We start from the raw sequence: 128082 nt of genomic DNA, 5'->3' as shown, positions 1-128082 counted from the left end.
TCTACTTGATTTTCAATCATAATTTTACTCCCAAAATCTTTCTAAAATTTTTGATATCATTATCTTAATTTTGGGAGCCATCTATCTTTTTTTGAGATTTTTTTAAGATAATTAAAAATCATCAGTGCTATTCAGATACCTTCTCGGATTTTTTTTCATTGAAATACTGAATCAAAAATCATATCAAAATTTATCTGGACTTCTCATGATCATTTCAACTCGATATGACCAATTTCAAATTTTTTTTTTAATTTTTTCTCATTTTTAAATCTTTTTCTCATCGCCCGAACCTTTGCTAGATGGAACGACCCATGTGGGATGTCCCAATTGATCGGACAAACAGATTTCATGTGAGCCAACCCGTTTCCTATTCCATTAAATAGGCTTTTGGGGCATCTCAAACCCCAAAACCCTTCCTCTTCCTCTCGTCCCAAACCTAGGAATCTCATTATAAATCTCCCAAAAACTCTAAAATCCTACAAAACCATGGATTACTCTCCTCAAATCTTTTGATCTCACAGCTCACTCTCTTGATTTCCCCAAATTCCAAACCCTAACCCATAGAATCCGTGAGAAATTCTCTAAAATCATCTTCTCCTCTTAGTTTCACTACAATCCACATCCTTCTCCACACTCTTGACCAGTATCTATCCTCTCCTTGGGACATGGCTCCCAAAATGAGATTGTCGCAGAGAAGAAAGTTGGTTAGATCTTTGGAGGCTGAGGAATGGAGGAAGAAGGTAGCACAAGAAACAACCCAAGCATCTCCATCGATCACTCCAAATAAGATTCCTCTATCTGTAAGGAAGGTTGTTTTGAGAAGAAATATAGATTTCAAGTTTTTGAGGCATGATGGTTTTTTTATTGAAGAAAAAATAATTAAGCAAGGATAGAAATTTTTTCTAAGTTTGTCTGAGCCAGTTTATATTGATTTGGTCAAGAAATTTTACTCAAATTTGATTTTCTTTAATGGTGTTTTGAGGTCTGCTGTGAAGGGAGTCCAAATTATTTTGAATGCACCTAGGCTAGGTAGACTCCTTCAAATATCTTATGAGGGTAGTTGCCTAGATGAGCTACCCCAAAAGGAAATTGGACTTAGGACTATCCTTGCAAGAGAAAATATAGAAGGATTTCTGAAAATTGAGGTCAAGGATATGAGTGTGGAGATGAGATTGCTCCACCACATAGTATCTAAGATTTTCTTCCTCAAAGGGGGAAGATATAATTTGATGACTGGTAGGGATATCTGCTTGATGCACCATGTTGTTTCTGAGACTCCCCTGAACCTACCTTTCTTGATGATCGATACCATGAGGGAGGCCTTGAACAGATCCAAGGCTCTCTTGCCATATGGCATGGCTCTCACTGTGATTTTTAGAGAGTTTGGAGTGAGTTTTAAGGGAGAGATTGTTTGTAGACTGTCATACACCGACACTTACAACAACCACTTCCTTCGCGCATGGGGTTTGTCAGAGTTAATGGCCGTTGGGTCAAAGGCCGTGCAGCTACAGTTCAGGAGGAGGATGAGGAGGAGGAGCATGCTGAGGGAGATGATCCATCTTCACCACTTGTACCCAGGCAGAGTCCAGTTGATCACCCTATTTCAGAGTCTGAGGCAGGACCCTCAATCAGAGTATCCCCATCGAGCCATACCGTGCCATCTTTTAGTTTGGGGATGATGATATGGGACTGCTGGTGAGAGAGTGGCAGGCATTTTATCTGTTCAGCAACAGCATTTCAGGATCAATTTCTTCAGTAGTCTCATCAGTTTCAGTAGCAAATCCTCCAGTTGGTGCAGCAATAGCAGTATCACCAGGTTCCACCGAGTTCTTTCTCTGATTCTTCCTCAGACTTTTCTGTCGTGCCACAGATATCTTCATTGATGGAGCTCTTGTCTGATTTGAGTACTAGACTGGAGAGTGTGGAGAGCTCTCTACTCAAATTTAGTGGCAGAATTTTTGATATTGAGAGGAAGATCAGACAGATTTTAGTTTCTCTATCGGAAGGAGTGAGCACTTCGACCACTACTTTACCTCAGTTGGATGATTTAGCTCGAGAGATAAAGAGACTCCACAGCCAGCTTCGTTTTTCACTTGAGCTGATCCGAGTAAATATCAAGGACTCCAGAGACTTCGTATCTGCTGATCTAAATGGGCTTCGACTTACAATGAGGGGAATCTTGTCCTAGCTTGATGCCATTAGGATCAGCTTCAGTCTAGACCCTCCGCATCCAGTGAGCCAGTCTTTGTTCAATCCATTGCTTTCCATCCTCCGACATTTCCTCTCGGACCAGACCCTTCGATCGAGGATGGGGCTGATCACGTTTCACCGATCTTGATCTTGAACTTGATGCCCATTCTCACTGATTTCATCATTTTGTATTAGGTTACTTAGTTGTATTTTGTAGATTGGATGTATGAGAGCTCTATGCTTATGGACATATATTATGACACTTGTAACCTCTCTTTTTATTGTAATTAATGAATGAGGTTATTATCATGGCTCACTTCTTTTTTTTTGGATAAATGAACGAATGAATGACTATTATTCTTGAATAAATACACTATTACTCTGATACCTGACATAGAACCATAAAAAATCTTACTCCCTTTAGTCTATTTTTTTGATGATGTCAAAAAGAGGAAGAATGGTTCCGTTGCAAAGTAATGTATTGTCTATCTAATTTTTTTTAAAATTTAAATATTTTTTAAATTTTTTTGCTCTGATATAGTATTTTGCACTGATACGTCTCTGATACACTCATTTTTTACTCTGATATATTTATTTTTATCTTTATTTTGATACTATTTAAAAAATTACTCTGATACATCTATTTTTTGAGTACTCTGATTTTTCTGATAATTTTTTTTTGCATAAATACCAAAATGCCTCGATACATTCATTTTTGATTTTACAAAATCTTCAAATTCTTCTCTTTTAATTCTTGGTTTCATCCTTGCTTTGATATCAAAATAAAAAAAAAAAGAAAAGAAACACTCCTTTCACATTTATTGCTCTGATACTAAAAATAAGAAAGAAAAGAACAAAATTTTTTTATGAACCATCTCTGCTTCAATACGAAATTTTTTATAAATTGAATTCTCTTTATATAAGAAAGGAGGAGATCTTTTTCAAAATGATCAAAATGATTATTTTTATCTGTTTCATACAAGAATAGGGAGGATTTTAACTGACTAAAAATAATCCTTAGAAAAATTCTGATACCTTCACAAATGAGTTTCAACCAAATGAATTGAAATATTAAAATTATTAAAATATTATATTTGTTCAAAATTATTGAAAATACTTGCAATCTTATCATTTATATTTGAATTTATTTTTATTAAAAATCAATCATCTCCAATCAAATATTTTAGCACATTGTTTAAGTGCACTAATCTTTAAAATTTTAAAAAGCCCAATTCACCCCCCTCTTGGACTCCATATCTGGACAACAATTATTAACTTAATTTATCATCTATGTAGTAATAATTATAAAATTTAATTATTCGGCTTATATCTGTTTTATATTCATATTTTAGTATCCTATTTGTATTTGCATCCATTTAAAATAAATATGTATATAAATTTTTCTATCCGATTAATATCCATATCCATATTTATATTTATCAAAAAAATAAATAAATAAATATATATATATATATATATATATATATATATATATATATATATATATATATATATATATATATTCTAGTATCCATTCTGATTTCATCCCTATGCATAGAGAAGCAACAAATCCTTTCACTTCAAGAAAGATTATCACTTTATAATATCTGAAAAAATTTAATAAAAATTTAAGTTATATATACTAATCAAATTTAATTTATATCTTCGAAGTCATTGTTGCATATAAGGGCAACAAATCTCTTATCTTTGAAATTCGTAGCGATATCTAGCTATAATCATGAAATATATATATATTGATAGATAAAAGTTTCTCTTCCTAATCTATCAATTAATCCAAACATATTTCGAAAAGTCAAATTTTTCTGTACAGTCACCCAATCTCCTTGTTCCATCATGGCCCAACGCGGAATGTTTGCAACCATTCTTATTAACGCCTATCTAGCGTGTTGTTTCTGGTACGATTCCATCAAATCTTATCTTATCTACACGATTTAAAATCGTATTATTAAAAGTAGAGGACGATTTCGATTTTTTATACACTTCTCGAATCAAAGCAGAGGATGCCTCGGATTATTTTGGTGTTTCAATGTGACTTAAAAAAGGCCGTTATGATGATGATCCTTTCCACTAAATTACAAAAATACCATCGAGAAAGGATGCCTTGCATTTTTTTTTTTTGGCGTTCCGATATGAATTAAATAATGTTATGATGGCGATTCTTTCTACTAAATTACAAAAGATGCCTTGAAAATTTTTTAATATTTCAATGTAAATTAAAGGCTGATACGATAGCTATACTTTTCACTAAATAAAAGTACCATCACTACGTATATCATTGGATGTGTGTATGCACGTATAGGGATAAATTGAGCTCCGGCCTGTCACGCCCCAAATCCGGGATATAACACGGTCATGCTACCGAGGGATGGAGCCGATAACACGAAGCCAATCCATCATAATCATCTAAAATCCATCAAATAAAAAAAAATTTAATTCTATTATTCATCAAATAATCGAACCAATATTAGTTCAGAGCATCTAAATCCAAAAGCAAGTACTAACCCGAATCTCAACATTCATAAATAACTACAAATCCATGATTATAAAATAAATTAAACTTCTATTGCCAAATTTTTCAGCTTACTATGCCGATCTTCAAGCTTGGATTCCTTTTGCCGATCCTAACCTTATTTCTCTGTTCAAACAAAAAGAAAACAAAAAGAATATGAGCTACACTAGCCCAGTAAGTAGAACTTGCACTTCCTTATCGGATCAAGCATAAGTTTTTCATGATAATGCAATATTTAGAAAATAACAGATAATACAAAATAAAGATTTCATAGAGCATATAATAAAATAAGTTATAAACTCATCATGCATGCATAAATCATGTATATTTCACAATCATGAATCGTAAATCATTTTCATCATGTATTCATGTCATGTTTCAAAACATTGCTCACAGATATTCGTGCTAAGGTCACTATTATACCCGTGACAGGGCCATGTTTCTTAATCGACAGAGTTCTTAATTCATGTGCCAACTTTATACCCGCTGGCAGGGCCATGTTTCGTGTGGATGCTAGCTCCGGATGTCGACCTTCCCGTAGGGATTCATTCATAGCCATCTGAGAGCCTTTGAAATCTTTATATCTTTTTCTTAAAGCATACATATACATAGATGGAAAAACAATGAAATTCATGCTTCATAATCATGCTATTTTCATAAGGCATATTCATAAAATCAATGCTCATAATAAAACATACTTTTTCATATCACATATGCCGATCCTTATTTTATGAAAAATTATGATTTCATCAATAGCAATTCTTTGCATAAAAACATGATCATTTAAAAATAAATAAGGAGCATAGGATCTACTTACCTCTTTCATCTAAGATCTTCAGACTTTGTTAGAAGAATCAGCTAATCTATTTAAAACATCAAATCATCATCAATTTCTACTCCATAAATATAATAAGATTAAATCATAAGGAAAGAGGATTGTTGTCCGGAGGTGTCGGTCATCCAGATACCAGGGCAATTTAGGATCTTTGATCTGAGAGTCAGATTCAAGTGACTTGATCAAGAAATCGTGAGGCACAGATCGAATTAAAGTCAAGATCAATCAATAGGGTTCTTTAAAATAAATTTGAAAGATCTTTGATACGATCAGATGAGGTTGACATACAGCACGGATATCAAAGCAACTTCAGATCATCTTGTTAGAGTCAATATGAGCTTCTAAAAGATAAAGGCATGACTCGATACAGGATTCATAGATCTTTTTTTTTAGAGAGAGAAAGTCATCATGAGAGAGAAAGTAGAGAGAGAAAGTGGAGAGAGAATCTTCGTATCTTTCAAAAGTGGCAATCATGATTGAGATCATCAGAGGTCATATCAGGTGACTTAATATGGATTAATCATGATCGATGTTATCAATTTCGAAGAAGGATCGGATCAGGATCTAATCTACTGCACGAATTTCGGAGCAGTCTCAGATCATCATATTTTCATCTCAAGTTTATCCTAGGGTCTGTGATGAAATCAGAGAGAGAATGACCCTAGAGAGACGAAATCCATAATGAGAGAGAAAGGTCTAGAGAGAGAAAATAAGAAAAAATCTAGAGAGAGAAAATATAGAGAGAAGGTAGAGAGAGAAAGTCCAATTCTAGAGAGAGAAAGACTTAAGAGAGAGATGAGAAAAACTTTCTCTCACATATATTTTTTTTATTATATATATATATTTTTTCTTTTTCTTTTTTTTTTCTTTTTCTTTTTAGAGAGAGACAATAGAGAGAGAGAAAGAGAGAGAAAGAGGGAAAAAGAGGGGAGAAAGGAAAATTTTTCTTTTCTTATTATTTATTTTTTTTTTATTTTTTATTTTGCATTTTCTTTGTTTTTCTTTTTTTTTTTCCTTTTTCTTTTCTTTTTCTTTTTCCTTTTTCTTTTCTTTTCTTTTCTTTTCTTTTCTTCTTCTTCCCGGGCTTTCATTGGGCCGAAACAGGGGACCTAGAGGTCCCCGTGCCTTGATCGGCCGATCACGGCCATATCATGCCCGGTGGTGGCCGGCGGCAACGGCCGACTCTCCCGGGTTCGGAGAGGCCAGAGCCGGCGGTCGGCGTGACCGTCGGTGCCGGAAAATCAGAGGAAAGAGGCGGCGTGGACAGGGGGTTTCCTTTTCCACCTAAATCCGACGACACCCGTCGCCGGCCATCGTGCTCACAGGCACGGGAAAGAAGGGAGAGAAGAGAGGGAGAGGAGGGAGACCTTACCACAACCTCCGGTGACCCCCACCGGCGTGAAATCGCGGCGAGCACAGGTCGAGGGGCCGCGGCTTCAAACGGAAAAATCGAGAAAAACTCCGGCGATCGACGGTGACCGAAGGATCTACACTTAGAGGAGAAGAGGAGGTTCTTATAGAGCTTGTCCTAGGGTCTTTTAATGGCCCTAGGACTCCGATTTTTGATCGGAGACGGGGAAGAGAAAGACTCCGATCGGGAGTCTTCCTCCCTGCTCTTTTTTTTTTTTTTTTTGGTGGGCTTTGTGGGCTGGTTTTGGGCCCAATTGGGTCGGATTATCACATTCTACCCCCCTTAAAAAAAAATTCATCCTCGAAATTTAACATACCTTCATTTTCAAATAAGTGTGGATATCTCGTCTTCATATCATCTTCAAGCTCCCATGTGACCTCTCTCTCTTCATGATTACTCCAGTGAATCTTTACATACGGAATGATGTGCCATCCTAGAACTTGCTCTTTTCGATCAATAATTCAGAGAGAAAATTCTTCATAGGTTAGATCTTCGTGAACTTGCAATGGCTCATACTTTATCACACTGATCTGGTGGTAAGGCTAGTTCATAACAACATCTCCTATTGATTTAAAATTTCAAAAGGTCCATTATATCGCGACTCAGCTTGCCATGTCTCCCAAACCTCATGACACTTTTTGTAGGTGATATTTTTAGAAAAATATGATCATCAAAATAAAATTCTAATTCTCTTCTTTTTCTATCTGCCCAACTCTTCTGTCTATCCTATACTGCTTTGAGTCTCTCCTTGATCAGATAGATTTTCTCTCTAGCATCCATTTATTATCAGTAAAATCCTTCCTTATTTACAACTAACGTATTTCATAATATCTTTAGATTTAAAGATTAATATTTCTAATCAATTCAGACCACCACGCTTTTGCTGCGCACTCTGATCTCAACTTACCAAATTATCTAAGTCTATCAAAAATAAAAGATATCTTTGTATATTAAATCAATCAGAGATAGATCAACTTTCAATTTCATATACAATTAAGGGTAAAATTTAAGGTTTCCTTGTCATTACTATCTCTTAGGCATAGCACATCAAAATTAAATCTTCATCCACCTTTTATGTTTGAACTTATTACATAAGTTTCACTACTCCTCGAGAATCCAATATGTCTAGAATTAATTTGAGTTAACCTTCGATTTACTTTACAATCATTTAGACAACTTCCAAACCAACTTTTCTTTGCAAAGAAATCAAAATCAGCAAAGTTATCATGTTCTTTATCCATATAGATTTAGCATTCCAATATCATCAAATATACCTAACATAATATATCAGTACCTCCTACTTCATTCTAGGGTCAGCACTTCTCGTATTCAGGTCAACCTTGCTAATTGAAATCTAAGATATAACTCGTCAATTCTATTATAGACATCATATGCCATTTATACATAAATTTCATCATAATACCTATTGATTCGAAATCAAATTATTGAATCATTTCTTTTATATCTATCATGTTCCTCATGATCTTAGCCTCAAGTTCAAATATCATTAAAGTCACAATCTCGAATAATGATAATCTTAAGCTCAAATACAACTTAAGTCATATTCTCTAGTGATCATAACCTAAACTTTATATCATTCTATCACGTCCTTAATGATCATAATCTTAAGCTCTGATTTTATCCATTATACTCCACTCGTCACATCCTATTGATCATACATAAAGTTTTGATATCACTTTATAATCTCAATGATCTTAAACCTAAGCTCTGATATTAATCTATCATATCCTAATCATTTATATTATTTATATCATAATCCCCAAAGATTATAACCTAAGCTCTGATACCATAAAATGTCACGCCCAAATCCGGGACATAACACGGCCATGCTACGAGGGATGGAGCCCACGATAACACGAAGCCAATCCATCATAATCATCTAAAATCCATCAAATAAAAAAAATTCAATTCTATTATTCATCAAATAATCGAACCAATATTGGTTCAGAGCATCTAAATCCAAAAGCAAGTACTAACCCGAATCTCAACATTCATAAATAACTACAAATCCATGATTATAAAATAAATTAAACTTCTATTGCCAAATTTTTCAGCTTACTATGCCGATCTTCAAGCTTGGATTCTTTTGCCGATCCTAACCTTATTTCTCTGTTCAAACAAAAAGAAAACAAAAAGAATATGAGCTACACTAGCCCAGTAAGTAGACTTGACTTCCTTATCGGATCAAGCATAAGTTTTTCATGATAATGCAATATTTAGAAAATAACAGATAATACAAAATAAAGTATTTCATAGAGCATATAACAAAATAAGTTATAAACTCATCATGCATGCATAAATCATGTATATTTCACAATCATGAATCGTAAATCATTTTCATCATGTATTCATGTCATGTTTCAAAACATTGCTCACAGATATTCGTGCTAAGGTCACTATTATACCCGTGACAGGCCATGTTTCTTAATCGACAGAGTTCTTAATTCATGTGCCAACTTTATACCCCTGGCAGGGCCATGTTTCGTGTGGATGCTAGCTCCGGATGTCGACCTTCCGTAGGGATTCATTCATAGCCATCTGAGAGCCTTTGAAATCTTTATATCTTTTTTCTTAAAGCATACATATACATAGATGGAAAAACAATGAAATTCATGCTTCATAATCATGCTATTTTCATAAGGCATATTCATAAAATCAATGCTCATAATAAAACATGCTTTTTCATATCACATATGCCGATCCTTATTTTATGAAAAATTATGATTTCATCAATAGCAATTCTTTGCATAAAAACATGATCATTTAAAAATAAATAAGGAACATAGGATCTACTTACCTCTTTCATCTAAGATCTTCAGACTTTGTTAGAAGAATCAGCTAATCTATTTAAAACATCAAATCATCATCAATTTCTACTCCATAAATATAATAAGATTAAATCATAAGGAAAGAGGATTGTTGTCCGGAGGTGTCGGTCTATCCAGATACCAGGCAATTTAGGATCTTTGATCTGAGAGTCAGATTTAAGTGACTTGATCAAGAAATCGTGAGGCACAGATCGAATTAAAGTCAAGATCAATCAATAGGTTCTTTAATAATAAATTTGAAAGATCTTTGATACGATCAGATGAAGTTGACATACAGCACGGATATCAAAGCAACTTCAGATCATCTTGTTAGAGTCAATATGAGCTTCTAAAAGATAAGGCATGACTCGATACAGGATTCATAGATTTTTTTTTTAGAGAGAGAAAGTCAATCATGAGAGAGAAAGTAGAGAGAGAAAGTGGAGAGAGAATCTTCGTATCTTTCAAAAGTGGCAATCATGATTGAGATCATCAGAGGTCATATCAAGGTGACTTAATATGGATTAATCATGATCGATATTATCAATTTCGAAGAAGGATCGGATCAGGATCTAATCTACTGCACGAATTTCGGAGCAGTCTCAGATCATCATATTTTCATCTCAAGTTTATCCTAGGGTCTGTGATGAAATCAGAGAGAGAATGACCCTAGAGAGATGAAATCCATAATGAGAGAGAAAGGTCTAGAGAGAGAAAATAAGAAAAAAATTTAGAGAGAAAAATATAGAGAGAAGTAGAGAGAGAAAGTCCAATTCTAGAGAGAGAAAGATTAAGAGAGAGATGAGAAAAATTTTCTCTCACATATATTTTTTTTATTATATATATATATATTTTTCTTTTTCTTTTTCTTTTTCTTTTTCTTTTTCTTTTTAGAGAGAGACAATAGAGAGAGAGAAAGAGAGAGAAGAGGAAAAAGAGGGGAGAAAGAAAAATTTTCTCTTTTCTTATTATTTATTTATTTATTTTTTATTTTTCTATTTTGCATTTTCTTTGTTTTTTCTTTTTTCTTTTCTTTTTCTTTTTCCTTTTTCTTTTCTTTTCTTTTCTTTTCTTTTCTTCTTCTTCTTCCCGGGCTTTCATTGGGCCGAAACAGGGGACCTAGAGTCCCCGTGCCTTGACCGGCCGATCACGGCCATATCATGCCCGGTGGTGGCCGGCGGCAACGCCGACTCTCCCGGGTTCGGAGAGGCCAGAGCCGGCGGTCGGCGTGACCGTCGGTGCCGGAAAATCAGAGGAAAGAGGCGGCGTGGACAGGGGGTTTCCTTTTCCACCTAAATCCGGCGACACCCGTCGCCGGCCATCGTGCTCACAGGCACGGGAAAGAAGGGAGAGAAGAGAGGGAAGGAGGGAGACCTTACCACAACCTCCGGTGACCCCCACGGCGTGAAATCGCGGCGAGCATAGGTCGAGGGCCGCGGCTTCAAATGAAAAATCAGAGAAAAATCCGGCGATCGACGGTGACCGAAGGATCTACACTTAGAGGAGAAGAGGAGGTTCTTATAGAGCTTGTCCTAGGGTCTTTTAATGGCCCTAGGACTCCGATTTTTGATCGGAGACGGGGAAGAGGAAGACTCCGATCGGGAGTCTTCCTCCCTGCTCTGTTTTTTTTTTTTTTTTTTTTTTTTTCTGGTGGGCTGGTTTTGGGCCCAATTGGGCCGGATTATCACACGGCCAATCAGATTTCAATCCATCTCTGATCATATATCTTAATTTTTGGATCGATACAGATCTCAATACAATGCTGAAAAAATAATAAATAAAATTTAGAAGATATTATATCAAGCTGATATTATTTTAAAAAAATATATTGAATGGAACGTGATGGAAGGTCACGCATGCATCTCTAGAGAAGTTTGTATCAATCGTGAAGAGAAAAAGAACGAAAGATGTTTGTGAGAGAGAGAGAGAGAGAGAGAGCAGTGAAAAATAGAAAAAAAAGTTAAAAGAAAGGGAAAGAGAGATATGTATTTTGCTGGGGAGACAGGAGAATTTCATTTGAAATGGGAAAAGATTTACAGCTACTGGGTTGTCCTTTCCGATCCAATCCCTATTAAGAAACATGTTTTGTTTTTTTTTTTTTTTTTTTTTCTAACCACCCCTTCGTAGCCTCAAAAGCCAACGCAAGTCCCATCCCCATTTAAAGCTTCTATTTTTTTTTTTTTAAATAGCGCCAACTCAGCCAGATGGCATCCGAACTCGCTCCATTATCTTTTTAGCGCTCCATTATCTTTTTAGCGTGGCTTTGAGATCTATACTGATCCAATAGCTGTATTTTTAGCGCTGCTTTGAGATCTATGATAATCCAATGGCTATAGATCTAATCAAATATAGATTTAGATCCAATCGATCTCTCAATATATATATATATATATAGACACACACGGATCGAGACCCATACATTTGATCGAGATCCTATATATATATATATATATATATATATATATATATTATATATATATATAGGTCAGATTAGGATCAGATCGATCAGATTTGAACTCAAATCTGATCACTCTATAATAAGATCCTATATCAATGATCTAAATTATTGAATGTGATCTACTACTTCAAAATTATTTGTATAAAAAAAATGATTTGAAGATCATAATTTATACATCAAACTCAAATCTGATCTGATCAAAATTTTATAATAAGATCCTATATCAATTATCTAAATTATTGAATGTGATCTATACCTCAAAATTATTTGTATAAAAAAAATAATTTGAAGATCATAATTTATACATCAAATAATTAAAAATTAGATAGTCTATATAAAATTAAATTAGATATATTTTTTAATCACTTGATGCATAAATTAGAGATCTTCAAATTATATATTTTTTTATATATAAATAGTTTTAAAATAATAGATCATATTTAATGACTTTATATGTATGTCTATATATATATATATATATATATATAAAAGGTTGGTAAACTAAAGTAATTAAACATTCAAATAGAATTTCAAAAAGGCTAATCTGGACAAGCATAGACTTATTTGTACATCGGAATCCCACCGGAACACAAGCACTTTGACCTTTTTTTTTTTCCATAAAAAAAAAAAAAAAAAAAAAAGACTCCCCCTCCCCCTCCCCCTCCCCCTCTGAGAATAAAAGACAAGCAAAGTCCATCATATTTATTAAGCTCATGGGTCCATGAAAACGTTGCAAAGTAAAAGTACCAACACTTCCGATACGATAAATCCTCATGTTTCTCAGAAAAAAAAAAAAAAAAGAAACGACGTATCATGGCTGAAGGCCATTTTTTTTTTTTTTTTTTTTGTGCAAGGATGGCTGAAGACTAATCAAAAAAAAAAAAAAAACAGACCATTAAAGTCAACAGAGTACTTTAATCTCCATAAGGAGAGGGATTATCCTGATAGCAATCAAAAGATTTTTTGAATTAAATTAAAATAAAAATTAAACAGCAACAGCTAAGTTATCCAACCCAATTTTCCTGATTTTCTTAGTTCTTCTCTCTCCAAAATATTGTTCTCAAGGTTAAGCAAAATCAGAAATTATACTATATACTTTCAGTAATTATTCTACAGCTCTTAAACTTGTCATGAATCGTAGAGGGAGTCCAGCATATTGGCCTTCTTTTGCCACTCTTTGATCAGAGTATTGATGGCCCTCTCTAAGGACACTTTCTGTTGATGGAGTGGAAGAGTGATCAAAGCCCCTATTTATCCTTGCTACTTTTGCAATCCATCAAGTTTTTCCTCATTTCAAGAAAAGGTAACAGATTCTACAAACGTTACAAGATTAACTCTCATCCAGTTAACTCGGATGGATATGGATAATTGATTATAACTCATCTCAAGTGAAGAAGATAAACAAAAATTTAAGCATTAATCATGTTCACATACTTCAATCAAAATATAATGACAATACAGTAAAATTGATAGAGCATTAGGTGCTAGAGCTTATCAGACTTAGCACAGCAGCACTAGGCCAGAGTATCACCCAACCAACCTGGCTTCAGACTAAAGAGAGTTGATACTGTAGATTAAAAAACACATTAAGAGAATGTTTGGTTCGCAATCAAAATTAAAATTGAAATGAGAATCGAAAGATTGAAATCGGAATTGGAATGACCTAATCCTCTGAAGCATTTGATTCATATCCAGAATCAAAATCGGAATAGATGATTCTTATTATTGTTATTTGGTTCATACAAAGAATGAAATCAGAATCAACTCAAAATTTTATTTTTTATTTTTAATTAAAAATTAAAAAAAAAAACTAATCCATCCATACTAATAAAGGGTGGCCACAACTTTTTTTCTTTTAAGTCAAAAAAAAATAAATCCAATCTCAAATTCCTAGTTAGCAGTGATTTTGTCTGGTTCTCCTACTCCTCTTTCGAGTGCATCCTCTGCGAAGAAAAAAAATCTCCTCCACCCCTCATTCCCTCCACCCTCGTCAGCCAATGACTCTCATCTAATCTCATGCCGCTCCGCCACCTACGCCATCGCCCACTCGACCGTCGCCGCCTCATCCTCCTCCTCGTCGGATCTATGCGCTATCGCCAACTGCCCCCTCGAAGTTATCGAGATGAACGACTCCTGCACCGCCCACCCATACCCCCACTTCTATTATGCCTACGGCGACGGTAGCGTTATTGCCCCCTCCATCATGGGCCCCTCTCCATCGGGCCCCTTCGCCTCCCAAGCTTCATCTTTGCCAGCGCCCACTCTGCCCTCACCGAGCCCGTCGGCGTCGTCGGTATCTGCCGCGCCAGCCCCCTTTCTCTCCCCTCCCAACTCGCCGCCTTCTCCCCCTCCCTCGCTGCCCGCTTCTCCTATTGTCTCGTCTTCCACTCCTTTCGCCCGACTGCCTCCTATGGCCGTAAGACTGAGATCGAACTTGATGATCCCAACGCTGCCCCTGCCACCGATCACCTCCACGACGACATCGAGCTAAAACATGTCGATTTTGATATTTTTTTTTAATTATCATTCCGGTGGAATGAGATCTCAATCCAACAAGAATCCGAATTGAACTGAGGAGAGATTGGACCATTTCTATTCCTCTTTGGAATGAGAATCAGAAAAAGCTTCTCCACAACCAAACAGTTAAAATAGGAGTCATCCATTCCGATTCCTATTCTAAATCTTAATTGCCCCAACCACACACCCCCTAATTCCCATATTGATCCCAAAGCATTTCTTGCCCGATAAATCTTACATAATAAGTAGGCCTTAGATAAGTTTGCTCGCCCTCAAGGATACAAGAAATTTCAGATAAGAAGAGGTAAGCACGTCCGGAGCAAAAATATTTTTATGTACCAAGAGCATATAATGGTCTAATCATGGTATCCCATACATAACCAAGATGTAGGAACAAATTTTAGGAATTAGAGCTGTAAAAACTGAAAAAGGTATACAGATGAATCATGAGGATATAAATAAGTGAAGTTATGTTGCATGTCCAACGATATATTGTGGATGGAACAGCTGTGGCAAACAATGCTTCGCGTTTCTTCTCAACAATAGCTTCCATCTAATTGACCATGATAATGAGAACGTATCACACATCTGTGAAGCTCTTTTAGTTACTGCAGCAGAAATAAGTCACGTCACTGAAGACAATCTAGTGCATAATATTTGAGAACAGAATTAACTGGCATACAATGAAATGACCCGTGACTGCTCTTAGCACAGGCTCTATCTAATGAATAACTATATCTGGTTATTGATATTGGTACATTACTGGGTATATGTATGTCTGAATCATTTTTGAAGAACTACATGTAAGAGAGAAGGGAGCCTCATCAACATAAGCAACTGCCAGTGATTTCTTTGCAATCTCTTGCTTCCTTCGGTGAATGACTCTGGGTTTAAACAAATAAGAGGGATGCCAAAATAGTACTTTCACCTCAACTTTTTAAACACCGTCCTGGTGACAATCTCAGTGAATCAGACCGTGCAACTAGCAAAAGTTCCAGTAGCAAAATTCCAACAATGAGACTTTGTAAGGAGAAATACCCAACTAAAAGATACTTTTTCATGAACTTCACTTGCTTCACTAGGGCAAGCAGAGATGATCCTCATAAAAACCTTGACAAGGCCTTAAATACAACTTTTTCTAGACTAATATCACAAGAAATAATCTTATCTTTATAACAAAGGCCTTATATGCAACTTTTTTCTGGTCATAATATTGCAACTAATAGTCTTTTGTGTAAGAAAGTCATGGAAAAAATTGAACTTATCAAATAATATGCTTCTTTAGATATAACCATGCCAAGACTCAAATTCTCCAAAATTCAATATGACAGCATTTAGGAGGCTGACGATATGTTCAACTCTAGAACTGCACCTTTAAACTGTAAACTTTCCACCTATACAGAACAACCTACCAACATCACACAGTCAACCAGAACAATATATTAGTATCTTTTCTAATTTCTTGAGAAGAAAAATAAAACAATCCAAGACTACATCCAAATCATTCAACTCTATAGCCTCCTTTACTGCCTCCTGTATAAATGAGGGATAGGGCTAGATTGCTTATATCCATTGTTATGGTTTCTCTTAAGTTTTACTTCAAGATTGGAATTTTCTGGTCCCGTCAATGATTCAACACAAGTTTGTTTATATGGTGCTGAGGCATCCCAATCTTTTAGTGATGAATTCATTCAAAAGATATTTGTTTGAGGTTGAATCCTAGTATACTCTCTTCTCCTTTGTGAACCGCCTTTCTATTTGATGAATTTTGGATTCAACAAATCGCCACATATCTAAGTTACCAATATCTGCCACCCATACCCTACAAATTGCAACATATGGAGACTCACCAAGTTAGCTTCCACTTCACTGCATGAGAAGTACTGCAACTGCCAACTTAGCAGCAAAAACAACTTGCTAAACTTTTAAGAAAATAGCTACCTACAGCCATCATGCCAATAAAAAGCATAGCTTATTGATTGCATCGACACCCACTCTATTGACCATCCTACCCTTCCCATCCCTATCCAACACCTAATCAGCAGCATAACCTCCTTTAAAATAAAGTTTAGAAAGTACAGCATCATCAACAACAATCTATGCCAAAAAGAACAAGGGAGGCATCACAATTATCCTATAAAAAGCATCATCAACAATAATTTATGCCGAAAAGAACAAGGGAGACACAACAATTATCCTTGCAATGTCAAATTGTCAAAATATAAAGTACAACAACCACGTGTCCTGCATGTCACTGTATCTTCCATGTCCTTATTCATCACTGTGGATGCAGATATTTCGACAACATGACTGCCTTGACAAACTCATCACTGGATCACTACCTCACTAAAAAAGTCTCAATTAATCTATGCACCAGCAATGATGGTCTTTAGTTTTTTGACTTCTACTGGAGAAATCACCATGGTGAAAAATAGTTCCCCACCCAAAATAGGGTCCTTAGACATACCAACCTTACAAAATTTCAGGTCTTATTACCATCTTTGTCGCATAGAGCTGCCTAGTGTAGCTACAGCAGACAATGGCTGTCAATTGTCCATTTCCAATCACACAACCATATGCACTCTTGATTCCCCAGGCAACAACATCCACCACCATCCCCATATTCACTTGATTCTCCTTCATATGTAATTACAGGATGCAGATAGCATTTACATAATCACTTTGCATATGCAAAGGGTGCAACAAAGAGGGCATAACTTCTCCCCCAACTGTGTTTCCTAATGTATTTGTCAGGCCTAAGCATTTCATCCTTTTTCTTATAAATTTGATAAGCTAAGCAGGGCTAAAACTACATCAGCTTTAGTTAAAAGCTAACTTGCACTTAGATTGCTTGCATAAGAAAAATATGAACTCTCTTTGAGCTTCTCTTTGAGCAAAGTGAGTGAATCTACCACAAGAACAAAAGAAAATCCCCTTGTATCACCCTTGTTTCACTCAGGTTCTCATCAGACATTGTAATAAACTCACTAGCTTCCTCTCCCAACTTCACCGAAACCCTTCCTCTCAACCCATTATCTATTTGTCTTGAATGCCCATTGTCACTTGCTACCACAAGCTAAGAAATGCAAAATGGCCATTTGAGTATTTTCCAACAAATAACATGTACCTCTTCAAGGCATCAATAAACTAGATATTTGTCTTCCAATATAGATAAGTAGGAGTGGCTCAAAGGCAATTATCAATTAGCATTAGAAAGCATGAAATGTTTCTTCAAGTAACCTACGATGGTATTATTCTAAAGGAAAACTCTGTAGGATAATACAAATGAATTATTGGATGATTACTCAGGACATATAATCAGATCCTTGCTAACATGGAGAACAACTAAGGTTGTTATGATACAGAATGCTCCAAGAAGGCCAAACTTGATGTCCAATGAATTTGAATGAATACATATTTCCTTGTTTCCTTAAATACTTCAGTGAAGGGAATTAGTAGTATTATATTCACTGCAGATGAGACCTCAGGCATATATGCATGGAGACAATTCTAATCAACCAAAATTTCTCACCAAATCACAAAGGGAGGAGATTGCACCTCCATTTGCTCTATCAATCAAGACCTTTCTAATTTTAAAGGATTTCATTGGTCAAGCCATGCTACATCCCGTGTTTTTAACAACAAATCACAAAAACATAATACACGTTGCTGAACCCAGACACATGCTAGAGATGCAAGATTCTGTAGATCTAAACACTTGCCCACACCATGCACTACACAGTGTACCTAACTTTGTGGCTCACATGTGGAACCTGATAAGCAGCTCGCAGAGCAAGGAAAGAAGTTAGGTGTCCAGGGAGCATAGTCGCAAGAGACATACACTGTACACCTTGCACAGCACTAAAAACCCATCAGTCCCTCCATGTAACTTAGCATAAGTGCTACACCTATCAGAAAGTCATGAATGATGTCGTTCATCACCCAGTCCTGATCTCCACATCTCACCATCATAATTATGAGAAAACAACCTTCAAAGAAACAGATCATCACATATTCCTTCATAATCCAACCATAACACCTCTTACTTCAGAAGATTCTCAACCATATAGAATTCCTTTTTGAAACCCATGACAACATTGGTCGGTAGCATTTAGATCCTCCCTATTACTAATTCAGTCATACTAACCCCTCTCCATGAATGGTTTCTTTCACATTCCATATTGTCACAAGGACAAAAAAAAGACTTCCCATGCAAGGTTAATTCATGAATTCATTGGGTTAATGCAAGACCTTTTTATCGTTCATGGTTTTTGAGTATTGTTAGACATCACCATCCAGTTATTGCTCAGTTCATTGGTCCTCTGTGGCAGCTGGAGTTGGTGCAGTACACAGGGTGGATGGTTCTTCATTGGGGCCATGGGTACCATTCAACTGATCACCCATAAGATTGGAGAACTGAGTAGTGACTGACTGTTAACCTTTCACACTTCTTTTTCCTTTTTTTTTTCTCCCCTTCATCAGGGGTGCACATGGTCTTGCATTTTGCATAGTGATGTTTGAAACAAAGTATTAACACAATAACAAACTAATGTCAAAATGAACCCAAGAATAGAGGTTAGCATCTAATTGCTTGTGATTAGGTGTGGAAGCCACATGCCTACCTTGCAAACCACCCATAGATAGAAATCTTGAGTGTGCTGAGCATTAATTTTGTTTTGTAAGCATGCTTGTGAGATCTATTCACAGCTTAATATTGCTCCACACACAGTGATTTAGACATATTTGGACAAATAAAAAACAAAAGAAATAAGAGTTAAAGACATCTCCTTGCTCAAGGAGATATCTTGTATTATAAAGTGCGCAAAACAGAAACTTTTCCACTTATAACAAAGCTTATCTAGCATACAGAAATGCTTTCTATAGTTGATTTTAGCCTTTGCAGATGATAGATTTCTATGAAAATAAATGATGAATATACAGCTGTGACATAACATGACAAACATATGTCATACATTCTACTAGTTTATTTACCTTTTAAAAGAAAACTTATAATAACAATTGCAAGCAACCAAATTAAAGTTAGTATTTCCTCCAAAACGAGAGAAGTTATTTGACAAAAATGTTGCTGACCAAATTTTAAAACACAAACAAAATGAAGAGACAACATATTAAATCAACAGCACATGTACGAAAGGGAAAACATATAATGTATCACCAATGAATCACTCATGCGCTTTTACTAGACAAACTGATAAAGCTTTAGGACATGGACTAAATCATTTTCAATATGTTCATACACCAAAATCATAAATATTATGGATCAGATAGCACAGTTCATAGGAAGACACAACAATTACCACCAGACCCTAATACTTCAATACTATCTCCCGAGAGGAAAACAACTCGCTTCAAATTTATACTCTAAGAAGTCAGTTCAGTTTCTTCCATCATGAATGGTGGAGAAGGGCTTTATGAAGCATAGAATATTCTAGTTCAGGTTGCTACCTGTTGGAATTGAGGAGGAACATTGCCTGCATTCCCAATGAACAGATGTTCTATCTCATCACCTCGTCCTGCTTTACCAAAAGCATCCAATAAAAACCTATGGAACTCAGGTGACACAGTTATTCTGCACCTCACCATCTGCTCCAGCAAATCCCGTCCTTGGTTCAGGTTTCCTTCCTCGCACAGCCCTCTAACTAAAATCTCATAACTAGCTGAATCCGGCCTAAGTGCTCTCTCCCCCATCTTCCCAAAAATCTCCAGTGCATGACCGATTGATCCTGCCTTGACCAACACATCAAACATTTTGTTGTAGAACCCCACATCAACTTTTGGAGCCCCTTCTACAGTGTTCACCATCTTCTCAAAATACCGCACGGCATCATCCACTTTTCCTTCTCTGAAACATGTGTCAACCAAAAACCCATAGGTCACCGCATCTGGATTCACCGATTTCCCAGGCATTTCTTCGAACAGCTTCTCTGCTTCTGAAAGAAGGCCATTTTCACAGAGCTTTCCAATGATGTTGTTGAAACAGCCGACATCCATCACGCATGGCTTCTTCCCTGTCCGGTGGAACACCTCGATGGCCTCCAAAAACTTTCCTTCCTTGAAGCACTGATTCACCATGAGATTGTAGGTGTCGGTGTTGATGGCGGCAAAGCTGGGAGGCGTGTGGTTGTCGAGCATGTGCTCGAAGAGCTTGTTGGCCTCGGCCCGCTTGTCGTGCTTCAGCAAGGTCTCTATGAGGGTATTGCAGGTGGCAGGGCTCATCTTGAACTGGCGGTCAAGGAGGGTCTGGTAGGACTCCATGGCCTCCTTGTCCATACCGCGCTTCCAATAGCCCTCCATAAGGGTGGCGTGGACGACGCCGTCATAGACGAGGCAGCGCTCGCGGAGCTCGTCGAAGAGCTCTAGGGCCTTGTCCATGTTGCCGCGGTCGATCAAGGCGGCCATGAGGGTGTTGTAGACGAGGGAGTCGGCGGCGTGGCCACGGTTGAGCATCTCGCGGAGGAGTCCATGGCGTCCTGTATGCGGTCGGCGTCGACGAGGCCCTTGGTGAGGTGGCGATAGGTGACCGGGGAGGGCGAGAAGGGGGCGTGGTCAAGGATGTGGCGGTAGACGTCAAGGGCGGTATCAACGCGGCCGGCGTCGCAGTGGGTGTTGATGAGGATGTTGTAGGAGACGACGTTGGGGACGATGTTGGACTGGTTGAAGAAGAAGGTGAAGAGGGCGACGACGTCGTCGAGGCGGCGGGCGCGGAGCATGGAGGCCATGACGGCGTTGCAGGTGAAGACGGTAGGGCGGACGGAGGAGAAGACAGCGTGGCGGGCGGTGCCGGAGGCGGAGTCAAGGTCCCCCGAACGGATGAGGGACTGGACGCGGTTGTGGAGGTTAAGCCGGGGGCCAACGAGGGCGGAGGTGGAGTCGGGGAGGCGGGGGGCGTTGGGATCGCGTGGGGGGCGGGGGGTGGAAGGGTCGCGCCGGAGGGCGTGGAGGGGGGGCTCGATGCGGAGGCGCCGCTTGCGCCGCCGCCGCTCTGCGGCGGCCTCCTCGGCGGAGGAAAAGGCGAAGGGGCGGGCGATCACGAGAGGCCGTGGGTCGGCGGCGCGGTGGAGGGAGCGGAGGAGGTGGCGGTACAACGACATGGGGATATGATGAGTGCTCTCCTCCTCCTGATAACGAGAGAGAACCAGGAGTCGAAAACCCTACTACTTTGGTTAGGTTTTGGGGAGGAGAGGGGGGTTTTATACGATGGGGTCCAGATGGCTAAAACCCTTGGACCTTGGCAGGAGGCATGGATAGATTTGAGGGCTTTTTCTTTTTAGTTTTTCTCAACATTATCCTGGTTATCTTCTAGTCAAGGCTGGTAAAAGTAGGAGAACATAATGGTAGTCACACAAGGGTTCCATACCCACGAAATTATACACCACGTTCTGCCCACAATTCATACCACGAAAAACCACTTTCTGCCCACCATGCGAATCACCTCATCTCGCTTTAAAGGCCCCATTCATCGTGTACTCATCATGGATTGCCACCTTCCTCACCCTACGATTGTTTCGATGATATACGGTTGATATGATGCATATGATGTAGAATATAATTTTTTTCATAATATTTATATCTTAAATACTGCTCGAATACAACTTAATCTGGAGCTAGCATTCGATTTATGATAGAACACGATGGACCATCAAAGACGATATCAGAAAGGAATTAATTCACAAAAGCTTGTAGATTAATGAGTTACATGTGGAAGAAGTTTAACTGATGGTTTATGAAACAGAAAAGAGTTATCAATCAGTAAGACAATGCATGAGCTTGTGCTTTCCCTCGATCTGTTTGCTGACCAATCATTATGCAACTAAGAACAAATTATGTTAAAGAGTGGAGGAGAATCAGAAGTGAAAGTTTTGGAACTGATGGTAAGAAATAAAACATGCACAAGTTTGGGTATTCATATAAAATTTTAGAGGTGACCAAGTATTTCTGCATACTTGAACTCAGGACATCACAAGCATAGCAATTAGGGTTTTGAATGGTGACATCTTCAGTTAGTCCTGTTGTAAGATATACATATTACCAGGCATTGTTACCTGTACCTGATCTTCATGATCAACTCAAACTTTATTTTTTCTCCAAAAGTTTGTTACTTGTATAACTATGAGCAATTTATGAGCTACAGTCTGAGAAAAAAGAGGCAAAAACTAAATATCACGGGACAATTGAAGGTATTTAAATCCAACCTCATCAAACCTTTAACACCAAATTATAGATCCAAAGTCCCTATTCATGCAGTCACCCTCGCAAAAACCCCATTTTTTCTAAATACATTAACAAGAATAAGGACCTAAAGTTCTGTTAGGATGAGGCATGTACAAGATGTTTAACACAAAATGCAGAGTTCGTCAAGAAGATAACAGATGAAGATAAAACAGAAGCTAAATCATAGGAATGTATGATCAAAACATCCTGCATTTCTTTGTAAAAGGGAAAATTACAGAATGAAATGTTTAACCGGTAAATTAGTTTTTCATAGTTGCATATGAACTTTCCAGCATTAGAGATGTTTCCTTAATTATTTTATTCTATTTTATGGCCCTGCTTTCCCAGTTGCTCATCAACAAAATGTGTGAAAAATCGATGTTAGAAACCAAATCAGTGTGGCTCTTCCAGTTGCAATAGAGATGAAAGACTTAGAGTAGCAGAAATTGGATCTTTGGCACTTGTATATGGGTTTTCTTGTCAAAACTTGGACTCAGCAACAAAAATTGGCTCTGCATATCTAGCTAGCTTACATAAATTACAATAATAGACAGGGAACATTAGCCCTATGATTACTTATCAAAGCACATCATTCTGACAAAGCTATGTTTCTACCTGCCTGATTGTAACTCTTTGATTCTTTAACAATTCACAACCCCAAATGAACAATAACCTCCGATTTGTTTTGTATGGTCAGATTTTCATTTGAAGGTTGGTGGTTTTGAAGTCCTAGCCAGCTTTTTTCAAATGAACTGCTTGGTAAACCAACTTATAGCCACTAAAATGTGGGTCATGAGGTAAATAGGTTATCATAATATAAACCAATTAAATCTCAAAGTGATCCCAGATCTTCCTGATTATTTGGTAATAACAAAAATACCAAGCAACTGACATTCCAGTAAATTAACTCATACACAACTTGAATTTGCACACTTACCGATTATTGACTTTACAACAGATCATATCATTTTCTAAATACCTGAAAAAACTCATACAAAAAATATATACATCATTTCTTTTGGGGGGCACATAGATCTGAACCAAAAATAAATTGAATTCCTGCCCTCTTTGCTCCTTTTTTCCTTCGAGGGGAAGGAATTACGACGTTAACATAGGGTGGAAGAAAAACTTTAAAACTCGAAGATTAGATGGATGATTTAGTTCTATCCTAAGCGGGTAGATCCAATTATTGCCTTAAAGCAAAAGAGCTGGTATAATCTTCAAAATCTAAAATCTAGTGCACAAGTCCCCTATTTTCTTTCACTCTAATAAATCGCAACCATTCCATGTATGATCCAGGATATGTATGGTGAACAATATGTATGCCCTGCCTGCAACCCCTCTCTCATTCATTCAAGAAAAACAAAGTTAAGTTATAAGAAACCAAGTAAAACAAACTAAATTCATGAACCAAAAGAGAGAAGATAAAGGAATATTAAGAACATATACCAAATTTCCCTTGGCACACTGAAATCCAAATCAAATGAGACCTCTCAAAGAATAAAAGTACACTAACATCAGATGCAACCATCAGGCCTCTTTACTAATCCTGCTGTTTCTGGCGTATGGCAAATTTAATTGTCTATCAACATGAAATCAATGTTACAATTCAGAAAATGTAATAGCAAAGGTCCTTATGACCAAAACCATATTAACAAGACCAGTTCTCATTGTTCAGCTAACCACATTCTCATTGCAAAAGAGGAAAAGAGAATACAAATCCCAACTTAAAAATTCTGAATATAGTGACACATACAAGAGACACCCAGCATCCACCTTCCAGTCAAAGGAGACCCAACAAAGCTTAAGATGATGATTGATTTCAACAAAAGAAACTCATTTCCATCAAACCCAAACTTCAATATTTCTGCCTCTTTATAATTCAACAACCACCATCAAAAAACCTAGCTGTAATTAAACATTCAAGAAGTAGATAGTTCCAATGTATATCCAATCCATCCATCCATCAAAACCCAATACAATAAAGGTAAATAAAAAGGAGAGATGAGTTCTTCCATTGAATCTCAAACAGATGAATACTAAGTCAACAGTTTGCAGTATAACTTTAATAACAAGAGCGTAACAACAATGGATATGGAGCACATAATCTTTAATCAATTCGATATCCAAACAGCAATAATAACAATTACACCATCCTCCATGAAATCCCCAACCTACAATGTAAACAATACAAAGGACAAGAGCAGAGAGAAGGCAAAGATCAGCACCAACAGTGATGGCCTAAGAATCTGCTACCAGGGCAGCGGCAGTGATGCAATCAAATCCGCAGCGGCATTTCGGGCACTCTTCAAAGTTGGAGAGGGGGAAGGATGCAGAGAGTGGACCAACATAGAAATTTAGATCTCCTCCACTCCTCACCACTCCATTGATTCCAAACCACATAAGAACGACCTTAACGTTTACCCCTCTCAAACTGGTGAGCGAGCCAGATTCCACCTTCCCTGTGATCTTCTTTTGGTACTTCAACAAGTAGCCACCATCCACCTTGAACTCACAGTCTTCGCTCAGAAACACCTCAAAACTTCCATCTTGGTTCAGTGTATAGCTCTGCACGCCCTCTGGGAGGATCCCCTTGGGAAAACTGAACCTCTCCAGCATCTCATAGGCCGACGGGGCGTCGGAGACGGGCGTCGGAGACCAGGGCCTCTCCGAATGAGAGCGAAAGGGAAGAAATCAGGAGGAAGACCAATAGAGTTTTGGAGGTTGGCATCATGGAAAGGTGGGATTTTTTTCAAGGAGGAACGGATTGGGTATGGTTAGGTTTTCTTATCAACCCTTCTATTTCTTCTGGTTGGAATGGGAAAAAAGGGAAAAGAACCGATGGGTTTTTCTCAAAGGTGGGATTTTTCTTGTTGGATGGGATCGGGGATGGTATGGATTTTCGAGAAAAAGGTGAGACTTTCCCTGTGAACCAACGCTTTTGGTGGAATTCTGATTGGAAACGAATGGAAACTGGTCTGTTTATGTCAAAGGTGGGATCTTTTTCATACGAGGAAATTGATGATGGAATAGGTTGCTAGAAAATGGTAAGAAGGTTTCGTCTTGGGAAGTATCATGAAGGATTTCGGGGCTTCTGTGATGGGAGAGGGGTTCTTCTCTACCCTTCTCCTTTGGTACTTGGATATGAGGAAGAAATGGTAACTTTCCGTCAAAGATGGGAATTTTTTTCTTTGTTTTTTGATTAAAGAATTGTGATTGAATGGGCAACTAGGAAATGCTGAATGATCGGGTCTATTCGGCGAGGGAGGGCGTCCGCAGGTTGGAACTCGATGGTTTATAATAAGAATTGAGAGTTTTTCACAGAGGATGGATGTCTTTGATGCGAGGGGTGTTTGAGAGGAGAAATGGTGAGGTAACAGGGAATCCAATGGCCCTTTGGGTTAAAACTACAAGATCATAGTAGGGGATCTTTTATGGAGAGAAAGGACAGGCCGTTCTAAATGTGAGACCGCTTAAAAAAAGATGGATAAAACGGTGTTTGTTCAACGAAAGTGGAGGGTGGAAGGAGACCGAGAAGGGATTCGGATAGAGACAGGCTGCAATGTTGGTACGTGTTGACGTCAGATATGGATAGTTTCTGAGATACGATGACAACAACTAGCGTAATTTACTAATGATTTCTTATGCGGTGTCAAAGGTTGGAGGTTGACATCTTTAGGGCATGTCACGCTTGATCGCAAGTTGCCGAGGGAGATGGCAAAGAAGTGCTTCAAACCAGCTTAGAAATGGTCCTCCTCTACCCGGTACTATGGCTATCATTAGGAACGAAATGATATGAGTAATATTCATCCAAATTTATTTTTTTATTTAAATTAATTTAAATATAAATAAAAATTTAAAAATTTAATTAATATTTATATCTAAATTTATAAAAAAAATATACATACAATATAGATAGACAACTATCTAATTCATATCTCAATATTCAAATTTATTTATAATTTATATAATAAATATAATACTTATTAATTTTAAAAAAAATATACAATCATATAAATATATTATTAACTTAATTTATCATCTATTTAATAATATCTTTAATTCTATAATCATAAAATTTAATTATTAATTTATATCTATAATTATATCCATATTTCAATATCTAAATTATATCCATATCCATTTGAAACAAATATGGATATAAACTTTTACATCGAAATAATATCTATATCCATATTTATATTAGTCAGATAAAATAAATATAATATAAATATATTAATATCCAATCTACCTCCGATTTGATTTCAACCCTAATTACTATGTTATCTATAGTTGGTGAGGGAGATTCAAAAAGTCAAAAACTGTATGTTTAGTTTTTTCTTTAGTTATTCTATTACTAATAATAGTTTGGATTATTGTTGCTGTATCCATGAGCAATGCCTTTCATCACATCTCTTTTCTGCAGTCCGGATTATTGTTGTAGAGTGGATTTGCAATTTTTAGAGTGTGCAAGTGAGCATACCTAAGAGCACCCATTAGTAACGAGAGATTCTAGCTTTGATCCTCAGATGATGCATCCCAAATCTCTAGATTCATGTAACCATAGTATGGGCCGGTCTCTCTTTCATTCCCTCTCTTATATAAAAAAAATGCAGATTAAGTGCTACCAATGTTATTGGAAGGGGTTTCTAATTAGAGAAACAAAGTAATCAAGTACAGTGAAGTGGGAAGTGATAATATAGATGGGGTATATCTAGATTTGAATAATAACCTAAAATTAGCATCAACCTCGCATGGCAACATGGTGAAATGAATGAAACTTTTAATGAAATTTATATACTATACCACAATGCCAGTATATCCTATCCATTAAGAGAATGTAGATTTTATTGCAGCCGCATTTTGCCTGAAATAGCTTGAGAAACATATTAACTGACAAGTCACAAAGGATGAGTGTAAAGTAAAGGCTGATCATCATACATTCACAGACTTTGGTAAGTCATACCTGGATTTATATGCTAATGTGAAGCATTTGCAGCTAGGATAAGTTATAGTTGTTCACCTAGTTTGATCTGCAAATCCATTTTCAGAATACGAGGAATGGGGTGTTATGAAAGCCATGCACTGAGATTTGGTCAGCCTCTTTGTTCTCTACAAACCTGGGAAATCAGTTTTGTTCCTAAAGTGACATCCAGGATTTGTGCACATCAGAAATTGTAAGCTGCAACTCAAGACAAGGAACAGAAGCAACATCCGAAAATGTAGAATACCCTGAAAATAAAGTGCTGACTTTATCAAAGAACTGACTGCAGATGAGTACCACCAGAACAATATTCAGCAGCAAAATTCTTTAAATTCCCTGTTTAACCTCCGCCCAGTCACATAATTCTTCAGGATGTGATGGAAACGAAATAAAGCTCAGATTAGACAACAGCAACAGCAAATTCTTCGGGGATTTAACAGTATATCATTGAATGGTATTTTTTTTTGCCATCACATGACTGCTTTTTACATGAACAAAATTCAACACTCATTTTTTGTATAGAGGAAATTGGGGAGAGCATTCTACAAAATGGGTGAGACAATTAATGATCTACGCCTTCAGATTCTGCATGTAAAAATAGTCAGCAATTATGACTTCAACGGAGGGCATCTATCAACAAGATCGCATCCTCTTTGGATTGACCTGCTCTCCACACTCTGAAGTCATCATCAAAGAAGCCTTCTTCCTTCCAGTATCTCAGCGAAGCCAATGCAAACGGTCCCTGTTCATTCCCTGAAGGGTCAATATAGTGCCATATTTTCTGCCTGTCAGAGATCACTGCTTCAACAATCTTATAGCAGGTATCTGTTGTTAATGGATCATTTTCCTTTAAGGCAGTTGAGCAGTCTTCTTCATCTTCATCTAAATCAATGATCGGTACATCTGCAGTCATCTGGTACCTTGGAATTTCTTTATCCTCTACAATTTCGATTATCTGGCTGGTTCTGCTGTTTTCATTTATTACACTCAACTTGAGTGGTTCACTTTCTGCAAAGAAGAGTGATGTCACTTCGAGTGAAAGGAATATACCTCTTCATCCATGGAACACAAATACCTAATGCAAACAATATGTCAATATGGAAAAGCGATAAATGCTTTCTTTCTGTATTCATGGTCCAAACTGTTATTCCATTAAATATGAGATATAAAGGGGGGATGGTGTTAAGCCAGCTTGCAACAGAAAATACAGTAATAATAGAAACAGTAATAGGAATAATGGAAACCCTCATGCAGTAAGAAGATGAAAGGAGAAAAACAAAAGGAAACTTGAAAGTATATGAATGGACTGATCAAAAGATAAGGAGGAAGGGAGGAGGTTAGCTTTTGTTGTTCCTGAATTAAGGCAGTGTTTTGAAGTTTCATTTATCACTTAGCCTGCTTATTTCGAACAGGCTGACAGGACTCCCACATTTAATTGGGTTTAACTCCAAAACAGAATTCCTAATAAAAGCCAGGATTTCTTGGAGAATCAATGGGTTTCATATGATCTTAAAGGTCGTGCATTAGTAGAGAATGAAACAGTAGGTGTGCTTTGTACCCTTTGATTGGCACTGCCTTTAGCATATTATTTTAGGATCCTTTTGACCGAGTTATAGCTCTGGACTTTTGTCTAATGTCCCGATAAAGTCATAGCTCTCAGGAATTACTAGAATAATTTAGACTCAGTTTTTGAGTGTTTTAGCTCTCTTTGTCTACAGAACCCCACAGTGACCAGAATTTTTTAAGTTCCTTCTTCACCTTTTTTTCAATTGTCAGCTTTTACTCTCTCCTTGGGAAGAAGGATTTCTGGACATTTTGTGTTTTGTGTTCCTAAAGCTAGAAGGTACCAGCAATCTGCTGATATGTTGATCCGCCCCAATCATTCAGTCCCCTTGCGTATGATACACTTCAATAATTTAAGATGTTTTCTGTCTCTTCTTTCAATAATATTATATGCACCTGATTCCTGCAGACCTACTTAAGAACTCCTAAGATGACAGCTTCTAAGTTATCAACTTCCTTCTATCTTTTCTGGTTAATTTCTAAACCACTTCTGTCTCTGAAGTAAACCAGTAACAACCTCGTTTACCTTAGACTTGTAAAACTAAGGCAGAATCCAACCATTTCTTGTAGATCCTTCCTTACTCTTTTGTTCCCAACATTTCAGTCTGAAATAGCTTTTTGTCAGCGAAGAAGTTCTAGGAAACCTAAAATTTATCCATGTTTTTCACCAGACCTGTAAAAGCCTGAGTTAAATTTCAAGAGCCCTATAGCATAATCATATCTCCCAAACCAACTAATTCCATGAGGCTAATTACATACGAAGTCCAGACAACTCAAAACCACATACCATGTCCCTGTGGGATGTGTATTGGAAATCAATTTTCATAGGACGATTCTACCATGAAACAGAGTGGCTACAGCCATTTGGAACATCCTAGCCATAAGTAGCTTCCAAACTTGGGGTTGCATTGGAAACATATGTAATACTGACAGCATTTAACATGCTTTCTCCCTTTCATCAGCCAGCAAAAGATCTAATAACAATAATTAAACACCTAAAACACAAACTGCAGATGAGAAATGACAGAAAAAAAACAAATAGGTGCAAAGCTTGTGATTCATTTAAGTCATAAATCTCCATGACTTGGAATATCGGATTCCTTAACCTTTCAAGAGAGGCCCATGTGGATATGAAAATTGGGCATGCGCAATGCCAAAAAAATATTGACAATGCACAGAAAATATCTTGCTCATAAACAGTCCTAACAGATTAGAGAAATACAAGCACTTTGCATTTAAACTTCTTAGGCAGAAAATTCTATTCCCTGCTAGTTCAGTAACAGCACTTAATTTATTAAGATATCAACTCTATCAAATAAGAAAAGACGGCCATAAGAGCAATAAGAAGCTAGAAAAAGAAGTATCTAATAACTGACGCAAACTGAAGCCATGACATACTTTAGAATTTAAACAGAATCTCCAAAGAAATAAACCAGATGAACAACAATATATGCAGTCATCAGATGGAAGATCCAGTCCCTATCAGTGAACTTCAAGCTCCAAGGATACCAACTGCTAAGCTGGATTCACAAGCTAAATTTTCCAACATTAACTAAGCAATACCCATTTCTACGTGACTAGACATCTGATATGGAATACCGCATGCTTGATAGGATACTGCATTTATATGCACTTCTAAACAAGAAAATAAGTCCGAAACGTTGATCAAGAATTATGTAGGAGTTCCACCTATAACAAGCTGTCCAGAGACTTTTGGTGCAGCTCCCATCCCTATCATGTCAAGCATAGCAGCTTTTAGATTCTTGAATGGAAAAGATTTATTAACCATGGAAAAAAAAAGAAGCTGAGTCATAAGAACCTTCAACTTCTTCATTATTAGCTGTCTCATTGGAAGAAGCTTCATTCCCTGCCAAATCACATATAACAATTTCGGAAGGCAGATTTGAGAGTGAACAAAGCAATACTAACTACAGAGTCTTTTGAACATAGCCAAATTAGAGATAGAGAGAGAGAGACCCCAAAGCAGATTAGAAAGAATCAGGTGAGCCAGTTACTATACAACAAATATTGTTCAGTTTCAAGCAAAGTAATCTCAAGTAATTTGGCTGGGTGAATGAGAAAATTACTAGCATTCCCTTAGTAGTCAGTCTAATTATTCTTCCACAAAATAAAAAGGAAAAAGAAAAGTACAACATTTTCATATGGAATGATAATTCCTTGCATAATGTAAGAACTGTCTAGAAACTATGGAAAACTGACGGTCGGTCCAAGAGTGGCAAATAACAAAAGAACATAAGGATTTAACTGAAATGACTAGATGTAAAAAACAACAAAGGTAACATCCGTGCGGCTGTAAAACTAAAATAATTAGAAAATGAAATAACACATGCACATGTTCCATCAGAAACCAAAATGATCCATAAAAGAATTGACATCCCAAGATGAAGTAGAGAGTAGTGTGTAAGACATGAGAAAAGAAATTATTTAATTTGAAGGAAGAAATGACTTGAAACTAAAAAGCAATAGTAGCTTACTGAAAGGTTGATGCAGCCAGAACAAAATCTAACAAACTTAAGGTTTATATACAAAGTGTTTGAACTTAGTTTGAATAAGTAAATTCATATAACTTGGCAAATGTTCTGGTTTTTCTTCTGCAGCAATCTCACAGAAGGCAGCTTCATTTCCTGATATACCAGAGCAACAGTTTAAAGTTCAAAGACATTGTGCAATTCTCTTTTTCTATAATATTCATATCAAAAGTGCATGAAGCAATAATTGTTTCCTTCCCAAAGTTCCAATGCCCAACCATCAAAATCATATAGAGACACATGAAGTAGTAAACTTTTACACAAAATGTAGAACAGAACTCCCGCACGACAGGCCAAAATGTCTCCTTTATCTCGTGCCTGAGCTACCAATATGCAGTTGCTAAGACTCTAGCATGGTCTTCTTAGTGCAAACACACCAAGTTGCCCAGTGCAATTGTTTCACCCACATAGGGTTCTGATACTGGGAGGAAAATTTCACCTCAGTTTAGCCGGTGTATGGATGCCTCAGACATGGCTGACCTTAAGTCTTGACCGATCCAAGGTGCTTCCCAACCAACCCGAGCCGGCATTCTTAATAAGTTTTGCTTTTGAACTGCTATCTAAATTGCGCAGGCTGGAGAATCCCGTGATTATCAGCAACAACCTGCCACGAGTAAATAAGCAGGAGATAACAAACATATCTCACCAGATAAAGCAGGAGATAACAAACATATCGTGCCCGATAAGGTAAAGAATAATAGCCTGATTCTCCTTCCTCCTCACGGTACCTCAACCTCTGCCTATAAATAGAGGCCTATAGGGAACCTTTCCTCAGGTATGCTCTCAACTCTCCCTCGCTCACTTATTCTCCTTTATTCCCGATTTTTCTGATTTGAGTGTTGAAGGATCCTCGCCGGAGCCAACTCCGATTAGGAACTTATTTTACAGATTTTGCCGTCACTACGCTAAGCATCTGCCGCCCTTTTCCAACCAAGCCGATCCAAATCAAAAAACAGCGGCAACATATTGGCACCAGAGGAAGGGCCAAGCCCACTCACAAGAAGCAAGCATCCTATCGGCATGGCACCATGCAAAAGAACTTCGTCGTGCCGTTCCAATGCCACTACCTCAAGATCGATCGAGGTTTCCACCAATGCTCAAACATCAATGCAACAATCGGAAGCACCGTCTCCATCCTCCCAATCGACGGTGGGGTGGCCCCTGACTAGTTTAATCTGCTTGTCCAACAAGTGCAGATGCTTGCTGCGACAGTTCAAGTGATGCAGCAGGCCAACACAGCACCTCAAAAGGCGCCTTAGCTAACACCACCTTAGGCTCCTCTGCATAACCCGTAATGGGAGAAGCAAAGTTGGCTTAGCCAACTCAAAAACCCCAACCAAGAAAGAAGACAATCCCCTACTCCGCAATCCGACACCACCCTAGACTGATCTCCATCCTGGCACTCAAAAGCCTACACCGCCTAAGATGCGACGTGGACCGAAAACTTCAGGAGATGAACCGGCGAATTGATGTGCTGCGCAACCAAGCCCCGATTCAAGATGGTGAGCTCAACTTCAATGCCGATCCACCCTTTAACACAAAGATCATGCAGGAGCCAATCCCCAACAACTTCAAAATGCCACAGTTGAGGCCTACGACTGCTAGACTGACCCAGAGACCACCTCAAGAGCTTCAAAGCCTTGATGCTCTTGCATAGGGCCAAGAACAGGATCCTGTGCAAAGCTTTCCCTTCTATCTTGTGGAAAGCAGCGTGATATTGATACTCCAACTTGAAACTGAACTCTATCCATTCCTTTGAGCAACTCAACCGATCATTCGCAACGAACTTCGTCAGCAGCCGAAGGTGGCACCATGGATCAGACTCTTTGGTGAACATCAAACAGAGGGAAGAAGAGTCCTTCCAAGCTTACTTGAGCCGCTTCAATGCGGCCACTCTTGAGGTACACAGCCTTGACCAGTCAGTCGCAATGTCTATCCTAAAGGGCGGGCTCTAAAAGTGTCATTCCTCTTCTCGCTAGAGAAAAAATATCCAAAGGACTTTGCCAAGATGCTAGCTCGAGTGCAGAAGTATGCCAATGCAAGGAAGCTTACGAGCTACATGGTACCTCATTTAAGGCAAGAGCCGAGAAGAGGGAGAAGGATGAAGACAAGAGGGCTCACTAAGGCGAGAAGAATGCCGAAGGGGTTTGCGACGATCTAAGAACTCACCTCGGAATCGATGATCCAAAACCTCAACTTAGAAGCCGACAACAGATGACTCCTTCCAGAGGTCGGTGAAACACATCACCACCAAGAAGATTGACTAATTATGCCCCTTTGAATGCCCTTAGGGCACAGATAATGATGGAAATAAAAGAGCAGCTACCAAGAGCAAGGAGAATGCAGGCCCGACCAACCCGACGTGACCCAAATAAATAATTGATGATCCAAAACCCCACCCTTAGAAGCTGACGACAGATGACTCCTCCCAGAGGTCGGCGAAACACATCACCACCAAGAAGATTGACTAATTATGCCCCTTTGAATGCCCCTAGGGCACAGATAATGATGGAAATAAAAGAGCAGCTACCAAGAGCAAGAAGAATGCAAGCCCCGCCAACCCGACGTGACCCAAATAAATATTGCCTATATCATTGTGACTACAGCCACAACACCGAAGAATGTATTCAGCTGCAAGATAATATCGAGGAGTTCATCCAACATGGGCGACTAGACAGATTCCTGAGGTGCAGAGGGAGCAGTGATGACGCTTTGCCTAAATTACCTCGTCTACTTGAACCACCTCGGCAAGAACCTATGGGAAACCTACCTACTGCCAGGGTGATAAACACCATCACTGGGGTAGTTCGGCGACCTATCAAAAAGCTCAGCAATGCCGACCACAAGGCAAAAGCTCAAAGAAGTTATCACCTTTTTCAAGAAAGATGCTCAACGAGTCCAGTCTTCACATAATAATACGATAGTTGTAGCCCTTAATATTGCAAATTATGATGTATGCATCTAATATATATATATATATATGTGTGTGTGTGTGTGTGTGTGTAGAGGCTTCTCAAGGGAGAAGCGTCCGTTTGACACATGGGGTGTTCGAAAAGAAAGAGAGAGCCACGTGGAAAAAAAACAGCATGTAAGCTTCCTTGTTCACCCACTTTGTAGCTTATGCGAAGATCTTGGGATCTTCCTTGGCATCTTGGGCAGGGTGGAAACAAGCCCAGGAAGTGCATCCTCGAAGCCAGCCACCACGGCACCTCCACCTTGAACCTAAAAATATTCTTTCTAGGAGTCAAAAACGACGACGATGGCGAAGAGGACAAGGAAGAGCTCCACCTGGCAAGGGGGCGAGGAGCGGTTGGGGGTGGCGGGGGAAGTGATGCCATGATCGAGCCCTAAGAGGATAGTCTTAAGGAGAGCGGAGTAGGTGCCAGATCCATCCTCGCGGCCGCCGTCATAGGAGGGGGCCAGGGTGGGGCAGTGGCACAGAGAAGAGGTTGAAGAGGGCGAATCTAATATACGGAGGCCTCACGAAGTGGATGGGTCAACGGAGGCTTGCAGTGGTAGGAAGGGGGACCAATGGAGGGCATGGGCGATGGAGCCAACATTTAAGAGATCAAGGAGGCTGAGGAAGTCGGTGGCATTGGCGGTGGTGAGGGAAGGGGAAAGGGTGAGGGAATCGCCAGCGGGAAAGGTCTCGATGGCTACAAAGACGATGAGGCTGGACTTGCCTGTGCTAGGGTCACCGATGACGACGACGCGGATGCTAGTGCGACCACCGATGCTTGCAGTGTTGGTCGCCATGGGAGGAAGGGGACAAGGGGCGGTGATCGTTGACGCCGCAGTGGGAGTGGAGAGGAGGGTTTAAAGAGAGCCTTTATATTTTTTATTTCTTTCTATGTGGTTGATTTTTCTTTTATTGAGTCGAAGTTAGAGTTTATTTTTTTAGCATTTGGTTGACTGGCTATTGACTTTTCCCTCTATGGGAGATTATATTTGTGGCTCATGGAAATCTTTACATTCTATGTATCATGGGTGGCAAGGAAAACATAGAGTTGTGTTGTAGTTATCTGCAAAATGGCCTTTTGGATTTGGTACGTTATTGAAGTGCAATGTTGTCATGGGATCTTAGTTACTTTGTTGAGGAGATATTGGAGTATGTTTAGAATTGAATCAGCCATTGCTTGATTTGTTAGCCATACCGACATTTTAGTTTTTGACCAAAGTTACTCTATAGATGCATCATTAGAGTGATTTTGAATCGACCATTTTTTTTTAGTTGGCTGTTTTGGAGTGATTCCATGGGAAAGGAGAGTACCTGAGGGAGATCAGAGGGAAAACTTGAGGAAAACATAGGAAAAATTAACGAAAACTGTCACATCCCATGCATCGCATGGGGTTATAAGCTAGTGTTAAGGTAGATAATGAAAGCTCAGCCGACATACTGTTTTACGATGCTTTCTCTCAAATGGATCTCACCTCGGATGGGCGAGGGAAGCTTGACTCACCACTAGTAGGGTTTTCTGGAAATGTCATACCCGTTGAAGGGTAATCACACTGCTAGTCACGGCAAATCAGATATCCCAACAAGCCACGATGCAACTCGCCTTGCTGGTCATCAAAGTCTCTTTAGCATATAATGCAATCCAGACGACTATGATTAAATGCACTCTGAGCCATGGTCTCAACATACCATTTGCTGGTAAAGTTTCTATGAAAGTGGTGAAATTTGAGGAGATCAAGACCTTAGCGCGACCATAAAAGAATTCTAAAGTGATGGTGGATCAGCGGAACATAGATCCTGGATATCAACCCATCAAACAGAAGAATGGAGTTCTACCCCGGAGTAGCAGAAGCAATCATAGAGGGAGTGAACAAGCTCGTCAACATTGGGTTCATTAGGAAAGTGACCTATCTGGATTGCCTCGCGAACATGGTCCTTGTGAAGAAGACGAACAAGAAGTAGAGAATCTGCAGAGATTTCATTGACCTAAACAAGATGTGCCTGAAGGACAGCTACCCACTACCTTGAATCAACTAGCTGGTGGATACCACCTCAGGACACAAGCTTCGAACCTTCATGGATGTCTTATCCAGCTACAATCAAATCCGAATGGCATTTGAAGACGAATGCTTTTACCACTGACCAAGGTCTATTTTGTTATAAGATCACACCCTTCGGCCTAAAGAATATAGGTGTGACCTACCAATGATTGATGAATAAGATGTTCAAAGATCAGATCAGCAAAAATATAGAGGTATATATAGATGATATGCTGGTTAAGAGCCGAGACTCGGGTGATCACATCGACAATCTCAGGGAGATCTTTTCCATCTCTCGAAAGTTTCAAATAAAGCTGAATCTGACCGAGTGTACTTTCGGAGTCATCTCGAAGAAATTCCTCAGATTTGTATCTCACGGTGAGGCATCGAGACTAACCTCGAGAGGATCTGAGCCATGCAAAAGATGAACCTACCAAAATTGATAGAGGTCCAACAACTCATCGATAAGGTAGCTATTTTTAACTGATTTGTCTTCAGATCAGTCGAACGATGTCTCGCCTTCTTCAAGACCCTCAAACAACCTAAAGACTTCTGATGGACCAAGTGCCAGAAAGCATTCGATGAGCTGAAGAGTTACCTCAGTTCGCCCCCACTTCTCAGCAAGCCGAGCCAAACAAGGAGCTATACCTCTACTTAGCAGTCTCATTTGCAACAATAAGCTCAATCCTTGTTCGTGAAGGATCCAAAAGTTAATCTACTACATCAGTAAGGTTCTTGCCGATGCAGAGACTAGATATTCCAGTCTTGAAAAGATAGTCTTTGCGCTCGTCACCTTGGCGAGGAAGCTTCGTCCCCATTTCCAAACCCACACCATGATGCTCCTTACTGACCAGCCTCTAAAAATGATACTCCACCAGCCAAATGCCTCGAGTCGGATAGGCAAGTGGACCATTAAACTCTCGAAATTTGATATAAAGTTTCGGCCCCAGCCTTCTATCAAGGCATAGGTACTCGCAGACTTTAACCTGAAGCGTACGATCCTCAAGGAAGGACCTATAGAGCCCAACCCAAAGAAAAAAGTGAAGACCTTTGGACCATACATATGGATGGATCATCTAGCTCGATTGGATCAGAAGGGTTGATCCTCATCACTCGAAAGGGAATGTCGCTAAATATGTCCTGCACTTTGGATTCCCAACCACTAATAATGAAGCAGAGTACAGAGCTATAGCCATAGGGTTTAAACTAGCAAAAGAGCTAGGAGTGCAACGCTTGAGAGTCTACGGCGACTTGTAGCTTGTGATCGATCAGATCCATGGTAAATATGAAGCCCGAAAGGAGAACATAATAAAATATCTGTAGAAGGTGAAGGACTTAACCTCGATGTTTAAATATTTTGATATCCAACAGATCTCGAGATCGAAAAATTCTCACAACAACCTACTGTTGAAGCTTGCAGCCTCTGCACTGGTTGCCCACACAAGGAATCCTCTTTTGAAGTCTTGGAGAGGCCTAGCATCGAGGAGCCCACTTCGATGCTGCAGGTCGATGCCAAACTGAGCTGATCGATCCCCTAGTCCACTACCTCAAAGATGGGATGCTCTCGACTGGCCTAAAAGAACCTTAGAAGATAAGACATCAAACACCACATTGTGTCCTCTACGAGGACAAGCTATAAAAAAGATTGTTCTTCTTACCTTTTCTCAAGTGCCTGTGTCCATCTGGAGCCGACTATGCATTAAGAAAAGTACATGAAGAGATATGTGAAAATCATCTAGGCCCTAAGGGCAGAACCATGGCCTACGAGATACTTCGAGAGAGGTATTACTAGTCGACCTTACAACATGATGTAGCCTAGTAAGAAGATGTGACCAAGTCAGTAGAAAGCCAATATTCAACAATGACCTACCGTGCCACTGACCTCTATTGGAGCACCTTGGCCCTTCGCACATTGGGGGATGGATATCCTCAAGCCATTCCTCCAAGCATCGAGCCAACAGAAATTTCTATTGGTCGCCATCAACTACTTCACCAAATGTGTTGAGACCGAACCATTAGCTCACATTACCGAAGCCAGAGTAAGCGACGCGTCTGGAAGTCCATATGTCGGTTCGGCATTTACTAAGTACTGATCACAGACAACGACCGACAATTCAGCAATGCTTTATTTGCCAAATTTTGCAAAGAGCTGGGCATCACCCATCGTCTAACCTCGATAGGTCATCCTCAAGCTAATAGGGAGGCCGAGTTAACCAACTGAACTCTTTTGCAAGGCCTAAAGACAAGGTTGGATTGGGCCAATGGATCTTGAGCGGATGAGCTTCATCACATACTCTGGACCTATCGAACTATCCAATGAATTTCTACTGACGAAACTCCCTTCAACCTCGCCTTCAAGATGAAAGTTGTGATTCCTATCGAAATCGATATCCCATCACCTTGGGTAGAGAACTTTGACGAGCAAAGTAACTTGAAATAACTACAAGCAAATTTGGTTCTGCTCAAAGAAATCCAAGAACAAGCCAGAGTGAGGATGACAACATACCAATGCAAGGTGGCTCAATTCTATAATTCCCAGGTCAAAAGAAAAATGTTCAGAATCGACAATTTGGTGCTGCACCAAGCCAAGGTACTTCAGCCAGATGACCAAGGGAAGCTATCCCCCAATTGGAAAGGACCCTATCAAGTGGATAAGGTCATCATGGTCGGAACTTATCACTTAAAGCAACTCCATGGAACCCCATTACGTCGATCATGGAATTCGAAAAACCTATGGATATATTATCAATAATGTAATGGCCATTTTCTTCAATAAGTAAATTTCTTTCATTAACAAGCTTAACAAGATAAATTCATTTTCTAAATCTCATCCATGATTTGGGTCGAAGATCCTGAGCAACCAAAATGCCAAGGGTAACCCCATAAAAGGACCCTCAGATAACCCCTTATCCTTAGATGAGCTGAGCTAAAAATCTTGATCGTTCAAAAAGTGAGGCATAACCCCATAAAAGGATCCTTGGAAGCTCCAAAATCTTATCCATGACGACTTAGGCCGAAGACCTCAGGTGACCAAAAAGCGAGGGATAACTCCATAAAAGAACCCTCGGATAACCCCACCCCTAAGACAAGCTAAGCTGAAAGCCTTAGTCATTCGAGAAGCGAGGAAAAACCTCATAAGAGGACCCTTGGAAGCTCCAAAACCTTATCCGTGATGATTCGAGCTAAAGACCCTGCACAACCTAGAAGCAAGAAATAATCCCATAAGAGGACCCTCGAATAGCCCCTTATCCCTGATGGCGGAGCTAAAAATCTTAATCATTTGAGAAGCGATGGATAACCCCTTAAGAGGATCCTCGGAAGCTCCATATATCGGCAAAGCCAACTCAATCCACAAGCCTAAGACGAGCAAAGCAAAACACTTAACCGCCCAATGAACGAGGAAGGATAAACCACAATGGGAACCTCAGAAGTCCTGGACATCACCAATGCCAACTTGACTTAAAGCTGTCCTTCGTCTCTATTAAAGTTCGTGGACTTGATACCAAAACCTATATCGATTGCCGATCAGTATGGTATCGTACCATACCGGACTATATCATACCACATCAATAATAAAAAATTCAAAAAAATCCCATCCACCAGCACAAAAAAAAAACTAGACCGAACCGAATCAAACCAGCTTCGAACCATACCGAATTGGATCAAACCGCATGACATCGGACGGTTCGGGCCAATATCGTACTGAACCGATCGGTTCAATCTTGTTCAGCCCATTTTTCAAAAACCCAGTCTAAATCGGACCAGCTCCCCATTGGTATGGTTTGGTACGGGATGTACCGGCTGGTTTGGAATACCATAGTCTCAATGATCCAAGCTGAATGCCTCGAAAAGTTGAACGGAGAACCCCTTCAATAAGCTTGGAGCTATGACCCAAGTCGAGCCAAGCTGAAGGCCTTAAATTTTGCCAACAATGGTCAACCCCAAAAAGGAAAGTTTGGACAATTCGAATCTGACGACCTAATCTTCAAGCTTTAGGTCCGTTTTGGGATGTCCAACCAATGTGAAGGCTATGCCACGATCTCATTGACCTACGAATTGCCCGAGTAAGGATCCCAAACCTCCCTCACTTCAGCTAAGGTAACCTCCAAGCTATCTAAACCAACGATTCTTTCTGAGGATCAAAACTTGGAAATTTCCTTCTACTAAAGATTAATAGGTCAGTTCGACTTGCAAATTCGACAATTCATCCCAAGGATTAGAACTTAAGAATCTTTCTACTAACAAGTCAGCTCATCATACAACAAGGTTTGAATGAAAATGCATTCCATTAATATTACTCTGGTACAAAAGATCGGCCAATCCAAATTACAAAACAAAATAAAAAGACAAAACGAGGCAATTCTAAGCCTCGGGAGTAGTGGCATCCTCGGCTCGAAAGGGAGCATCCTCAGCAGCTAGAGTAGTGGCAGCATCGACGGTGGCGGTCTCGGGGTCGGGGCTTCAATAAGGACGTCGTTGTCCTCGTCCAAGAAAGAGAGGTCCAGCTCGAGGAAGCACTCATGGACCTTCAGCCGGCATAACTCCAGGCAATTGATGTAAGACTCCGCGGCATGGTTAGCCTTCTCCTCAATGAAGTCTTCAGAAGCTCAAAATGCCTCCACCACCCGACGAGCCGGCCTCTACCTCAAAGATCTTTTTCTCTGCCGTCTCAACCCTACAACAGCCTCAGCGACTTTCGATCTCGCCGACTTGGCCAACTTCATGAAACCTATCAGATAGTGGTCAAGCTATAAAAGAAAAGATCAGCCCTGAGAGGCAACGAAAAATAACAAAGGAGAAAGGTCGGAATGTTACTCGGATATAAGAATCCAGCGCATCCCTTTGCTAGGAATTAGAAACCGCTTCCTCCAGCTTCTTGGCATTGGCCAAAAGAAGAAACCTATGAACCAGGTAACGGGCGACCCACCAACTCTCCAGCACGAAGTCGGAGGATGGCCAAACTGAAAGAATTTACAATCCCTGCTCGATCGAAGCAGAGGTCAGCTCCAAGCTAGTATCCCCAAGGCAAGGAGATGACTCCAAAGGCCCCCTTCTCGGGGGGCAGGGGATGAAGATCGAAGCAATGTCGGGCCCTCAGTGGAGGGACCCAACCAGATAAGCGAGGACCATGTCAGTATAAGCAAATGAGCTCCCTACGGCCGGACAGCCCTGTGCCGGAATCGGGCCAGATCGACCCTCAAAAGCTTCAGCACGCGGGCGCTTCGATTGAGCCATGGTGGCACCCAAAGCCTTCTTCCTCTTTTGTGCCACCTTTCTGACTTTTCCAACTCCAACCTTATTTCTGCATCGAACCAAAGTTGGTCTAAAAAAAGAGGCAAAGAAGAAAGGAAAGAGAAAGCGGGGAAGATTGAGTCACCTAATGAGTCAGCCTAGCTTAACCCGATGTTAAAGTGTCTTCTCGATAAGCAACTCCTTAACTGGTGGGATCTTAAAACGGGTCAGAATCTTGAAATCTTGGTCCTCATCATCTCCTAAGGCCGGGTCCCGAAGTACGGACCTCCTAGGTCCCCATGGGGCAAAGCCCCAATCCTCCCCAAATGAAACAGAAGAAAAGGAACCGCTCCTTCCAATTGTAAACTGAGGAAGGAGCACCTCGGAGCTGGCGAACCCCTCTTTGAGGTGAGACATATCACTAGTCACCCACGCAAGTGTGCCTCTTGAAAGTTAAGCATGCCCTAACTAGAGTGATGGTCGGTTTAACCTCAGTAAGAAAACATGCGGCTATAAAGTTGCAAATAAATCACCAAGAGTTCGGCATTACTGAACCTAGCGACATATCAAGGAAACAAAAAAGACGAACCAAAAAAGGATGAAGTGGGAGTCTTAGGCCAGCTCGTCGGCTCAGGAAAGTCCGAGCCAACCTGAACGAGGGTCACAGCTCCGACCATTCGGACCTGGAGCTTCCAATTGGTACTCAAATGAACCCAAAACTGAGCTCGGATTAGTTTTAGGTCGTCTGCACCTAGTACCGACTCAAAATATCTGGGAATAAATGTCTCCTCTTCATCCTGATGCCTAGCCTTGGATCTCGTGGGGCTGTATTCCAAGGACAAGGTGGCTTTGGGGCTTCGAGGTGGGCATTGATCAGACGACCAACTCCCAGCCGAGCTGCCTCACCGCTCATCCTGAGATACCAAATGAAGAAACAAAGAAAAAAAAAAGAAGAGAGGGAAAAGGCCCAAAAAGAAGGCAAATAGAGGAACAAAAAGTGAAGGATTAGGGAGGATCGGAAACAATGCCGAGCCGAAGTTGACCTAGGACCAGTTACCGAGAAGGATGCCAGAGTGCCGTCGGAAGGAGTCCCAAGCCCTTGTCAAAAATCCCTCGCCACCTCAAAGCCAACAGCAAAGAAACAGTAAATGTGAAAATGAAAGGGATCAGATAGCTCAGATGGAGCATTGGTTTGGCTAGCCCCGTTAGATGGTTAACACCTGTCACTCTCTGATTGGCCGGACTGACCTCCCACGGATAGCCAATCAAGAGATGTGACACTTCATCTGGTACAGGGCGGAGACATGATGCTTCATACCGATTAGTTTCGACGTAACACGAGTCGCTCACAGAGCCAAGTGAACCAATCTACTCTCTTCATCCAACCGAATTTTAGCCCAGACTCGAGATTGGGGGGGCATCTGATATAGGGAGGAAAATTTCACCTCGATTCAATCGGTGTATGGATGCCTCAAATGTGGCTGACCTTTGGTCACTGATCCAAGGTACTTTCCCAATTGATCCAAGTCGGCATTCCTAGTAAGTTTTACTTTTGAACTGCTACCTCAATTACATGGGCCGGAAAATCCCATGATTACCGACAACAATCTACCACAAGCAGATAAGGCAAGAGGGTAACAAACATATCTCATCAGATAAGGTAGGACATAATGAATGTATCACACCCAATAAGGAATAACGGCATGATTCTCCTTCCTCCTCACAACACCTCAACCTCTACCTATAAATAAAGGCCCACAGGAGACCTCCCACATATGCTCTCAACTCTCCCTTGCTCACTCCTTCCCATCTATTTCTGATTTTTCTGACTTGAGCATCAAAGGATCCCCATCGAAGCCAACTCCAATCAGAGACTTATTTTGTAGGTTCTGCCGTTGCTACACAACAACAACCGTCACCCTTTTCCAACTGAGCTGACCTAGGTCAAAAGACTAGCGGCAATAGGTTCATTTGATTCAAAGGAGAAATCCTTATACTAACTGATTCTTAGACCGGAACATGGAATACTGGTATTAACTAAGCTAAATGGTTGAGCAGACATCTACAAGGGCAGATTCAAACACCTATGACAGTTCAAAACATCTATGTGAAAAAAATTATTTAATCCATTTCACCAGAAAAAGGAACAAGTTTAGCTTGATGACTCCTGTTTGAGTATATCATAAATAAATAAATAAATAAATAAAGACAATAAAAATCAAATAAGTGAATGATGAGCAAACCTGGTTAAAAAAGGAGTCAAAAAATGAAAGATGTGCCCAGAAAAAAGTTGGAATTAAAAAAAAAAAAGATGCCAAGAAGCAACAACCATGCATTATAAGAAGCAAGAAAAAAATAATAAGCTTCTAGAATCTCTAAGAATTAATCTTCTTCCCATCCCACCAATAAAAAACTAAATCTTAGGATTAACCATCAGCAGATGCTCAAAAAGCAACAATGCAAAGTTAAATTTCTCTCTCAAAAGATATAAAAAGAGTTCATTGATGTATATTAAGTGGAAATCAATAAGCTGTATCTTTTGAGAACACTAGATAACTGATGAGAGAACATTAGCTACACAAGAACAGCAACTTACAATGTCAAGCTCATTAAATCCTGATGACATAAGTGTATATAACTAAGACACAACAACAACTGAATAATAAATTCAATGAAGTTAGAATGAGCATAATTAAAATATAGGAAAGTCCAAATCAAAGGCCTTAGGCATTTTACAATGAAAAGATGAAGCAACACCATAAAACAAAATACTACAATGAAGAACCATATTAAACATCCCTTGAACTAAGTTACACTGATTCTAAATTGAACTTAGGGAAAAAATAACTCTTAAGGAATAGCAAACCTTCAAGTCTTCCTTCCACAGAATTTTCATGCAAGGCAGCTTCATTATCTGTTAACATCCAAGCCATAGTTTAAAAACCATAAAATTCTACTTCTTTTAGAGATACTAACATGAAGATTAAAAAAATCATGCTTTTATTTTCTTTTAGGCAGCATGTAGTTCAATCAAGAGATTGAAATCTAATAACTAAAAGCATGCCATTCAGATTACATGGAAACCCAACCACAAGCAAAACGAAGGAAAGTCATAAAATGGAATAGGTTACACTAAGATTTTATTCACTCCATGCTCAATGAATCTCAACATATTCTTTAACCAATCTGTCCTAGCAAGATTGGATAGCTGTCTAAGTTTGCCATTCTGACTACACCTCTAACCATCTACAAAGCAACTTCACATTGCATGCCATGTCCATGTCAGAAATCAATACTTGTCCAATGCTTCAAGAATACATGCCAATAGTTAAGTTAAGCATATTTTATTTTTATTTTTTTAAAAAAAGCTCCATATACTTCACAGATACACTCAATGTACTTCCGTGATACCTCCCAGAAAGAGGGGGAAGCTTTTCTTTCCTTTTATAGTGTAAACCTTCAATGAATGGATGATTTTGGATTTTGTGATATTGACATTAAAGTGTAGAAGGTTTATTGATTTCAATGCTGACTAAATGATGAGTTTGTGGAAGTTGATAAATTGTATAAAGTACAGGCTACGCCATTTTATTAACATGTTTTGCTTGACATATGATAATATATATATATATATATATATATATATATATATATATATATATATAAAGTAACCTCAGACCATCTGGTCGTACTAGGAAGAATTGGTATGTTGCCGATCTGATCAGTTTTATGTCAATCTGAACCAGCCCGAGGTGTCTATCAATCTTGTATTGTGGTTGACCGAGTCAGCTACCGACCTGCTATCAGGGACATTGGCCTTTACCGATCTCTTCAAGATCAAATATATTCTAAATCAGCTACTCTCCAACTGTGCTACAGCTATACTCCACGTAGGTGAATAACAACCCACGATCTCTTTATAGCTGACCATTCTGTTATAACAACTAACGGCCTAACCAACAGATTCTCCGACTCAAGCGGTTACTAACGACCTAACAAACTCTCTCCATGACTTAACAGCTAAGTAACCTCCCCTATATAAAAGGAAGCAGGGATCCCTCCAGAGGTAAGTCAGAACTCACAGAGTCAAAACTCTATTGAATTCTCTCCCCCACTGAAGGGAATCTGAGCTCTCTCTATTCCTTTCTACTCTCTCTACCCTAGTTTTTTCTATTTTCCATTTTTATACTATCCGTTCTCAAGGTCCCTGCTGACTTAAGCATCGAAGGGTCCTAAACCAGAGGGTACCGCACTGGTTTTAAGACTTCTATTGTAGGATCATCTACGAACTTCGTCAACTTGATCCTCTTCAGCACTCCAGCTGGATTCTTGACCAACCTCACTGTTCTTCCTTTGAAGCCTTGCAGCAACAAGTTTGCGCTAAAGGAAAGGCTTGCCCAAAAGATTGTGAAAAATGGTAAATTAGAAAGCACAATAATTCTCTGCCTTCACCATCTTCTCCAAGAGGCGGACCAGAAGCTATTCAACCTTCAGTTATGGTCGATCCACAGCAATCACTCTTTTAATTCAACAAGTGCAGGCTCTCACTGTTGCCGTACAACAACTCCAATGTACCATAAAACAGCAATGAGAGGCAATTCCTCAAAAAGTTCTGTCCCAACACAATCATCAGCCAATCCATCAAGATCCCCATCCTGATAATCACCCTACTCAAATTGACCAATCTTTTGAAGGGAAATCTATTCCTGATAGTGGGAAACCACGCTGGAGAGGTCTTGAAATGAAAATTCAAGATCTTGAAAAACGGCTGATGGAAGTATAACTTGGGAATCATTCCCAAGATAAGCAAGATTTTGACCTACGATCCCTTTTTTCTCAAGAAATTTTGAATGAACGTTATACCTTCCCCATTCAAGATGCCAATGGTAGAATCATTTGATGGTTCTACTGATCTTCTAGATCATCTTAAAGGATATAGAGCTGCTATGAGGCTACAAGAGGCATCTGATGCCTTGCTTTGCATCACTTTCCCCATTACTCAAAAAATCTGCAAGGATACGATTTTCTGGACTCCAACCGGGGTCTATTTCTTTCTTTGAGCAGTTAGCCAAACTGTTTGTCACTTATTTCGCTAATAACTGACTTCATCTGAAGAATACAAATAATCTTTTTTTCTATTAAGCAATAGGAGGGTGAGTCCCTCTGTGAGTATACAGTGCACTTCAATACGTCATGCTTGAAGTCAAAAATTTCAATGAGTCTGTTGCGATAGCTGTCTTAAAATAAAGATTCCGAGGTAATCGCCTGATCTTCTCCCTTAACAAGAATTTTTCAAACCAAAATTTTACATCCCGACGGGACAGGGGGCGTCTCGGCCGTCTCGACATGTTCGTATAAGAAAACGGAACCGGAACGGGGTCGAAACTCTGAAACTCATCTATGTAGGAAAAGAAGAAGAAAGAGAAAAAAAAGAACGAAAGATGGAAGGAAAGAAGAAAAAGAAAAATGAAAGAAATAAAAGAAGGGAGCAGAAAAAGAAAGGAAGAAAGGAAAGAGAAAGAAGAAAAGAAAAAGAAAAAAAGAAATGACCAAAAGAAAAGAAAAAAAGGAAAAGAAAGGAAAGCAAAGAAAAAGAAAGAAAAAAAGAAAGAGGAGAAAAGGAGAGAGAGATGGAGGATATCTATCGGAATGCATGATCGAAATAGCTGTTGAGATGGGATCGGACAACGAGGCACCCCATTCCATGGAGATTCTGGAACACCCCCATCCCACGAGATTTAAAACCTTGTTTCGGACACCTACGATCAAATGCTAACCCGAATCCAAAAGTATGCTCAGGCTGAGGAAGAAAGTATAACTCGACAAGCGAAGAAAGAGGAGAATGAGAAAAAATGGCCCCAAGAAGAGGATCGTAGAGATCGGCCAGAGAATGGTTCTAGCCGACCTTAGAAGAATTCGAGGTCAAGAAGCCCACCTCGGCATTTTGACACTTATACCCCTTTGTCTGCTCGTGCTCAGATTCTGAAGAAATCAAGGATCAAGGATATCTTCATCGGCCTAATCTCATGAAGGCTCCACCAACGAAGAGAGATAAAAGTATTGCCACTTCCATCAAGACCATGGCCATGACACTGAAGAATGCCGACAGCTTAAGGACGAGATTGAAGTCCTGATCCGCCAAAGTTATCTCAACATGTCCGAGATCGGACAAGCCAGGTTGCTGAACAGTGCCAGAAACCCAATGATGATGCTGAACACAATCGGCCTACTGCTGGGGTTATTAGCATGATCACAGACCTTAGTGGAGTTCAGAGGACAGCTGAAAGTCCTCCAAAGAGGCAGCATATAGACAATGTTATTTTTTTTTCTGATACTGATGTTCAAGAAGTCCAAACTCCTCATAATAATGCTATTGTCATTTCTATGATAATAACAAAAATGATGTAAGAAAGATATTAGTAGATAATTGAAACTTTACTAATGTATTGTTCTATGATGCATTTCCAAAAATACATATGTTAGGCTGAAATAAGTCGACATCCCGCTAGTCGGATTCTCTGAAAATCCCGTAGCTGCTGAAGGAGAAATCACTTTGCCTATAACCACAATACAAGAACCTCAACAGTCTACTGTGGAGCTCATCTTTCTGGTTGTCAAGATATCATCAACTTACAATGCCATTCTTGGCCGACCTAAACTCAATGCACTTAAAGCAGTAATCTCCACCTATCAACTGTTAGTTTTATTTTCGATGAAAAATGGAGTTGAAGAATTGCATGTAGACCAAATGCTTGCAAGACTATTTTTTGATATCTACCAAGATGAAGAAACCAGTAAAAGCCTTACCAATTGAAATGCTGGATCAAAAGGATGACACAGATATCGGCAAAAATCGAGATGAACCAGCTGAACAACTTGTTGCTATTCTACTGAATGAACATCCAGAGAAGACTATCCAAATCGGATCTCAATTAAGGACTGATTTAAAAAAATAACCGATATCTTTTCTTCAGACAAATATCGATATCTTTGCTTGATTAGCCTCAGACATGACTGGAATTTCTGCCAATGTTATTGTACATAAATTGAATGTTGATTCGGAGCACCGACTAGTCCAACAAAAGAAAAAGTATTTCGCCTGAGAAAGACAAAGCAATAGATGAAGAGATCGATAAACTTTTGAAAGCAAGATTTTTAAAGAAGCCCAATATCCGAAGTAGATAGCCAATGTCGTTATGGTCAAAAATGCAAATGACAACGGAGGATTTGTATTGATTACACCGATCTTAATAAAACTTGCCCAAAAGATAATTTCCCTCCCCAGAACAGATCAGTTTATTGATGCTACTTCGAGACACATTACTGAGTTTTATGGATGCATTTTTTGACTATAATCAGATCAAAATGGCACCAGAAGATAAAAAAATACGATCTTTGTTATCGAAAGAGGTTTGTATTATTATAAAATGATGCCTTTTGATCTTAAAAACATAAGTGCTACGTACCAGCATCTGATCAACAAAATCTTCAAATAGCAGATCGATCGTAATATAAAAGTTTATGTTGACGACATGTTAGTAAAAAGCACTGAAGGAGATCGGCATATAATCGATCTAGAAGAAGCATTTGGAGAACTTTGAAAGCATCAAATGAAACTAAATCCTAACAAATGAGCTTTCCAAGTAACATCGAGAAAATTTTTGATATTTTCTTATGACCCAATGAGGAATAGAAGCTAATCCCGAGAAAATCCGAGCATTACTTGAAATAAAGTATCCAAGTATAATAAAAAAGGTACAATGACTTATCGAATGGATGGCATCACTCGGTCGATTCATTCCTAGATCAACTAAGAAATATCTCTCTTTCTTCAAAATATTGAGACATTAAAGACTTAGCTAGTCGAAAGAATGTTGAATGCCTTTAATGACCTTAAGAAATATCTCGATTCACCCCATTATTGTCCAAACCAGTTGAAGTTGAGGAATTATATATGTATTTATCTATTTCACCTAATGCTGTTAGTTCAATTGTAGTCCGAGATAATGCAGGAACACAGACCGATCTATTATACTAGCAAATTGCTGCAAGATGCCGAAACTCGATATACCAAAATAGAAAAGATGATCAATGCTCTTATTACATCGGCCAACGACTTCGGCCTTATTTCCAAGCCCACTCAATCGTCGTCTTAAATGATCAACCTCTAAAGTCGGTTCCGCAACGACTTGATACCTCAGATTGGGTGGTCATATGGGCTATTGAACTTAGTAAATTTGACATCTATTATCGATCTCGACCCTCACTAAAAGCTCAAATATTAGCTGACTTCATTGTGGAATGTATCATCCCTGATGAAGAGCCAACCTCAGAAAGTCCAAAAAAGATCATTAAAGATTCTTATTGGGTATTATATGTTGATAGAGCCTCAAATTTCAAAGAGAGCGGAGCTGGTTTAATTTTAGCTAATCTTGAAGGTATTGTCCCTGAATGTCCTAAGATTCAATTTCAATACTTCAAACCAAGATTTGCGGACTTGATACCAAAACCCATATCGATTGCCAACCGATATCATACCATACCGTATCGTACTTTATCGAACTGTACCGACAATAAAAAATTCAAAAAAAATCCAATTCAATGGCCAAAAAAAAAGTCAAACCAAATCGGACCGAACCGATACCGTACCACACCATACCGGACCAAACCATTGGTATCCAGTGGTTCGGGCTGATACCATACCGAACCCACTGGTTTGGTCCAGTTCAGCCTATTTTTTGAAAAATCAGTCTAAATCGAACCGATTCCCCATTGGAATGGTATGATACAGGATGTATCGGCCAATTCAGGCCGGTACAGAATACCGTGCTTCAAACAATGGTGCTGAGTATGAAGCCTTAACTGTCAGACTCAAAATGATGAAAGAACTTGAAATCAAAGGACTCAAAGTTTTTACCAACTCGCAACTTATCGTCGGATAGGTACGAGATCAATTTGAAGCTAAAGATTTTATAATGTCCCAATATTTACAGCATATAAAAGTATTATCAAAAGACTTCGAAGACCTAGAGGTTATACAAATTTCAAGATCAAAAAATACCCGAGCTGATGCTTTATCCCATCTTGCACATCAGGTTTTCCCAAACTAAAAATTCTTATCTACTACCTCAAAAAATCCAGCATCGAAACTCTTCCAATCATGCAGATTAGCTATAAGACTAGCTAGATTGATCCACTGATTGATTATATTACCAAAGAAGTTCTACCGACAGATCCTATTGAAGCAAGGAGAATTAAGAGACAAGCTCCATGGTATATCTTATAGGGAGATCAATTATATAAGACACCATATTCGTTTTTTCTACTTTGGTGTTTACGGCTATCAAAAGCTAACTATGCTCTTCGAAAAATCCATGAAGGAATTTATGGTAATCACTTGAGGGGTAGGTCACTGGCATACAAAGTCATCCGACAAGGCTATTACTAGCCAACAATCCAAAAAGATGCAGCTAATTTTATTAATAAATATGATCAATGCTATAGATATGCCAATATTCAACATCGGCCTACAGTCGAACTCATTCCCGTTACTGCACCTTAGCCTTTGGCTATATAAGGAATGGATGTTCTTGGACCTTTTCCAATGGCAACAGGACAAAAAATTCTTGATGGTAACTATTGATTATTTCATCAAATGGATAGAAGCAGAGCCTTTGGCTCAAATCACTGAAAAGAAGATGCGAGACTTCATCTGAAAATCAATTGTCTGCCACTTTGATTTGCCTCAAATCATTATCACTGATAATGGACGATAATTTGACAATCCGAAGTTAAAAGAATTCTGCTCCGAGCTTGACATAGACCATAGGATTACCTCTGTGGGATACCCGCAATCAAACGAAAAAGCGAGTCACCAATCGGACCATTCTTCAAGGTTTAAAAATAAGACTTATCAAAGCAAAAGGACTTTGGACAGATGAACTATATAGTATTCTCTAGGCTTACAGAACCACACCATGAGGGCCAACAAAAGAAACCTTTCAAACTCACTTTTGGGGTAGAAGTTGTAATTTCTGTTGAGATTAGCCTATCATCAACTAGAGTGGAGAAATTCCACGAGAAAAGTAATCCAGATCGGCTGAGAACCAACCTAGATTTGCTTAAAGAAATTAGAGAAAAAGCTCGGATCTGCATGGCAACTTATAAACAAAGGGTGGCCAGATATTACAATGCTCAGATAAAATCAAAGCTTTTTCATAAAGAAGATGTTGTTCTCCGCCGAACTGAAGTTTCAAAACCTACAAAACAAGGAAAGCGTACTCCCAATTGGGAAGGACCCTACCAAGTTACCGAAGTAATCCGCTGGGAGCATATAGAATTGAGAATTTGGATAGCTCAATTATTCCACGTAGTTGGAATGCTGTAAATTGTATTATCAATGACTCTTCAATGAAGCCTTCAATCTTTGCCAAAATGAGGCTGAATTCTAACGTTCAAATCAGAGCATCCTGAAGAACAATTCTTCATCTAAACGAGATCAGTAAAAACCGATCAAACATGGATGATATAAAATAATTGTCCAAATAAGGTCATATAGTCCGACCAAATGAGGATAAAAAAACAACTAAGCTTGTCCAAACGAGGTCAGAAAAAGTTGAACTCGGGCTATGAGAATGCCAAACTAGGACAACTTAACGTGAGACACGCGATCTCCGGATTGGATCTCACAAATATCTAATGTGAGACATCTGATCTCCGGATTGAACCTCACAAATATCTAACGTGGGATATCCGATCTCTGGGTTAAACCTCATGGGCATCTTATAGATTATGATTGATCTACAGATTGTACTTCATGGATATCCATTCAAAGAGACTTAAGTTCTGACTTAAATTCCTAGACGACATGCCCATGAAAGGAAAAAAGATGGAACAACAGATGTTGAAATCACATCTGATTCAAAAAAGACCTGAACTACACATTTCAACATCGGATGAGAGGTACTTCTCAAACCTCTATTATAAATATACGGTTTGTTGATATTGATTTACTATTAACCATTTTAATTCCTAAAGTTAGACCGTCTTATGTTTTGATATTTGCTTATTCCACTAAGCCACATCGGCTTCATAGTTGACCCAACCAAAGTCAAATAATATTCATCATGGATATAACTTGAAAATTTTTGAAGTCCTATATATGACAATTAAACCAAGATTGGGTTAGGTGAGATCGGATAAAAAAAAAGAAGAAAAAAGAACACATGTACTTGGAAAAAGTTTTTCATTAATATGAAGTGTATTAAAAAAAGCCCACATCAGGCTGATACACAAGTTCACAAAAGGAAAGAGAAAATACAAAATTTAGGCGTTAGCCTGAAGACCGTTGGAAGGAGGGGCTGGATCCTTGGAAGCTTCAGCTAAAGAAGACTCGATCGAAATAATCTCAACCGCAGGGACCTCGATAGCTACTTGAGGGGCCACTTCGATCAGCGGTTGAGGAGCCACTTCGACAACAGACTGAGGAGCTATCTCAGCAACAGTAACTTTATCTGTGGCTGAAGGAGCTACCTCAGTGGCAGATTCGGAAGCCGCCTCAGTTGATGCATTCAAAGCTATTTCGGGGGTCAGCTTACTGATATTAAGGTCAGAAAAGAACTTCCTAACTAAGTCTTTGCAAATCTTGAAGCCATAGAAAAAGGCACCTTCAGAGGCTTCAATGACTTTGTCCTGAAACGCCTCCGATGCCTTAAAGTTCTCGACCGCCATCACAGCTTTTTCTCTCTTTCAACCCATCATTGAAATACAAGAAGGCTCTTATCACGCTTTTCTATAGTCTGTTCAGCCTCCTTCAGCTTGGATTCCAGCTTGAAAATCCATCTTTACTTCAGCACAAGGATCTTCAAATTTCTTCTCATAGTTGTTGATCTGGCGCTATTGATCCAACAAAGCCTGACTTTTCTCCTATATTGAAGCCATCTTATCCTAGAGTTGTTTCTTCAAACCCTCAGCGGTCTTGGCCTCTTTCGCCACATTTTCCTCAGTCACTTTCTTGCTGTCTGCTCGGCCTTGAGCCCTTCTTCCATGGACTTCTTATATTCATGGAACCATATCAAGTGCTCATGGAGCAACTTGATTTCCAAGGCTAACTGAAAAAGGAAAAACAGTGAAATCGATAAAAACCGATGCAAATAAAAGTACAGATAGAAAAAGACTTATGTCCACCAGACCGACGTAGCCATGATTCAGTAATTGCTCGATGGAGAAGTCCCTCCTTCGAGCATCCAAGTCCCTCTGAGGCAAAACCACAATCAACAAGTCTCTGCCGAGATGCGATGTCTCAAAGAGGGACATCTAGACCACATCCACAATTTCAATTGAAGGTGGAGCCGCCTCTGGGAGCTTCGGTCGTTGTTCTGTCGATCAAGCTGGTCTTCTCGAAGTCTGAGGCACTGGCGAAGAACTTAGTCGTGGGCGTGCACTAGCCTCCTTGGTGCGTGGACAGGCCACCTCGATGCTCTGCCGATGTGACGTCTACGACGTCAGCTCCTCAGCAGGGGCAGCAAACGACCGAATGCTTATCGAGGTCGGAGCCAGAGAAGTTCGGGGGGCTGAAGCAGCTGGTTTCAAACCTGCTGCATCTTTACTCCCCTTAGCAATAGATTAATTGGCTGAATCTTACTTTCTCTTTTTTATATCCGCCAGCCTCTTTGGATCGCAGTTCATTATTGTTGTTGCAACAAAGAAAATATTCTATTAAAAAGAGAAGAAAAGAAAAGAGAAATATGACATCGAACTTATCCTGAGGAGAGACTCGGCAATCTTGTATATGGCAATATTGTATGTTGCCTTTTTTTTTCAAGATTTGCATATCAACATATTAGTATTTTGTTACATTCCTCACCATATTTCATATCTAATCATCATAGTGACTTATTCTTGAAACGAGATGCACTAATTAAGTGATTCATCATTAGATTCATATGATAGTCATGTAGTAGAAATTTAATCCACTTCTGGCTATATGATATTTCAACCGCTTTAGGTTCATGATGTTACAGAAATATATCATAAGTGGCTAAAAAGAATGATCTAGTATAGGTTAACAACCTAAACCTTTAACTTCCTCTGTCGGGACTTCCGCATCAGCAACAGGTGCACCTACCCATCATATTACAATCAACCACATTAAAAATCCATAAATAAGTTGATGAGTAAAACAAGAATAGAAATCAGAAAATATCACAAGAATGTCACCAGAAAAAGAGATGCTAATTTGAAGATTTCAATACAAGGAAAGCAAAAAAAAAGGGTGCTCTAAAAAAGCAAAAAATTTGAATGACATGGACAAAAGCAAAGAGGGAGAAAGATTAGTTTTCCCAGAAGCAAGCTGAAAAATTAATGGTAAGAGAATGGCAAGAGCATGTAAAGGATTTCTTTTCAGGAAGTTGAGGGAAAGTGATGAAGTTTTCTCCTTGATCAGAATTCAGAAACAACTATTTCAAAAATCTTGAACCAAAAGATTGTACATTATTATCAGTGCAGAAGGGGAACTTTATTTTCAGAAACTTCAACATTTTGTATTCTTCCCACTATACCAATTGGGAACTACATTCTTGGACTGGCCATCACTAAAAACCATAAATGCAGCAGCACCAAGTTAAATGTCATTCTCTAGATGAAATAAATATGTTAAGAGGAAATTAACAAAATAAATTAGCCCTCTAGGTACAGTACATAGAAAAAGAACATGAAGGGCTTCCTTTGAAATCCAGCATTATTACAAGATCATCTAGCGACTGGAAGCAAATAAGAATGTACTTGTGATCCATCATGCCCATGAATAAAAATTAATTCAGAGTGAACAACACAATAAAATAAAAGGTTACTGCAAGCAATGATTATATCCATCCTAATTAGGAATAATTACATAAAATTATTTTATACAATGATGAAATAAAAAAATAAATTGGCACACCTTCAGATTTTTCTTCTGCAGCATCTTCATGGAAAGCAGCTATATTCCCTGCTACACCAGTGCAAATTCAGACAAGTTTTCTTCAAGCTGTTTGGCCTCTTTATAGTAGCATATATAGCAACCGAGAGAGTGAGACATAATAATCCAAGGTGTGGTTACCATAGATGGAAGCTTAAGAGTTGGCAAATATATGGTCATCTATTAAAGAATTAGGATTATAAGAGTTCTGCATACAATACAAGGGTGTTCTTTAATTAACATTGGCCTATAAAAGAAAAAGTAGTTAACCAGGTCAAACAGTCTGATTGCTTCTCCAATCTTATAACTGTCTGACCTTGAGAGGCAATGCCCAAGCTGAAAAGAGGAAAAATGTCTGGACAAGTATTACACACATGTATTTAAGCAGTGGGAACAGGTGATAGAATGAATATTTAGAAGGCAATAATCTAATAGAATCAACTGTCATTTTAGACCAAGAAGGGCAGCACAAAGACTAATCTTGCTTTAAGAAATAGAATGAAAAGATGAAGGGAATAGAGAAGGATTCCATGAATGGTTACTATCAACTTCAACAAAGCACAGGATAGAGTACATAGAGAAGTAGCTCTCAGTAGCAGGTGAATTGGTGATGTTGTGTTTGCAAGAAGGGCCAAAGCTAACCTGAATCTCTTACAATGAACTTATCTAGAAGATGTGCTTTGGTGTATCTAATTTGTGGGTGATGTAAAGTTGCTTGATGATAAGACGACAAGGTTAAATGTGAAATTGGAACTATGAACAAGAATCTTAACAGATAAGGTGTAAAAAGCCTATAGGACGGCACATATAAAATGTAATGGAACCGTAAAAAACTGAAACTGAGGGCCCAACAAACATAATATGAAGGATTTAAGTATTGGTGGCATGAAGCGTTCTGGCCAAAGGCCAGCAAGGAACATTTTGCGCCATGCTAACATACATGCAGTGCTGTGCCAAAACACCCATTCTGTGCTAGTATCAACCCAGTACCACGTGCCAAAACTGGCCCAACATGGACCAGCACCTGAAACCCTGCATGAGACCAAGAGAAACCATACTATGGTGAAATTGAGGCTAAAGTAATGAAGAACCAATCGAACGTGGTTTGAACCTGTGCATAAGGATCCGAGGCCACCTAAGGAAAGGTCCTCAAATCTGTGTTTAAGGATCTAAAAAGAGCAGAAGAAGATTCAAGGTTACATGGATGAAAATTATAAGAAAGAAACTGGAAAACTTGCTATAGCATTGGAATAACAGGAAGAAACGGATAAAGGACACTTAGACTGAATCCAGACACCTACAACATGGCTCAGTAGTTGGAGGCATAAAACTCAAGCTAAGTTCCTAATTGTTAACTAGATTAATGGGATATTGACTAGGAAGCATGGAAACTTTTCTAATGGCATGCCATGTTTAAGAGCAAAATTAAAAAAAAAAAAATGATTGAAGTAATATGGAGATGACAAATGAAATTAGCTTAAAAGCTGACAGAAAGCTTCACGTGCTTCTAGAGAAGTTTAGACGAGCAATGACGAGGTCTTCTCCTAAATCAAAAGGAATAGTTTTAAAATCTTGAATCAAAAGGTTATGCGCCACATTGTACTGTCTGAACCTTCAGAAGTTTATCTTTCTCAATCACATCTACTGGCAACTACATTTAATGATCAAACGTCACCAGAGGTCTTAAAGGTTTAAAAAGTGGCAATGCAACAGTTAAATGCCATTCTCAAGAATCAAGATGAAGCATACAATTAAAAAAAAAAAAAACAAAGTTTATGAGGATATTAATAAAATGATTCTCTAACAACACTAGATAACAAAAGAATATGAAAGATTTATAAGACAAAAGGCTACCACACAATCGGGTGAATAGGCAAAAGTGAATGTAAGTATGATCCAAAAGACATAAAAAAAAAAAAGTTTAATGAAGCTAAATCAGAAGCAAAATGTGAACTGAAAGCCCAAAACAGCTTACAAAGTAGCAGCAATGACGACGACAACAAGTACTTAAAAAAATAGGTTCTGCTTCTAGAAGGGTTTTACAGTTAAACATATCCAAGATCATTATGCTAGTTACAAATGTTTCGAATTGAAGTTATTTAAAAATATATAAACAAGCAAACCTTCAGGTTGTCGGTCCAAAGCATTCTGATGCGAATCAGCTCCATTCCCTGCTACACCAGAGCAGAAGTTTAAATATCTGCAACTTCTCTCTTTATTATTTATTTATTTATTTTGGATGATGATGACATTTATCTTCTATAAGCAGCATATATTGCAATCAATGGATCAAGATAAAAAAACCAAAGCAGAGTTAGACAATAGCATTGGATGGAAACTTAACATCTAGGAGATAGAGATAAGCAAATAAGATTTTACGCAAGATATGCAGACCATGGCATATGCATTCTTTGATAAAAAATGTCCTAATAAGTCCAGATGGCCATCTAAGTGGCAAGCCTGACTGCTTCAACTCTAGCAGGCATATGATCCTCAGAGTTGATGCCCAAGCCATGCAGTTGCAAAAATAGAACCATGGTATATACACCTAGATTGAAGTTTTATTTACATTTTAACCTTGCATTTGCAAAGCCAAGTACAACCAATTTTTAGTTCATATAACAGAACCATAATGTACATGATAACATCTTAAAAATTAAAGAAACAAGTTTATTTTCATGAACCTTTTGTTTATCCTAATGGGAATTCCTCACGAGTAACATAACTGGTAATAAAAGTTTTCAAGCCAAAATCAATTGAATATGAAAATTTGATAAACAAGCTACTTATATCATAGATCAATAACTACAATATTACCCAAAAAAAAGAAATATAATAACAACAACACTAAATAACTATATGTAAAATTTATACTATTATTAAGAAATATTTTTTGAGGAAACAGAGGAAAGAAAGCAATCAGAAATGCTTAACAGATACACAAAGATAAAAATAGAGAAAGAAATGAAAGGACTACTACTTAATAAGTTGAAATATGGGCAATGGATGAGTGAAAGACAGGTAAACCTAAAGAAATAAAAAAAATGAAGGATGTGTTCAGACAGGAAGTGAACAAAGTATTCTCCTGATTCAAAAGCAATAGTTTCAACTATCTTGGAACTAAGAAAAGGACAGGAAAAAGAACTTTCCCCTCATCTCCAAAGGTATCAAGGAAGACTCTCAAGTTTCTCTGAGAAGTTTCCAGATGTTTAGCTCCCTGTGCTGGGAATTCTACAGTAGCCACATGCAGACCTTCTAATTGTAACCAAAATCCACTGATTATGTCTATTTGATAAACCAAGTTATCTTTTCAAAAAAATAAAAAATAAAAACAAAATATTATAGAACAAAAAAAAAATGCCAGAAGAAAATATAATCAAAATTTGGACCACAAAAAGCTTTCTTAGTTTAGGGGTGTAAAAAGAAATGTGTTTGAATGCAGAAACCCTTAAATAATAAATGATCAGGGCTAAAGAAGGAAACAAAGAAAAGAATATATGGGAACATAAAAGCAAGTTGAAAATTGAATGATGAATCAATAATTGACTAGATGATGGATGAAGCTAGATAGAGAGGACTTGCAGATGACATGTTCAGGAAAAAGTCGAGAAAAAGAATGAAAAAAAAAAAAACTCTCCTATATCAGTAGTCAGAAAATCTGCAGCCAAGTTATCACCAGAGGAAATAAAGGGAAAACAAGAAAGGAAGAGGAACGTCCGGGACCTTCACTATTTTATCTTTTTCCAATCCCACCAACAAGAACATCTATATTTCAGGATTACTCATCGGTAGCAGTTTAAAACCAAGAATGGTCAGCGAATAGTTAAGTGTCATTCTCAAGATGATGCAGAAAATCTCAAAATGTTTACAAGTGCAAAGTATACGTGGACTATCTAAGAAGACTGTAAAAAGGTGATTTATGAGCTAAGAAACAAAGTTCGCAGTACCGGCACCTACCACCCCATACAGGCATACTGTGCCATACCAATGCCAAACTGATACTCAGTACGTGCAACATATCGAGCATCCATATGCTGAACCAACCCTATATTGGCATACCAACACTATACCAATGTGGCACTACTACGGGGTCCGATACTGAGATTCCGAACCTTAAAACAGACATTCACCACCAGACAATCTGGTGACTAAGCACCCTAATGTAATTTAGGGTGAGCTTATTAAAATATAGAAGAAAAAATCCAAACTGTTAAGATCGGAGAAAGCTTACAAAGGAAAACAAGAGCAGCAGCTTGAAACAAACTATGGAAAATAATAATTACATCTTGCATAGCTAGCATTTGTCACTTACAAATAATTCAAAGCAAATTAAAGTACACATATAGGCATACTTCAGATCTTTCTTCAGCAGCATTTTCACATGAGAATAATACATTCCCTGCTATGCTAATACAACAGTTTAAAACACATGCATTTTTTTTCTTTTTGGAAAATCATTACCAAGACTCCAAAAGTTTTAAGCAAGGATTGCCGACTCAGAACCGGACCTCATACCGGCTGGCTGGCTGTACGAGTCGGTATGCCCCCATACTGGACCATACCGGGCCCGAACCAACATTGAAACGAGGGATGAACTAGGAAAGAAAAGAGAGAAAAAGAGAGAAAGGCAGAGGGAGGGAGAGGGAGGAAAGAAAAGGGAGACCGGTAGAGGCATCGGCGGTGGCCACCGGAGGGCTGCAGAGGCCAACGGAAGACCACCGAGTCCTCTCGAGCTCCGCAGTCCTCCATGAGAGAAAATGAAAGCAGAGAGATATAAAGAGAGAGGGAAAGGGAGAGAAGATGAGAGAGGGGAAGGCAACCAAGAGGCCGCTGGAGGGACGCTGTGGCCACTAAACGACAAACAGCCCGCGACAGCCGCGGGGTTGTTTTGGACTGTCCGACGGCCTCCCCGCCACCTTCCCATCTCTCCTCTTCTCTCCCTTCCCCTCTCCCTCTCATTTCTCTCTCTTTTCGCATCTCATAGAGGACCTTGGAGCCCCAGCAGCGTCGGCGGACCACCACCAGTCTTTCCCTTTCCTTCCCTCTCCTCCTCTCTCTCTCTCTTCCTCTCTTTCCTTCTCCCCCACTCCGTTTTTGCCAACATTTTGAATCAAACATCCGAACCACACTGATTAGCCGCCGGTACAGTTCAATGAACCCTGATTTTAAGGGTGCTATGCGATGTAATGTAACAAAATGGATAATTTTTTTTTAAGATTTTGGACATGGCTTAAAATTAAAATTCTAACTTATACGATTGAATGTTTTTCACCGCATAAGAATTGACCAGTTCAATATTTTTTCCTCTCTCTCATACTGCATTCTTCTGTCTATAATGTTGTGCCTTTAAGCAATCAAAGGGTTCCTCATTTCTTCTTCATGCTTTTTTTTCTTCTGAGAGGCAGCATGTATTGCAATCAAGATGTGAAGAACAAAAATTGCAAAACATGTTTCTGTTAGATCGAAATGCAACACCTAGAAGTCAAAAGGCAATTTATTCATTATGGAATAAAATAAGTTTCTTCAGACAATCCCATATGCATCTTTGATGAAATCAGTTCCATCAAGATTGATTGAATTTCTTTCTAAGTTCCACAGGCTAGTTGCTTCGCCAATCCTGACAGCCATTTTATCATGTTTAGATACCCAAGCAATGCAATTTCCATGGGATTTTAATCTAGATTTGAGCTTTTTATATAAAATCTGGACATCAAAGTCTCCAATCTACTCCATCCCATGTTTAATTCAATAAACTAAAGATTTAGATAAACTGTAATGGACCAAGAAAGAAACAAGACAAGGAGAACAAACCTTTAGCTTCCTCTGGCGGGACTTCCATAATAGCGACATTTCCACCTGCCAATCATACTAACAGCTACTTAAGACAAAACCATAATAACAGTTGATATGAGAGTATCACAGGAACCACACATGCAGACATCAACACGTGCATCCAAAACTTCGAATTCCATAAGATTCTCATTAATATAAGAAAAAGAAATGCATGTCTTAAGAAAATAATTAGAAGTTATCAAATGATAAATGATTGAAGCTCAAGGACAGAGAAAGAGAAAGACTGATGTTTAAGAAAGCAAGCTGGACAAATGGGATTTCTCCCTATATTTTCAGCATCTTAAACGAAATGTTTCGCATCTCACACCTCGGCGTCGTATCATCTTCTCTTTCCAGCAATGCTTCAAATTTTCAGGGTAACCATCAATAAAACTATAAAGTGCCGAAAACCTTGAATCCTTCAAGTCTCAATTTCAAAGTATCATGACTAGTTTTTGACTGATATGACTCCCTTCAAGACTCCAAATTCGGCCTTCTGCAGGGTCACGGTTTGGTTTAAAGCCTATCATAATATAGTAGGACAACAATCGGATCAACTTGCTACTCAAAACAACCTTGTTAACCCTCAAGACTTGTAACACCAATAAACTTGCTGTGCAGTTGCTTTAATAGGGGCAAGCTGCTCATATATTACATGGTAAACTCTATAACCAGACTACAGATGGGAGTTCATTCATGAATCTCCATGAACCCATGTTTCCATGTTTCTAAGGCCACATGCATTACTCATGCCATACTAGAGTCAATATGAAGAGATCCCTGCATATGCAAAACATGGTTTATTGACAAACAATGAGCATATGCAAAACATGGTTTATTGACAAACATGAGCATATGCCACAATCTGATCAATCAAGATTGTGTGCCATACTTTAAACAACTATATTACCAATTTAGTTTATTTTAAGATTAAAAATACCAGTACCAGGCCCGTGTTGGTTTTAACCAAAATGGTAAGGTACTGGTATGATCATTATGGACTGAAACAATTAGAATCAACAAGAATAAAAAGGAATCAATGCATACCAACTCCCAACACATCCTGGGTATCAGTACAGACCAATATGGTGGGTACATACTAGTATAGTCAGTACATACTCGTTCAGGTAATCAGGTGAGAACCAGTGTCCTGCACCTACACAGGCCCTGTTTTCTCATCAGAATAGTATGGTACCAGCATACCAAACTGGCAGCATTAGAACCACCACTTATATACTCTTTGGTAGTCATTTATGAGACCCTATTTTTTCCTTTTTATTTTGAGTGGTTATAGTTATAAAAAGAAGAGTGCCTTAAACTTGGAATTCACATACAGCCAAAAAGAGATGTGGTTTTACGGGCCACACTGTCAGAGGCTCAAAGAAATTTTCCCTAGAATATAGCAAAAAACCGATCAGAACACAAACAGAAAACTCTCAAGACCGAAAAAAGAACATATCCAAAACAAATGCTAAACAGAAATCAAAGAGTACAGTGAACCTTTATGTTCTCCATGAGACTTTACTAATGTATCAGTGGTCACTTCAACCTGTTCTTCTGTATCTGCAATGACCTGTGGAATCTCCTTTAGAAGGCGTGATCTTTCAGCTGGCGTACAGAGCAGCTCTCTTCGGTCAATATAGTCAAATAGCGTACCAAAGAGTCAAGAAAAAATAATTTCAAGCGTATCAACTAAGCCAGTGAAATGTACAAGATGATAATGTGCTAGATCAGCAGATGAATGGACTTGTTGAATTTTATAGCATGTCCACAAGCATTTGTATTTTCAGCTCTTATTTTGTAGGATATTCTCTGCGCCATCCCTTGTCATTCGCCTGATCAATCAGTTTTTGTAATTTCACAATCTCTCTATCAATCCACTGAGAAGAAATCAACTAGATTAGTAAAAGAGAAACTTAGCATATAGAATAATCAGCAAATTAAACAAGGAACTAGCTTCCTGGCTTATGTTCACATCAATCTATCATTCTTACAAAAAACAAACACAGGGACATGTAATTTTTAGGAAGTCACGAGACTATGTCATGCTGCAATTATTGCAATCTTCAAGATTACTTTTGAAAGAACAGAGTATAAAAACAGCAACAAAAGAAGATCATCGCAAATAAAATTTCTGAAGACACAAATTCCAAAATGGAAGGCAGATTCAGGAAACAATGTTGCTAACATATCAAAGAAACAAAAGGTATGTACATGATTTGTAATATCCTCATGCACAATTCTGATCTTTTTCTCAAGTTCTGCCTGCCAAAAGAGCAAGAAAAATCAAAATTGGTTAGACATCAATGTAATCACTAAAAAGAAATTTGATAAGTTTGCCTTCTCAGAAAAAAATAAAAAGACAGATAAATATGCAATTCAGCAGAAAAAGAGAAACCAAGGTTGTAAATATAACTAATGGAGTTTTCAAATAAGATTATCTTGAGTTTGTTTTTCCAGACATAATATTACACTGAAGAAAACATATATGACCAAAGTTCTGTGACTAAATAATCACTGCAAAGGACATGTGAAACAAGATCCTTTTCTTAGATGACTGTGCAATAAATGTAAATGTACTTCGCCATCTGAAGCAAGAAAATTGACATTCACATATATTTACACTGGTGATTGAAGAATACAACTAATGGACAAATTATTCATCCCTCTTTTGTGGTATATGTACATTTGATATTGTTGATGCAAGGATGCATCTGGTTCCACTCTCCTTTTTCTTCTTCTTTTTTTATTTTTTTTGATTGTCTTAATCATTAAATTAAAAAAAAATCACATCCCATTTTTGACATTTTCCATCAAGAATCGCAATCAATCCTCTTTCCTTTCTTTCTATGGACCAGAACTGATCCTTCTGCATTTCCAAATGGCTACCAAAAAGTTAGCACATCTAAAACAACATCTTTTTTTCTACAAAATGTAATGGTGCGGTAGACCATTCTTTAATAAAAAGCGAGCAGAATTTAAAAGTAGCCATCTTAATGAATATACTGAAAACCCCTATGCTCTAGTGGAAAATAATGATATTGTAAACAGAAAGTGTTAGTCAAATGAACTAAAGTTAGAACATATGAAGATGAAACAAAATTAAAGTAAATGGGTGCCTTAATGCACGAGAATCCTGCCATTGCAGGGTCTGAGGGTCAGATATATGCAGCCCTAACCCCTCATGCAGAAAGGCTTTTGCCATGTTTCAAACCCATAAACTCTAGGTCACAATGGTGCAACCTACTGTTGTGCCAAGGTTCATCCTTTAAACAAAATAAAAGTACAAAATACTAATATTTAGGAATTTGTACTTGCATGTGAAAGAAAAATGGGCAATGTTTAGAACCTAATAAAAGCCTCGATGAAGGTACCCAAAAAAAAAAAAAAAAAAGAAGGCCTTTAAGGAACTTTAGCATGATATTAATGAATTAATATCTTCACGTCTTAAAGAAGCAAAAGGTGGTAGTATGATAAAAGTGAGAGATACCGAACCCCTTTAACATATGGGACGTTAGACATAAGCGAGAGAAGAAGAAGGTCACACATCAGTACTTGATATATGACCAATATTCAAACTATAAAATATAAAGTTAAAAAGGTTGGCAGCATTTAAATTTTGATAGTTGAATCTTAACAACAAGCATTGTGGACTTTAGAAATTTGAAATAAATCTTAATATAAACAAATTAAAGCTACTCTTCAAAACAGTCCAAATGACTAAAAGACTATTAACCTCACCATGCTTATCACTTTTCCGTAAATTAGTTCGTTATACTCAAAAATAGTACTCTTAAACAGATTAAAACTCTATTTAAGATAAATATATCCCTAACTAAAATTAATCAGTATACAGTTGCAAAGGTATAAATGGTTATATTCAAATAGAAAGTCATAATAAGGAAAGTCTTTCAGTTTGCATTGTTTATGAATTTTGCTTCCTTATTGGCTGCTATAGAAGGCCACGAGCATTTACATTTCCCTCGGCCACTGCAATACATGTTTTCCTTGGTCTCATCACTTCAATTTAGGAATCCCAGCCAAAGCCCATAAGCCCCTTCTATTTTCTCTTCTCAGGCTTCATTACAGTGAACAAAGCATTGAAGTCAACTTTCCACACTTATGTTTAAAGCATGTTCCAAATGCTTCCACAAACTAAGTTCAACATAATCATTACTATTCTTACCAATTTATGCAAACATGCTTCATTTTACCCAACATGCCAACACATACAACATTGTTAGCAAGTCACTAGCCCCAAGATTTTGATGATCCAGAATGAGAGCATCTCCACCTCATCCAAATTACAGAGATTCTACTATACATATCTACATCCATAGCCCAATTCTTGTAAAAGAAAATAATTAAAACAATGGCTTCTGGATAACACTGGACCAAACAAAGACCAAACCCTTGTTTACCCTTCTCTTCCAATGAAAGTTGATTTCACAATCCTTGATTTGAATAATGTTGCCTACCCTCCATAGCAATTTGCACCACATTTCAACCATTTTTTGCTCTTGAACTACTGTTATCTGCAATTCTAGATAATAATAACATACTTAATATACACTGCTCTAGTATATAAACTGTGTTTAAACTTTAAAAGACTCCGTTAGCCAAGTCAACCATCTGGATGGAAGTCTCCTAAACTTATAAATGAAAGAGCACTTTTCTTCTGTTCATGGAGCTACTGAAACAATGACCATCCTAGAAACTTATTACTTTCTTCATTTCATACAAAAACTATTGCAGAAGAAAGGAAATAAGAATAAATATTCTATTGTCAATAAATTCTGGTAGACTACAACTTATCAAATAAAATAAGAAAAACATAAAAGTGTATGTTGATAACCATGATAGATTGATAGTATTTAGTATACGAGTCTCTTTCATGTTGTAGGTTGAAAAATACTGATTCTCCATGTTTATTAGGTACAGAGATGCAAAAGCAATGCTTAGGCATACGGTATCACAAGATTAAATAGCTCTAAGAAGGAAAAACTCACAATTGTAGGCCTTTTAAGGAGTCCTCTCTTCACCAACTCACAGAGATCTTCACATTCTTCCTATCATAGAGATGCAGAATAGGAATTAAGCGAGGTGCTTGCATAAAATCTCAAAAGACTGGTGCTGAGTTATATGCATGTGAATTAAAAAATTAGAAATATCATCAAAGCAACACCTGGCAAAAGAGAAAATTAGAGTTGTCTAATAACCCTACAGTATATGTTTCAGAACAGAGAGAATTGCATATTTTGACTTAAACTCATTGACGATGAGTTTTAAGAAATAAGATATTGTATGAAATGATGCAATGCTTAACAAGTGTGTAACAAAAGTCTTACTGGGTATACCTCCTCAAAATCATCATCTGATAACATAGTTATTTGGATATCCCTACACATATTGGAAACACATAGGACGGTATCTGTCAATGTCTCTCCTACCTTGTATGCATGTGGAACCTTCTTAATACCTGGTACGAAAACAGAAATTATCTCTTCTTCAACCTATATATATAAGTATGTATATATGTGTGTGTGTGTGTGTGCATACATACATACATACACATACATATATATATATCTATATATGTGTGTGTGTGTGTGTGTGTGTGTGTGTGTGTGTGTGCATACATACATACATACACATACATATACATCTATATATGTATGTATGTCTGTATGTATGTAATGTAATGTAATGTATGTATGTACACATGTATGTGTGTTGTGTACACTTGGCTCTCCATTCTGTGAAAAGGAAAACTAATCTCAAGATGGGTGCATGGCAGACATATATTCACCTGGACTTGAATATTTCTCTTACCCCTGACTGCAAAGTCAAAGGGGTTTGTATATTTCTCTCTAGCAGATAATAGAAGGTGCCAACATATGGCACGTACCCATTTTGAGGTTTAGGCTTCCCCTAGGAGGAGCACATGCTTAAGAGGGACAGCATCAAGCATAAATGCATGCACATGAATGCAGATACCTGTCACTTGCCCAAGCTGGTATAGATTTTGAGGTCGACAGTAGAAATCTTTGGGATCATTTTTAACCCTCACAAAGCAACCAGTGACTTTGTTTTCAAAAATCTCAGGGTCTTTCAGAAGATTCAGGATTAAAGACCTCCTCAGATAGACTGATTTAATATTTTTGTCAACTACAGAAGCATAGCAGCTTTTGGGAGGTTCCATAACCTTTTGCCTGAAATGATTTGGCTCTGATTTGCGAATCTTGGAATCAGAATTTGTCCTTTGCCACTTTCTCCTGATAACTGAGTTGTCATCATCATCCGAGCTAAAAAAAAATTCGTCATCCATATCATCATCTGCAGCAAGATGACTTTCCAGTAAGCTGTAGATTTTATGAACCTTCACTTTCTTTTTCCTGAAAAGAGAATACAGCTTCTCATCACACACTACAACCTTATTTTTCTTCTTGTCAGGATTGAAAAGATTGTTTGCTTGGACATAATCCTTAACAATTTCAGAAGCATCCAATTGTGTAAGAGGTTCCTCTGTATCCTTGCCAATGGATGAAAGGAATCCTATGAGCTCCTCTGAGCCCCAACCAATATACTTTCTCTTTGACCTACACCTTTTTATTGGAGTTTTCATTTTACCACGCCTTACTTTTAAATCATCGAGGATTGACATCTCATTATGACAATCATCATCCAAGTCATCACATTCAGACATCAACTCCTCCTCAGGAAACTTATCAGAATCTGATTCACTTTTACAATTGTGACCTCGTTTAAGAAGAGCATTAGCAGCATGAAGATCAACCAACGTTAATCCTTCCTGGTCCTTCACGATTTCCCAATAGTCCTTGAACAAAAATTCATATGTTTCTGTATCTTTGAAATCTACCTTGCCCTGCAAACAAGAATTATTTCAGTGAAATTGGATTGAGAAAAAATGAACCATGGAAGATGCTCATAATTTCAAAAACCTGTCTATTTGAAACAATCTGTATCATATAAACATCAAACTGACCATTTCTTTTCTCTATCATATGGAGTTAGTAGACTTCATGAATCATACATAAACAATATGAAAAATTTTTAGATCATAATGAAATTTGACAAGTTTCTTGTATTGAAGACATCAGATTGCTTCTATAACCGAACCAAGCAAACAAAAACAGTATATCTATTATGATAACTACCTAACATAAACTACTTCGGTTCACTAAATAATTAAGGAAGAAAAAACAAACGCCTTAGCAGCCCATGTTGATTCCCAGATTCTCGGCACTAAATTTGAACCCAAACTTCTAATGCTGTTCATGATCATGTTAAATTTGATAACATATTGGTGCTGTAACAAAATTAGGTTAAAGTGCAAGATGCCTGACATGCATTTCATGGGGGATAGCTTCTGGCACATCAAACATGTGCACTGCATTCAAAAATAAAAAGAAATTAAGAAGCAGAAAATTGAAGAGAAATGAAACAGCAATTAAATAGACAGATCGAGCAAAGAAAAAATAGAAACAACAGAAAAGGAAACCCCCTTATGCTTCCTGATTTGATGAAACTAACACATACACATGCAAACACACAGAGAGCACATAAAATAACATGGGAAGAATAAAATGGAGATTGGTGCCAATTAAATGGGAGAAACAGGGACAATGTGGAGTAATAAAGAAGGGCAAACTGTAAGGGTTTAGATATTGCTATCCCTCTTCTTTACCTCATGCTCCACCGTTGCCCTCTTGCTTGAAAACCCTAGCTCCCAGCTGAATAAAGAGGAGGTGGGTTCCTTTTTCTTTTAGCCCTTCGCTTTTAAGCGTTGCATTGGGCAAAAATGCCCCTCCAATAAAAATTAGATATTAGACATGTTGAGAAATAAGGAATTTTGAAGAATGGAGCTTGAGAATCAAGATTAGAAAAGTGATTTCCCTAACACCTCTCAACTTGGCCTATGCATACGCCTAAACATTGCCTTATCAACCCTGCCTCACCAGGGTTATCGGGGCTTCAGATGAATCAGATGTGCCTCACCCCATCTAAGCACCTTAAACAACCTAGGAACTTTCACTTGTGTAAAATCAAGGTTTTTAAATCTTCATATATCAGTTACCTAGATAAGCGACTAAGACTGAGATCAACCAAAATCTCTATTTAGCTAGGTCAATATGGTAAGTTGGAAGAACTGATGGACGTTGAGATTTTCTAATATCTCGGGTGATATTTTCAGACCGATATGATTTATATCATATTATCCGATATCTCGAGTTTTATCAGTTTATATCAACCGACATAATAGGGCCTTGATTTTTACATATATCACATCGACAGGTGTTCGATACCACCAATACAAACCAAGATCTCGGCCAAGATGAAAACTTTGTGTAAAATCTAAATAAGTGTTTATGACCCTTTAGATGCAAAAAAAAAAAAAAAAAACAGTTGCATGGATTCAAAAACTGCCAAAACAGGATGCCAGCACCAATATGAAGACTGGATGCCAAAACCCAGCGTATTAGTATGTACTGCCCACACCGATTTGTACCACTTTCCATTGATGGTACCTTGCCACCATACTGATCCATGCAGACAATTTTTCACTTTTTTTGATGCGCTCGGTTTTGGCACATAACGTCGGAACTCGGAACCCATGCTGTGCTGACATTGCACAATTGTAATAGAAAAATAATACGAGATTCGATACCCGTACTTGAAACCTTGGTTTCTGACATCTATTACCATATTCAAAAGTCTAATTAACTCGGTTTTGCATCATGATATGTAGAACAAAATACTCGTATTACAGAAAACAGTTAAAAAATAATTGATAATGTCCAACTCCTACAAGCATTGAAGTACTAAACTAACCATATTGGAAAATATTTGCTGCTTCTTGGCCTTAAAGTCATGGTACAAATCCATGTATGGTCAAAAATCTGTATAATTTTGTATCATAGTGCACAACTCAACCAGATATCTGATCTAGAAGCAACATTTCAAAATTACAATGCATCCCCATACTAACAGTATCAAACCATACCATACAGAAAAAAAGAACAGGTGTAAAATATATATAAGCTTGGTAAAGTGCAATTAAGGACCATTTCGAGCAGCTGTGGGCCATTTTGGGAGCAGCACAGTGAGCTTGGCTGCCCTCCGGCAGCCTCCGGAGGCCCTCTCTCTCTCTCTTTCTTTCTCCCTCTCCCCCTCATCACCAGTTTCTTGTTTCAAACACCAGAACCATCGCCAGTTGGCCACCAGTACCATTTGGGGCAGTTCGGCAAACCATACTTGCCAATATAATTTTTATTACAAAATCACAAACAATTCACTAGTGTAGAATTTATAAGATTTCTCTTTCCTCAATAGCATGAGCTTGATGTCGCTTTTGCAAAATACTAAACAGGCTAGTCCCATGTAAAGCCTCCGCAAATTTGGTTCAATATTTTATGTATCTTTTCTAGATTCTACCCATGCAGGAGTCAAAGAAGAAGACTAGAAGAAATGAAAATGAGAAAGCAGTTGTTGTGACTATGTTCTGTATATCATCTCTTTCTTTTTTCCAATTTTCTTTTCAAGTCTGCAGCACGTCTATTTGATTACACCTCTAATACTGAAATATCTATGTCTCCCTTCATGTTTCCAATAACAACAACAATAACAACAACAAAAAGCCTCAACTCTCATTAAAAGTTCCCTGGAAGGACTTCATTGATGAAGATAAAATCCTCTCTCCAAAGTTTTTTTAAATGTTTATCACTTTATTGTGTTCATGGGACTGAGTTAGACTTGGCAACAGATAATGTTAGGTTTTATGTACAGCCATGCCTTTCCTCTCTTCTGGATCATTGTGTGATGAAACCAAGTTGTTCTCGACAAATCTGATCAGAAAATATCTCTTTTTGATTGGAATTGCAGAATGTCTCATGAATAATCGATCAATTATTATTATGATATTTAGTTTCTATCGGTGCTTTCTTTTTGCATTATGTTCAAACTTGAAAATACATCACGTCATGTTTATCATTTTCTTCTTTTTTTTTCTCTTTTTGCCAAATATCTTCATGGGATTTTCTAAGCTAATAGAAGCCAAGCATATATGAATAGAAAACAAGTGAAAAATTTGACAAGGTTAAGGCAAAAATAACAAAGATCAAAACAATAGAATTATAGTAGACAATTAAGAATTTGCCGAGGCTTATTTAGTAGTGTTACCCCATCAGAGTCAACATCAATATTTTCCTCTATCAGAATTGCCAGCTTTAAGCAATTATTGCAGAAGCCCTTCATCTTCTTTTTCACCTGCACAAACTCAGCTTCTCTGATACAATTGCGGCATACTGAGCTTGGACAACAAAAACATTGGAAACTTGAGCTCTTTTGGCATATGAAGCACAAATGCCATCCTATCACATAAAAGAGATGATAGTCATTTAATACTTTCACATGGTCTGACAGCTACATACAATTTTTGCATTGGACATTATTTCTGTATGTAAAAACCACCAGATCAATTTTCTTAAACCTACAATAACAAATATGTGATTGACAGAGCTTGATAAGCAGCAAATCAATTATTCTGGTTCCCATACTGCTTAAATCAAAAAATTCTTACTCAGATTTTGGTGATTGAATCCATTGGCACTGTTTCCCACACAATGAATTTATAATAGATTGGACAACATTCATAATGCACCAAACTATCCTATAAAAGTGATGTCAAAGAAAAGATTAAAATATCATGTCTCAAATCCAGATAAGTTTAGAAAACTAATTGATAAACAAAGATGTGAAGAACTACAGGAAATTACTAACCACAAGTCCAACGTTCATCTGTCTCCAAGAAGGAAGGATCCTTCCCCACACACTGAGGATGGTAAGATTTAAGACAATTCCTGGAAAAAAGAAAATCAGCATGATTCTGAGATATAAAGAACACCAACCTTTTTGAGGGGAATATAAAGATTGTTGCCCAAGAAAAAAAATGCTTTTCTAAGTTTTACAAATGCATCATATTGATGAACGATAATTTTTGGTAGACCAGACATTTATCAAGTTGAAGGTTCAGTAAAACAGAAGGTCCAAATAAATCAATAAAGAATTGATATCAATTAATCCAAATCTGATACAAAAAGAAAGCTGATTTAGCAATATGTGATGCATATTATGCATAAACCTTTTGTACTACTAAAGTTTTGGCATATGCAATTATTATCTTAGAGAAGATACACATACTATGCATATTAATACATGCATATTTTCATAATCACTATCGCCGAAACCAAAAGCTCCAAAATATGCATACTTCATGTAACTAACAGATATCAATCATTCGACCAAATAACTATGCCTTTATTGTCAAATTGGAGTTCTGTGGAGAATGACTCAAAAATTCAAGAAGGTTCGGCAGAAGGATCGAGCAGATCTATTTGTAATGCCAACTTTACACAAAATTGGTTGACATATGGAGAAATTGTGTACTGGTAACTGAACCCAGTACCCGTGAATGTATTGAATCAACATGAGGAATGGCTTAATGCCAACTGTTGATTGCCCCACAGTAATTGGATATCATTGGTTTCACTAAGCCTGCTACCAGACATGAATAAACTCATCAGATACCATTTTAGGATGGACATTAATAACTTGATCTGATATTGTTAAAAATGTGTAGAATATCAAGTTATAGTAAAATGTTATAAGGAATATCTAAAGGGGGCTCTTTAAAGGGGTTATCGTCTTGTTAACCAAACAAAGGGAATTATCTTCTTTGAACACTGAAAAAACCATCAAGGTGAACAAATTAACTTCTGTACTCTTTACTCTGCTTCCTGTTATTTTTATGCATTATTGCTGATAAGTTCTTTAAGTCTGTGTGGCGTTTCTCGTGTCAGTTTACAACAACAGCAACTTTGAACATGGCTGTCAAAGGAATTGAACAATGTAGTAAGCAACTTTACATATAAGGCATCATATAAGTATGAATAACTGTATCATTTAAAGCTATCACAAAAAAGACCAATGAGGAAGATATGCTCCAGTATGCATTTTGGCATTAAATGGAGATCATCATAACCATGTAATCCCAGCTGAAGTCCCCATAATGTATAAAGCATAATATAAACATTAATAGACCTACCATATTATGCTACCATAAAAGCATCTAACATGGCGAGTGTGCATTTTGGCATTAAAAGGCAACCAGACAATCCATGGCATTTTAAAGAGATTACGGTATGCATCCAAAAGGAAGTTGTAATTGACTATTATGCGTTAATATGGATGTTGAACGAAAGATGATTAAGTCAGTTATAAAACTAGATTAAAATGATCCTTGATGAGGAGGTTCAGTGGGAATGAGTAGATTAGGTCATCAAAGCAAAAGTGAACAGAATAATTGGTGAACACTAGGTTACATAACAGAAAACAAGTGCCTAATTCAGCAAAAACAATAACCAAGTCATTGAAGAGGGTGTGGTTGAATAACTTGAGCCTGATCACAAAGTTTATGTCAAATTGTCAATAGTTGCAAAAGGTCTATGGACTACCAGTTTATTATGTTGAAGTTTTGAAGTGGCAAATTCTACCCCTTTTATAAGGAGCAATTACTATGTTAACAAGTTTCTTGAAGTTTGGATGATATGACATTGGGTCAATGTAAAACACATTATTTTATTGAATTCCCTGAAGCACATAGTTTTCTAAAATTAACCATCCATTAATAATCATGATACTAAGCCATGTAATACAAGTTTTAGATATTTAATAATTGAATCCCACAAAAGCATATAATGATTTTTGGTTTTTATGCATTACTAGCAACTTTCCTCATGACTAATAAATTCTCTTTCTTCCCAAACCTTAATACCAGTTCATGAAACTTCGACAATGATCTTTGTGATAACTAGTGTATGTACTACTAACTCACACGAAATAAGTCGAAACAAAACCACTTGTTGGAATGGCAATCTTCAACTCAAAATCATTTGAAATAACAAGGCTGCGTGTAGTATTTCAATGTGTGGGCCAAGCTTTGGGTTGTCTGCGACTAACCAAGTAACCTGATCAGTTTCAGGGCCTTTTCCCATACCCTTTTTTGTCAATAGGGGAATCCCAAGTGTTAAGAGTTCAAGAGGCACGGGATTTGTTTAGGTGGAGTAGTTACTTTGGTGAAAGACAAGGAAAAATCATGAGTTTCATTATGTCCCTCCAATCACGTGTCCCTTCTTTAAAAATGGGGAAAAAAGAAAAAGGAAAAAAAGATGTAGTTTCAGAGACTGTTATTCCGCATTTTCCTCTCTCCAAAACCTTCCTGTAGGTGTTAGGCCTAGGTATTCGCCTACTTCCCCAAGCACCTCTCTCTCTCTCTCTAAAGTCAGAAGTCTCACCCCCTCCTCCCTATTTCCACAGGAACTACCTATCTCATAAAACCACCCCTAATCCAACTCTCTCTTAACCAACACCTAGCCTGTCCAAACCCAAATGCTCAATCCTCCCACCCTCTTCTCCTCTCCGTCCCTCCACCTCTCCCTATTTTACCCAACCAAGCCAGGGGCAGAGCAATGTTTATTTCAAGGGAGACTATGGCTCCTCCAGGATCAGAACCTTCTCCATGTAATGCTTGTTCCGTATGGAGTGCGCCCTCCAAACCTTAGCTTGCCCTCCCATGCCTGCCATGCCAGCGCCACCGCCCCCCACCCCCCACCACCACCAACAACCCCACCTTGATTTTTTTTTATTTTAATCCAATGCCCTTCTTTTTCATGATAGCTAATCATGTTCTCTTGCTATTGTTGCTTCCTCAAAAAATACGACATTCAAAGAGGGGTCTCTTTTCACAACAACCCACTTAATAGGTTCCCATATTCTTTAGGTTTCTAAAAGGAATCTTTTTCAGAGTCCTAATAATTTTAATCTTCCCTAATTTGAATCATATAAACCTTAAACACAAAAATACCCAAAAAGAAAGAAAGGAAGGAAGATTTTAAAAAAAAAAAAAAAATCCTTCAACTATATTATGTATTTCTCCATTTTAAATTAGTATATAACTGGGCACTCTTTCATATCTCCTGGCAGCTTGATTTCCCTTTATAATATCTATTTTTTGTTACCCATGGATTACTGATCAGATATAACCTTGTTCATCATGGCTTGCTTTCAATGATGCATCAATTTTGTGAAAACCATTAGCTCTGCCAAAGTAACCAACTCTTCAACAATGTTAATTTTATTAAGGAAAACTTTTGCAACCATGAACCTGCTCATGGCAATGCCCCATCTCCATCTGGGTACCTCAATTTTTTTCTTACACCTAAGGATTGATTTGTACCATCAAGTCATATTCCTTCATCACCCTTTTCATAACATGTCTTTCATCAAGATTTTACATATTTTAGTTTAAAATAATAGAAAAGATTAAAGCATGTTTTGGAAGAAGAAGAAGAATATAACAGAATGAAGACTTAAAACTAATAATCTAGTGTTAAAACAATGCTACATTTTCTTTATAACCCCTAAAAATAACTCCTATCTCTCCCGCTGAAACCCTAACCTACCACTAAACCCCTTGCACCAAAGGCTCCACCAACCCATTGTAACTGCCTCTGCTGACCTTTTTACAAATTGTTAAGTGGTAGCTGCAACTTCCCCAAGAATAGCAAACTACACATATTCCTCGCCCTCCCCTGTTCCCCTCCTTTTGTAAGTGGATCTGCAAGCTGGGTTTGGGTTAATATGCAATAGATGGGCCAGCTTCACATTCGCCAAATTACCCAGGTCCAAGTAGTGGGTTTCTTGACCCAACCCAACCCATTGCCAACACAGCAACTTGCAAGAGTAATAGGACATAAACAGTGTGCCATTTTACTTGTAGTTAAAAGTTGAGAAAGCAATATAATATAAATAAGAAACGTCATCTAACTCAGCAGCAAGCAAGCATTAAATCCATAGAAACAAATTTAGCTAACAAGAAGAAAACATTATCGCAATTCAAAATTTGGAGTTTTCTAACAAATTCACATGCTTGTTCATAGGGTTCAACAAACTTATCCTAAAAGCAGCTCGGATTGTGACCTAAATAAATCAAATCTCAATCATATCAAACAAACTAAGAAAAAGAAAGAAAGAAAGACGATTCTACATTCCAAACTTGTTAAAAGGCCTCAATACAAAGTTTTAGACCCATAATAACATAATTTGACAAAATCTGTAAGCTCAGAATAGACTATGAAGTAGGTCCTTGCCAACATAAAATGACATGTGAATATAGTTACAAAGATATAATTCTGTAAAGCCAATTGATAGGTGCAACACATGTAGCAACTTATTCCCCATATTACCAAAATCTAGTGATGAAATTTCTATAGCTTGAATATTGCTGCTTAAGTCAACCAATATTGGGCCTAATAGTTGTGCTTCCTTTGGTGGCATTTAAACTTCAAATGGTCAAACGACAATTTCTCTTTCATGCCTAGACAGACAAAATCCTTAAGTACTTTGAGCTCCTATCAAACCTTAAGAAAGACTTTGTTAAATATATGGCTGAATCAACTGTTCCATGATATAACACACCCCTTATCAAGGCATACCAAGTTATGTACAGCATTCTGTATGGAGGCATATTGACACACCTGAGTTGATATTACACATCATGTCAGTATGTGACTGGTATGCGTCCGTTCCGGGGTACCTCAAACCATAAGGGATGATGCCTCTAGAGGGGGTTCCTGTTTCTTGTTTTGTCCATGACAAATGCACTTCCTCTAACTTACTATAGGATCTTCTTTCATTGAGTAGATTCCCAACATGATTGGTAATGCTTTTTTGAGTAGGCAGACAAGAGACCGGAAAGTCAAAAACATAACATGCTAACCCTTGAGGGAGAGAGATGGACCTTACTATATACAATTTTTTTCTTTCCCTTTTAAAATCATGTTTATGTTCAAGCTACCTTAAAGCATTCCCTGGACTTGAACTAACAATCAGTTAAGAAGCAAGATACTTCAAATCAGATGTTGCCTCCATTTTGGATACATAAGACACATACTTGTCTATACTGCAATGTATCGAGCATAGCAATATCATACTAGTAACGATACGCTAAACTGACCTCATACCGAGCATACCAAAACTCGATATGTCTCCTATATGTGTCGGACACTTCTCAAATGCATCTTCTATATTTGTATCATTTTCAGCTCTTACAGCAACCCGATGATATTTATCACCTAGGAGCCCCACCCCCGTGCTTCCTTAAGGTGAACTTTGATCATAGTGTGTCTGATAGTGGCTACAGCGGAGACAATGGTTTTGTGATCAGAGGCCCCGACTCTCGATTCATTGCTACTAGTGGTAGTCAAATACATGACACTACAATCCCTGGAGCTAAGTTGAGGGCTGCTTGGGCTGGACTTAGCTATGCTAGACTTTGGTTGCGGGCTAAGTGTATCCACCTAAAGAGGGACTCAGCTACAATGGTTGGTCAGATCCAGAGGCAATTTAACGCAGCGGTTGGGCATCCCTTCCTATAGGACATTTGGCATTTTGCGAGGGACTGTAACGTCTTCTAGGCTAGTCATGTCTACCAAGAGGCAAAGAAAGCTGCGGACTGGATTGCCTCTTTTGTTGCTGAGTACTCTGAAAATATGTTATGGGTTGATTATTTGACCATATCACTCCCCTTCCGCATCATTTTATATTCTGATTTTGTTAGATGTATTCATACTGGACTTGTGTGATTCGTCTGGTCTATCAAAAAAAAAAGATAAAAAACAAAAAAAAGCACTCTCAATCAACATTTTTCGAACCATCCCAAACTAGACAGTTTTGGCCATGCCGAGCCATACCGGTGGGAAACCGATCCAATTCCGACATAGAAAATGGCACGACAACCATCTCGAAAGAAGAGAGAAAAAAGAGAGGAAGTGATAGAGAGATCGGATATCCGAAGACTGTCAAAAGTCTCCGAATGGATGACAATGCCGCCATGATGTCTCCGACGACCAGTGAGCAAGCAGCAAGGGTGATCGAGGCCAAAGGAGCCGAGAAGGGCCTCCGCTACAAAATAGGGATTCGCCCCTGTTCCGTATTTTTTTGGATTTCATCATGCGAAATAAATAATTCAGTTGTCAACTTCACCGTACTTTATCTTTTTTTTAAAAAAAATTCAGTTGAAGTCTGCAACCAAAAATGATAAAATATGGCTGTGTTGCCAATTTCATGCAATAAAACTCGAAAAAAAAAACATAGAACAGGGGTGAACTCCTATTCCACCACGAAGGCCCTCCCCAGCTCCTCCGACCTCAGCCGCCCTTCGTCGCTTGCTCGCCAGCCATCAGAGACATTGTGGCGGCGGCGCCGTCTGTCCAAAGACCTCCAACAACCTCCAGACACCCGGTAAGGAGGATCTCCCCCTCTCTCCTTTGATCCTTCCCTCCCTCTGCCTTATCGAGCTCAGCAAGAGCTCGGACGACCTCCGACGGCCTGTAGAGGCCCTCTTTTTCTCCCTCTCCTTCTCCCCCTCCCTCTCTCTCTCTTCCACTCTTTTTTCTCGCTCTCCCCTTCTCTGCCCTGTCAGTTCAGCCCAGCACGGACCGATACGGAACCGTACCAAACCGTACTACCAACCAGCCAGCACGACATGCGATTCTGATTCAGCAATCCTTGCTCTCAATATATCCAAAATACTCTTGAGATGCTTCTCAAATACGTTCAAATATGAAGGTGGCATTTTCCTTTTTTTTGGAAGAAAATGTTAACCCTATAATAATGAATGGTAAATTTCAAAGTCATGGCATTAACATAACAATATGAAATATGGAGATTAGGTCTATGAAATTAAATAATGACTAAATGATGAGATTCTGGAAGTTGATACTTTCATATAAAGTACGGAGTCTACAGACAATGTTACTTTGATAGCCTACTATGGTCATATGAACATTTGTATACATACATAAATACATACATGAATATATGCACATATATGTATCATATTTACGTATGAATATGTGCGTATATGTAAGTATAAAATATGTATATATTTGGTATCCTAGTTAATACAATATCCTACCTTTTTTTGGTGATGCGGCACAATTACACTACCCTAACAAAAGTATAGCCACTAGCATTAGAATACAAAATCACGTACAAGCAGGGGTGCCGTTAAGAGTGATTCCCATATCACTATGCTAGTATAATTTGCGACATATGAGGTCACCTAGTCTGTTGCATTGTTAGCCTCCCTATAGACATGAGCTACCTTAAACAAGGTCGATATCAGCTTCCTCAAGTCTCCCGACATAGGGTGTCCATCTAACAAAATGGGTGCCTCAAAAAATCCAAGTGATCACCATCTTTGTATCCCCCTTAACCAAGATATTGAGAGTTCTAAGCATAGTGACTGCACCAACCAGACCTTCCCAAACTCCTAATTTTCAAGGTTTGCCGTGTTGACATATGCATTTTTGTGCTTCATAGACTCGGTATTTGATGACTTTGTTGACATGGAAATCCCAAAAAAAAGTTGCTTGCACTTTAGCATAAATTTACTCTTGCCTCTAATTATAGTAAACACAAACTCTACAAGAATTGTTAAGATCTTTAAAGCATTGCAAGCTTGGAACGAATTTAAATCTCTAGACCACGCTCTCTCTTGCCATAGGCAATAAGGTTTGTTTGGTTTTCAAAAGGTAGATGGTTAGTTGAGCAGCAGCACTTTCCGAAGCCTCAACAAAGGATACTAGAATGACAATGCGACAATAGCATCATAATGATTTGCTTCAAATATTAGTCAAAACCACTCCCTAGATCTCCCCTTGAAAAATTATCTACTGGTGGAAGTCCAAATTTTTGAGTTTCTCTAAGGTGCTCTACTAGCATCCGAAAGGAACCTATATTGTTGGATATATGATTCTTCAGGGATATTCTCAATGTAATCATTTTTAACAGTTCCTCAACCACAGAAGAGTCCTCAACTAAACTTTTTCCCCACATGGAAAGTTATTGTCCTTATTATGGTCAGAATTTTTATATGGCTTGCTACTAAGGAAATACTTCATTGCAGGAAGAGTTAGGGAACATGTTTGTTTTAGATTTTTGATGTGGGACTCCACCACAAAGACTGCGGATCACCTTCTTTCAGAGGGCTTGTTCACTAATACCGTCTAGAGCCACATTTTCTCTGTATCTATCCTTAGTATTCGCTTACAGAGTGAGAAATTATGAATATTCCACAAGATCCTAAAAATGCATGGGGTCAACTATTCATCACAATCACTTGAAGCATTTGAAATGAGAGGAACATTAAATCCTTCCTTAAAAATCACAAGCCTCCTCTTTACGTCATTAAGATTACCATTACTCACTGTTCCAATTGGGTCCCTTCTTTATTCATGTTGCTTTTGGTTCGCCCAAAGTTTACCACTATAAGTGACAGACTAAGGGCCAACTCGAGTGCTTAGTCGGGAACCTTCTCTTTGTAAGCTCTTTCTCCCAGTCGGTGGATTTCAGCACTCCCTCCTTTTCCCAAAAAAAGAAATTGATATTTGCCCCATGCATAAAATCCTCATTAAATTTCAAAATGATGACAAAAATGTTAAAAAAATGTTTTGTTGGTTTTTCTCGTTGGTCCAATCAAGGTTCAAAAAACTGATTGTACCATGATACTTCATGAGGCATACTAAGGTATGTCCCGCAGCAAGTACCATGTGCTGTCCGTGCCATATTGACAGATTATGAGTCGACAAGGGAGTGTATTACGTTATGCACTGTGCCGAAACCTGAACAGGACTCCCCATACTTTAGTACTTCAAACCTTGCGTACAATTGAGTTGAAGGATTAATGGTAGAATACTTTTGATTTATGGCAGGAATGTCTTGCACTCAGTCTGTGAGCTAATTTAACATACATGTTATACAAAATGTTGTTAAAGGTGTTCACCTAGAGGCACAGGCAGATACCTTGGTACATTAGTTGGCTGGGTCGCCTAGGCCTAAGCTGCTTGGTATTCCCAACCTTTTCCAATTCCCGACTGGCTCCTCCATCTTGCAAGCTTTGCCTTGTTAGGTTGTTTGTCTATTTGTTTCCCTGCCCCAGCCACCAACCAAGTGGTTGTCGGAGAGGAGATTAATTGTAGAATACTTGTGATTTCTATGGTAGAAACATTCCTGCACTCGATCTATGAGCTAATTTAACATACACGTAATAGAAAATGTTGCATTAGTTGGCTGATTCTTCTTCTTCTTCCTCCTCCTCTTCCTCTTCCATTTCTGCCTTCTCCTACTCCTCCCTCCTCTCCCTAAATCCTCCTGGTGCCTTGTTTCTCTGTCCCTCCTTTCTTGTCTAGCTACTACATTTCCACCTCAATAGCTGAGTGCTGGCCCTGCAACTACTACCATCTACTGCTTACTATTGCTACAGTAGCCAGCAAGCTATTGCTATTGCTTCTCTTATCCTTTAGTTCTTCCATTCATTGAATACAGAAAACATTTGTTGTGCCATGTATGATGAGCAAGGGTTTTATTTAAGAGGATGTACCATATATAAACATCACATGTATCTTTTACAGCCTTTCAAACTTTTCCTTCCTAGATGGCTGCCTAATTGCCTAGGCCATGTAAGGGATCCATTGAATGGCCCTGACCAGGCCTTATAGTAGTGGTAGTAGACATAAAGTTAGCAAGCATCTTAAATAGGTGTACTTATGTCGTATATACACATTACCAGTATCCCTCATCCAATAGTAATGCAAGGGAAAGGAGGTTACTTGCCCCAATAGTTCAAGAGAAATTTCAGAAAAATCTCGTAATAATAGAGTAGGGTCCATCTGGATTTACCTCTATCAATGTAATCAATTACAAACAAATATTGATTCCCGTAAGTATCTTTTAACTCCGCTTCCCATTTTCATGGTACCAGAATTTTAGGAGATAACAAATGGAATTAAGTGGGACCCACTGCAGTTGTTATTATACCTGACTCAGCAATAAGGTTAAAACTATTTGGAAAGACCTTATAGCAGATAAGGACCTCCATCACCAAGATTTCAATAATTTAATAATATCGAGGCCAAGGTCCACAATCTTGGTATCAAGTATCATACCCATACGTTACCAATTCAGTATGGTACAGATCAATGTGAGACAGTACACACCCCATACTAAGACAGCTCTCAAGCCATTTTTCTTGCTTTATCTCAGCATGTCTCAGTATGGATCAATGCACACCCCAATTCACCTTGGTATGCCTCGGCAAGTTTGATACGGGTCAGTATGAGGCCTATAGTGACCCTAATACAATTTTTATACCATTTCCAACCAGGAATGATACAGAACACTTTGAACCAGGCAGTTCAAGGTGGTATGATAGTCCATGATCTAGACTCTTTGGCCTATATCATATAAGTAAAGGACGCATAAGTGGGGGAGGAGTTGGGTACAAGGGAGGAGGCTGAGAAAAAAGTGAGAATAAAAAAAAATGAGAAAGCAATGAAAACAAAAATTTACATGTGATCCTACATATGTTGGAAATGAACTTATGAAAACTAGTCTTGTTTCCTGTTAGGGGCAACATCTCATTTCTCGCTAATGTGTTTTCATTATTCATGCCAATTGCCAAAATTTGATTATCATTCCTCTAGATTTGTTTTTGATCCTGCTTCCTTTATGGGACATGGGAATTGATTATTAACAGAAAAGTACTTCTCCTGCACAAGGTGCACCCTCTTATTTTTTGCTCATATAATCTCATTCATGAACTATGTTACAGCATTGTGAGCATCATATGCATGGTTTAAACTCCAAGTACAAGTATCCGTATAGGTACCTTACCATATGGTTTACCAACAAATGATATGTCTGTTGGTGTTGGCATGGGAAAAGTGAGATGCAATACCATGTAAACATATGTCATGTTACCAAGAGGAATACCAATATGATATGGACCAGCATAGTACTATAGTTCAATCCACTTCAAGTTTTCATAAATTTAATGATTCTTTTGTTTTAAACAATATAATAAATGCATAAGTTAAAACTAAATTTCACAAAAACTAATGGACTCATCAACTACTAATTTACCCCCTTATGAAATACCCTAGACTACCACTGCCCTAATATTGGCAAATGATAGGGTGCATGGCCTGGTATTCTAGCAGTGCAACCCTCTTCCTCTTCTCCTCTCTTCTGCTACTCTATTCTCCTTTTCACCTGTTTTTTTTTTTCTTAGTATCTTGCTCTGTATTCCAAAATTTTCATATTTGTTAGTCTACTCAGATCTGGCTCAGATCTGTAGCCTTTAGGAAATTTTTATCTTGTGATCCAGTTAGCAAACAGTCCAAAAATCATAATGCATAACTTCTTTCTACAGTTCTAGCTAATGAAGCCCCAACAACTTTTAGTTTTCCTATGCAATGTACTTGTAGAATCTAAGCAAATAATAAGACAAACATGAACAACTAAATATGGTCAAAGAACCAAGCAAAATGCAAATTTCATTATTTATGAGGAATAAATGCCTACTATAGTTTAAGTATGAAAGATCAGAATCCATTTTTTCTAACTTAATCATTTCTGATAACAACTTGGGACTAAGTAGCATGACCAATCTGAAAGTTCTAGCATGCAGGCTTTCCCACAAAAGACATTGAGTGGACACCAATATCAAACAGAAATACTCACGCCACCTAGAAAGCTTAATATGAATAACCTTCACAAGGGAAGCATAAAGGCCAATTTTATCAAAAGAAAGCAAGCAGACTGATTTATGAAAACTAATTTCATGTCCAACAACAAGCGCTTTAACCACCATTCATTTTAACAAAGAGGGAACAAGATGACAAATCTTTTAGGCATCGAAGATCCAAAGACTGCTGATATTTAATAAAGCTCAAAGAAGCAAAGTTGTCCGGTGTAGAAATAAAGCTATGAAAATAGAGCAATACTAAGAAGGTATTAAAGTCTTATGTCAGCATTCCATTGAGTTTTCATAGAAAAGCATAAGCACTAAGAAAAATAGTGCTTAATTCCAAGTACAATCAGGAAGTATCACAATAAGTGGTATTTTTACAGGCACTTATCCAAGCCTCCTAGGCTTAGGTGTACCCTAAGCATCCCATGTAGGGCCCAAACAGCCCCTGACAGTGGCTTGACCACTTAGCAGGCACTCAAGCAATTTGCTTAGGCCTCAGCAGCTCAAGCTAATCAAGATGTCACTTTGAGGAAGTCAGGTTTTAGGAACAGCAGCCTGACGTATCAGGTGGGTCCAGCTTGCATGTTACAAACCCATTTGTTTTTCCTGTTGGTAACCTAACAACATTAGCTTAGTGACAACTTAAACCAAATGTTCCTGTGACCATTGACAAATTGTTTAGTCCCAACTCTTCATCAATTATTCCTGCCTACTGACTTATTTAACTTACTAATCATGTTAGATTAATATTATTGCACGGCTCATAGGTAAAAATTGGCACCATACTTGGTAACTTGTTAAGCTATACTAGAACAATCCTTGTATAAATGTAAATCTTTCCTTTCAATGATCCTTGACTAAATGCTTGATTCGAACTGTTTCATAATTATTTCTTATTTGGTACTGTTGCCTAATGGATTCATTTATTTAAGTTACTGATCATATTATTTTAGCTGATTAATTGATATTATTATATTTATAGCACTTGCTAACATTCATGCTTTGCTAGAATAAATCCCCTTATAAATTCAAAAAAAAAAATTAATTAGCTTTATTGTTTTAATTTCTTTACAGATTTCTGAGTTTTTATAATTATGTGTTCAATGAATATCTTTTTATGTATTAGATATATTAGGCTTAGCAGCAACTTTGAGACATTCAACAGCACTAGATCAAAAAATTAAATGTCATTGCCCCGGAGCTCCATTTGGTAAAAGTGGCTTTGTGTTATAGCTTTATTAGCATTTGCATCAGCTATCATGCCCAGGTCTGCTTACATATTGTTTTTAGAAATCATATTCATTATTCAAAGTTTAAGTAGAATCATTCAGGTCAAGGATTGGCAAAGTTTAGCTGAGGCTAGGAATGTACGTCATTTTGTACATATTTTCTTTTCTTTTTCTTATGAAGAATATCTTTGAATATTCAGGTACTATCTAGATAGCTAGTTACTTTTTTCATAGCTTCTGACTTCAAGCCATAGAGTTATCTCTTATATGTCTTGTCTGTCTATATAAAGACTTTATCATCAAATAGAATATTTTATGCTGAAATTAATTCAATAAATTTTTAACTTGTTTCACACTTTAAATTTTTCCCATTTTTCTAATTCTGTAGTTTTTTTCTGAATATGTTTAATTCTGAATAATTTTTAGTACACAAATTGGTTTTGAACCCAAACCATTTAAAATATATTTTTAACTTATGTCATTTTTTAAAAAAGAAAGACTGAAGCTCTTATCTTTACCTTTTAGAATTTTACTCAAATAATTCCCCTCCTTTTAACAGTTTCAAGCAGAAAATTGAAATTAAACTACAGAAAGCAATATTAAAACTGAGTCCTTGTCAAAAATAAAAACTCATTAATAGATTCTCTGCTCAGATGAGTACCTTTTGTTGGAACTGATTCATGCAAATACTAGTATAATACAATGCATGCAATTGGGACCCCTCCTCTTTTGGTCTCTTTCCGTCATGGTGGAAGAGAATGGTAAGAACATGCAAGGTAAGATGAGGAAGAAGTACAACAATACAAACTTTGGTTAACTCAAGGACAATGACAAAAACCAGAAGAATGTGCGCCTGGATGTTATACAACATTAGCTTCAATATGGAGGTGTGCCACTTCCATGTAAAGGTTTATAAAAAGACTCTGCATAAATTTTGTTTGTTTTTAAAGAGCAGTATGACCAATAAAATTTTCAATTGAAGGTATAATTTAAAAGCCACCCAACTAATAGACAATACATGAAAGTTTGTTAAATTTGATCAACATGAACAACAGTTGGCGTATAATCAGGTGCATTTCTTCATGGTACCCGACATTGGAAGCAAACATCAAGCAAGATGAGCAGTGACTTTCCTTAATTAAAGATATAGACAGATTGAGTCTGCATTCTCCTAAATGCAGAAATCAAGTTCCCAATGAACATGGCAATGTTTGTATTATGAACAATGTAACAGTAAAAAATGAATGGTCAAAAGTATGCTCGAGTGTCACGTAAGAAATGGACATGCTACCTCTAATGCTTGAAGTGTGCACACAAGATAAACAATGCCGATGAAACTGCTACAACTTTCTCATACTAATTTTGCAGTTCAACTGGACAAGAAATTCATGCAGGAGGCATGCTAAAGACTACTTTGAGGAAACACTGGCAGCACAACATTTACCGTGCCACCAAGCAAAACTAGCATGCGAGTCACCATACGGGAAGGGCTAAACAGTAGGAACTGGTGGGGCATAGAGAAGCAGCCCCACTCAAAAAAGCACATACATTTCTCCAGAGGTACGATTGTAGGGCATAGGAAAAAGGGGAAAAATGAGCAGAAATTTAATTACGTAATATCGAAACATTTATAAATATTAAAAAAAATGCATGTCATATTTTTCACACCCAAATATCCAAAATTTGAAATATATACAAACCAATAGAGAGAAATAGAGACGAAGATCAAATAAAGGAAACCTAATACAAACATTAAGCAAATTTCTACAATAATAGAAGGAGAAAAACCGAGCTCACTTGTAGTCACACACTCGAAGATGTCCTCCATCCTTGCAAGTGAAACAGTAGTCTTCCGCTATCTCCTCCTTGTTCTTCTTCGTCTTCCTCATCTGTCCTATCCCTTTCCCCTTCCCAAAACGCACCAAAACCACAAAACAGACCTCAAAAAGATGCTTCCTTTCCCCCTAAGCTCTTCGGAACCAAACTCCAAAGCACTCCCGAGACCAAGGCGTAGGATTCTTGAAACTCGATGCCGCAGAGAAGACGTGGCAAGAGGCGGTGTGGTGGGCGGTGTAGAAGGAGACGAGGGCGAACTCGAAGCGGAGGTGGGGGAAGCGGAGGTCGGGTTTGGAGCGGACCTGGGTGGCGTCCAAGAAGATGAGAAGGGAGTAAAGGCAGAGGTGAGGAAGCGGGCGACGAAGCGATGGTCGATGTGGATCACGTCGGAGGGTGACCAAGCCCGGAGATTCTCCAGTTCCGCCACCAGCAGGAGGGGATCTTGGTATCAATTAAGACCTTCCGATTTTGTCCAAATTAAGACCAAATCTCTCCATCTCTTTTCTTGCATGCAAGAATGTAAGCGAAGGATTGCTTTAATAACTCCTCCAAGGGTCACAAATCCATCACTTCCCCTCGAATTCGAGCCGAAAACCCAAAGAAACGCACCAAACCCCAAGAAAAGCTCACCAAAACCTATAGATGGAGGGGAAACGGAGGTGAAGAGAGACTCCACCAAGCCGGCGAGAAAGAGGGGAAGAACGAAAGTAGAATTCCAAAGGAATTCCGCTTTCTATTTACCATGAAGAGCTTCTTGGCCCTTGGGGCCTTTTACTACAGAGCGGGATTTTTTTTCCGATTTGCTCCCTGCCTTCATTGGAAATTAGAATGTTTCCTTTGTCGTATATGACGGTACATAATTTAGAAGCAGTCCCTTGACTTGAGAACTTATGATAATAGTCCATAATTGTTTTTTTTTGATCCGTCTGATCGAGAAGAGATGGAGAGGATTCGACCTTGTCTTGAAGGGGAGGAAATCTTCCGCGATGAATACGGTAGGATTTTCTCCAACGGAAAGCTGTCGTTTTCCGGAATCGTTTTGACGGGTCTTCCGTCGTTCGTGCTTTGAGACGTTACCATTATGCGGAATTCCCTTGTTCCCTAAAAGTTCCGAGCAAACATCCTCTGACCGTTTGATCGAGGACTAATGGTGTTGATGGAGAGCATATATTGGGTGGACGCAATGATGGGTTGTCCATGGAGACGTCATTTTTGTTTAGTGCTTATCTTTGTGAGTGTTTAATCCTGAGGACATGTTTCTAGAAAGAACAAACGAGTTGGTATTTTGTTTTAGCCCACGTGAAATAATAAATTGATGACCAAAGAAGAGACAAGAAATGTGACCCGGAATGTTTTGGTTTTTGTGTTGGTTGGTTGGCATTTTTTTTTTTTTTTTTTTTTGACAGGAAAGATGAGAGTTGGAGGGAGCAATCGGATGCATCCACTTTCTCCGATGCGATATAGGATCTCAATTTTTATTAAAAAATATCTAATTTTGAGCCGGATGAATAAACGGTCTCTTTTCACCATATGGATGAATCCAACGGATAATACGTCATCCCAATATTATTGAAAGCTAACGGATCAAATATCGTGTCCGGACCATCAAGATATACTCCATTCACAGTCATTCACATCCTGACATTTAATCATAATCGATACTCATTGAGATTTAAATCTGGATCACTTCGTTGGAAGCAAAAATTCGTTCTGCTGGGATGCCATCTCAATGGCTTGATTGGCACTTTTAATAAAATTCGCCTTTACAGAAGATCAAGAATTTTGCTATAAAAATAAAATAAAATTCATTGCATGGTCCTTTGGACTTGGGCTAGGATGCAATTGACATAGGATGGATGAATGACCCATTATCATCAAGTTATATCTAAAATAGCATCAAGTTTGGAAATAGAATCAACTGCCTTACAAAATTTAGATTCAATCCATTTTATGATCCAATATAGTCACGCGACATGTAAATGAAATAAATATGCTAGTCATTGAGTGTGTTTTTTTTTTTTTTTTTTTCCAAACACTAGAATTCGCCCCAAGCAATACACATGGAGTATAATGAAGAAATCTCCTATTGGATTAGAAAAAAATGATTTTGATTTCAATCTTGGTAAGAAAAATTTGTCTAACTTTATTTTTCAGGTTAAGGATGCGAGCTGGTAGAATTGACAAGAAAACAAAAATAAAAATAAAAAAGTGTTGCAAGTAAAAAGATGAATAGGAAGAATTAAAAATGGTGGTGCTCAATGAAATTAACATGAGTAGAATTGGTGCTCAATGGAAATAAAAGTGTTGCTTGACAAAAGATGAATGAGAAACATGAATAAAAGGAAACTAAATATAATAGAAATAGAAGTAACAAAAAAAAAAAAGAAAAAAAAAATCTTGCATGATCAGAGACAAATAAGAAGCATGAATAAGAAACAACATGATGTTCAATGGAAATAAAAATTAAAGAAAAAAATATTGCAAGATCAACATGAATAAGAAACATGATTACAAAAGAATTAAAATAATGGAAATAAAATTAAAAATTAAAAATGTTGCATGAAAGATGAATGGGAAAAAAAAAAAGCAACTGAAATATGGAAATAGAAAAAAAAAATATTGCATGTTTGTAGATAAATAAGATACAAAATGGTGGTGGTCAAGGGAGATAACAATAATATGGTCGGCAAGATTGGAACCTACATGGCTGCATGATTTTTAGTCATGCCCAACGAGCAACGGCACGCTTTCCTTCACAAATAAAAAGTATTAGAATTTTTAAGATGGGAAGAAGTCCAAGCACGACCTCTTTTGGTTAATCCCTTAAATTTTCGACTCTTTTAATTCCTTGCTTTTCCTCTGATATCAATGTTGCCTTAATGCTCCTGCTCGAATTCTGCTCCTTCCTGTTGGATTCTGGAATCCCTCCGTGATTTTAAGTTTTTTGTGTTTGATCCATGGGTCCATTTTCATCACTCAAGACTCCTGAATTTATTTCCATTTGTAAATCCCGGGTTCCCTTTAATGTCTTAATTCCTATCAAATATTTTTGTGGGATCTCCTTTGAGTGTTTGGCCATTTGTTCATGGTATGTATCTCTTCAACGGAATAGAATGCATGCAATAAGTTGACTCAATTTGAGGACAAACAAAGCTCCTAAATCATTTTATGTTTTAGAACCATAATATTTTTCGCTTCCATTTATAGCTACTAATCTATAAAAAACATAGTTTATCACAATTAGTAGCCAATTGCTAAGTGATAATCACAAAGTTATAGCTACTTATACCACATCTTAATTGGTTACAACCTTGAGTGACTTCTTGTCACAGGATCGCTGATCCCAAAATCAAAATTAAAAGAATAATAGTAGTTTGATATATTTCAAATAAAGAAGCATATATTGTTGCTTAACATTCCGCAATTGATATTTGGCACATGCCTTTTTCAATGGAATAAAATGAATGTGATGATTTGGTTCAATTAGAGGAGAACCAAAGGACCAAAGCTCCTAATTTTCACACAAGAAGAATTTTAATTATTTTCATCCATTTGAATCCATTAACACATATGATATGCAAATTTATGCAGATCTGCAGGCATGCACATACATCATCCAAAATCCCCTTGAAGCTTGTTAGTTTGACGCTTGAGATGTCAGCTTCTTCAAGTTCAGAATAGCTTTGTAGATATATTCTCATGGAAAGTATGTGTCTTGTCCTAGTTTTGGAAGTTCTTGTTTTCTTATATGATTTGATGCTAGAGTTTTAGCTATATTTTGGAATGTGCACCATCAACTTTTCTGAGTTTAACAAGCTTTACAAATGTATGTGAAAAAATACATTTGAAAGTTCTTGCTAGAATCTGTATCCTTTACTTCTAGAACTGTCTAGGGACATCATTTGTATCCCCCCATTTTGGAATTTAACTTCTGCTTTTCTGTCTAATTTTTGGTGTCCTCTTATTTCTGTGTTTTGTTTGATTTATGAAATCAACAATGTTCTTGTGAAACTACGATAGGAATCAATCTGCATTTTATATGATTTGATGCGAACTATGTGTGCATCAGATAGTACTGAACGACTGATCTCTACAATCATTTTACTCTCTGAATATGTCAAGTTTTTTAACATTGGTAAAATATTTGGCATAAGTTTATGCAATTGCCTCCATTGTAGGGGTGGTAGAGGACCTCTACTATGTTCTCATATATACTGCATTGGTACCAGGAGCAGATTCTTAATACAACTCAATGAGACAATATTTTGGTGAATTGGGTCTCTGAATGTTCTAGTGCCAATTCTCTGTTAATAGTCTTTGGTAAGCCTGTTTGTTTCTATCTGGAAGACTCTGATTTTTGTTTATCATTTTATAAGACATATATTTTAGAATCACTTGAATTTTCAAACTTCTTGTTTATGTTCTAAAGTCCCATAGCATGACCTTATGAAACTCTCACTTCTCATGAAACTGTAAAGGAATAAACAACATTCTGTATAAATATAACTGAAGAAGGAGAGAATGAGTTTTGAAAACGGACCTGCCATTGAACCGGACTTAATTATTGTCCACCAAGTGCAGGTACAAGAGAAAACTTTGAACTACATGAACATTGTCCACCTAAAAAAAGCATGAAAACTGGACAAACAAAAAAGAACACCAAGAAGATAATTCCCTATCTATTTCAGATCAGTTATACTGGTGCTTCTCCATTTGTCACCTAGAATTCAATGGAGTTGTATAAATTTTCTTCCAGGAAATTGAGGTATGATAGAAGTTCAAGTGGATTCACACATAGAATGCCTTTTGTAAGATCAGTGGCTTTCTCTTTCCAAGTGGTTCAAGGTTCTCTATGTTCTTGTACTTTTTCTTCTCATTCTCCCTTTTTCCTATATAATTTCAGGTTTATAATCATCAAGTATCTGCAAACTCCTAAAATCTGCATTGTCGGTGAGATGCAGATTATAGTAGAGAATATGAAGGCAGCATCAAGTTTGATTGAAGTAATACTAGGCTTGGCCAGGCATCATACAGACATTCAGGAATTGCAAGAAATATATTTTGTTAAAGCACAAATTGTTGGAATGTTAAAGGAGCATGTAATCAAAAAGCAATCCTGTTCCTCAGTCTCCTTTTCCTTTTCTTTGAAGATGGTTGTGAGAGGATCCAAACAGTAAGGGAGACCATCCCCATGCCACTATGATCCAAGAGGGTAATATGACAGACTAATAATGATCTGTCTCCTCCTTTAGGGTCCTTGAAAAATAAGGTGGATATAGACGAGTCCATGTCCCAGAATTTCTGCTTGCATTGGTTAATCTAGTTAACAAGCATGACTTTTGAACAATAACCAAGACCCATCTCTTGCGTGCATGACATGTCATGGATTTTGTGGTTTTCTCTACGTCTTCATCGTTTCTGAAAACCATGCAGGGAATGCAAGCAAGAGAATATCCATCCGGTGTTGAACACGATCGAGTGCCAAAGGATTGCTTGGCAGAACTGTCAATAGTGTGTCACTTTGTCAGCCCACGAGGATCTCTATAGGCTACTTGTATAACTAAGACAAAGGCTCAAAGAATATGCATGTGGTTTATATATTTGGTTTTACCATGAAGTTGTGAGGTTTAGGTTTTTTGAGTCCTTTTTAATTTTTTTGAAGTCTAAGATCATAAATTTTGAAAATGATCTTCTTGCAGTGGAAGAGCCTAATGCAAGTTTTCCATTGTTTTTGGGCGCGTGTGGATGTGGGTGGGGACCAGGCATATTCAAATATCAAAGCACATAAGATATGGAAAGCTAAAATATTCTTTGGAAGCTGAGAGATTTCATTTACACATAAGATAGTATGGGATTTATCTACTCATACTTATGTCCAATATGGAGTATATGAGCTATTGATCAGCAGTAGCTTACTATTGGGTTTTACTTATTTCTAAGAGTTACATGTACTTGTTATTGGATTTATGAGATGATTAAGGCTGTGCTTAATGGAGGTTTTGCCAGTTTAGCAGTTGTAGTTGGGATTTTATAGTGGATTACTATTGTTTGGGTTTAGATTGTTGCGAGATTCCTTGGGGCTTTAGATGTGGCATTGGGCATTCCTATGGATTTTACAATTGTTTTGAATGTTATTGTTGTTGGACATCTAAGTTTAGGATATATTTGGTTGGAGAGAGTTGGACCCAGGAATAGAAATGGAGATGAGTGACTTCTATTCCGGTCATTTGGCCGTAGAGAATTCTATTTCCATTCCAATTCCAGGAGAGAATAAAAATATCCCAATCCCCCAAAACACAATCCTTTCTCTTCCTAAGTATTTAAATCTTATTTTAATTCCGATTCCAGTTGCCAACCAAATGCACCTTAAAGGTAAATTCAAAGGGTGATCACAAAGGAAATGCAATAAAGACGTGCTTATTAGAACATGGTGCAATGTATTTAAGCTCATAGGAGGAGAATCCTGAACCATCCCAATATGTAAGGGTGGCTGGCAATATATAACCAAGTTACTTGATAATGATATGAGATTATAGTTGGTTTAAGACCAATTTTGGAACTGGAGTTATTATTACAATGTTGTAACTATCCTTTTAACCTTTTTGAGTCCTTCAATAGTTTAAACGAAAAGGTCAACCTGGAGTTATGGATACGAGTTCAGTTGCCAAAACCAGGAGCTAGAATAGGTGCGGGTGATGGGAAGCAGATATTTTAGAAATACTTGAAGCAAGCAAATACTAAAAAAACGGTACATTGCCTTTCTTGCTACTAAGGTTCGGACATCATAGATTTTTGAGTCATCTTTTGAGAAAAAACTAAGTGGTATTTAATTGGAGGGGAGTTGGGGCTTGAAATGGGAATGAAAAATGGATGACTCTAACATTTGGTTAGGGAGATTTCGATTCTAATTTTAATTCCTGGGTAGAATGGAAATGGTCCAATAAAATTTAATCCTATCTGTCTTCTAAGGATTTAAATCTATTTTGATTTCGATTCTGGTTACGAACCAAATACTTCGAAAGATATGATCATTCTGATTCCTATTCCAATTCATTCCAATTCCGTTTCCGTTTCCGATTGTAAACCAAACACCTCTAAAAGCAAGTGTAGATTAGGAGGAAATAATGTTTATAGAGTGTTATTATTAGAGACATGTTTTCAGTCTTTTTAGACTAAAAGTAATGTTTAAAAATATTGATCTATATTACCTATTGTTGGTATAGTGAGATGACTGGAGATGAACAAGATAAGAAACCTATCTTGGTTGGCTTGATTTAATGATTCTTAGTCTTATATTGACCTTTTTTTTTCCTCGCTCCCTCTCTATCTCATACACAGTGCATTCCTAAAATTTCATCCTGCAGGCCCATCATTTTTCTTTTGTGGTTCCTTGATCAAGGATGTATCCTGTGGTTGCTCTAGGAAATAATTAGCTGTTTTGCCACAAATTCGATGATTCAGTATCTCTATTTTTTATTGTTTCTATATAATCTTCAACACTTGAGATATGTTTGCAAGTATTAAATTCTTTTCTTTTGTTTAGTTCCAATCTTATCTGCCACATTGGCATACAAAATATTTGTTGGAAGCTATGGCGGCATGTTTTTTCTTTTATTTGGTATCTTATTTCTAATGCTTTAGAAATGGTTGTATCTTTCGCATGAAAGAATGATTGATCTTCTTTCTCAACCTCAATCATTGGATCATGTTTTGCACATCTTTCAAAGTGTGACGAACCTCTTCCATCCATCTACAGCACAGATGAAGCTCATGTCATGCTTTGAAAGGTGTACAAAGCATGATCCAATAGTTGAGGTTACGAAAGAAGATCAATCATTCTTTTGCGTGAAAGATACAACTCAAGTCCCTTTAAAGAAAAACCCATGAATTTTCATTTCATCTATCCCTAGCTATTTTTAGAAGGTTGGAGCTATGGAAAAAATTGGCATCTAATGGGATCATTTCCATATCAAATTACCGTATGGAGACAAAATAACAAGAGAACTCTTTTTCTTGTCCTAAACTATTTTGGTACCGCAGGTTTATTGCATTTTCACGAGATAGCTATCTAATTAAGAAAAATTACATTTTCATAATTTATGTTAATGTTGGTATAGAATACCTATACATTCACATGGGATAAGTATGCACATGTGGTTATTAGAATTAATTAAGTAATTAATTAATTATTGAAAATCTTAATCATATCCTAAGTGGATTATATTGACTCAATCTTATCTTAAGTGGAGGTTGAGAATTCCAAAAAACTCTCAACTATAAAGATCATGTGAGAGTGGGATTGTGGTACATGTCCCTGTAAATAGATAGTATATGTCTGTCATATTGTCATGGCCCGGCCCATTGAGCCTTAAACCCAGCTTAATACACAAAAAAAAAAAAAAAAGAACAGAGGATTGACGGGAGGAGAGTCTTCTTCCAACCCCAATGAGTAGATTTAATCTGAGCCAAACTCCTCCCCTGGTCCTCTTTAAAGAGAGGCCAACCCTCCCCTTCAAACCCCATGAGCTCCGGCTGCCTTCTGTCCCCTTCTTCTCTTGAGAAATTTTCACCGAGTTTACCAAAATCAAGACCGTTGATCATCAAAAAAAAGGGTAAGAACTTTTTCCAATCCTTCTCCTCATCTTCCAGAGTCTATAGGTGCTGGGACTTTGATCGACAATCATCGGATTTTGGCCAAATAAGGGGCTCAGATTGTTTCCCCTATTTTTTCGTGTTGTTTTGAATTTTTTTTCATCCTCTTTGGTCACCGCCGATCGTCGGATTTGGGTTGCTGGTCATCGCTTGAGATTACCCTCCGACCTTGGGAGGTCATAGGTTGGGAGGAGACCTTCCCTACCTTGGGAACAAGGAAATCAAAGGATCCCTTGTTCTGTGAAAGAAGAAGAAGAGAAGAAGACCACGCGGGTCCCCTCTCCCGTGAGGAAGAAAAGAAAAAAAAAAAGAAGAAGGAAGAAAAAGAAAAAAGAAAAGAAGAAGGAAAAGAAAAAGAAAAAGAAGAAGAAGAAGAAGAAAAGAGAAGTAGAAAAATAATAAATAATAAAAATATATATATAAAATAATAGGACTCTCTCTTCTATCTCTTTTGTGAAGAAAAAAAAAGAAGAAAGAAAAAAAAAAGAAGAAAAAAAATAAAATAAATTAATTAATAAATAATGATATAAATAATAAAATATGAGAAAGAGAGTTTCTCTCTCTTCCCTCTCTTTCTTCAGCCTGAACTAGTATTTTCTCTCTCTAGAATTGAACTTTCTCTCTTTAGAATTCTCCCTCTAGATTTTCTCTTTCCTAAGATTTCTAGAATTTTGAGAAGAATGATGATGAATGTAAATGATCCTCATGATGGATTTTTAATCTGTGATCGTCGGACGGTACACCGACACCCACTTTGATCAAATTAGATATTTTTAGATTTTAATTTCTATAATTTTATTAAATTATCCATATGATAATTTCAGCATGATTTGATCTGATAGATCGGATTTGTTGAATCATATTGTCTGAAGAATTCAAGATGAGTTTTCTCTCTCTATAATTTTTTCTCTCTAGAATTTTTTTCTCTCTAAAATATTCTCTCTCTTGATTGATTCTCTCTCTAAAAAGGTTAGTGAATAAAGAATTTTTTTTTAATAATTCTGATCTGATTCTAATGAAGAACCCTGATCCATGATTGTCAAATAACGTACTGGCACCCATCTTGACCATAAATCTTTAGATTTGATCATTCATGATTTCGATCTAGCCATAATTTGATTTGATCATATTGATTTTACCAATCGAGATATTAGACCAATCATAATATTAAATTGTATCACCTGATCAATTCGAATTGTACCTCATGAATTCTTTCTCCTCTAATTGTCTTTCTCTACTTGATTTTATGAAATCGATGAAGAAACCTCGATCCTATCACTTCAAATCCGATTTGATCTGATAGTCAAACTTTGGATCATTTAGGTCATAATTAGATTTTGATTAGATAAAATTAGATGATCGGACCCAATCTAAACCGTTGAAATATGATATTCGTATTCTTTCTAATTATTGAAATTGATTCTGTATAGGATTGTGGATGTTTGATCATGGGATATCGCGATATGATCTACGAACAGAATTTTTGGAAGAAAAATTTATAGAATTATGTGGGTTTATTGGAATGCGTTCGAGGTAAGTAATATTTTATTTTTTCTAGATTTATCGATAAATTATAATATATTTTTCTGACATGATTTGTGAAATGATGCATGAATTAGATGAATGATATTTTGTTATGAAAATATCTTATTTGAAATGTTATGATAAAGTATGATTGAACATATTGATTCCATGATGCATTATATTGATTGATTTCGATACTACATGATTATATATTTTATTATCGAAATTAGAATATAAAATATGATTTATGAAGAATTATGATATAAAAAATATTATGAATTGACAACCTGACTATGTAAAGGACCCTACCAATGGGGGCATATACGTTGGCAATTGATTTGTCCTGAGAGTTTACGTCGCTAGAGAAACCAGCGACAAACCGCCAGAGAGACCAGCGGTTCCGAAGGACTTGACTGCCAGATGATTCGCAGCTCACCGCAAGAAGATACGCGGTGTTATGACCCTGCCACAGAGAAAATGTGGTCATAGCTCATGGTTGATGAAAAAAATTGAAAAACGAAAGAAATTGAAAACTAAAAAGAAACTTGAATTTTCGAAAAAGAAATAAATTTGGCATGAATTATATTGCATAATTGAAATTGATTTCGAATTGATGAACTTTATATGCTTATTTTATATAAATGATTATTTACTTAAATGTCTGATGAAATCTATTTAGAAGTGATCATTGCTTACTGGGCTGTCTAGCTCATTACCTCCTATTTTATTATTTTTACAGATGTTGAGGAATTAAGATGATACAAGATATGAATGGAAGAGTGATCAGAAGCAGAATCACTATACTTTTATTTTAGGTTGAAAGTCTTATTGAATTTGATGTAAGGACTATGAATCATTGTTGAATTTATTGAGATATTAAAGAAAAAATTTAAGTCGTTATATTTTGGATTTAAATTATTGACTAATTATTCCGCTGTTGTTTTAAGATAGCATGATAAGATGCCTTGCATGCTTATGGGAAGAATTTTCTATGAGTATGCGGTGGTTGCCATGACCCTCGATTCACAATCTCGGATCGGGGGCGTGACACATATATCATACCATTCGTACAACTTAACTATACACAAGTTATTCTCCCTATTATCCTTTCTCTCTTTCTCCAAGGCAACCACTCAAAAGAGCCTTGGGCATTTAAGGTGTGGACACCATAAGAGGACTCTGACAGCCCTCTTCCTGGATTTGGAGTGCGCTCAACAAAGGCATGGAGTGCAAGACAAGAGGGTCGCCAAACAAGTCCAAATACAATTGCTTCTACTTGTTTCAGGATCAAAAATACTCAAGGTATACATTCTAATCTGAGTTCTTTCAGTGGTATCAAAGCGCACATGACCTTGTTTGCACCCTTATCATGGCTCTCTGACTTAGGATCACAATAAGCACGCTAGAACCATCCAAACCGAACCATATTATTGTTTTGATTATTGTTTCATTGATCCAATTAGATGGATTTGTTCCTCATATGGTAGCCTACTTGCCTGCAAAATCTCATGCTCATCCGTTGAGTCGTTTGAGAGAAATCGCCAACATAAATTTTGATTTTGTATATGAACCCATGATGAATTAGAAAATTTAGATCTAATTTTGATATATATAATGTTTGTTTCATACTATGATACTAGTATTATATGAAACTATGTTCTTTAAGCTTTCTAATGTTATATTATATGCATGATTTGGCTTAATATTTTGAGAGATATGGGCTCCCAAAGTTGGTTATGCAGAATAAATTTTTTTCATAAATCGAGCTGCTGGAGGAAGAAGTTGTTCATCCACTCATGCAGCATACGGTGGTTGCGTCACCACCCAACAAAACGACATCTGATTGGATATCCAAAAATGCCGACAAACTCCCCATGTTGCAATAACCTGAAAAGTGGTGGCTGCATCACTGCCAACCATCATCACGAAGCATGTGTGATGCATGCATGGGCAACTGCGACTGTGGATCACTGAGAGTCGCTCCGAACAGCCAGACCACCCCATACACGTAGATGGCTCGTATGGGCATGTGTGACTGATCCGGCGATGCTGTATCGTCACCGCTGACTAGTGGAGCATCCTCTCGCCGATTCTGACTTGATGGTGGTGTTAGTAATGATTTTTGATGAGATTAATGATTTATTTTTATTTTTCTCGAGATCTGAATAATTTTAATAAAAATATATTTTTTATTTTATTTTGGGCTATTTCTTTTGGTAGCGCATGTGGGGATGTGGTGGGCTCATTGGGCCTTATTTTTTGGGCTTAATGCTCCTAAAATTATAGCCCATAGCTCTATATGATTAGTTCTGAATTTCGGATTTTATCCGAATTAGCTTTTGATTTAGTTCTAATAATTATAATTAATTATTTATTAATCACAAAAAATTCATAAAAAATATTTTAAGGGTTCTTGTGATTAGGATTATTCTGTGCTTATTTTGAACATAGTAGAATATCCTTAAATAATCTCTTATACTTAAATTTGCATGGATATTAATTTGGTAAACTTATAAATTGTTGCTATAATATAATTGTTTATCAATTATTCATCTTATGTGTTTTAATTAAAATTAGCATCATTAGGGCTCTTTTGTGGGGCCACATCATGTGATGTTTGTGACATGTGGGTTTGTTCCATGAGAACAATAGAATGAAAGTGTGAGATTATGCATGATGGATGATAATTTTGAAGCCTAGCAATCTATCGATTCTAAAGTGCATTGATTTAATACTTTGATTTTATTGTTATTTGTTTGAACATATGCACTGAATGTCTTTCATTCCTTCCATTATAGTGATATGGCCACTAGTTTCGTTATCTCTAATCTTCTAAAAACTTAGAAATTGGATAGTACTAATTATGGCACTTGAGAGATGCATGTCCAATACCTTCTTCAAATGGAGAAGGTATGGGATACTTTGCATACTACCATGCTCTCAATGCAAGGGAATGATGTTTTTCTTATATCTCAGAAGGCCTATGACAAGTGGCTCGAGAGAGACCGTCATGCTCACCTTGCGATACTTGTTTGCATGCGGAGTGACCTCATGAGCCAGTTTAAGTCCTACAAAACTATGAAGAAAATGTGAAAAAAGCTAAAGGTTATATTTGGACAGACATCTGTGATAAAACTCCATGTATTGCAACTGAAATTCCAGTGGTATATCAAGGATCTGAAGCATAGCATGGCTCAGCATCTTAGGAAGATGGGTTCTCTTATTCGAGATCTTCAGACTATAGGTGTCACCCTCACTAATGAGCAATAAATGTTGGGGGTGATTAGATCCTTGTCGAACCTTGAGTGGGCCCAAATGAAGCTTCTTACGATGCATAGTGAGAATATTAAGACTTTTGAGGATATCGCACATCATTTGGAGCTGGAGGTACAGTGCATTGAGGCAAGCTGCATAGTAGCTTATGTGGTCCAGGTTGAGAAGTCTGAAAGTTTTAAGCCGAGATAAAGGAAGCAAGAATCTAAGGCTAAGGGTCCTGTACCCAAGACAGGACAGATCAAGAAAGTCAAGAGGGGCTCACGTAGAAAGAAGGATATATTCAAACTCAAGTGCTATAACTATCAAAGTAAAGGACACTTCGCTCAGGATTGTCTTGAGCCAAAGAAGGTAACCATCTTTCCTAACTCTCCTTATATGTTGGTGTGCTCACATGCATTAGTTGCATACTCACGTCCTGAGTGGATTGTTGATATAGGAGCAATGCAACACATAAGTGCCGATAGGGAAGGATTCATGGATTATCGTTGGATGTCTATGGAGACACAACGTATGTGTCACACTAGGGAATGACACTACTAAAAAAGTCCTTGGAGTTGGATCATACCAGCTCAGGATGAAGAATGGCATAGGCCTACTTCTGCAAGATGTTTTGTACGCTTTAAGAATCCAATGTAATCTAATTTCAATAGTAGTATTATTAGGGCTAGGATATTCTTTCCATTTCAACGATAGTGGTGTAAACATTTATGATCAGGATATGTTCTTAAGATTTGGGTTCTTAGATGATAGATTCTTTAAACTATATTTAGATGTTTATAATTAGAATCTCTCTTTTGCTTTAATTTCTTCATTATTTTCTGTTGGTGATTGTGATGTGTGGCATAAGAGTTGGGCTATATAGGCTAAGACGGGATGGTCAAGCTAGCTAGAGAAGGTCAGTTGGGATCTTTTAACAAAATAAGACTTACTATGTATAAGCCTTGTTGAGCCAATAAAGCCAAGAGAAAGCCTTTTGGTAAGACTATTCGATCATCTCATCCATTGAAGTTAGTGTACTCCGACATATGCGGTCCAATAAATATAAGGGCACGTCATGGTGCCACTTATTTCCTCATATTTATAGATGATAACTCATATTTTGGTTACATGTATCTGATCTTGCACAAGTCAAAAGTATTAGATTGCTTCAGTGCTTCGTGGTAGAGGTGAAGAATTGGATGAAGAGAAAACTTAAGACTCTTTGGATTGATAGGGGTCGTGAGTATCTGTCTGATCAGTTCAGATGTCTGTGTCAGAAAAAAGGTATAGTCTAACATCTAATAATTTCGAATAATCCACAACAGAATGGTGTTGTGAAACATCAGAATCAAATTTTGTTAGAAATGGTTAGGTCTATGATGGCGCAGGCAAATCTTTCAATTAGTTTTGAAGAGATGAGCTGTTAACTGTTGCCTATATCTTTAATCGAGTTTCAATATTCTTAATCGAGTTCCAAGCAAGTCCGCACACTCTACCTTCTTTAAGTTGTGGACTGATAGAAGTCCAAATCTAGATAATTTGCGTCATTGGAGATTAGCTAGATATGTTCACAGCTCCTCCCACAAGTATGATAAACTTGGACCAAGGGCTAGCAAGAAGGTATTCATTAGGTATCCTAAGATTTTCAAAGGATACATCATGTATGGTGAACACCCTAATGGAAGAATGACTGAGATAGAGTCTCGAGATGTAGAGTTTCTTGAAAATAAGTTCTCAAGAAATGGTGAGGTTGATAAGGACTTCCAATTGTATAGGTACAAGAGGAAGCACTTTGGATCAATAGGAGTATCCCTGAGGACAGTGAGAGCACATCGCTCCATAGAAGCGAATCCCTTGACATCGATTCAGAGGCTCAACTAGTTGAATGGAGCCATCATGAGAATGTTTCTCGATGTCATTTTGATGAAGTTGAGGGGAGGACTCTCATGTGGACTGTATTGGATGTTGATGAGCCAGCTTCTTATGAAAAAGCACTTGCCTCGCCTGACCGAGATCAATAGTTGACTACAATGAAGGAAGAGATGAATTTCATGGCTAAGAATGAGGTGTGCGAGCTTACTGATCTTTTGTCCAAGCGAAAAGTGATCGGCAACAAATAGATCTTAAAGGTCAAGCACAAGAAAGATGGGTCAATCAACAAGTTCAAGGCTCGATTAGTCATGAAGGGCTATACCTAGAAAGAGGATATAGACTACATGAAGACTTTCTCTCCTATAGTGAGGTTTGACTCCATGCATATAATTTTGACCATTGTAGCTTATTTAGATCTTGAGCTACATCAGATAGATGTCAAGACTGCATTCCTTAATCAAATATTAGGTGAAGAGATCTATATGCAACCCATTGGCTTTGTTGCCGAAGGACAAGAGTGCAAAGTGTGCTACCTTTAACGATCCATTTATGGTCTCAAGCAATTGTCCAGACAATGATATCTACAGTTTCATGATGTCGTTACCTCCATAGGTATGTTTATGTTGGGGGAAGACCATTGTGTGTATGTCAAGAAGACTAAGGAAAGATTTTTGATCCTATTCTTATACATAGATGACATCTTGTTGGCTGAAAATAACTTGAAGATGATCAACACTGTTGGGTATAAAATACCCCCCCAGCTGAAGTTCGTACCAGGAGTGACCCTCCCGGGACTCTGCCGACATCCAACCTTGGACGACATCTTTCCGAACCTCTCCGACGGTCGAGCTTCCGTAATATTCCCAAGTTCTGCCGACGGATAAACTCCCACAGCTTCTTCCACGAGTGTCGATCGGGTTCCCCCAACGGACGAACTCATGCCGCATCTCCTAGGCTTCTCGAGCGATAAGCTTCTTCGGTTGTCCATCAGGCTGCTCCAAGTGCTTTCTAAATTCTACCATCGGCCGATCTCCTACAAGGGTCAACCGTTCTCCGAACTTCTTTCAGATCTTTTCCGATAGGATTCGATCGACTCCAATCCGAAGTTCTTCCAGAACTACGTCAGTTCGTCAGTGGCCGAACTTTTCCAACAGTAGATCTCCACGACGGATGGGCTCCATCCAAGTTTCTACGACGGTCGACCGCCTTCTGGGTTTCATCCGGGCTCCTACGGGAGCCGGACTTCTTCCCCGAACTTCTACTGCAGGTAGACTTCGTCCGAGCTCCTACGGGAGTTGGACTTCAGTCCTGAGCTCCCATTGTAGGTAGACCTCATCCGAATTTTTACAGGGGTCGGACTCTGAGCCCCCACCACAAGCGATCTACATCGAGCTTCTGCTACAAGCGATCTACTCCGAGCTTCTGCTATAAGCGATCTACTCTGAGCTACTACTACAAGCGGTCTACTTCAAATTTCTACTACGAGCGGTCCACATCGGATTTCTACTGTAAGCCTCCACCCGAGCTTCCCTTGTGAATGAATTTCTTTCGGACTTCTATTGCAGGCAGGCTTCGACCGAGCTTCCTCAACAAATGATCCCCATCTGAACTTCTACGGAAACCAGACTCTGACCGAACTTCTGTAGCGGATAGATTTCGGACGAACTCCTATGACGCAGGGCTCCAGCAGCCGAATCCCTCTAGCGGGTGAACCTCTCTAGCGCCATCCGACATCCACTGTCGGTCGACCTTCTGTCGGATTCTGCATGAAACTGAACTTCGTCCACAGAAAGCTCCTGACTGAGCTTCTACAGCAGATGACCTTCACCTGCAGTACTAGCGCCCAAGGCACCCAACGGTAGAAAGCTCGCCAGCAACATCCGAGCTCCTCTCAGACGGAGAGCTACCCCTCTCCACCAGACACCCCAACCGAACTTCGACCGACAGGCCTGGACTCCCTGGCAGGCCATAGTAATGGTCGCGACTCTGCTCCAGTTCCTATAATAGATCCCATGCGGCTCCACTTCCTAACAAGTTCTGCCTCTACCATCGTGACCACGGCCACGACACAGAGGAATGCATTCAACTCTGAGACAAGATCGAGGAGCTCATCAAACGAGGTTGGCTCGACAGGTTCATTCGATGTCGGCCTGAGGGTAGAGAGGATCGGCCAAGGGTCCTGCCTCAACCTGAGCCATCGAAGAGGGAAGAGTAACCCGAAGATCAGCCTCCAATTGGGATCATCAACTCCATTTCTGGAGGACCTCGACGGGGAGCAGACCTTCTACGACTATGGGATTTGAAAAACCTGTAAATGTATTACTAACGACTTTGCTTTAAATCAAGATTCCTTTCAGATTTGCATATCTTTTCCTTTTGGCATGGACCCGTAACGACAGGGGGTAGCCCCTTCAGACAACGAAAATAAAGTCATGTTAGGAACAGGAGGAGAACCTTGTCCTAACATGGGCAAAGTTGAAAGTCCGATTATTTTAAGACCGGATGGGGGGAGAGGCCCATATAACGGCCCTTATGTGCCCCCACAGTCCTATTAGGGACGGGAGGAGAACCTCGCCCTAACATAAGCAAAGTCGAAGGCCTGATTCTCCTTAGATCGAATGGGGGGAGAGGCCCTACAACGCCCTTATGTGCCCCCACAGCCCTGTTAGGGACAGGAGGAGAACCTCGCCCTAACATGAGCAAAGTCGAAGGCCCGATTCTCCTTAGACCGGACAGGGGGAGGCCCTACAATGCCCTTATGTGCCCCCACAGCCCTGTTAGGGACAGGAGGAGAACCTCGTCCGAACATGAGCAAAGTTGAAGGCCCGATTCTCCTTAGATCGGATAGGGAGAGAGGCCCTGTAATGCTCATATGTGCCCCCACAGCCCTGTTAGGGACAGGAGGAAAATCTCGCCCTAACATGAGCAAAGTCGAAGGCCCGATTATTTTTAGATCAGATGGGGGGAGAGGTCCTGCAACATCCAAATGTGCCCCCACAGTCCTGTTAGGAACAGGAGGAGAACCTCATCCTAACCTGAGCTGAAATCGACTACATCAGGAATAGGAGGAGAACCTCGTCCTGACACCAACTAAGATCCGGTCATTCAAGACCAGATAAGAAAAAGAAAACCTTCTCGATGGCCCCTCCGTGCTCCCGCGACCCCACTAAGAGCAGAGGAAAAACCCTCACTCGAGAAAAGAAAAAGAAAAAGGGGGGAAGTTAAAAAGGAAAGCGACGAACTACACCAACGACAAATGAAAAATAAGTTACATCAAAGATACAGGAGACCACATCTCAGCGAGGACGGAGATTCTTATCAAAAATTCCCAGTCTTCAAGAGGGCTCTCAACATAGGCCAAGGATAAGACGGCTTCCTCAAGGCGACGAGAAATTCAGACCTCCGAGCTTTAACTCCGAAAGGAAGCGTCAAACTCGAGTGGCTTCGGACAAATCTGCAGTCATAAATAAAAGGGACAGATCAATGCGACGATGATTGGGTACCTTCGAATGACATCGATATCGAGCAAGGCAAAAATCAAAAAAAGTTCGGCAAACGACAACTCAACACATGAGTAGAAGAGGTAATGAAATTTTTTTTTTCATTTCATTAACTAAGTATGCATTACAAAGCCCTTAAGGCCAAAAAAAAAAAATGACAAGAACAGAAAAAGAGGACACATAGAAGGATGGAAGGCAAAAAGAGCCCTAAGGGGGTCCGACTTCTTCCGACTTCGAACTTTTGGCTTCGACCCTCATCAGGGAGTGCCTTAAGCTTTTGACTTCTTCTTCCAATTCTTTTTTCCTTATTAGTATCTCCAGATACATCCGACGAGACTGTTGGCTTTCGTTCTCTGTCTCTTAGAGCCTTTTTCTCAGGACCTCGAATTTCGTCTCCACGTCCTTGACCGCCTGCTACTTGTATACCAGCTGGATCTTCAACTGCTGCAGCTTGGTCCTCCCCTCCCCAAGGCGACGGATAGCTCTTCTATGGTTTCTCTCAGGGATTGAAGTTCGTCGGGGTCCCGAACAGGGACGAACTGGGCTCCTTCAGATAACTGCCTTTGAAGGTGGGCAACCTCGTCGGTCGCCATCCTGAGCTTCCTCCTGTAGTCGTCCACCTGCTTGCACCAACCGGCCCGGTATGCATTATAGTTCGCCTTGGCATCCTGGAGCTGTTGCTGAAGGTCGAAGAACTTCTTCGACCATTCTCGATCATGGTCGGTCCGAGTCGAAAGCCAGGACGAGCTTCCTTCTAGCTGGCCGATCTTCTCCCGTGCAGCTGACAGCTCCACTCCAAGAGAGCTGATCTTGGAAGCCTGAGCCCAAGATCGGTCGCTGGCACGTTTCTTATGTTCCTCGAGCTCCTTCTCGAAGTTCGCCTTCCTCCGGCTGTAATCCATGATCCCTTTCACATGGAGGTTCCGAAAGTAGGTGGCCTCCACAGTGGCCTCTGAGTGGCTCTCCCTCAGCCTGCGAAGTTCGTCCTCCATCTCCCTTGACTTTTTTGTTAAATGACGAACTTTCTTTCTCAGATGTCGGATCGTGGACCTCAGCGAAACTCCCTGTGGCAAGAGAAACACTTCGATAGGACACTACCATCGGGAGACAAAAGCGTCAAGGTGTGGCTCATTACAGAAAGAAAAAAGAAAAGAGAAGAGAAGTACCCCATAAGGAGGAGCCCAATTTTATTGATTGAATGTCTCTTAAAGACAAAAGAAAAAAGAAAAATCGTAATGAAAGAAAAATACAAAGTCAGAGGTCTCATACCTTCGAAACAGGAGTTGGGGAGCCCGATATTCTTGGAAGGGGGGCTGCAGTGGCAGCGGCAGTAGGAGAGGGCCCGGCTTCATCTTCAGATGCCTCATCCAAGAAGCTGAAGTCGAGCTCGAAAAATTTTTTGACCATCTTCTCTTGGCAGAGCTCGAATCCTTTGATGAATGCATCTTTGCCGAACTTGACGTTCAGATCCCTCATTTCAGCGGAGGCCTTGAACTCCTCCACCGCTTGGCCCCTGACCTCCGAGATCAGAACCAGAATCTGCTCCGTCAAATTTGCGACCTCGGCCTCCGCCTTCCTCACCATCTCCTCCGAGGCCTGCTTTTCTTTCTCAAGTGCCTCTTGGAGGTTGGCTACCTCGGCAGCCTTTTTCTTGAGGCGGACGGCCTCGGCCCGATGACCTTCCTTCGCCTGGATAGCATCCCTCCTTGCCTTGTTCATCGCCTCGATGTTGGTGAGGAGCTGGTGCTCGATCTGCAAGGGCGGCCAGAAGGTCAGAATGAAAGCTGAGAAGTTAATTAAATGAAGGAGCGAGGAGAAGGAGGAAAGTGAATCTGCTTACCTCGCGAAAGGACCCCAGAGAGTTCCAAACCCACTGTTCGAGATCGACGCGAACGATCCTCTGGATGACTTCGGGCAGGATGCACCCGTCGATCAGTCACTTTATCAGGTCCTTGTCATTAAAGAGATTCTCCATCGGCTCTTCCTCGGAGCCGTGGGATTCTTCGATGGCAGCTCGGCGGCCGTTGATCCTGTGGGCCATCATCTTCTTTCTTCTCCCCCTCTCAACCCCTGGCACCTCCTCGGAGCGGGCCCCCGAAGCGAAAACCTCGGCTGGGAGAACTCCTCGAAGAGGCTCGGGGAACTGGGGGCTCGGCATCTGAAAGAACATCGACAATGAGGGCCACCTGGGCAGGCATGGTCGAGCTCATCTCCTCCATTCTGGCCTTCTTTGCCGACTCGGAGGCCGCAGCACCTTTTCTTTTATGAACCTTGAGGCCCTTGGCAAGCATCCGTACTGCTTCGGCGTCCATTCCTAAAAAAAAGAGAAAGAAAAAAAAAGAAAAAAAAGAGATCAGCAATAGAGTGAAAAAAGAAAGAGGTGACGCATGGTTAAAAAAAAAAAAGAAGAAGGGGGAGAGAAAAAGAAAAGAAGAAGAAAAGGAAAGATGGAATACTCGTAGAATCCAAGAGACTCAAGCCGATGTTGAACAGAAATTACTCCTTCAGAAGGTTGGGAAGAGAAGGAGTTGGATAACTAAGAAGTTTTTGGGCGGCTTGAAGGTCGTCCTCCCCCAGGCTAGGAGCCCGACGGACGGAGTCCCTCAGGATGCCCCAAGGGGGCAATCCCAGCTTTAAGGTCGGACATTGGACGTAGAGGTACTTTTTCTTCCAGTTATGGATGGAAGAGGGAGCACCTTTCAGCAATCCCTTCTTGCCGAACTGGGGGGAGAAGTACCACCAGTCTTTTGTCGAGGGATGATGTTTGAAGGTATAAAAATATCTAAACAAAGGAAGAGATGGTTGAACTTCGACTATGTGGCAAAGAAAGAGGAATCCTATCAAAAACCTAAAGGAATTCGATGCGACTGAAGCTAAAGAAATGTCTAGAAGACGAAAAAGAGCGACGACGAAGGATGGAAGTGGGAGCCGGAGCCCAACACGGAAGGCCTCCTAGTACAGGCAGAAATGGCCAGGTGGGGGGGTGCTAGCCCGATCGGCGGGATCAGGAAGCTCCAGATCGTACTCTGGAGAAACTCCATACTGAATCCTTATCAGTAGAAGTTCGTCCAGAGTCAGAAAATAAGAAATGGCGTCCGGCACAAAAACTGGATGAGGTCCAGCCCTAGATATGGGTTCATCTACAGTATGAGGGTTCTGAGGGACTGAGGCAGACGAACTCCTGAAATCGTTAGAGGCAGAGGTGCCAGAAGATATTTCAAGTGAAAACCCTAAAAATCTCAGAAAAGTCGGGAGAAATAAGAGACGAAAGATCCATGGGGAACTAGACAGGTGGAATACGGCAGAAGAAAAATGAAGAAGAAGGAACACCTAAATGACGAGAGAAGGAACGAAAGTTCTGGAACTAACCTAAGCTGCTTCGGAGGACGTAGAGATGCAGGGACAGGGATGACTCGATGAACACCTAGGGCCAAAACGGACGTCGAGGAAGGTCAGAGCTCTTAGAAAGAAGACGGGCACCAATAGGACTTTCAGGCAGAATGGAACTCCCGAAGGAAGAAGGGCGGGTTTAAATAGACCTTGGGATCCGGCGCTATAATGATCGCAGATTTTCCCAGGTCGACCCATGTTCGCCACGTGTCCCACTCGCCACAGTAGGTGGCTAAAAGCGGCTGACAACTGGCAAGGCCATTATTGCGCCGTACTTAGAGCAACGCTCCAGTGAGAGTTTCAAAAAATATCTTCGGATCGCTCTGATTTGAAAAGACTCCGACATGCGCGCATTAAATGCCAGGATATCTGAGGGCGGTCGCGCGCAGAATTCAAGGGGGCAACTTCGGCTGTAAAAATTTCTCTATACTTCATTCGAAACTCGAACTCGAAAGTAGGGAGACTAGTGTTGGGTATAAAATACCTCTCCAGCCGAAGTTCATACCAGGAGTGACTCTCCCGGGACTCTACCGATGTCCAATCTTGGGCGACATCTTTTCGAACCTCTTCGGCGGTCGAGCTTCCGCAATATTCTCAAGTTCTATCGATGGATAAACTCCCACAGGTTCTTCCACGAGTGTCGATCGGGTTCCCCCGACGGACAAACTCCTGCCGCATCTCCCAGGCTTCTCCAACAATAAGCTTCTTCGGTTGTCCATCAAGCTGCTCCAAGTGCGTTCTGGATTCTACCATCGATCGATCTCCTACAAGGGTCAACCATTCTCCAGACCCCTTCCGAATCTTTTTCGACAGGATTCGATCAACTCCAATCTGAATTTCTTCCAGAACTACATTAGTTCGTCAGTGGTCGAACTTTTCTAACAGTAGATCTCCATGACGGACGGGCTCCACCCAAGTTTCTACGGCGGTCGACCACCTTCTGGGTTTTATCCGGGCTCCTACGGGAGCCGGACTTCTTTTCCAAACTCCTACTGCAGGTAGACCTCGTCCGAGCTCCTACGGGAGTCAGACTTCAGTCCTGAGCTCCCATTACAGGTAGACCTCATCCAAATTCTTACAGGGGCCGGACTCTGAGCCCCCACCACAAGCGATCTACACCGAGCTTCTGCTACAAGCGATCTACTCCGGCTTCTGCTACAAGCGATCTACTCCGAACTACTACTACAAGCCGTCCGCATCGGATTTCTACTGTAAGCCTCCACCCGAGCTTTCCTTGTGAATGAATTCTTTTCGAACTTCTATTGCAGGTAGGCTTCGGTCGAGCTTCCTCAACAAATGATCTCCATCCGGACTTCTACGGGAACCAGGCTCTGACCGAACTTCTGTAGCGGACAGATTTCGGACGAACTCCTACGACGCACGGGCTCCAGCAGCCGAACCCCTCTAGCGGGTGAACCTCTCTAGCACCATCCGACATCCACTGTCGGTCGACCTTTTGTCGGATTCTGTATGAAACTGAACTTCATCCATAGAAAGTCCCTGACTGAGCTTCTACAGCAGATGACCTTCGCCTGTAGTACTAGCGCCCAAGGCACCCAACGGTAGAAAGCTCGCCAGCAACATCCGAGCTCCTCTCAGACGGAGAGCTATCCCTCTCCACCAGACATCCCAACCGAGCTTCGACCGACAGGCCTGGACTCCCTGACAGGCCACAGTAATGGCCGCTACTCTGCTCCACTTCCTATAACAGATCCCACGCAGCTCCATCATGCTCTGGCAAGTCACAACAACGGACATCACTCCACTCTCCACAACAGGCTCCACGTGGCAGGCCACGGCAATGGCCACGACTCTACTCCACTACTCTCCGTAACAAACTCCTCATGGCCCCGAATGGCCCACCACCAGACGGTTACAGACGTCGCTGTCAATCTGTTACGCCCTCTGTCTATAAAAAGGGGACCCCCAGATATGTTATTCTCTAAGCTTTAATCTCTATCTAAAAACTCTGCTAAAATTTTCGTTCGAGCACTCCATTCTTGTTGAGGCAGAGAACTGACTTGAGCGTCGGAGGGTCTTGCCGGAACACCCCCAACTTCGGTTTAGACTTTCTTTGCAGGTCTCGACGGCGATCGTGACTCCCTCGACTCCAGCTTCTCCGACGCCGGCAGATTTTTGCATCAACAAACACCATTAAAGAATGGCTATTCTCCATCTTTGAGATGAAAGATTTAGAAGAAGCGAGTTATGTGCTCAGGGTTAAGATCTCGAGAGATCACTCAAAGAAGGCTCTTAAGTATATCTTAAGAGACCTATGTAAATAAAGTTCTGGAACTCTTTTGTATGCATAACTCAAAGCCTATTAATACTCCAGGTGATAAGGATTGTACCTTAAGTTTTAGTCAATGCCCAAAGATAGAACAAAAAAGAAAATTAATGGAAAGGAAACTATATGCTAGTGTCGTTGGGAGCCTGATGTATCTTATGAAGTGTACACGTCCCGATATCTGCTTCGTCATTAGACTTGCAAGCAAATTTCAGAGTAACCCAGGTGGAGAACACTAGAAACTTATGAAGAGGATCATGAGGTATCTTCACCGTCTATTCGATTGTATTCTCATGTTTCAAGGTGGAGACATGAGATTGCATGGCTACACTGATGCTGATTTTAGTGGAGACATAGATGATATTGTCTCCACATCAACGTATGTTTTTATCTTTGAAGGAGGTACCATCTCATAGGGGAGTGAGAAATAGGATTGTGTTGCACAATCCACTATGGAGGTAGAGTATGTGGTTAGTTCAGAAGCCGAAAGACATGCAGCTTGGCTGAGTACTTTTCTAGCAAGAGCTTGAGGTGATAGCTCATGTTGATGAGCCTATTGAGATTTGTATCGATAATATGGCTGCTATGCAATTTGCGCAACACCCCAAGTTTCATGATAGAGGCAAGCATATAAAGAGAAAATATCACTACATTAAATGACAAGTTAGAGATGGAGAAGTGATCCTGAAACACATTCTTAATGCTGAGATGGAGGCTGATCCATTGACTAAGCCACTAAGTAGGAATGTATTTGAGACTCATATTAGATGTATGGGATTGCATAGAGTTTGAGTCCCTTAGTTGGATTACTAGTTTGGATATTCATGTTTATTTTATATTGATAAATATTTGTTATCTATTATAGTTTTATGATATGGCACATTTTGAGCATGTTGTTGGGATTAAAAATGTTATTGGAACACCTATTTTTGAATGTCACCAGGCTTGAATTGATCCACTCACTCGAACGATCATCCTGACATCTGAGTGGTGTGCAAGATGAGACAGCATACACCTTGACTTATTTTATCAACATAAGTACCTAGATACACGAGGGGTATTCAAAGAGGTTATTGTTGCCTTAGTGGGTCTAAGATGAGACTTCTTAAGGAGTCAACTATAAATCTTTCTCAATCCATAGTAAGCTTGTTAGAAGCCGGATGTCAGTACTCATGAGTTAAGTAGCTTATATTAGTACCTTGGTGGTGACTAGGCCAACATCATATGGTGTTTATGAGTGTAACATCTCCTGATTAATGAAAATTCTACTGTAGCATGTACATCATACAGCATATCCTCATATTCGACTGTCATAGGGGAGTGACATGATAGTTTCCTCTCTGTTACTGTGTGAGACCTATTACCTTATGCCTTTGGTTCTAAAGTCATTTTATAAAGTTGAGATTCAATTTTTCTATTTTAGCATGCCATCTAATTGGCCAGTGTAAGCAGCTATACAGACCATGTCTAGAAAAGTGGTTGGATCAAAAGATGGATTACTTTAGATTTTAGAAAAAATAATTTAGATCACATCACACAATTTTGTATCTTATAGTCCGTACGGTTATCCTGCATATGATGATCATAAGTGCAAAAGCTTGGAATAATGGTCAAATGCTGTTCAGAGTTATTCTCAAGGGTTAGAAAGTATTTGATTAATGTGACATAAATTATCTAAGGCATAGATGATATTGTCCATATTTTTTTTGTAGTGAGTACTATGTCAACCTTGGTGTTTCCTTGGTATAGTACAACCATTCTTTATCGTCAAGGTCGCATGCCTTAATACCCTGTATAAGGAGATGAGTTTGTGTGCATATAGGAGATGCATTATCCCACGTGTCCGAGTGGGAGATTATTAACATTGATATAGAATACCAATACATCTACATGAGATAAGTATGCAAATGTGGATATTAGAATTAATTAATTAATTAATTATTAAAAATTCTAGTCATATCCTAGTGGATTATATTGACTCAGTTTTATCTTAAGTGGATGTTGAGGATTTCAAAAACTTCCAATTACAGAGATCATGTGAGAGTGGGATTGTGGTCCATGCTTCTATAAATAGATGGGTATGTCAGTCATATATCATACTATACATACAACTTAACTACACACACGTTATTCTTCCTGTTATACTTTCTCTCTTTCTCCAAGACAACCATCTAAAAAAGCCTTGGGTATCTAAGGCATGGACACCATAAGAGGACTTTAGTAGCTCTCTTTTGGAATTTGGAGTGCATTCAACGAAGGCACAAGGCTGTGGTTCTTGGAGTGCAGGACAAGAGGCCTTCAAACAAGTTCAAATATAATCACTTCCACTTGTTTTGGGATCAAAAATGCTCAAGGTATATGTTCTAACCCAAGTTCTTTCAATTTAAGACAAAGAGGAGGTGGGGAATTAGTTAACAATCTTCTAAAATAATTTTATATTCTTCTTTTTGGTATATAGATGCTGTTGCAGTCAAAAATTAGTCTAACTAGGTTGTTGAGCTAGCTAGTGTGAGGACTTAATGGGTGATGCAAGGATTGGAGGAGCTAGCTGAAGATCTTGGAAGATGGATGATAGTGGTTGGATCTTCACTCTAATACGACGGTCGGTGTTGAAATATTATAAAGAAGGAAGTCTATTTATTAGAAAGTATCCAGTGGAGGATCCTCTGACACCTAAGATAGATGACTTCCAAGGAAACAAGGGAGGTGCTATGTAAGTAGCATAGAGAGCAAATAAAGTTTGGGAAAGAGAGTTCAGTCTCAGATGGACTTCACTTAACTTCCTTTTACTTTTCTTGGCTTAGCTTCACTTGACTTATCTGGAGAAATCTCTTGGAGCATTTTATATAGGAAAGGGCCAAAACTTATCGCTATAGAATCTTGAGACATTTGTAGAGCTGTCAAGACGGGCCGATCTGCCTCGATTTGTCCCGACCTGCCACAACCCGCAACCCAAATGGGGCAGGTCATTTAACCCACTTTTAAATTGATTGTTAAAATATGAATTCAACTCATTCCATTTACATGACAGGGTGGGCCAACCTGATGAGCCCAACCCAAATTGACAGCTCTACATCAAATAGAGTTGTCAAGAGGGGTCAGTCCGTCTCGACCCGCCCCAATCCATCATAACCCACAATCCAAACGGATGGTCATTTAACCAGCTTTTAAATGGATTGCTAAAATATAAGTCCAACTCGTCCTATTTATATGGTGGGGTGGGTCAACTCGATGAGTCCAATTCAAATCGATAGCTCTAGATATATGAGGCAACTATTTAGATAACTACTTGCACATTTAAAAAATATTGTGTATATGATTTCTCAATATATCTCATGACTATGGAAGTTGTTTTACTATTATAGGCTAGTTGTAGCCGAGTGGCGGGAGATTTAGGCATCTCCCACCATAGGACAAAAGAGAAAGGTCAGTATTTTTTTTGGACCATCCTGACACTTCGTGAATTTAGTCCATGATGCTTATGAAAGCATCGTAAATGCGTCACCTATGCAACCATTGAAATGGAATCTGCCAATGCTGTTAAAAAGCATTGTAAGGAACTACAAACACTTAAAAGCATCACAAACCACGAACACTAATTAACGTTTCTAAGTGGCGGTGCTTATGAGCATCATTTACTAATATTTACTAGTAATGCTACAAAGTGTCATCTAACGTGTTCTATGATGCTAATAAGCATCGTTATTTTTTTTTAGAAAAAAGATATCAAAATAGTATTTTATAAATATTTGTACAAAATCTGTGCATCTTGTACAAATCATTTAAATACAATAAATATTACAAAAATTAAAAAATTCTTGTTATACAATGAGAAGTCATAAAATAGCATCTATAATATATATTTAAATTCCAAGCTTTTACATTGTCAAAGATGATTCATCCATTACAACTTGAAGAACTTCTAACAAAATACAAGAAGATACATATATTAAATACCAAAAAAATAGAGAAAGGACTCTAAATGATCTATGGTAGCATTATCATCATCTCTATGACTACTGGAAGTACGAGAGTCTGTAAGAAATAGATAGAAACTTTACAAGTTTAGAACATAAAAATCATTACATATTATAACTCATAAAGTCTAAATAAAAAATATTTTATGATTTTTTGATGTAAAATTCATAAACTATATGCAGTTATGTGGCCCATGCAAGGCAAAACCCCATAAAAAAAATATAATTTGATCAAGCTAAGTCTTCAATAACAGCATCTCTATCAGATAGCACTCTTATCTTTACATCTATATATCATGATTCTGCCTTAGCTCTTGTATCTGTATATCATGACTGTGCCTCATATACTATAGCTTTGTGTCCAACGTATGGGTCTCTACGGTGCTGCTACTCTGTCTAGTATTTCAAATATATCTACTCACTATAGACAACTGAATGGGGATAACTCCAACTTCATAATCTCTTACTCGACCATAATGCTCCGGCTCCATAAACTTAGTGAAAATCTGGGTCTCGATGCTAATGATCTCTATAGATGATGCTGACTCGCTAATAGTCAATGCACTAAAAGTTGCTGCCCTATCCTATATATCTAAGAAAAAAGCTGCATGTTAATGATATAAAATAATGATATTATAAATAATTTAACAAATAAATCAATACACACAATAAGATCATTAGACTCCTCTCGAGTAAAGCTACTATCTCGGTAGATATCAGTTATCCTATAGAACTCAATCTCACCAGGCTCTCTCTCATGCTCCTCCATTGGTAAGAAAATAGTATACATTATATGATACATGATCCCTGATATATAATATATAATACAAGATACACAGTTCATGACATAATATGTGTAAAATTAAGAAGTATTAGAGTTTCTATATAAAATAAACAAATTTAATTGTTAAGGGTTTGTAACATACAAATTCCTCTTTGCACCTTGCATAACTCTTAGAGCTTGATATGTGAGAAATCGATTGAGAGAATTATGCAACTCTACTAATATTGAAGTACATCTACCATATAAAGTAAATAATGTAATATATCTTACAATAACTATTTAATATATATCAATAATAAGAAAATAAAAAGTAAAAATATATTATACATAACATGTGCTCTCTCAAAAATTAGTAGTGCACAAGCTTCCTCCATTGATTATACATGGGAAAGATAGTTATGAGAAACCTCCTCCTTTATCATATCCTCCCTCTTATATCTTTCTTCAATCTCACCTTATATTTTTTCTATTTTCGATTGAAGAACTTTAGTATCCAATCATGGCTCTCTGAAGGGAGCACAAACTTTCTCTGCAAGAAAGTAAAGAAAGCTATAAATATTAGAATGAAGTACTTATAATTGTTAGATAGTTATATACAATATCCACTCTATTTTTTTACCGAAAACTCACAAAAAGCTCAACTTTATAGGAAGAAAGCATATCATTCAATTGTGGATAGTCAATCAGACATATCTGACTCTTTTGAGCTATCGATCCTGAAAAACTTGCTAAAAGGCTTCTCAACCTCCAATTGGTTGCCCCAAGTTATTGCATGTGATAAGATCCTCTCAACCTCATGAAGCTGCCATACATCACTAGCTCATGTGGTCCATGTCTAGTCTTCACTCTTCCTTGATCATCTACAAAACAAACACAAAAAAAATGAAAATAATTCAAAATTTTGAAATATGCATCATACACAATGAAATAATTTGAAATAAATTTTATTAAATAATCCTAAATCTATAAGTCATCCACCACAAGTTCCTTGTCTCGATCATTAGTAGTTGTTCGTGCTTGTAGATGATGAAGATCCTAGCTACTGAGACTACTGGAGTGTTGAAGGGTGAGCCTCAAACTACTGAAGCTCATGGGGCTGAATGGAAGATGATCCAATTTGAGAATGCTGGAACACTATAACTCTAAAATATTTTTGAGGCCTGATTGATATTTCTAACCTGCATGAATTAATTCAATATCAGTTAATACAAATTTTAAATACAATAATAGATGAATTGCTAATAATGAATACTATTTATTAAATAAAATATATATCTTAAATATTCTTATCAATAGGAGTCAAACATCATTTAGTTCAGTAGTCGGCATAATATTGTAACATATACATTGAGTATATGTCTCATTATCTTTCAAAACTATTCCTTTCCTTATATCATACAAGTCCCTAAATTTCATCTTGATAACTATAGTTCATTTCTTATCTCTTGAGTCTTATAGAAAAAAAAACTTATTGAGCTTAAGATAAAATATAAATGCATCATCATTTAATAGTACACCAATATATATCAATCTTCAAAAGTTTATAAGTGTGTACTCGTTTGTGTCGTGCTTTAAACCTCTTGGTGAGTTAACAGCAACCCAATCGTATAAAATAATACTATCTTAAACTTTTCATAATAATCTAACCCTTAAATATCTTAACCATACCGCAATAAGTTTTTTTGTCCTCCTCTATCATAACTCTACTATTCTAGATTTTTCTAATTTTTTTTTCTCTTCAGTATGAAATTTAAAATTATTGATAATAAAACTATTATATCTATTGATAATACTATTAGGACCTCGAGCGATGGCTATCAATTCATCTGAACAATTACTCTTCATCATCATCGGTACCTAAAAAACATCACAATTAGCTATAAATCAATTAATCAAAATATTTATCATAATTAACGTATATCTATGTTATATGTCTAACATGTTTGAAAAGTCATCCAAGGAATGGCTGAATCAACCATTTCTGCTCAATCTTGGGGTTCGATGAATGTTATTGTTGCCTCATCATTGAGCAACCAAGAACTCATTATATAAATATTAAATCATTAGTCAAAAATATTATATATGATAGGGTATTAAATTTAATCATGTTATAAGTTTCTAACCTGCAATACTCATAATTTGTCACTATGAAGTAAGACATAACAATGTGCTTGTGCCAATGATTTTTAGCCAAGAACAATACTTTAGATCTTTCCCAAAACTCTTCCATAAGATGAGAATTTATAATGTTCAATATTTTTGGTAATATTGTATAAATTTCTTTGAGGTTGATCGAATATTATCTCTATGCCTACAAGATATCTTGTACAAAAGATAATATGGACTCCCATGAAATACCTATCCAGTATAATCCTTCAAAAAATTATTCCACACCAAATATTCTTCAACAATTTATGAATTGAGAGAAGAATAATTTACACATTTCTGCATGAATATAGAATTTTCTCATTTATATTAGGTTTTTATAGCAAAATTAATAAAATCCGAAACATCATCTAAATATTTTTTGCTGGATCTCGACTTATTTATCCAACTTTTGTGTATTGTAGAAGAAAAATGACTAAAATTGTAACTTATATAAAGTGAAAGAAAATATATATTTAATATTGCATTTAGTAAAAAAAATATAAAAGGATAGATTATCAATGCCATTTCTATCTTAATTGCATTTGTAGTTAATTATTATTTTACTCATTATCTTAATTGGATTAAGTTGGTTGCAAGATCATATACATTACATTACCAAAAAATCTACTAAATTAAAAGATAATATTTTGCTAATAAGTCACATATCACTGGCATGACACATATTCTTCTGCTACTGCTAATGGTGCTCCAATAATGACACACAACCCATGGTTTAGATCATAAATCGGTGGAAAATACTAAACAATCACAACAATGATTTCTTTTGTACAAGCCGGGGGCATTAATTAAGAGGAATTTGGCAGGTTCGGATTGATGGAAAGTTAGAAATTGAAGAAAAAAAAAAAAGCAAAATTGTTAGAAGTCCAGAAAGTAAAGAAATCCAATGCCCAGACATGGACCATCCATGCATCCAAACGTACTAATATAAATCTATATATCGAAAGGTACTAATATAAAGAAGACAGAGACCAGGAATGGTTTCAAGGACATGGGAATTGAGTACATAATTGACCCCCGGTGCTGATAAGACTGAACCACAGCATATCAAGGCATGTGATGTGGGCCTTCCAATCATCTGTCAGCAGCCAATGTGCATGAATCCATGTGGAGCTGATCATTAAGAACATGGGTGCAGAACTTTCTATAACATTGGGCAGGACTTTAGATGGAGTTCTTTTCCCAAATAATACGAAAAAAAAATTTTTTTACCAAAATATATCAAAACGAAACTTATTTACCAAACTAATACAAAAGGGAAAAACGCCATTTTGAATGGCGTTTTTTCCCCTTCCACGTCAGCCCCTATTTCCACGCTGGCATCGCCCGAAGGAAAAAAAAAAAAAACATCAAAAAACGCCATATCAAATGGCGTCTTTAAAAACGCCATTTTGAATGGCGTTTTTAAAAACGCCATTCAAAATGGCGTTTTTCAATTTTCCCACCGGAAAAAATCGTGGGAAAATAGAAAATTTTGTTTTTTAAACTTTGGAATTAGTAAATAAATTAAAAAATTAATTTGGATTGAAATTTAAAATATAAAGATTTTAATTTGTAATTAATTTAAAAAAGCATAAGAAAAAAAAAATTATTATAGAAAATAAAAAAAAGAGAAAGAAATATGAAAGAAATAAAAATTTGAAATTTAATTGAAAAACATCATTCGAAATATTTATCTTAAAAAATTTTTTAAAAAAAATTTGAAGTAATCAAAGAAAAAGAATTTTAATTAAAAATTAAAAAAAAAATAAATTTTAAAGATTAATTGAAATAAAAATATTATTTCAAATTACTTTCCGAAATTAGAAATTAATTTTTTTAAAAAAATTAAAAAAATTTGTAAAAATAGGGTTAAAAAATTTTATAAAAACATAAAGAATTGAAAAAAATAGAAATTATAATTGTAATTGAAGAACAAAGTTTATATTTTTAATTTTAAGAAATAAGAATTATAATTATAAATAAAATTAAAAATTATATTTTAAATAACTAAATTAATTTAAATATAAAACGCCATTTTGAATGGAAAATTAGAAAATTTTGTTTTTTAAAATTTGAAATTAGTAAATAAATTAAAATTTTAATTTTGATTGAAATTTAAAATATAAAGATTTGAATTTGTAATTCATTAGAAAAATTAATTTAGATTTTTTATTTCAAATTTTTTTTAAAAGATGTCAAAAAAAATCTTAAGAAATAAAAAAAAAATTATCATAGAAAATAAAAAAAAGGAGAGAAAGAAATATGAAAAAAATAAAAATATTATTTCAAATTACTTTCGGAAATTAAAATTAATTTATTTTAAAAAGATTCAAAAAATTTTTAAAAAGAGGGTTAAAAATTTTTATAAAAACATAAAGAATTGAAAGAAATAGAAATTATAATTGAAATTGAAGAACAAAGTTTATAATTTTTAATTTTAAAAAATAAGAAATATAATTGTAAATAAAATTAAAAATTTTATTTTAAATAACTAAATAAATTTAAATATAAATTTTTAAAGTATTTTTTAAATAAAAGAAAAAAAATACTAATAGAATATAAAAAAGATAAAAATGGAAAAAAATTAAAATTAAAATTTAAAAATATAGAAATTATAAAGTAGATTAGAAAAAATATATCATAAAATAATAAAATTAAATTGAATTAATTACAATTTTTTTGTTAGGGTATTTTATAAATGTGACTTAAAAAAAGTAAATTTGAAATAAATTTTGATAAAAAAATACATTAAAAAGTTAAAAAATTATGAAAAGTTAAAAAAGTTGAAAAGTGAAAATTTTTAAAAAGTCAACAAAAATAACAATTATAAATTTATAACCAAAAAAAAAAATTAATGTTTAATTGAAATAAAAATATTTTTTAAATATATTTTATAAGAATAAAATTAATTTAATTAAAATAATTTTCAAATAAAATTTAAAAATGACCTAAAAAAATTTCATAAAAAGATAAAGAATTGAAAAAAATAAAAATTTTTAAATAATCAAAGAACAAGCATTATAATTCAAAATTTAAAAGAAATAAAATTTTAAATATTAATTGAAATAAATATATTATTTCAAATTACTTTCGGAAATTTAAAAGTAAATTTATTAAAAAGATTCAAAATTTTTTTAAAAATAGGGTTAAAAAATTTTATAAAAATATAAAGAATTGAAAAAAAATAGAAATTATAATTGTAATTGAAGAACAAAGTTTATAATTTTTAATTTTAATAAATAAGAATTATAATTGTAAATGAAATTAAAAATTATATTTTAAATAACAAAATTAATTTAAATATAAATTTTTAAAAATTATTTTAAATAAAAGAAAAAGAAATACTAGTAGAATATAAAAAAGATAAAAATAAAAAAAAATAAAAATTAAAATTTAAAAATATAGAAATTATAAATTAGATTAGAAAAAATATATCATAAAAGAATAAAATAAAATTAAATTAATTACATTTTCTTTGTTAGGATATTTTATCAATGTGACTTAAAAAAATAAGAAATAAAAATTAAAATTGTAATTGAAATTAAAAATAATATTTTAATTAATAAATTAAATTAAACATTATTATTTAAAAAAATAATTTAAATGAAGAAAAAAAAATGGGTGGAAAAATTAAATTTTAATTTGAATTAAAATTTGATAAAAAAAAAATACAGTGTAAAGTTAAAAATTGAGAAAAAATATGGAATAAGATATTTATAAAAAAATATTTTTTTAATTAAAAGAAATAAAAAAAAAAGGGGGGAAAACGCCATAGAGAATGGCGTTTTCCCCTCCCAGATCCCTTTTCCCCTCTCCTTCTTCCTTCTCCCTTCTCCTTCTCCTCTTCTCCCTTCTCCCTTCTCCCTTCTTGATCTTCTCCGGCGTCTCTCCGACGGCACGGCGGCACGGCGGCACGGCGGCGAGGTCTCGGCGGCGGTGAGTTCTTCCTGCCTCTCTCTCCATCTTCCTCTTTCTCTCTCCCTCTTCCCCTCTCTCTCTTTCTCTCATCCTGGTGGCGGGGCCCGCGTCCCGGCGGCGGGCCGCGCGTCCCGGCGGCGGGCCGCGCGTCCCGGCGGTGGCTCCCGGCCCCCTCTCCTCTCTCTCTTCCTCTCTCTCTCTCTCTTCCTCTCTCTCTCCCTTCTCCGTGGCCGCCGGCCACAGACTGGCGGCGGCGGGCCGCGCGTCCCGGCGGCGGGCCGCGCGCCCCGGCTGTGGGTCCCGCGTCCCGGCGGTGGCCCCGGCCCCCTCCTCTCTCTCTTCCTCTCTTCCTCTCTCTCTCTCCCTTCTCCTTGGCCGCCGGCCACAGACGGCCGGCGGCGGGCCGCGCGTCCCGGCGGCGGGCCGCGCGTCCCGGCGGCGGGTCCCGCGTCCCGGGGGCGGGTCCCGCGTCCCGGCGGTGGCCCCCGGCCCCCTCCTCTCTCTCTTCCTCTCTCTCTCTCTTCCTCTCTCTCTCTCCCTTCTCCTTGGCCGCCGGCCACAGACGGCCGGCGGCGGGCCGCGCGTCCCGGCGGCGGGTCCCGCGTCCTGGCGGCGGGTCCCGCGTCCCGGCGGTGGCCCCCGGCCCCCTTCTCTCTCTCTCTCTCTCTTCCTCTCTCTCTCCCTTCTCCTTGGCCGCCGCCCACAGTCGGCCGGCGGCGGGCCGCGCGTCCCGGCTGCGGGCCGCGCGTCCCGGCGGCGGGCCGCGCGTCTCGGCGGTGGCCCCCGGCCCCCTCCTCTCTCTCTCTTCCTCTCTCCCTCTCTTCTCCTTGGCCGCCGGCCGTCTGGGCCGCGCGTCCCGGCGGTGGCCCCCGGCTCCCTCCTCTCTCTCTTCTTCTCTCTCTCCCTTCTCCGTGGCCGCCGGCCACATACCGCCGGCGGCGGGCCGCGCGCCCCGGCGGCGGGTCCCGCGTCCCGGCGGTGGTCCCCGGCCCCCTCCTCTCTCTTCCTCTCTCTCTCTTCCTCTCTCTCTCTCCCTTCTTCTTGGCCGCCGGCCACAGACTCCCGGCGGCGGGCCCCGCGTCCCGGCGGCGGGTCCCGCGTCCCGCGTCCCGGCGGTGGCCCCCGGCCCCCTCCTTTCTCTCTCTCTCTTCCTCTCTCTCTCCCTTCTCCTTGGCCGCCGGCCACAGACGGCCGGCGGCGGGCCCCGCATCCCGGCGGCGGGCCCCGCGTCCCGGCGGTGGCCTCCGGCCCCCTCCTCTCTCTCTCTCCCTTCTCCTTGGCCGCCGGCCACAGACGGCCGGCGGCGGGCCGCTCGTCCCGGCGGCGGGTCCCGCATCCTGGCGACCGGTCCCGCGTCCCGGCGGTGGCCCCCGGTCCCCTTCTCTCTCTCTTCCTCTCTCTCTCCCTTCTCCTTGGCCGCCGCCCACAGTCGGCCGGCGGTGGACCGAGGCCCCCTCCTCTCTCTCTTCCTCTCTCTCTCCCTTCTCCTTGGCCGCCGGCCACAGACGGTCGGCGGCGGGCCATTCTTCCCGGCGGCGAGCCACGCATCCCGATGGTGGGCCCGGCCCCAGCCCCGGTGGCCAGGGCGGGATTGTATTTGAATTTTCGTGTTTAATATGTTGGGATGAACTGAATTTTGTGTTTAAGTTGTATTGTGTGATAATATTGTATTTAAAAAAAAATTAAAATATATTATCTATTTTTTTTAATACATCTGTGATAATATTGCTTGAGACAGCGTATTATGGCTTACGATCCACGATATCCCGGTCCCCGAGACAGCAGCATTCTTACATTGCAGGAGCACCATCGATCACAGACTATTTTAGATGGCGGCGTAAGCATTACAATCTTATTTACTTTTTAAATTTTTATTTTAAAAATCATGTACGATATCTAATTAGTATATTTTCTTGCAGGAGTCCAGACATCTTCGTCTACGACGATCCGATGCAGATTTCTGGAGGACAGAGGATATCCCAGATAGAGTGTTAGATTATTTACGATATCTGGGATTTTATGGAGTATATCGGATCGGTCGTATACAGATGGATGTTGGTCTTATTACTGCTATGCTTGAGAGATGGCGTCCAGAGACACACACATTTCATCTTCCATTTGGTGAGGCGACCATCAGTTTACAGGATGTCAGCATCCTTACTGGACTACCAGTTGATGGAGATCCAGTTACCGGAGTTGATCCCACACTTTCCATTCCGGAGTGGCAGGCTTTGTGCTTGCGGTTGTTAGGGTTTGAGCCCGACGCACATTTTTTTGATCATTCACGACTCAGGATTGAGTGTTTAGATGATCGTTATCGTCATTTTCATATTGCGGATGATGCACCAGAGGAGATGGTGCAGCAGTATGTTAGGGGTCAGGTGCTGCGATTGTTAGGTGGTGTCTTGTTACCTGATACTTCATCGAATAAGATGAAGTTGATGTTTTTGCCATTATTAGAGGATTTAGATTTCGCTCGTCGACTCAGTTGGGGCAGTGCAGTACTAGCTTGTCTATACCGAGCTATGTGTCGGGGTTCCTATGCTGATCAGAGCGAGATTGGCGGTTATCTTGTATTATTACAGGTACGTGAATTAAAATTTTTAATTTTTAATATTTAATTATATTTTACATTCGATATATCATTTATTTAATTTTTAAATTTTGCAGATTTGGGTATGGGAGCGTATGCCGACTATCAGTCCATTACGACGACAGTTGCTTGAGATGCCATCAGAGCAGCAGGATCCTGATGTTCCATTCAGACTAGACGGACCATTAGGATACAGGTATCGAAATATTTTTTTTTATTTAAATTTTATTATTTTAAATTTATTTAATATTAGTACACTGTGAAACAGATGGAACGTTGCATTCAACGTTCATCACGTATCGACAAGAGTGGCACGGGTTTATAGATGCCAGTTGGATACATTAGTTGATACATCTAGACGGGTAAATTTTGAATTTTTTACAAATATCAATTTACAGTATTCATAATCTATTATAATTTTATATTAATTTTTTTTATTTTAATTATATTATATCAGTTTTTGTGGAAGCCATATACAGATGGGATATTGGCTATACTGCCGCAGATGTGTACAGTTGGACACGACATATGGACTGCTAGGGTGCCACTTATTTGTTTTGATGTGGTAGAGTGGCATCTTCCCGATCGTGTCCTGCGGCAGTTTGGTCAGACTCAGGACATTCCAGAGCAGTTTGATACCAGCCAGGGACTTCATCGTATTGATCGACGAGGGAGAGCTCGTATCGACTGGCGTATCAGACATGCACAGTACATCGATATTTGGGATGCACGTCGAGATCACATTGTTCATGGTGATCCTATTTTGAGAGGCCGTTCATATACTGATGACTACATGGCTTGGTTTTTTAGCATTACGGTGCGAGTCATTGGACAGTCTCAGTATGCAGTTTCTGGATACGAGGGCGAGAGTTCTACTGTACGTCTTTTGGTAAGATTACGAAAATTATTTCATGTTATTTGTGTTATATTTTTGTTTTATATTGTACACTATACTGATTGTTTTATACTAACAGTTCTATTTTTATTTTATAGACTGATTCTGTGTCGGATCTTGTGTTGGACACTCGTCGTGCTTTATCTACGACTGATGAGGACGAGCGGATTCAGATACTGCGGGAGATGGAGAGAACAGGTTCCGGAGCATTGGAGGCGATTGGTGTTGATCCACATACCTGTGCGCCTTGGTATGGAGCAGTTCGGGCGCCAGATATGAGTTATACGCCGTCACCATATGCTTCACATATGCCATCACCGCATATTCCGCATATGTCATCATTCGATGCTGCACAGATGCCACCGCCTTTTCATCCACAGATGGCAGCGTCTTCTTCGTCCTACATCCCCCAGATGCCATCACCGGGTACCAGTTGGCCACATGAGTATGATACTTTTTTTTCAGGTCCATCCGTGTATCCAGATGAGAGAGTTGAACGGGTCTCTCAGTCCGTAGATGATCCGACAGCATCAGTTATTCCTGAGCAGCATGATCAGCAGATCTCCTCTACTGATATAGGAGAGGAGCCATCACAGCAGGAGCAGCCGGCGAGGACCTTCCTGAGAAGGTCCAAGCGACCACGGGCGCCGCGACGTCCTTGTGGGACTTAGTCTTTGTTGTATTTGTATTTAGTATTTTTACATTTTTGTTGTACTATTTTTTTTGATATATTTAACATTTTGATTCTATTGAATAATATTAAATATTGATTTTATTTTATATTATTTAATTTTAAATTATTGGATATTATGATTTGTGCATATGGATACACATACTCGAATGTGTCTCAGAACATTAGGAGAGAAAATGTTATGTCGGCGGGCCGTACTTCTCGGGGCCGAGCCCCGCATCTCGATGGCCACGGCGGGCCCCCGCGTCCCGACGGCGGTCCTCAGCCCCCGTCTCTCCCGGCGGTGGGCTCCGTCTCGATTGGTTGTGAGTCCAGAGCAGTTTGATACCAGTCAGGGACTTCATCGTATTGATCGACGAGGGAGAGTTCGTATCGACTGGCGTATCAGACATGCACAGTACATCGATATTTGGGATGCACGTCGAGATCACATTGTTCATGGTGATTCTATTTTGAGAGGCCGTTCATATACTGATGACTACATGACTTGATTTTTTAGCATTACGGTGCGAGTCATTGGACAGTCTCAGTATGCAGTTTCTGGATACGAGGGCGAGAGTTCTACTATACGTCTTTTGGTAAGATTATGAAAATTACTTCATGTTATTTGTGTTATATTTTTGTTTTATATTGTACACTATACTGATTGTTTTATACTAACTGTTCTATTTTTATTTTATAGACTTATTCTATGTCGGATCTCGTGTTGGACGCTCGTCGTGCTTTATCTACGACTGATGAGGACG

General features: G+C 38.4%; 3 protein-coding genes and 1 non-coding gene across 22 annotated transcripts; 1 reads left to right on the top strand and 3 right to left on the bottom strand.

Annotated features, from left to right (window-relative positions):
• Nucleotides 1–15082: 15082 nt before the first annotated feature.
• On the bottom strand, nt 15083–22043 carry LOC105034475 (uncharacterized). Its single transcript, XM_029262388.2, is given in 3 exon segments — nt 15083–15377; nt 20236–21248; nt 21251–22043. Coding segments are annotated over 3 exon segments (1647 nt in total). The 5' UTR covers nt 21882–22043; the 3' UTR covers nt 15083–15374.
• Nucleotides 22044–24989: 2946 nt separating this feature from the next.
• LOC105034467 (uncharacterized protein At5g01610) lies at nt 24990–26500 on the bottom strand. The gene has a single exon (XR_012141283.1). It is a non-coding gene; the product is annotated as an uncharacterized protein At5g01610 (transcript).
• A 1795-nt stretch (nt 26501–28295) lies between these two features.
• Nucleotides 28296–88630, bottom strand: LOC105034417 (uncharacterized protein At5g08430). 19 transcript variants are annotated; one of them, XR_012141249.1, is made up of 18 exons: nt 87812–88630; nt 72914–72993; nt 72314–72504; nt 68111–68999; nt 67471–67592; nt 67123–67182; nt 64328–64378; nt 63923–63993; nt 63614–63765; nt 62093–62137; nt 58405–58455; nt 56264–56314; nt 55396–55446; nt 45191–45238; nt 32537–32701; nt 31368–31415; nt 31238–31279; nt 28917–28993 (listed from the first exon to the last, which is right to left on the bottom strand). XR_012141249.1 is itself a non-coding variant. In XM_029262391.2 (17 exons), exons 1-17 carry the CDS (start codon nt 87901–87903, stop codon nt 28602–28604), a joined length of 2430 nt encoding a protein of 809 aa, XP_029118224.2. In that variant the 5' UTR covers nt 87904–88625; the 3' UTR covers nt 28296–28601. The 19 variants fall into 19 exon arrangements, 15 of the variants coding, with proteins under 15 accessions (XP_029118224.2, XP_073112909.1, XP_029118222.2 ...); XR_012141257.1 differs by having other exon boundaries at nt 55402–55446; XM_029262391.2 differs by lacking the exon at nt 32537–32701 and having other exon boundaries at nt 28296–28993; nt 55402–55446; nt 87812–88625.
• Nucleotides 88631–123040: 34410 nt separating this feature from the next.
• Nucleotides 123041–127425, top strand: LOC140854697 (serine/threonine-protein phosphatase 7 long form homolog). Its single transcript, XM_073250743.1, has 7 exons — nt 123041–123175; nt 124896–124994; nt 125077–125742; nt 125828–125946; nt 126019–126112; nt 126208–126639; nt 126744–127425. The coding sequence occupies exons 2-7, from the start codon at nt 124902–124904 to the stop codon at nt 127314–127316; spliced, it is 1977 nt and encodes a 658-aa protein (XP_073106844.1). The 5' UTR covers nt 123041–123175; nt 124896–124901; the 3' UTR covers nt 127317–127425.
• The last annotated feature ends 657 nt before the right edge of the window (nt 127426–128082 follow it).

Source organism: Elaeis guineensis, chromosome 1 (genome assembly GCF_000442705.2).
Source record: "Elaeis guineensis isolate ETL-2024a chromosome 1, EG11, whole genome shotgun sequence".
Lineage (NCBI taxonomy): Eukaryota > Viridiplantae > Streptophyta > Magnoliopsida > Arecales > Arecaceae > Elaeis > Elaeis guineensis.
The sequence above is the reverse complement of the archived record's forward strand: the minus strand, read 5'-3'. Positions and strand labels throughout refer to the sequence as shown.

What these genes read in the sequence shown, in the direction of transcription:
- LOC105034417 (XM_029262389.2), bottom strand. Translation starts at nt 87,903, where the DNA reads ATGAGGAAGACGAAGAAGAACAAGGAGGAGATAGCGGAAGACTACTGT. An exon ending in AGATGAACGTTGGACTTGTG is followed by an intron (nt 72,505 to 72,913) that starts GTTAGTAATTTC and finishes TTTATGTGATAG; the next exon opens with GATGGCATTTGTGCTTCATA. An exon ending in GACAAGGGATGGCGCAGAGA is followed by an intron (nt 63,766 to 63,922) that starts ATATCCTACAAA and finishes ACTCTTTGGTAC; the next exon opens with GCTATTTGACTATATTGACC.
- LOC140854697 (XM_073250743.1), top strand. Translation starts at nt 124,902, where the DNA reads ATGGCTTACGATCCACGATATCCCGGTCCCCGAGACAGCAGCATTCTT. An exon ending in AGACTATTTTAGATGGCGGC is followed by an intron (nt 124,995 to 125,076) that starts GTAAGCATTACA and finishes ATTTTCTTGCAG; the next exon opens with GAGTCCAGACATCTTCGTCT. An exon ending in GTTCTACTGTACGTCTTTTG is followed by an intron (nt 126,640 to 126,743) that starts GTAAGATTACGA and finishes TTTATTTTATAG; the next exon opens with ACTGATTCTGTGTCGGATCT.